This window comes from Pinus tabuliformis, chromosome 7, assembly GCF_031772625.1.
Source record: "Pinus tabuliformis cultivar Carrire ecotype Pingquan chromosome 7, CPIR1, whole genome shotgun sequence".
In the NCBI taxonomy this organism is placed as follows: domain Eukaryota; kingdom Viridiplantae; phylum Streptophyta; class Pinopsida; order Pinales; family Pinaceae; genus Pinus; species Pinus tabuliformis.
Window position 1 is genome coordinate 552,298,140 of NC_142293.1, and position 138,075 is coordinate 552,436,214.

Sequence of the window (138,075 nt, forward strand, 5' to 3'; positions counted from 1 at the left end):
GGGATGCTAAGTTCACTTCTAGGTTCTCAAAAGAGTTATTTGCAGGTTTGGGTACAGACTTGGCCTTCAATATAGCTTATCATCAGTAGAAAGATGGAAGACAAAGAGGGTCAATAGGATTGTGGAGGACATGTTAAGGATGTACATTATGCGCCAGCAGAGGAGGTGGGAGGAGTACCTTCCACTAGTTGAGTTTGCTTACAACAATGGGTATCAGGAGTCATTGAAGGTGATTCTGTTTGAGGGACTCAATGGGCAGAGTTGTAATACTCCCATCAGTTGGAGTGATCTAGTGAATAAGGTGTTGATAGGACTGGATATGTTGCCAGAGATGGAGCAAGAAATACAGGTTATCAAGAAAAATCTAAGGGAAACATAAGATAGATAGAAGAGTTATGTAGATCAGCACAGGGAATTTAAGGAGTTTCAGGTTGGGAAGCATGTGTACTTACACATCAAACCCAATAATATCTCCTTGAGGATTGTGTCATGTGAAAAGTTTTCACCTCGGTATTGCGGGCCTTTTGAGATCCCTGAGAGGATTGGACTAATGACCTACAGACTTGCACTACCTCCAACAGTGAAAGTCTGTGATGTTTACCATATTTCATTACATGAAAGATATGTAAAGGATGTTGATCATGTTATTGATTGGTATGTATTGCAAGTGGAGCCAGAAGGAGAATTCCAGTCGGAACCTCAGTGCATATTGTAGTGAAAGATGCTCACGCTCTGGAATTAAGCAATTGAGTAAGCTAAACTGCAACAGAAGCACTTTGAGCCCAATGAAGCTACATGGGAGATGGTTGATCAGATGCGGGTTATGTGCCCTTCATTATTTACTCGTGAAGGCAAATAACTTTTTGATATATGTACATATTTATGTATGGTTGTTATTGTAAATATCACAACGAGTTGTGTTATAAAGCTCTAATAAGCGGTATGGGTGTCATGTTGCTTTGCTTTTCAACAGGTTGTTCATTGTAAATAATGCATCGAGTTAAGTTATAAATCTCCATGGGCAATATGTTTTGCTTGTTAATGGTCTTGCTGGTTATAGGTGTCATAGAATATTGAGGATGATGTTCCCCTAAGGAGGAGGGGTTTGTAACAACCCTGGGTTAAAATTTCATGTAATAAAGTTAATAAAGGAAAAATAAGACCAAGGTCATGGGACACTTATTCCAAGTTGAATATTGGGCACAACATCCTAGTGGGTGTTCATTTGGTTTATTATGGCTAAGGGGAAATTGGCAAAGGCTTTGGAAAGGAAAGAGGCATTAATTGACATTTTATTTATGAAAATAAAGGATAGAGGCATTAATTGACATTTTATTTATGAAAATAAAGGAAATTAGGGGAAAAGGAAGGTGAAAGGTCACAGGTTGCATGTGAGGAGGAACTTAAAGAAAATAGAGGCCTCATTAATAAAAAGGCTTATGAGGACCAGTTCACAACCTTTTGACAGTTTTGGATTGGAGCTCTCTCTCTATTCTCTCTCTATCATACTCTTGCACACTTAGAGCATTCTTGGAGCACTCTAGCATTGGAGGAAGGAAGGCAACATACGGAAAAGGATGCAAAGGGAAGCAAAGATCAAGCAAGGAAGAGTTGGATCAAGTGGCTACAGTGGGATTACTTGTAGGTATTGAGTTGCTTGTATTATTTCCTTGCTAGTTTTGGCATGCATGTTACATGCATGTGTGTATTTGGTTCTCTTGTTTTCATTGGCATGGGTTTTTCCAGGTGTGATAGTGGTTTCATCCTTGCCTTGCCATTTCCAGATAACCATGGTGTTATGAGGTTCTTTCATTTGGTTGAGTTGGATTGCCAGATGGTTTTGGAACTGGGTGAGGTGGTCTCAGGAAAATTCCCAAGGGCCTAGGAATCCCTTGATCGGTAATGGAGGGATACATGGTAAATACTGAGGGTGGAGATGGGAAAATTCCTCAAGGTATTAGTGAAGAAATTCAGAGGCATCCATGTTTGTTTAGGCCTAGTTATCCCTTGACCGGTAATCGCGGGGTTGTGATAAATCCTAGTAGTGCAATGGCGGGATACATAGTAAAGCTTGGTTGTATAAATGAGGGTTTCGAGCCTAGGAATCCCTTGACGATAATGGCAGGATACACGGGAAAGCCTGAGAAACCATAGTTGGTTTTATTGTGGATCTCACATTCATGCTTGGAATATGGCACAAGGGTGATTGGTTGAAAGAAAGATTTGGTTCAACCCAATCTATGGTCGAGTGGTACGTGGAAGTCCCTGACATGGTTGCCTTTTGCATATATTAATAAGAGATATTTTCCCTTGCATTTCATGAGCAAGTGTACTTTCTATTATGTGCCTTTGATGGTTATTCTATCATTGTTATTATTTTTGTTATATGTTGGTTATAAGCATGGTTTTATGACAAACTTTAGTTATCGCTCTCATCATGTTTTGATTAGTAAATGAATGCATGACCTAATAGATGATAATGCAGCTATTGTGAGAGGGCATCAGATATTCTTGACGATTCTCATACAAGTATGAGGTCCCTATGTTCAGATGTGGATTTATGACTTGTACATTACATGTTTATGATGTGTTTGATGAAATTCCTGTCATGGTTAAGATGAGTTAGGTTAAGTCTTTGTTCAAGTTTTGCATTACAGACCTTGTATCCTTATTATTTATCCTTTCCAATAGTTTCATTAAGTTATGGGAAGAGGCTTGGGTCCTAGCCCTAAAAAAGTGGCTCAAATCTCGAGGTCGCTGGTGTTAGAGTCGGTCTAGTTATCCCTCCGTCAGAGATCACAGCTCTTTTTGCATTTCATGTTTAGGTGTCCCATCAATTTCAATTAGTTGCATTTCGTTAGGCATGCCATAACTCTGACGGGATGGTTTGTGTTACTCATTCCCCTCGTGCTTGGCACTGCTGGTTCAGGTCTATTCATAAAAACAAGTCTTCAAAGGTCATGTACAGTCCTGTTTCAAATTTCTAGGTCATAACAATGGTTCTTGGTCATTAGGTCTAGGGTTGAGTCAGTCTTGTTTTGCAAAGTCTAAGAAGACCAGCAAGCCAGAGGGATGTTCTCGATAGGTGGTTATTTCAATAATTTTCATCATTATACAGATAAATCAGGACTTTTATTCAAAACAGAAGTCTCATTTTTGTAAAAATCTTCAAAAATTTTAGTCTTTGAATTGTCCAAGTGCAGCCTTCGTCTCCTTTGCCAGATCATATCACAGCTATCCCTGGAAAGAATTGCAAAGAAAATCATTATTCCAACCAAATTTAAGGAGGAAACTAAAAAGCTCAGAAGTCTATTAATCCTGAAAAAGTGTCAATGACAAAACATTACAAAATGGGTCATGGACCAAGCAAAAATTAAAAGTGAGTCTTTATAAAGAAATTCCATGACATTTTAAACTCATTTCGCATGCCAAGAGTGAAGAACATCCCTCCAAAACGAATTTGTGAGTTTGTGACAGAATGGGAGTAGTTTCAGGGCGCGCGACGCATCAGGCGATTAATCCCAGTGCAAAACCACAAGGGTGCGGCGCATCAGAGGCGCGCGACGTGTTGGGCGAAGTGCGCGGCGCACTGGGGTTTAAGCCCAAAATTTGCACGAATTCACCTCCTCTTTGCATCAAGTTGCCAGGTAGGCTCTCATCCACTGCAATTGCTTTGTATTTGATGATGAATGTGGTGGGTTCATGGATAATGGCCGTTGAGACAAGATTTTGAAAGCCTCCCTTTGCCAATATGAAAAAATTGTTGTAGGCTTTGAAAACAATTTTGTGACCAAGATTTGTTCTTTTCCCAATTTTCCTTTATTCCTCATTCCCTAAAATCCACTCATTAATCCTACATTACAATCAATAAACCCCTAATCCCTTATCCCTATAAAAAAAAAAAAAAAAACTCCTTAAACCTATTCAATATCCCAAACCCTAAAACCCTATTCTCATATATAGATTTCCCCTCCTCTCCCTAATTAAATTTTATTTCCAAACTCCCTAATTCCCTAATGTTTACCCCTTTCCTAATACTCCCTTGTGTATTTGTTTTTCCCCTTGGTCACAGCATTTTTAGAGCAAAAGAACAGTCTACAAGCAATTGAGCACACAGTTTACACATCAGCATATATATATTCCAGCTATCTTGTCTTCAAAAACATGTCAGAGACCGAGTCAGTCTATGAGGAGGATTATGATAGTGATTCTACACCAGAGGTAAATGTGCCAAATGTGCCACGGAGGTATCACAAAGGTGGCAAAAGTGGTCAGCATGTCAGGGAGGAGCCTACTTCTTTGGCTCAATTGCAAGCTTGTCCACTTGCAATGGATTGTTTTCGATATCAATCATGTTTCGAATACTGTGAGCTGATCTCACAAATCCAGCATCATCGGGAACTAGTCTGTTTATTTGTTCTACATTTACAGGATGGTCATGTAAACCTTGCCGGAGTGAATTTCACCTTGTCACCCGAGACTATTGCTCAGGCCACTGGGATACCAAATGTAGGTGAGGAATGGAGTAAATGCCAGCTGTTAGACAGATTTTACTATGAGCCATATATCAAACCTGAGTATATGAGACACTTGAGTGCAGTTTTTCCTTTCAGATTCCTGAGGGATGAGTATGCACCATTGATGAAACTCATCATTCGTTATTTCAGTTGTGAGGGCAAATTCTCGCGTCTCTATGCGTACCATGTCCGTTTGTTGATGCATTTCACGAGGGTACGTATGATGAACATTTCGTTTTTCATGTGTCGCAACATAGAGAGGATGGTGCCTTTAGTACAAAGGAAGAGCCCAACACATCAGCATAAGAGCATATATCATTATGCGTTGATCAAAATCATAGCGATGCATCAGTTGGCACAGCACGACATTACTTGGGAAGATTTCATCTCCCGTGATTACTTTGCAGCACTATAGCCGCCTCCCGAGATAGTTCATGATGAGGGAGCACCTTCACATCAGCCAGGCATTCCCGAGACTGAGCATATAAGTGCTCCTCCATATGTGACATACCAGTGAGGCCACAGGGCCTTATTTGCATCTACACGACGAGTACTATCTCCACCCGGGGTGGAAGGGGGCTCGTTGACTTCATCAGCACAGCGAGTGTTATCTCCACCTTGTGTGGAAGGGGCCTCGCTTCCGATAGCAGCACCACAGGTACGGGATAAAGGCAAGAAGCCCAAGCATGAGGAGAAGCCTTCAGGTGAGCCATCAGGTTTTGTTATTATTCATGATGATGAGACAAGCTTCAGAATCAGAGGAGGCCCAATATATCAGGATTATCAAAGAGCAAGAAACGGACATTTAAGACTTGCAAATCCAGCTGGAGATGGCAAAGTCAAATATCAGGTATCTAGAGCAGCAGAATAAGCATCTTGAGGACCATCACGTGATCATAGAGCTACAGAACATCCGTGAGAATCGCCAAGCTGCCCAACATAGGGAAATTGAGTTCACTTCTCTAGAGCAACATGTAAATGAGGATCGAAAGGCTAATCTCGAGAGGGTCAACATCTACTTGGAGGAGCGGCTGAAAAAGGCCAATAGAGACAATGCATTATTAAAACACATGGCTATGCATTACAAGGCCCGGAATCTAGTTTGCAAGGTGCAAATTAGGAGTCTTAAGGCAAAATTGAAGAAAGCGGTCAAAAGGCAAAAAAGACAAAAGGAGCTTGATCGTCTTCGGATTTTAGCTGAAGCCTCTTTGGCTGAGCATGATACTTGATTGGGGACCCCTAGCCCAAATTTCAAGAAATTTGGAGAAAATTTTGTCAATTTTGAAATTTTTGGTTAAAAAACAGGTTTTTTGGCTCAACGCGTAGTGCGTCGCGCACGACCCATAAGATTGGGAGGTCCAAATCACAAATGGCTTGCAGTTTTGGATTTGTCATGATGAAATATACATGCTCAGCTATTGCCAAAGCATTTCATCAAGGTTTGGGTCCCCAAAAGGTCAAAAAACATGCAAAAAATGACCTCACTGCCCCTTTTTGGACACACAGGAAGCAGTCTTGGGAGAATGCATTTTTGGAGGGGCAAATGGACACAAAATTGGAAAATTCTACTTGTTTTGGAAATTAGACATCTAGACCTTTCCAACGAGCTATCGTGAGATCAATTTGGATTTCGGGAAGTGCCCCAAAAGCAGGTGGAAAGGCGCGCGGTGCATAGGGCTCAGGCGCGCGGCGCACAGGGTTTTTTGGCACAGTTTTCACCTTTCAGCTCAGGAACTCGGCCAGTTTTCACCAGTTTCACTCCCTGAGATGATTTTTGACCAAACATGATGTAATTTGATGTATGTAAGGTAACATGGCACTTATTTATCTCCTTCTAGATGGTTCATTCACAAATTACCAAGAAATTAATGTAATGAATCAGTTTCCTTCTTTTTAGAGGTAGGTTGTTTTGGTCAACTAGATTCTTGCTCCATGTTTAGAATTGGTTGAAACAGCTCCTAGGATGATGAGCTCGACCCCTAGAGGCAAGGGAATGAGTTAGCTTGCCTATATTATGTATTTTCTTAGTCATTTTCATGGTTGGACTCTTGGGGAAAGTTTTGAGACTTTATTGTACATTTTTACTTCAGCATTTTGGCAAAGGAAAGACCAGGGTTTTGCAGCACTGTTTGGAATTCATGTGGCTTTATGTCTTGATGGTGTGTTTCTTTCAGTACTTGTAAGTTTTTATATGTATCATTTGCCTTTTCTCATCTTTTGCAATTGAACAAATGACGTGTTAAGGTAGAATTCATAACTTGTATGCTCTGCCTTTAAGTTTGTTTGATCTTCTATGTTTTCTTCTGTTTAAGGAGAATTCTTGAGATTTCCTTGCTCTCCTTAGCTCCTCACCGGTCTGATCTACTCATCTCATTTGCTTTTAAGGCATCAAAACAATTGCCTACCTTTCTCCAATCAGACCTCTGCAGAAACTGTGTCTCATCCCCGCACCCAAAATTGCCTTTCCCTTTGATTCAACAAAAACCCCAAAAATCAACTTTAAACCTCTGCACTTAATACCTAGCCTAAGATTAGTAACAATTTCAGTTATCTCGAGCCTCATGGATTGTATTTTCCGAGATTGACCCGAAGAGAGCCCTCTCCTGTCCTTGTAGGGCTAGCTACGAGGCTGAGCGTGGTTTGATGTTGCCTTGAGTTTTGCCTTCCTCAGCCTGAGGCAAATTCAAGCGTTAACAGCTGGCACATAACTAAGTGAAAAAGTTTGCAGTCGTCAGGATGCAGGCTCATGAGAGTGACTGAAGGGTCTCAGTTGTTGGCTTGCCTCTTCATGGGAGTGACTGAGAGCCTAGGTCAGTGAAAAGCTAAGTTAACTCAGGGGTTGAGCACCTGGAGTGGTTGGTTAACTCCTAGGGGTCCTGTAGCAGCTTTAGGGAGGTTAGTAAAGTTTTGTTTCGTCGGTTCCACTTCCTTAACTGTACTTAGGGAGTTGAATCTTATCATAGTAACTCTTCATCACATATTTACCCTGGCGGATCGGTAAGCTTGGGTAAGTGTGGGAGGAGGTTGTTACATTGGATTTATCATCTCTTTAAACTTACCTAGCTTACTCGGTTGGGATTCATCACGGGACCCATTCTACATTTCGAATGCCCACGTACCGCATGCCTTAGCACCTATAGATATGCATGCTCTATATGCAATTGATCTTCACCAGCGGAACTAGCTCTTTGCCCAGAAGGGCATCCCCTTATCAATGTTGAATTGATCAATCAATGTGACGGGGTTTTTCATACGTATATAATATAAAAGTGTTATCACCTCCCAATCTTCTTTTTCTCTATTCCCTTTATTCTCATGAGTGGGAGGCTTCTTCAACAATTTAGCCCCTTTTATTATCCTTTCCTTGTTCAATTGGTTAGTTTCTCCTAGAGTGCATTTGGGTGTCTCTTTCTCATGCCTTGCTCAATCAACATCAATGAGTGAGAAAGCCACCCTGTAACTAAGAGTACTCGAGTCATCATACTTGCATATAGGGTTTAATATTTATGTATGATTGTCTACTTATGCTTTATTTCATTGCATATACTTGGAGATGTTATTTATAGGCTTGTTTTATAGGAGGATATCAACACCATCATGATATGTTCTCGGCCTCTTGGTGTGTATTCCCTTTCTTCAATTGAAATATGTTTTCATATTTTTAGTTGGTTAATAAGTTTATTTGCTTAGAAAACCTAGCTAAGAGCTCTAATTCCCTTTGGACTATGAATAAACATTGCGTCCTTTTTCAATTTGCATGCTCATTAAAGTAAAGAAATCTAATTGATTTAATACTTGTCATTTGTTGTGTATGCATTGAATAAGGGGTTAAATTTAAGTAGATAGCTAGTGCCCTAAGAGGTTTAAGGAGAATACACCCTAGTGTTATTTCCTCTCTCTTATTAATTCACTGGTTCATTTATTTATTGTTGTTTGGACTTAATTAAACTCAGTACATAACTAATTAGCTAACATATTTGTATATCACCTAAACCACTACTTAGATCCGAATCAATAAAGTGGCCTTCTTCTTCTTCTTCTCCTACTCCTTTCACCCTTCCTTGTGTGGGTTTCTTTAATCATCCCAAAAATTAGGTAGCAACTCAAATTCCCTTCCAATGTCATATAAATTCAGTCTTTCCTCTTATGTGGGATGTGCTAAGTTGTGTTGAAAATGCAACAAGATGAAGGAGCTTAGTGGAAAGGAGTCGCCTTCACTAAGTGGGCCCGCAAGCTATTTTTGGCGCAAAAGTCTATTTTTAGACATATGGATCATGGTCTATGAGTTGCAGGAAGCTATTTGTGGATGATTGGTCATGTTGGTAAAAATAGATGGACTTCTATTTTTAGACATATGGGCGGAGTCTATTTTTAGACTGCCAGTCTAAAAATAGAACAGTAGAATATTATTAGCTCTTAATAATATTTGGACTATAAACATTATCTTATCCTCTTGGAGCACTTCAGTTTGAGCTACAGATGTGGCACATGCAGCTCTCAGAAGGAAATACGCTTTTCTTGTGGGTTAGTTGAGCTATTGCATGTAGGACTTCAGTTAGAACTCATGTGGTTGAGTTTCGGTGGAGTTGATTGTGGAGTTGATGGAGTTGTGTTTAGTTTGACTTGGTTGAACTAGTTGTATTCAATCTAACTAAATAATACTCTAGTAATGAGTTGTGTGAATTAAATATTAATTAATTCACCAATTATTAACTCATAAATTAACTCAATAATACATCAGTTAACTAAGTGCATGGACAGTTCAGTGGAGACAGGTGTTAGAGGTTGAGATTGCTATTAGTTGTGACTATACTTGTGCATGAGATCTTGCACAATCAATGGGATTGAGTTATGCCAATGAGGACTGCGCAGTGTGGGCCAATACCAAGGTAATTGTAGCTTGTGCTCACGTGATTTTCACTTTGGATTGTGTAGTGGAGGCAGGCAAAGCAGTGGAGGAGATTTGAACCTGTGACTTGTTCGGATCTGAGCTAGTTTTGTGTGTAATAGGTGAAGATAATATTGAGTACTTGTGAGGAGTATTGTACTATGTATTGTTACATGTTCTCAATCATTATAACATACAGATAGTGTGGGGTTTTCAGCTGTATGCTTTCCCCGGGTTACATACTGTGTTAACATGCGCATGCGATTGATGTTTAATTGTTTTTAATGCTGCTAAATTGATGATCAATGTAGAGGAGGTTATGTATTATGCATGTATTCCGCAATAGTGTATAATCGGGATAATCTCTGTGAATAAGTGCCATATTATTCAAAATTTCTACATGGTATCGGAGTTGTTGATCATCATATCTATTATTCAGGAAGTGTTTATGTTTTATTTCTTCAGGCAGAGTCTGTAATCGGGCCAGGTAGCCTCTGGATTCATCCTTCCTTTGGAAGGTGAGATATCCGGTAAAAGCCCATATAATCAATCTCTGTACGAGAAATACTTTGTTCTCGCGAATCTTAGATCAGAGGCGGTTGAGTTGTTGAGTTGGTGCAATTCGAATTTGCAGCAGTGTTTTCTTGGTATCAACGTGGCAATGTCTTTCAACGTATTACGATTGGAGTATGCTCTTGAAGGCAGCTCAAACTATATTGCATGGAAGGACAGGATGGAGGCAGTGTTAGATGATAACGGGCTGAAGGAGTTCATAAAGGATGATGTCCCAAAGCCTACTGATACTACGCAAGTTGATGCATGGAAAAAGAAGACAACAAAGTGTCGAAGGATTCTGTTGGAGGGCGTGAAGGATCACATTGTGTCCAGCCTGCATGGAAAGGCTTCTCCATACTTGATGTGGAAAGCGTTGAAAGATCTATTCCAAAGCAAGAGCGATCAGAGGAAGCTGGTGCTCAAGGATAGACTTAGAAACATCAAATGTGAGAAGGGAGACAGTATGCCCAAGTATCTCACGAAGTTCACTCAGTGCAGGGATGAGCTGGGAAGTGTGGGGGTGACTGTCGATGATGAGGACTTGGTGAGCTTGGATCTCCTTGGTCTTCTGAAGAGTTGGCATTCCTATCATGACTCTGTCAATGGTCGGGAGAAATTGCCAAGATGGGAGAGACTTTGGTCAGATCTTGTGCAGGAGGAGATCAGGCGGAATACCAGGGACGGATCTTCAGCAAAGGCATATGATGAAGAAAATTGCGCTTTGGCTACCAAAGCAAAGAAGGGGAAGGAGAAGGGTTCTCTTTCCGAATCCAGTTCTTCCAATGATGGGAAGAAGGTTGACAAAATGAAAGTGAGATGCTTTTGTTGTCATGAGTTGGGCCATTATGCTACTAATTTCCCAAAGAAGAAATCCAAGAAGGGATCCGGTGCAGGATCTGAAGCTGAGGCACTTGCTTCACAGTTTGAGTTGGATTTCACACTCTTCGCATGCATGGTTTCATCCATGGTGGGAAGTGGTTGGTTTCTTGACAGTGGAGCTTCTTTCCACATGACGGTGACAAATGTTTGTTCTGTACTTTGGAGGAGAAAGATCTCCAGATACTCATAGTGATGGGTAATGATGAGAAGTATAGTGTCTCAGGTGTAGGCACGGTTATTTTTCAAAGGGAGCATGGAGCTCGCCTTACCTTGACCGATGTCAAGTATGTACCAGGACTGAAGAGAAACTTGGTGTCAATCGCGATGCTAGAAGACAGAGGCTATGACGTAGTCTTCAGTAAGGGAAAGGTTTTCCTTAGACACATCATCACTAGACAGGTGAAGCAGATTGGTTCACGGGTTAAGAACCTGTATGCTCTTGAGGTTCAAGATGCATGCAAAGCCTTGAGCAGCGAGGCAACTGATGGAGACTTAGTGGTTGAGAGGGAGCGTATATTACCTCTCAACATGCAGAGCTAGAAGAAGTCTCAGACGATTGTGGAGGAGCCGCGATTGGTGCAGCAGCTTCAGGAGGTTGTGGAGCAGCCACAACAAGGGAAGTTGAGAGGAGATCGAGTAGAGACATCTACTCATGCAGAGACCTCCAGTAGGGGGAAACTTCGAGCCAGGTGGGCTGAGGGATCACATGCAGCCATACCTCTAGGTAGGAGGTGGGGCGATATAGAGTGATCGTCCCAATGAGGAGGGGCAAGATCCTTGAGGTACCCAACCTCTTAGATGAGACCTTGCTACGGGAGCCCCGATGTGGAGTAGCAGGAACTGACTGATTGGGTAGAGACAGATGCAGATGGAGTGGCAGAGAGAGCGACAGTGCAGGGAATCCCAGGACAGCGCATAGCTAGCAGGCTGCAGCAATGCGAGAGGCACAAGTGTTTTGCACAGTGCTAGGTGGCACAGAGAAGTGTGCAATGGTGCGAGATGCATGGAGATGTTGCAGTAGCGCAGATGTCAGAGAGGGATCACTTGTCAGTAGCAGGTAGAGCTTCAGCATCAGAGTATGTTCCTAGCCCAACAGAGTGGTCAGTTGGGAGTGTTTTTGTTCCAAGTGTTGTTGGAGGAAGTGGACCAGGCAAATGTGTTGCATGCAGAACATTCCAGAGTTGCCATATAGGGGTTGCAGATAATCCATATCTTGTTGAGAGGGAGTGTTGAAAATTCAACAAGATGAAGGAGCTTAGTGGAAAGGAGTCACCTTCACTAAGCGGGCCCGCAAGCTATTTTTGGCGCAAAGTCTATTTTTAGACTATGTCTATTTTTAGACATATGGATCATGGTCTATGAGTTGCAGGATGGTATTTGTGGATGATTGGTCATGTTGGTAAAAATAGATGGACTTCTATTTTTAGACATATGGGCGGAGTCTATTTTTAGACTGCCAGTTTAAAAATAGAACAGTCGAATATTATTAGCTCTTAATAATATTTGGACTATAAACATTATCTTATCCTCTTGGAGCACTTCAGTTTGAGCTACAGATGTGGCACATGCAGCTGTCAGAAGGAAATACGCTTTTCTTATGGGTCAGTTGAGCTATTGCATGCAGGACTTCAGTTAGAACTCATGTGGTTGAGTTTCGGTGGAGTTGATTGTGGAGTTGATGGAGTTGTGTTCAGTTTGACTTGGTTGAACTAGTTGTATTCAATCTAACTAAAGAATACTCTAGTAATGAGTTGTGTGAATTAAATATTAATTAATTCACTAATTATTAACTCATAAATTAACTCAAGAATACATCAGTTAACTCAGTGCATGGACATTCAGTGGAGATAGGTGTTAGAGGTTGAGATTGCTATCAGTTGTGACTATAGTTGTGCATGAGATCTTGTACAATCAATGGGATTGAGTTATGCCAATGAGGACAGCGTAGTGTGGGCCAATACCAAGGTAATTGTAGCCTATGCTCACGTGATTTTCACTTTGGATTGTGCAGTGGAGGCAGGCAAAGCAGCGGAGGAGATTTGAACCTGTGACTTGTTCGGATCTGAGCTAGTTTTGTGTGTAACAGGTGGAGATAGTACTGAGTACTTGTGAGGAGTATTTACTATGAATTGTTACATGTTCTCAATCATTATAATATACAGATAGTGTGGGGTTTTGAGCTGTATGCTTTCCCCAGGTCACATACTATGTTAATGTGCACATGCGATTGATGTTTCATTGTTTTTAATGCTGCTAAATTGATGATCAACGTAGAGGAGGTTATGTATTATGCATGTATTCCGTAATAGTGTATAATCGGGATAATATATGTGAATAAGTGTCATATTATTCAAAATTTCTACATGGTATCGGAACTGTTGATCATCAGATCTATTATTCAGGAAGTGTTTACATTTTATTTCTTCAGGCAGAGTCTATAATCGGGCCAGGTAGCCTCTGGATTCATCCTTCCTTTGGAAGGTGAGATGTCAGGTAAAAGCCCATACAGTCAATCTCTGTACTAGAAATACTTTGTTCTGACGAATCTTATATTAGAGGCGGTTGAGTTGTTGAGCTGGTGGAATTCGAATTTGCAGCAGTGTTTTCTTGGTATCAATGTGGCAATGTCTTTCAACAAATTGCGATTGGAGTATGCTCTTGAAGGCAGCTCAAACTATATTGCATGGAAGGACGGGATGGAGGCAATGTTAGATGATAACGGGTTGAAGGAGTTCATAGAGGCTGATGTCCCAAAGCCTACTGATACTACGCAAGTCGATGCTTGGCAAAAGAAGACAGCAAAGTGTCGAAGGATTCTGTTGGAGGGCGTGAAGGATCACATTGTGTCCAACCTGCATGGAAAGGCTTCGCCATACTTGATGTGGAAAGCGTTGACAGATCTATTCCAAAGCAAGAGCGATCAGAGGAAGCTGGCGCTCAAGGATAAACTCAGAAACATCAAGTGTGAGAAGGGAGACAGTATGCCCAAGTATCTCACGAAGTTCACTCAGTGAAGGGATGAGCTGGGAAGTGTGGGGGTGACTGTCGATGATGAGGACTTGGTGAGCTTGGATCTCCTTGGTCTTCCGAAGAGTTGGCATTCCTATCATGACTATGTCAATGGTCGGGAGAAATTGCCAGGTTGGGAGAGACTTTGGTCAGATCTTGTGCAAGAGGAGATAAGGCGGAATACTAGGGATGGATCTTCATCAAAGGCATCCGATGAAGAAAATTGTGCTTTGGCTGCCAAAGCAAAGAAGGGGAAGGAGAAGGGTTCTCTTTACGAATCCAGTTCTTCCAATGATGGGAAGAAGGTTGACAAAACGAAAGTGAGATGCTTTCATTGTCATGAGTTGGGCCATTATGCTACTAATTGCCCAAAGAAGAAATCCAAGAAGGGATCCGGTGAAGGATCTGAAGTTGAGGCACTTGCTTCACAGTTTGAGTTGGATTTCACACTCTTCGCATGCATGGTTTCATCCATGGTGGGAAGTGGTTGGTTTCTTGACAGTGGAGCTTCTTTCCACATGACCGGTGACAAATGTTTATTCTGTACTTTAGAGGAGAAAGATCTCTAGATACTCATAGTGATGGGTAATGATGAGAAGTATAGTGTCTCGGGTGTAGGCACGGTTATTTTTCAAAGGGAGCATGGAGCTTGCCTTACCTTGACCGATGTCAAGTATGTACCAGGACTGAAGAGAAACTTGGTGTCGATCGCGATGCTGGAAGACAGAGGCATTCAACCATAGACAAAAGAAGGTGATTCTTTTATGGAGGCTTGGAGTTAGCTCGAGGATGAGTTAGTGTTAATGTAGGGGAAGTGCACCCAATGAGGTACATGGCTCAGGAAGAGTGATGGAGGTTATGTGGACATGTGGTAGAGGGGTCTGGACAAACCTTGTGTAGCTACATCATCTTGGATACCTTATGGAACATATTGAAATCTATGGTTATGGTTTCATCCCTTGAAAATTTGGTGAATTGGGATTTTGAGATGAAACCCTATGTTGCACTTGTCGAAGTCAAGAAGAAAAGGAAACACCATGCCTTAGGGGACATCCTTGTGTGATGCATACTTGTTGGATCTCTTTGGTGTGAGCTAGGATTTTCTCGGGTTTCCTTAGCTAGGGTCTTGCAAAGATAAATGATTGTACTAGCCTTGTGATAAAACTATCATATGTACATGAAATTCATCCTTATGCATATTAATGAATTTTTCAACTACCAATATCTGTGTAAATTGCATATTTCAATTTCAATCATCTTTGTTCCTCATGGTTTGTAATTTCTTGTTATACATGTCTTGTTGATTTGACACAGGTATAGGGTGATTATGTTAAGTGATTTAACATTGTGATTGAATAAGATAAGGGTCATTTTATTGTTGTATTTAAAATTGTAAAAGAGTGTTTTCATATTTGGTTTATGCATGATAAGATTGCTCTAGAGGCCTAAAGCTTGTCAAACCAATTTGCCATCTTTTCTCTCAGATTTCCTAGATGTTTGGGGTTGTTGACAACTGAAATTTTGTCCATTGTCCTATTATTTTAATTATATTTTGTAATATCCCTAAGGTTGAATATCCATAGGGTTAAGATTTGGGAAACTTCTAGGATAGAGCTGGATTTTTTGTTTTGCATTAACTACCATTTTTCCTTAAATTTCAACATGGAATTGGAGCTTTTGTGGTTGAGACCACTCTAGGTATAAGAGGGAGCTTGTATTTCAATTGAAGTTTTCTTGGGAGAGGTCCATGACCTTGCTTGAGGTTGTTAGATATGATAACATATGGTGTTTGAGATGAGCACTTGCACTTGTGAGAGGTCACTACCCCAATTTCTCTTGTGATAAAGGATGATCGATCTGCTACAATGATGATTGTTATGGTTTTATTTTTTGTGGGTGAGATGCCCACTATAACCTGTTGTAGGTGGTTGATTTGTATTAATAGATGCCAATATTTTGTTACCTGTGATAAGTGGAGAAACTTCTTCATATTCTTGGTTTTCCAGGATGGATATAGCTTTGGTCTCTTACTTCTCCACTAACATTGTGTCTAATGTTGGATCATATGCATACAATTGAGATTTTAAGACATATGACATGTGATAGGTCATTATTCATCGTACTTTGATAATTATAGGGAGGCATGTGTGGGAATCTTGGTGATGATGCTACTCACTCAATGAGAGGAGTTGGCTATATTTCCTTCCAAACAACTTTAGGTGATGTTCTTGAGTTGGGTAATGTTGTATTTGTTCTTGGATTAAATAATAATCTTCTTCTAGTCTTGTATGATGGATGTACAATGGGTAGTTGCTTTCAAGGGAGAACAATGCACCATCGATGATTCTAGTTTTTGAGGTAGTCTAAGGACTTTGGCTACAAGGGTGAAAGAGGGCAAGTTTTATAATTTACCTAATGATTCAATGACACTATTTTAGTCTAGTGAAGGCTAAATGAGTTGTTTAGTTTTGAGGAGAGAGCATGTCATCAATGAGGGGTGATATACCTTTTAAGAGATATGCTAGTAAAATTTCATTGGTTTGTTCTAACCACAATCCTTCCAATACTCATGAGGACAATACGAATGATATCTTGATGGAGGATGATGAGCATTGTAGAGTATAATGATGGGGCTGATGGATTATCCTAGATAGAGGGAGTTGATCACGATGTTATTCTTGCTTCAATATTCTTTAGGGATGAGGGAGTTGACCTAATTTAGTTTTTTTTTTTTTTTTTTGCCAAAGGATTTGAGGTGCATGAGAGGGATTTCCTTGATAACAAACTATTGATAATTTTTCATATGTTGTTACTTTTACTACTAGTTTAGTGCTTTAGGATCGAGAGTTGACTTCAATATAGTTATATATTTATTACTTCAATAGATGTGATCCACTTGTTGTGATCTTGTATGGAGAGATGGTTATCTTTACATGACGTATTAGATAATTCATGATGCAGTGTTCATTGATTTTGGCCCATGCTAATGACTTGGAGGACGTTGGAGTCTGGTAGGTTGCTTATGTTCGAGGGTTATATTCCTTCATATTAGCAGGTGGTTAATATCCTTTAGAAGACAAAGATGCTATGGTAGCATAGATAATAGTTTCTTTATAGGAGACAATGGTTGATTCTAGGACCACAACTGCTACATATTTGTAGGTGGGAAATTTGGTGGAGTTGCAAAGGGAGTTAACAAGTGTTAGTGTAAATACTTAACACTTTCCTCATAAAGAGGGAATGTCATCTTATGGGTTGCTCTGAAAGTGTTTGCACCATGGTTGGTGGCGCTTTGTGAAATTTGGTGTACATGGTGTATGTTCATCCCCTTGATGGTTTGAAATGGATTCACATGGTTGATGGGCTCATGATGGATTGACACATTAAAGATGGCTTAGTTGATGGTTGCCCGACCTTGGTTAAGTGCTTGGTTGTCATTATTCCCTCGGTATTGGAGTTCTCTTGTTAGCTTGGGTGATGTCCTTCATGATTGCCACATGGAGAGGGTTTCTTTCTTGGAGAACACCCTACTCATGAGCTTGTGTGATGCATGCTTGCTAGATCTCCTTGGTCTAAGCCATGGTATTAACTAGCTAAGATTTTTGGAGAGCTAGAGAATTGTACTAATTATGTGCCAAGGCTATGGTATGTACATGAGCCACCTTTTTGCATATTACTAAAGTTTTTAGTTGTCCAATACTTGTGTAAGCTGTAGATTTGATTTTCAACAATCAATATTCTTCATGGTTTGTAATTTCTAGTTGTATGTCTTATTGGTTTGAGACGAGTAAAGTGTGATTATGTTAAGTAATTTAATATTATAATTGAAGAATATAAGGGTTGTTTTAATGTTGTATTTACAACTATAAACAAATGTTTTAATATTTGGTTTATGCATGAGAAGGTCACCCATGAGAGGTAAAATTTGTTAGTGTTAACACTCAAGTTGTCCCCTGGCTCCTAAGAGATACGGCCGAGGTAACCACAAACCAATCTTTGGATTGCAGGTCCTAGCCTACCTGCAATCAGAGAGGGCTCTCTCTTTATAATTTAGCTTTGTTTTGGTGTGATTTTAGGCTAGTTATGATGTACATGTTTTGTTTTAAGTTTGGTGGGATGGATGATGCTTTCAGACAGAGTTGGCATGCAGAGTGTGAGAAGTTCAGACCATTGGGCAATGGAGTCAAGGATTATGGGCTGCTGGATGTGTTTTCTTTGGTAAAGAAGGGATTACAGAGCAAGATAGCTAAACAAGGAACAATTTTCAAGCTGGAATAAGGATGAAATGGAGGTCAGGGAATGAAAGGCAACTAAGTAGCTTTCATTATGCTAACAGAGGGAAAATGAGAGAATATTATCTAGGAGCAATTAAGGATTCCTAAACAGCATTCATATATGAAAGAATTAGTGTAAATATGAGCAATGAAGGATTCACATTCATGCCTAATTCTGAAGAAAACATAGAAAAATCACAGAAATTGAGCACAGAGTACAGCAAAGTAAAGTCTGAGCTATTCTTCTTTTCTGCAACTTAGATCATGATACATGGATGATATAGTAAACATAGAAACTGAAAGACAAGTAAGAAAGACTTATTGATCCATGTAGTAGCACGAGAATTCTGTAACTTATTCTTCAGCCATCAAATCCACAACCAGCCAGTTCATAAGCAATGCATTCCAGCAATCTTTGTTCATAAAAGTTCTCAAGTTTACAGCGCAAGTCCATAATGACTTTTATCAACCAACCAACCCTTAAAACATTGTTTGGGGAGGTATTTATAAGAAAAACATGTACAAACAAGATCTGATAAAAGATCTGAGAGAAAATATCTAAGATAACCTAACTTATCCTACAAGCAAGAATAAAAATATCTAGCATAAGTTGCGCTGGAGGCAGCTCCATTAAAACTTGGCTTAAAGACGTCCTTGGTAGCTGTGTGTTGTCTATTCTGCAATAACTATTCTTTGGCGTTTGATCCGCTGCTCTTAGTCGGCTCTGATTCTCATTAACTCTGATCTGATTTGGCTTTTAATAGCTTTTAACTCTGTACTGATACTCTTTGACTTTGCTTGATCCTATTTAATGTTTATCTGCTTTGGCTTTAACTCTCCACTGATACTCTTTAACGCTCTGCTGAACTGATACTCTTTAACTGCACTGCCTTTGCTTTGCCGTTGTTTTGGCAAAAAAGAACTGCTATTATGTCTTCTTGTTGCTTTCTGCGGGCTTTAGAAGTGTTTCGGCATTGGCCGATCAAAACTTTATTAAAAAAGGAGGAGGATTGTATAATGGCGGAGGATTGTTCACTGGTAACTTGTGCTGAGGCCGCAAGCTCGCTGTCCGGAGCTATTCTGCTTAGAGGCGGTCGAAAATGGCTGAAAATGCTATCTGGTCCCTTTGCTTTTGGAGCGCGCAGAAGCGATGAGCAAAAACATAAGAAAAAGCCTTTTTACCCCTAAAATGGGCAAAAACGACTTTACATAGGAAATTGATGCTTTGCGGGGCGGGAGCGATCACTTTTGAAGAAAATAGAAATGATTAAACGCGGTTCGTTGGATCAGACAAGGGCAGATCCAACAGCTGAGAAGAAGTTGCAATATCGCATCGGGGGAGTGGCAATGGGTCATGAATATATGGGATATGTGTTATTGCGATGCGCGATAGCGATATCGCATCGGGGATGAATGGGAGGAAGTTTTAATATTTGCGCGATGAGCGATAGCGAAATGGGCTTGCGATATGGAGCGATGCGATAGCGATATCGCATCGGCGGGGGACAAACGATATGCAATAAAGTGGCAATGCGATGGTGCGATAGCGAAAAAGCGATAAACGTTTTACGATAAATATATGATTTGCGGTAAAAGATGGATTTACGGTAAAAACATGTGTTTGCGGTAAAAGCAAGGTTTTGCGGAAAAACTGAGAAATGCGGTAAAACATATGATTTACGATAATGCGGTGATATGCATAAAAGTGGAGATTGCGATAGTGCGACGATTAACAATGCGATAGATTGGCGATTAACGATGGCTTGCAATAGCCATATTGCATCAGATACAATAGCGATATCGCATCGGGGGAATGCATCGGCGAACAGAAATATGGGCATATAAACATTGCAATATGCGATTGCGAAATCGCATCGGAGGGTTGTCATCGGGGAAATCACAGAGGGGGGCCAACACTTGTGACTGCGATCTCCGACTGCGATATCGCATCGGAGGGGGTCAGGATGGATCGGAGGAAGGTTTTTTAGATCGGAGGGGGGTTTTTATGCATCAGAGGGGGGTTCTTACTAAGTTTCAAGTAAACTTAGTAATTCCCAAGAACAATACTTATGGTTATATTTCAACCAAAGGCGAGGATATGTATTTATGTGGGATTTTTATCATATTTTTAATACGGGGAGGGGAAAATAATATGGGATTTATATAATAAAGTCAGGAGTTAATATGATTTTTGAGAAGAAAGCACTAAGTATAATAAACTTAGGCTTGTAAAGGGGAAAAAGGATTTATACAAAAACTATCAAATGTTTTTATGGAATGAGATGAGTAATGCAGTGATATTAAGCAGATCTTAATATCTCTGGGGGAAATTAGTAAATGATTTGGGGAAAGGATGAAGGGGAAGTTAGTCATGCCTCACTTGAGCTGCTCCAAGGGAATATGCCTCTATACCTGTGATTGAAGTAGATTTAACACTTTGAAACACAAAATTTATCACAATTCTTCATTCTGCAACCTCAAAACTGCCTACCCAGCCTACTTTCCTAACATTTTTTCTTCTCTTTGCTTGGGTGCACTTAGACTAGAAAACCCGATTTTCTTCTTTTCTTTTACCTGTCCTCCTATCTAAATCTATCCTTATTTCTTCCATGGGCTCAGATTAAGCTGTTGAGCACCCTTGTTTCTCTACCTATCTAATAATCTGCCAAGATTAAACAGGTTGGACAGATTTTCATTCTCTATCTCTAAAACAAGAAATTTAAACCTAGAGAGGCCAAGATTAAGCTGTTTGGCCTTCCTTTAACTGTGAAATACTTCAAAAATGGAATAGTAGTGGCATTTGAGCTAACACACTTTCCTGGCCTTTTAATTGGGGTTCATTTCTTTTATTTATCTCTTTGGCCAATTGATTCTTTTTGCCCTTTGATTTTTCTTTTAGGGCATACCCTCTTTACATTTTTTAAATTTTTGATTTTCTTGGAAATATGGAACCTTTGCAGCATGGAAAGAATGACATATTTGGCACTTACACAGTCAATCATGAAATATGAAACCTATTGGTATAGGAGGCTAACAGTTAGAACAAATTTGGCATCTTTCCCTTGGATTACCCTGATGTTCAAGGTTGTTTAGGGTTGAAATATTGTCCCCTACGATTGTTGTTTTAATTATATCACATAACAACCCTAAGGTTGAAATTCACAAGGTTAAGATCTAGAAAATATTTAAGATAAAGGTGAATTTTATGCTTTGAATTAAATGTCACTCTCTAAAAACTTCGCCAGAAGCTATGCTTGCGAAGAGTTTTTCATAATAAATATCAATGTGGAAATGGTATTTTAGATTGCTATTGTTATAATGTACATTTATGCCCATCAAATACATAACCTTTAACATTACCACTATTAATAGAATTTGAGCATTAAAAAACAAGACAATAAAAACATCAATAAATAAGAAACTTACCATGGAAAATCACTCATTCAAGGGATAACTTTATACTAACCCTACTAAGAGATTATAGTGTTCTGAAACACACTATCCACATAGAGATTGTTTTATGCTTTAATGAGTTAAACATATTCACTGCCAAGGTTTTTTAACCATTAACTCTTATGTGGCTTTTGCCCTTCCATAGGATATTAGGCACAGAGTGATGAGAAAGAATTCTCTTCACCAATTTAAGAAAACTGTCTACACTATACTTTACCTCTATTCTAATTTTTTGCATGTTATTTTAAAAAGTGGTTTAGAGACTTAGTCAATTATGATTAAAGGTATTAACCTATTAAAAACTTCATTATTTAATATATTAAGGACTTAGCAAACTATTATAATCACCAATTGACTTTACATTAAATGTCTTCTTTTTACTCCCCAAGACAAAGTCACTTTTATTGCTTAATATTGTTGTGGCTTCCATTTGCTTTAGTGGTCTTGCCAACTATTGGGCTTCCACTTGGGTTAAGATGAAGTTACATTATAGATGTTATATTTCACAATTTACTTAGCATTTAAAATTCAACTATAAGTGTATTTATTGATTTATTTATCTATTTATACATAATGCTTAAGGGTCCATAACTATACCATACAAACTTGGTTTTTAGTGTTTTTTGGCTTGTTTTGAAGATCTCTATGTATAGAAACTCAGAAGGCCACCAATCAAAACAAATGGCCCAACCAAATTTTTATAGAATTATTAACCTTTGAACTAGTAAGTTATTTTAGCGGCTACAACCACCCTCCAAATTTTTGCCTTAGCCTGTTTTGGAGCCTCCCTACCAACCTTACACAACACTTTGTCTTGCTTCGTCAAGTACTCAAGCTTCAGTGCTTTCCTCGCACAAAGGCAACCTGTCGATCACAGTTGATCCATTTCCCTCATATGCTGCTCATCCAGACTTGGTCCAGCTACAGGCTGAGAAGCTTCCCAATGAAATTTGCACATTTCTGGAGGGCAACCAGCCTTCCCTCGAGGAATTGCGCAATTCCCTTTGACAACTTGCTGGGCTCCAGGATTGTGCAATCCTGCCAGCTAACCCTCCCAACAGGATTTGTGCAATTTTTCCCATCAGCAGGTTGTTCAGCCCAGGATTTGCGCAAATATGGGCAGCAGTTAGCTGCTGTACCCAGAAATTGCACAATCCCCTTGGGCAGTCAGCTCAGCTTACAACAAAAAATGCACATTTTTCTCCAGCAGTCGAGTAGTCGCTTGCATGTGCAGCTGAGTTAACCGGTTCCCTCTGGGACCAAGCAAAACAGACTTGCATGCATAGGTTGCTTCTCCCAAGGTAGCATGCAAAGGCATCCCTTGTTTTAGGGATCTATGTTTAGCAATTGGAGGTTACATGCAAGGAGCAATTCTGAAACCTTCCACCAAGTGTCGCTTCCCCTAGATTCGTGGCATGCACGTCACAACCTCGATATTATCAAAACTCATCAACCAGCCATTGCATAACTCATTCCTCACATCAACCTTGCAACTCTAACATCCCACATCACTTTTAGGAGTGGTCGTCACATTCAACTTAGTTGTTTTGGGGTAAGCCTGCTTCCCATGCCTTGTGCTACATTTCTGTCGCTTTTTGTGTTTTCGCTTATGGGAGTACTATTTGTTTGATTTCTTTGAGAGCTTGCTGCCATTTACATGTATCCTAGCTTTTTCTAGCTCTGTTTCAGTCTTCGTTGCTATCTCACTGCTGTCGCATGCATGAAATTGTTTTGCATGGACGTTCTCCCAACCAGCGGACTGCCTCACCCACATGCATGTTGATTTATTTGTCGAATCTTTCATTCATGTTTTTCATGCACTATTAATCACTTATGCTATCACTTAGTGTCGACATGCATTCATTGACTTACTTGCTTTCAGTTGCGCGTCTGCGAGTCGGGCCAATCTTGCCCCAGGCTTTGCCTTCACCAAGGCTGAATTGCACAATCTGGGAAAGAAAGACTCACCTTCCTCTCCAGATTTGCGCATTCTTGCCCAACACTAGACTCCAGGACTGTTTTGCACATTTCTGGAGGACAGTGGCTGCTTGGCCCAAGAAATTACGCAAATCTATCCCTGGGCCAACAGTCCTTCCCTGCTGGAATTGCGCATTAAGCAATCCCAACAGTCAGCAGGCAGATTGGACTATGCATTGCACAGTTCCAGCAGTCAGTCAGTCTCACAATAGCCTGGACTGTGCCTTGTGCAGTCTTGGCAATCTGTCTCCCGACCTCCCGACCGAAATTGCGCAACTTTCATGATCATTCACCCAGGTATGTTGCAAGTCTGTTCTCATGCTCATTTTAGTTTTCGATTGACAGATTGCTTACTATGAGTGTTTCCATGTCTCCAGGTATCACAGGTGTTCATCTGCCTCTCAGCAGTACAGGTACAATGGTTTCCAAGAGAGCAGAGACGAAGACACCGTTCAGAGCACACTTGGGGATGCAGTCAATCAAGTGTCCATGGGCTTACCTACTCATAAAGACATCAAGTTGTTTGTGGACAAGGACATCAAGCAGCAGCATCACAACGAGCAGCATCATGAACAACAACTAAAGGAAGCATACTGAATGTAGCGAATGCAAGAGGAAGGTTGTTGACAACATAGAGGCAGAGCAAAGTTGCAAGATCAAGCAGATCCACTGATAATGAAAGCAACTTTGGAGACTCAGGCTATGAAGTGACGGCGCGACATGAAGATCACGCGAAGGCAGAAGATGGAACAAAGAAGGAGTTGCATGTGTTGAAGCAACAACTCAGGAAGAACATGAAGCTACACAGACAGTCCAATGAGTTGCAGTAGGAACCGGAACAACAATGGGCGCAACATGCACTTGCGGATGAAACTGTGCCAGTACGAGTTAAGGATCCATCCCAGTAGCTGACACAGATCAAACATGGTGAGCAATGTTGTTGATCACATGCAAGGGATCCAACAACATGCATGTCGTTGAGCGCACGCATGCAATCCAACCCATTCAACACACTCACTAAGGCAAAGACAAGAAGCAAGTCCAACTGGGGCTGAACATGTACTTCGGCAAGTTGATGTGCATGACCACCAACACACACTTGAAAATCAACACAGACACTATGTGTTAGCCTCCTATTGCAATAGGTGTTCATATTTAATGATTGACAGTTGAAAGTGCCAAATATGTCATCTTTTCTTTTTTCCACTGGAAAAATCCGTAATTTTCATTAAGTAGAGAAAATTACATATTGTATATGCAGTAGCATATGCTCTAATCAGAGTCTTCTATTCAGAAACACCACGCAAGGTGATCTGGCATGAGAAACCAAAAGCAGTTTATATAGACAGTTAACAGTCTAGCTAATATACGCCTGTACATGACCACGCAGGGTCCATTATCAAAATATGTCCATTCTAAATGAATCAAAATTTTACAAAATATATTAGACTTCAGATATTGTCAATTTCAATGTTCTGATCAGGGACTATTGTCCCTCTGATATCGCTGATCTATATATGGACTGTGGTAATATCGGTATTCCTCAGTCCCTCGATGTTCCAATATTAACCATTCACCTCTGGGAAGTAGCGTGGCCTCCTTGGATAATTGATCAGCGCTGCAGTTATATTCCCTGTATATGCGAATACAAGAGATATGGTTAAATGTTGCCTTGAAAGTATGTGCTTCATACAATATGTTATTGAGTGTGTGTATGTGACATATTGAAGAATGATTGAACCAATTCACAATATTCATTGAATCCCCAAATATGTTGAGATGTAAACACTGATGTCCCAGAGAGAAATGTAGTAAGTGGCGTAAGATCATGAGCTCTGCAAAGTTGTTGGTGCTTGCACCAAGCCCCAGCTTGACTTTGAATCTATGGTGTTCACTGATGTGGAGTACAAAGCCCCCCCACAACCGTTTTGATTTGCGGCCCCATCGAAGAAGGCCCAAGGGACAGATTTGTCTATGATTGGGGGTGGATTTATGTGCCTCTCCCTAGGGGGGGTAGGGTCGGGTAGTTCAAGGTATGAGGAGATGATGCCAGCTTCTGTGCGAGGCCAACAAACAGCCTTGTTATCAAAGATATGTCTGTTGCGGACCTTCCATATATGCCAGTTAACCGCTAAGGGCAGGTTCAGTAGCTTTGATCCTGAGTGTCTACGAATCCAGTCTTCCCATGCACTTTGTATGTCATCTCCGGTCCAAGATCCAGCAAATCCAATAGAGGAGGACATGTTATGCCAGAGGGAGCGAATTGATGTGCAGTGTAAGAAGAGGTGTACAGTTGATTCCGATGCCGCTTTGCACAGTATACACCAAGATGGTCCATATAGCGCTCTGTGGGTTAGATGCTCTCCCGTAGGCACGTATCTTTAAGAACACACCAGAAGAAAAGCCTGATATGTGGAGGTGTAGTCAGCTTCCAGATATCTTGCCACCAGTTCAATATCAAATCGGGTTTTTATGTTGTATGAGGGTACAGTATCCAGGCGTTAGTGTGTATATACCATTTTCTGCCAAACACCAAACTAGTTCATCAGGCCCCTATTTAATTCGGATATGCGATTCAGATAAAGTTGAGATATATTCGAGCCACTCATGGTGCCACTGTGGAGGGAGATCGAGCTGTATTGTTGACTTCCATGCCTGTGAGAATATATCAGTTTTATGTTGATCTGCGATGTTCGCAAAAACCTTGATCTCCCGTGCATGTAGGTGCCTGATGAGATCTCCACTAAGTATATGTCTTCCCCCACTTCCTATCCACGGGTCTAGACCAATCCTACCTAGAGAGCCATCATTGATTCTCCAAACCAAATGGTCTCGTATGTGAGGGAGGGAATGGATCAGTGCCTTCCACACCGATGAGCATCCCCTTGTCTGCCATGTTGGTAATCTGATCCAGTCCATTAAGCTCTGAGGCCATATGTATTTATGGTATGAAATTTGAGCCCAGAGATTCTGACTTGTCATTAGTGACCAGCCCATTTTTGCAGCGATTGCTTGTGCGAAGTAGGGAAGGTCCTTGAGCCCCCAACCGCCCCATTTCTTTGGTAGGGCGATCTTTTGCCAACTTATCCAGGCAAATAGTCTTTTGTCCTGATTGCCATTCCAGAGATATCTGTTACAGAGTTGTTTTAAACGCCCTAGAATGTTCCACGGGATCCATGCAAGTGCTATCCAAAAGACCGGAGTGGCCTCCAATACTGATTTGATAAGTGTCAGTCTACCTGCCCTTAATAAGTATCTGAGACTCCAAACAGCGAGTCTCTTTTCCAACTTTGTAACCAGCCAAACCCAATCAACAATTCTTTGGCAAGTGGGTTTGAGCCAGTACCCCAAATATTTGAGGCCTCTGTCCAAAGGGTGAATGCTGTAGGGAAAAACCTGCTGTGCAAAATGAGATTCCTGTACTGTTGTGCGAGCAAAAGTGATAGTGGATTTAGTGTGATTTGCGAGCATACCTGTGGCGGAGGAGAAGAGGAGGAGTATTTTGGAAAAGTTTCTGGAGTCCCGAATACTACCATCCAACAGTATAAGAACATCATCCACAAATAGCAGATGAGTGAGAGAGCAATCATCTGAGGTCTTAAGCCCACGGATGTCACCATTCCTTTTTGCAGAGGCAATGAGCCGACTAAGACCTTCCATGACAATTAGAAAGAGTAGAGGAGACAGTGGACAACCTTGCCTCAGTCCTCTTTCCGAGTGAAAAAAAGGTGAGGCCGAGCCATTAATGAGAATGCTGAAGGATGGGGATGTAATGCAGGCGATAATCCAAGTGATGTAATTGTGGGGGAATCCAAGGTGGATGAGAAGCATCTTGATGTAAAGCCAACTGACGCGATCAAAAGCTTTGGATAGGTCAATTTTGAGAATGATACTCTTGAGGTGCTTTGACCAGATAGAATGGATGGCTTCTTGTGCCGAACCAATGGCTTCATGAATCTGTCTGGAGTCTAGGAAAGCAAATTGTTGAGGGGCTATATGTCTTGATAGAATCGGTCTGAGATGGTTGGCTATGGTCTTGGAGATGATCTTGTACAGGCAGTTGCATAAAGAGATAGGTCTATAATCATCAAAAGAAGATGGGGAATCAGATTTTGGAATAAGAGCTATGAAGGTCGAGTTTATGGCATGATAAATGGATCCCGAGACCCTGCTCTCCTCCACAACCTTCAGTAGATCCTGCCCCAGGATTTCATAAAATGCCAGATAGAATTCAATGGTCCATCCATCCGGGCCTGGACTCTTATCTTTTTTGAACCATTTTAAAATACCTTCAAGTTCCCCAGAAGTAACCGGTGCATTTAGCTCATCTGCATCATCCTCCTCAACAAATCTCGGAAAATGACTCGCTACATTGATAATATCAGGAAGATTTGCATCACGGGGGCTTTTGTAGATAACTCTAAAATGTGTGATGCCAAGGTGTGCAAGCTTATTAAAGGAGTCAGCCATGTCTCCCTCAGGCGTAGGGAGTTTCCAAATGGTATTTGACACCTTTTGTCCTTTGGCATAGCTGTGAAAAAACTTCGAATTATCGCCCCCTGCTTGTAACCAAATAGCTCTACTCCTCAGTCGCTGGGATTCTTCGCGCTCCTTTAGTATATTAGCCTTCTGGTGTTCCAATTCAATCAATCGACCCTTGTCCTTTGTTGAGATGAATCCCAGGCCTCGATCATCAGTTATAGTACCCAACTCTGATTCAATATGGGTGAGTTGAGAGGTTTCCCGTGCTTGCTTTTCCTTGGCCCAATTAATGGAAAGGTGTTTGATCTCTGAGAGATTTTTGCAGAACCCTTTTGCGAGTGACTCTTCTACATGAATGGGATGAGCAAGCCAGAACTCAGAGATCATCTTAATATATGACGGGTCTCTCAGCCAGGTGTGATTGAATTTGAAAGGGGCGTTTGGTTTCTTAAAAGGCCCCTGAATTTCTAGATATATAGGCGAGTGATCTGATATGCCACCTGAGCCCACCCATTGCTTGTAATGATGCAGCTGATGAAGGAGTGGATCTTTCATGATGAATCTGTCAAGCTTGCGAGCCAATGCTGCATCTCCCACCCTTCTGTTTCTCCAAGTAGGAAGGAGTTTGTGCATGGGGATATCTACAAAGTTTGTCTGCTCTAACAGATTAGACATATAATATGTAATAGAGTCTATTTGTGCCGTCGATCCCCATGATTCCCTGAACCCTAGTGAAAAATTGAAATCTCCTCCGATTATAGTCTTTTCCCCATCCATGAGGGAGAGATGTAGAAGTCGCTGCCAGAATTGTTCTCTTTGATAACATGGGGCATATACATTCACAATCCTAAGGTTCATGCCTAGATCAGCAGTGAAAAAATCCAGACCTAGATAACCAATCCCCCCCAAGTAGCTTCAACCTTAATAGAGCGAGGGTTTACTCTGATGGCCAGACCACCGGATTAACCAGCAGCATCTAGGGCTATAAAGGACCAACCTGGTGTCAGAGATTGAAAGGTTTGAGAGATTTGTTCAGCTGAACAAAGTGTTTTTTGAAGCAGAATAATATCAATAGATTCAGTCTCGATGAGACGCTTCATGGCTAGTTTCTTGGGGGCACTAGCCAGCCCTCTGTAGTTATAAGATAAGCACTTCATGGAGGGACACTACGTGGGGTATATCCTGCTCTAAGGACCCCGTCAATAGTGGATTGCCGACTAGAGACGACCTCCGCCCCTGCTTTCTTAATAGCCTTTGAGAGATCAGTCTTCCTGCCTCTGGTTGGCAGGGGTCCGACTCCCGGCAGAGTAATACCAAGACCAGACTGGTGGACCGACAATTCTTTGGTATGAGATCTGGACCGAAGGAAGTATGGATGAGGGGGAGAGGCCTCAGAGGAATATCGGGGGGAGGATGATGAGGTGGGAGAGGGCAATGAGGGACCAGTGGTGGCAATGATGGGAGGAGATGGCACAGAACATGGAGCCTGAGATGTTTGGTAGGAGGTACCTGCTACATTAATAATATGATCAGTAATAGAGAGAGAGGGGTTTAGAGGAGTACCCGAGGCTGATACCGCTCCAGCTGCAGAGCGAGCCCTGGTCATTGGCGGCGAGGAGTGCCTGATTCTAGGTTCAACCACTGGTGAGGATGCCACCGGAGATGGACCAGTTGAGATGGGCCGCGATGAGATAGGTGAAGCGGCCCTAGTAGGAGCAGGAGTGTTGTTCGGGGAGTCCTCTGTTTTCCTGATAAGTGGGCATTCTTTGTAGAGATGCCCGATCTTGTGACAATGCCTGCACCGGAACGAGACCGCCTCGTAGTCCAATATCTGGACTCTGATGTATCTCCCCCACTGTAGTGTAATCTTTTCCTCCAGCCCTTCACGGGTATCTAAGTGTACCAATATACGTGTGAGGGTCCTGCTTCTAGATTCCACAAATGTGCGATCATGATCTAAATAAGTACCCAGAGCATTACCAATCCTGATGAAAACTTCTTCAGTCCAGAACTGCAATGGAAGACCCGACAAGCGCACCCAAATCGGTCCGGATCCTATTTGTTCACGTTGTGGGTCAAATAGAGGACTCCACCTTTTGAGGAGGACCGGGGCCATTTCAATGTGCCAGTACCTAGCCAGTATTAGGTTCGTATAGCTCTCCTTTGAGAAATGTAATGAGAACCAGCCTCTCGGTAAAACATGTACTTCTGGCAGATCAATAAGCATACCTCCCCAAATCTCCTTCACCCATTGAGTCAGCCGTTTTGCCGAATATGCCCTGCCCTGGACATGCCCTACCAACACAGTGCTACCCATGATTGCAAAATCGCCTAAAACCGAAGTCTCTCTGAATCTGGTGGTGATATCCTTTGAGGTAGGCTTAATGCACTTCGACTTCTTTTTGCTGGTTCGGGGAGCGGACGGGTGGTCCACCAGAGGGTTTGTTACGCCTTCCCGGGGGAAAGCCTTAGCAAGCTTGACCTTTACAGCAAGAGTTTCGAAGCACCCAGAAGGTCGGGTTCCCACACAAGAAGTATGCACCGATGCCGTGACCGAAGGGTTTACAAAAGGAGCAGTAAAAAAAGATGAGGACAGAGGGTCGAATGAGGACGAGGGAGGGGTGTGGGAGGATAGAAACTGTAGGGTTCCCCGGGAAAGAGGGGGGGCTTCGAAAGTGGGAGATTCGATAGGGATAGATCCGATGGGGGCGGAACAGAGTCGAGCCGTGGAAAGGAAACGACGGGAAATGGATGAGATGATTCCGGGCCAGCTAACGGCGAAGGCGGTATAAACGGAGGAGCAGGAGCAAAACAAGGGTTTTGAAAAATGACCCTGTCCGGGAACGGCTCTTCCGAATAATCAACCGCTTCCGTCTCCATGTTGTCGGCCATATCTGTCCACAGGCCGAAAACAGATAGCGACGGGTGTTGACAGCCACGATGAAGGGAGTACATTGCGCGATGCGAGAAACCGTGACGGTATTCTGCAGCAGTTAGTCAGAAACCCTAGAATTAACCTAGGCCTTCATGAGCGCACCCCATCCTCCTTCCCGATTCCACATGGAACAACCCAAATATGTCATCTTTTCATGCTGCAAGGTTCCATATTTCCAAGAAATTCCATTTTTGAAGAATCATACCAATTTTGAAGAGTTGTTCAGTTAAGGGAAGGCCAAACAGTTTAATCTTGGCCTCCCTAGGTTTCAATTGTTTGTTTTAGAATATAGAGATGAATATCTGTCCAAACTGTTTAATCTTGGCAGATTTGTAGATAGGTAGAGAATCTTGGGCGTTCAACAACTTAATCTGAGCCCTGGAAGCAATAAGGGTAGTTTTAGATAGGAGGACAACAAAAAGAAAAGTTGAAAAGTTGGGTATGCTAGTTCAAGTGCACCCAAACCAAAAAGAAGAAAAAATGTTAGGTAAGTAGGCCGGGTAGGTAGTCCTGTGGTGGCAGAATGATCATTTGTGATCCATTTCATGTTTTCAAGTGTCAAATCTATTCAGATCACAAGTATAAGGCAAAATCCATTTGGAGGAGCTCAAGCGAGGCATGTTTAACTCCCCCTTCTTCCTATTCCCAAAATCATTCACTAACTTCCCCAAAGAGGTCAAGATTTGCTTGATATCTCTCAAATTTCATCATTTTTCATATCATTGGCCTAAGTAAAGGTTTGCTTTGCTTAGGAGTACTCTTGTTCATTCTTTAAGTCATTTTCCCCTTTAAATAGCCTAAAATCTCTAAACTTAGCGCTTTCTTGTCATTTTCATATTAACTTTTAACACTACTATATAAATCCCTATCTATTTCTCCTTCCCCTACTAAAAAGCACTAAATAGCTCCTCTATGTACATATCCCCTCCCTCTGGTTGAAAGATAACCATAACTATGCTTGGGAATTGCTAAGTTTGTCTGAAACTTAGCAAGAACCCTCATCTTGCCTCTCAAACCATCTTCTAATGCATTTAGGACTCATTCCTATGCATAAAGTCCCTTCCAAAGTGTAAAAAACCTCCATTTACTTTGATTTTACCTTTTTCAAGGCCTAAAAACCATTAAAAATCCCTCAAATGCATTTAAAACCCTCCTTTTTATACTTCGGACCCCTTCCGAAGCCTCAAGAACCCTTCTGAATCACTAAAGAGGCCCCTCCGATTTCATAAAGTTTTCCTTTGTCACAAAAGCCTTGCTCCGATGCAAAAAGGGTCCCTTTTGTACCCCCTCCGATGCGATATCGCAGTCGGGAGGGGGCAGTCATATGTAAAAGCCCATATATGTGTTGTCCGATGGTTTATCGCCGATCGCGACTTCGCGTCGGCGTATCGCATTGTTATTGTGCCATATATACACCCCGCCCATCCGCCGATTGCGATATTTATATCGCATCGCATACATATATATTATCGCGTCGCACAAATACATATGCCCGCACCCCCGTCTACGCCGATCTCCGATGCGCCGAATGATTGGGAGCCGTTGGATCGGGCCCTCAGATCAACGACCCTGATCTTTGCGCGCGCCCACATATCGCTCCACCATATATCATATATCGCTCATACCGCCCGATGGGTGATCGCCGATGCAATATCAGCAATCGGCCCATCGCATTGCAATGCATATATATTAACAACCCTGCCCCCGATAGTCCTCCCCGACGCAATTTCTCCGACTTAATCATGGCCTTTGGATCGGCTCGCGCCAGATCCAACGGCCCAGATCTAATATGTGCTACAGTGGTCGCTGAGCGCCAAATTTTCACAAGATTTCATGTTTCATGGGCATTTTGCCTGTTATAAAGCAAAGGGTCATTTACATATGGATTGGCTTGGCGCCCGCGTGCACATTAGTTTAATGGGCAAGAGTTCATTTTTCGATCAAATTTGATCGCTCCAGGCATGAAATTGGCTCCAAACATTGGGATTTGGCCTCGGCATACCTCCAGAGCTCACCCTTCCGCCAGTTTGCAATTATTCACCATTTTTGAAGCCATTTTTGATCGGCCAAGCGCCGATAGCCTTCCAAAGGCAACAGAGGGCCTCGCAGCAGTTCTTTGGCCGAACAACGGCCATAAAGGGGGCGATTTGACAATTTAGAGTGTTTAACAGTAAAGAAAGGGCCCAGATTCATGCGGCAAAGTGTATAAGTGATGTGGCAAAGGGTATCAATTAGTGTTTTTGGTGGAAATTTGTATTTCCAAAGCAGGTGAATATCAAAAGGCCCCAGCAAAGTCAATGAAGCAGTGATTGAGCCATAAAGGCTCACCAACTCACAGTTTAGGGCCTTAAGGCAGCAGAACCGCTTGAGGGTGCAGATGAAAGGTTTAAAGGCATAGTTATTGCAAAAACAATGCATCAAACCACATTTGAGAGCAGTGTTGCAGGCCCAATGTGCAGTTATGGCCAAGTGGGCAGCGCATGGCTCATAGGACACTTTACATCCATTTTTTGAGGCTGCGGCCTCATGCGCAGTCTTAGATAGTCATTTTGTGAGGTCGCTGCCTCCCAGCGCACCTCTGATAGATATTTCCTGCATTTATTTTCAGTACAAGTTAGGATTAAAGACTGATTTACCTCATATCTGTTCAAGATCTGTTTTGTATTTTTGGATATTTTCTCTATTTATACCACCCTATGCATTGTTTAAAAGGGGTTGGTTGATTTGTATGACTTCTGGACTTGCGCTGTATTTTGTGAAGACTTCTATAATCAAAGATTGCTGAAAGCTTGGATGAGGAACTGTCTGGTGTGATCTTAATACCTGAAGAGTGACTATGGAATTCCTGTGCTTCTACATGGTCCAATAAGTGTCTTTTTACCTCTGTTTTCAGTTTTATGTATGCTGTACCATCTATCTGCCATAATCTAAATAACAAGGAAGAAGAATAGCTTAGGCTTTGCTTGACAGCACTCTATGCTCAGTTCTTGTTATTTCTATATGTTTTCTTCTGATCTAGACATAAATATGAATTCCTTATGGCTCATATTTGCTCTATTTCATTTATGTATGACTGTTATGTAGGAATTCTTAATTGCTCCTATATGTTGTTCACCCACCTTCCCTCTGTCAAATAGGTGAAAGATTCTTAGCTGCCTTTCATCTCTGACCTCCATTTCATCCTATTTCAGCTTGAATGTTGTTTCATGTGTAGCTATCCTGCTCTATATTCCTCTTGTGACCAAGAAAACGCACCAGCAGCCCTAAACCATGACTCCATGCCCAATGGTTTGAACTTCTCACAGTTTGCAACCCAACTCTGCTTGAATACATTCATCCTTTCCACCAAAACTTAAACAAAACCTAAGATCATCATAACTAGCCTAAAATCATCCTAAACAAAGCTAAATTACAAAGAGAGAGCCCTCTCTGATTATAGGTAGGCTAGGACCTGCAGTCCAAAGATTGGTTTGTGGTTACCTCGGCCGTATCCCTTAGGGAGCCAAGGGACAACCTGAGTGCTAACACTATGCATCAATGTGTTGCCAGTTCAACTATACCCAAGAAGACCATGCACATGTTAGTAGACGAGTTGGATGAAGGGGCCGAACCAATGCACCGGTTGCAACAGAGGCAAGAGTTCGCTTCAGCAAGATGTCATCATGAGGTGCATGCACACCATCACAGACGACCAAGCTTGGCATCAACTCACCACCTTCACCATCACAAGCATGTCAAAGAGTTGGTATCATCACAACAAACCGAGTGTTAGTGATGTCTTGCAAGGCTTGCTCAAGCCATGTTGTCTCTCACGAGTACATGTGCATTGTAATGTTGAGTCATGTCAAGTGTAAGTCAAGTGTCAATGGTTGGATGAAACAATCATAGGGTAGGTGAAGAGTCATGAGGATAGTTGAACTGTCACAAAGGGGAATGTCAAGGGTCACCCCACCCTTTGCTATAAATAGTCCCTCATAACTCAATGTAGAGGCTTTTGGTCAGCCAAGCTTCTACTAAGACTATCTTGCAGAAGGCTTGGACAGTATTGTAATGCACCTTGGCTTCTCCACTACACTGAGCTAGTACATCTCTTTAGAGGAGCAGGCATATGTGGCTGTAATATTCCACTGATGGGGCTAGCAGGTTTACATGGTGTATTATATGATTGTGACTTACACTTCTTTATATAATAAAAGCCAACACATTTTCATGCATATGTTGTTATTGTAGTTGGACTGCTCCGATTGCCTTAATGATATATGTTGTTTAACTTACGTACTTGTATATGAACTTATTTGTATGCAATTATATGAATCTTGTTGTTAATGTGTTGCATATGTTGTTAATGTTGTCACCGTCCGTGTCGACTGCTCTGCCGAACATCAAATAGACCTTTCTTTGAACCTTGTTATATCAACCATCACATTCGTCTCGGACTAATCCGTGAGTGTTCGTGTTATCTTACCTTATATGTTGTGATTGTCGCATCCGTGCCAACTGCTCTACCAGAAGCTATGCATGTCCTTTATGTTGTGTGTTCCTAGACGATTTGGGACTGATCCCTTTCAACCTAGAACCCACCTTCACCTTCCTCTCCCTTTCAAGTGTTGGAACCTCTCATACTCATTCCTTGACTCACTGCATCAGTGACACCCTTGCTACTGACAGAGTTATCTTACTTGCCTCTGTGCGACATTGCGGTCAAGGCATTACCTTACGACCCACTGCTGGGATTCCTATACCAAACGGTCTGAGGTATAATTGGGACTTCTTACCAGGGAGATCCCCTTGACATGTTGGCGAGTCCAACACCATCAACATAAGCTTAATCCCTTTTTTGACCTATCCACACAATTAACCAACTTCATCTTTTAATTCCTTTTAGAATCAAACTTTGGCACTTTGAACGATTTCATATATAAGATGTTTCATATTAGGCATGACCATGTCCCTTTCTCCCATAGCCCTAACTACAGAACAATCATGGTGGGCCACAAGGTCTCGAAGTTGTATGCTATTGTTCTACATAGGAAGCTCTTTAGTGACCATGAGTAGAGACAACTCAGAGCTAGGGGATAGGCAGGTTTTCGACCGGCTCATCAAACCATTGACCACATCTTCACCCTCCACACCATGATTGAGGAGGAATGACATCGCTCTTCGAAAGTCTACTGTTGTTTCGTAGATTTTTGGAAAGCTTTTGACTCTATTCTGAGGGAAGCCTTAATCTAGAGACTCAGAGATATTGGCATCTCAGTGACCCTATTGACAACTATTACATGCTTATATGAGTTTGTCCTTGGTCGTCTTTGCACGACTCATGGGATGTTTGATTTCATCCATAACACTATTGGGGTTAAGAAGGGTTGTCTACTGTCCCCTACCTTGTTTGGGATCTATATTGATGAGTTGGAGACATTTCTACATGAGCATATGCAGGACACCGATGGCTGCCTTCTTCACCAGGTTTTGATATCTATTTTACTGTTTACTAACAATGTGGTTCTCCTCTCCAGAAGGATTACAAAGGCAGTTTGATGCCTTAGCTCTATTTTGTGATCTTCGACAGTTGACGGTCAACCCAGGTGTAACCAAGGTTATGATCTTCAATGGGGTGAAGAAAACTTCAGACCTTCACTTCCTATTCAGAGGGGAGGAGGTTGAGATCACCAACACATATACTTACTTGGGGGTGCGATTCTCAGGTTCCCGTTTTAGTTTGTGACCAACGCTTCAATCTCGGATCAATAAAGGATATGGATCCTTAACACTTCTCGAGAGACAGCGATTTTGACATCAGTTCCAGGACATCTCGTCTAATATGAGCCTCACGGACACCTCAATCCGTCCCACTGTTCTATATGGCCCAGAGATTTGGGGACCGTCTTTACTTGAGTCAGATTGGGCTTTAGCTGAGAGAGTCCAGATTATTCTTCTCCACTGCATCATTAGATGCAAACATACAATACCTCAACACATCATCCTTGCAGAGTTTGGAGCTCAGCCCTTTTGACCTGAGACGGTCTTCAGATTGGTCTTATTCTTGCATCGTGTTGGAGGCTTTGCAGACTTGATAAAGAGTAGGGACCAATATCCTCACTTGACATATTGTTCTTCTAAGGCTATCGCTCGTTCTACTCCCTCGGGTTGGGCTAGATGTTGGTTTATAGGAGTTTTAGATCTCTTAGAGTCACTGGGCATTCATTTGGATCGTTTCCCTCCTTTCTGATATTCCTTAGATGCTCCTGGTCACCTTTTACCTACTAGACAGGATTTGAACAAGATCATCAGGGAGGACATCTACAGGCATTTCGTCCAGGTCACCTGGGTCAATCCTCCAAGAGGGTTGCACCCAAAGACGACGTTCTACGTTGAGAACTTCTTGAAGTTGAGAGACAAGCTCATTGTTCGACCCCAGTATACATTTTCGCCACTGGATGCATGCTCTGCGCATTCCTTTAGGCCAATTCAGAGTAGGTTCTCATAGACTTCAGGTAGAGACGGACCACTAGATTGATAGACCAAACAGAATCTGCTAGGTATGTCATTTACAAGAAGTGGAAACTAAGGTGCACTTCATTCTTAGATGCCCTGTCTACTATGAGATCAGAGGAAGGTTCCATTGCTTGTTAAGAGATTTGCAGGCCCTCGCCGACTTTTTTCAGGTATCTAGATCAAAGATGTTTGGCCCTATATATATATAGGAGGCTCTCAGGTTCTGAGCCCATATTCTCCAGCCTCCCATCAGACCAGACCCCACACAGAGGATCACAACACTTTTCGGGACACTCCTTCAGACAAGGGCGCCAAGAGACTGATTGATACTAGTTCATATCCAGACTCTAGATCCGTGAGGATTCGTGGGACCTCACCCTGCCACACGAGATTTCAACAACAAATCTGTCTCAGATCTGTTCTTGGGAGACAAACTAGGTCCTGCAAACCTTAACAATGCACGAACTCCCCCAAGCAACGATTTAGTGGACAATTCACACTTTCCACCAACCCTTCATTGGGCCAACAGACTTTGTGGAGTTTTCTTCAGTGTTCTTCATCAGCCTCAGATGTTAGGAGAGATGGATCTGATCCTCAGACCCATTAGCTCCTGGTTTTTCTCCGCCATGGCATTCCATACATTACATCTTTTATGTTCCTGCATTGTACCTTTTATATTCATGCATTGTATTTTTTATAGGAGACCGTTTGGTTCTCCCGCATTGTATGGACATCATTGTACTCATTAGTCCCTTTAACCTACTTTGTGGTCAATAGTTGGATATAAATATAATTATCTTATCTTATCTTATCTACCTAAGAATAAACTCTTCATTTTTACTATTCAATCTTCCATCTTGTCAGAAAAAACCATATTTCTTCTTCCACCCTCGGGATCTTTTCCCTCGAGATGTCCATTTTATTTCTATTGACTTTCTTCTAACTTTTCCCTTGCTTAAATTTTCATTGGCTCTACTTCAAAGGTGTTGATCCGTCTACACAATCTTTGGGCTTTCCCTCTTGCTTGACACACTTCTCTCCACTTGCTCCAATTTACGTGGGGTGGCCTCATGCTATCCCTTCACTCTCTTCTCTCCCTTCTTTACATGGCATTTTTTTTTCATGGCACACCATCCCTAGGATTTGCGTCCAAACATTTTTTTTGGCTACCACATTTTCATATGCCTTTTGAAGCAAATGGGGAACCTCCTTCGAGCTTGCCCACCCATGCCTACTTTGGACACTCTCCTTTGTTATCTTAATGCTCATTGTCTTCTCATTCCTTGGCCTTTTTGGATTCTTCCCCTTCTCATCCTTTCCATCTTTAGTTTCCTTCCTCTTGTCATCTTCCATTGGCAATTTGATTTCTACTAGATTATCTTCTCAAATTAGGGCATGAGTTTAGGTTATTAGCCCTTAATAGGGATTGATGATTGAGATTCACATTGGTTAAGAGAGGTGATCCACAACAACATATAAGCTCCAATATACTATGATTCTTACATCATTTGGGGTAGTCATAAAGAAATGACACCCCTTATTGTGTGAATATACTTGTTGCTTGATCTTCCCCCTCCCTCTCTACTCGAAAGAAAGAAAAGAAAAGAGGAGGAGAAACCTCTTAGTAGTAGTGCTTTACAATATCGCTTTCATGTATCTTCCTATAATATATTATGTCAAATACACCTAAAATATGTTCGTTTAATAATTGTTTTTACAACAAATCCTCCTATACAAAAAAAAATCCTATTAGTTTAGATATTTAGTCACCAATAACATATTAGCTTCAATATACCATTTAGTAGAAATCAAGTAGTTTAATTGTTAGAGATTTTTATGCCAGAGATTAATTCTCAGATGTTTTTACCCTTTTTTATCCATTTTACTTAAAAATTAGACCAAAATTTATTGAAATCTTAAATTTAGCAATGTAATTTGTAAAAATAAATATCCTAAATCTTTCATGAAATTAAATCAATTATACATTTAAACCTATGTTTTAAACCATTAAAATTCACAATCTAACTAAATTTCAATAAAAACAAAAAGGCAAAAACTTAAAACTTCTACTGGATAGCCTGCTTCTTTCCATTACATATAAAGTCTCCATAAAAATGTGATGGCTATTATGAACATGACGGTTGATTAATTACGAAGTATAGTATAATTCAGGGTGCTGAGTGTTCTTCTAGAGTATAATTCAGGGTGCTTAGCGTTCTCCTCCATTTGTGAAAAAATAACAGCGATTCCAGTTTCATTCAGTTAGGGACCTGAGCAGAGAACAATCTGCTGATCCAGTTGATCTCAATAGCATCTGGGCGTTTTCTTCAATAGTGCTTTCAGCGCCAGGAGAATTAGACTGTGTGTAAAGCTTCCAAACTAAGTAGATATCAATACCTAGCAGCAGCATGAGCAAAGGTGCAGCAGGGACGAGCAGAACATAATAGACAGCAAATAAAGCAGTGGCTTACTCGCATGAGTACCGGAGCTTTTGACGAGGTTTCAGGAGCAACAGAAACACTATAATCAATGGCCGGAGCATAAGCAGCATCCTAGCCAGTTACAATACCATAGGACAGGGGTGGAAAGAGCCGGCGGTCAATAACATAAAACGACGAAGACCTTCTATATATATATGTATATATGAGCCCTAATGAATCAGCGAACTGGCACGTATAAGTGAAAAATCCCAGTGCGGAACTTAGCAATTCTGCAGGCTTATTAGTACTTCTCCAGGTTTAATGTAGCCGTAACGTTGCAATTTGAAGTAGTTCCACTCGTAAATCAGTGGATGCCTCAATTCCAATTCTGATTTTGGCTTTTCTGCCTGCCTGCAAAGTTTTCGTTAGGAACGAACCGCGCCTGGACGTTTGCTGGTAAATCTGTCGCTTCAACAAGATTGATTGTCATGAGCGTTGATTAGGGAACACCTCGCAGATAATGTCACGTTGCCATCCAATCTCCAGAACAATCATGCTCGAGGTTTTCAATCGCAGACGACCCTACTCTCACTCCGATTCTGCTTCTTTGTTGATTGCACTTGTGTTTTGACCAAATTGTTGCAGGCCGGATTTAGACAGGATTAAGAGATATTCGAAAATGTTCGAGGGTTTGGTCCATCAATTATTGGTAGGCTACCTCGGAAACTATGTGAAAGATATTCACAAGGACCAGTTTCGGATCGGCCTCTGGAAAGGTCATTGTTTTTTAATTAAATTTCGGTCCAGGAGTCAGTTATCTTAACACAGGAGTTAAACATAGCAAAATATAATAGTTTCTGACAATTGTTCTACAAAACCCTAACTGGTTCATCATCGAGTTCGTAGCTCTTTGTTTGGTTTCTACCTTTAATAATCATTCTTGGTATGGAGTGCAGTGAATGGAAAATGAGTATAAATGCTCTTTGTATATGCAGGAGAGGTTTTGTTGGAGAATGTTGAATTGGTATTGGAAGCTTTTGACTACCTCCAGCTACCATTTGCAATCAAGAAAGGTAGCAGCTATTAACGTCATTATGATTTACGTGTTGTTTGGAAATGATTGTCCCATTAATTGGAAATATTGGCATGTTCCAAAGATGTAGTCATCCCCCTATACCGCAAGGAGAGAAGTTAAAACTATGCAAATCAGCAGAGGATTGCGTTATGCTGAAAATTTAAATCACACCTTAGCTGGGGCAACATTCTAGAGCAAAACCAACCATACCTTAGGCCATTTAACGACAAAAATTAAGCAACCAGCTGTACTAGAGAGTCATAAATCTTCCACAGTGGCTGTTTCAGTGCTTCTCCCTGCACCGTATCGTGGCCAGTATTCACATCCATTATCTTAGGGCAACCATTCAAGGGCACAGAATTTTCCACCTTGGGTGGTTCACTGCCATACCCTGCACAATATCTCTGCCTGTATGCACAACCATTATCAAAATTTATTGCAAATCACGAAGAAAAGAGTTCACCTTAATAAAATACATGTTACTTTCATGCTTTCAGAAGCAGAGTGAAGTTTTGATAATGCAAGGGAAAACAAAGTTCACTTAATTGCCATGGTTTTGACAATTTATTTCTGATGAGTTTCTGGGTTCATTAATATAAAACAATCAACAAATGAGCTTCATAACGGGATTGTGAAGTAGTATTCTGTGTTCTAGATATGAGTATCTATAGATTATAATTATTTAAGACATTCTACTTTTTTGTTTTTGTTTTTCCAGAGCACAGAAGCTTAAGAAATCTAGAGAAATCATCACCTGATCTCTGTAATTTGTTTTGCATAGGAATACATTTTTGTAGTAAAAAATCTGTTCCAGAATTGGCGGCCGAGGTTGGAGATTAACCTTCAACTCAAGACAGCTTACCCTAAAATGGACTAATATGAAACTGTTTATCATATTTTCTTCTAATCCTGACTTTCAAATTTAGCAATGTAGTGCACCGAACTAAAAATAGGCATCACATTTTTAAGGGTTTCCTGCTTTTACTAGCTAGCTCAGAAATCTCCCTTTGCATGTGCTTTTAGTTGGATCTTCTTTACTATTTGCATGGAACTTACTCTATGTCCTATGCGAGTGATTTTGAATTGAACTAAGAGAATGCCCATCATTTGGATACTGAGAAAAATTCACGCTGAGCATATATTTAATCTTCCAAAGTGATCTTGCTTGGTCACTTTCTAGAATTTTATGCATTTTTTTGATAAGCTTGGTAGGTCCTCTTCATTCATTCATTTTCAAAAGCAGGTTACATCCATGAAAGACGTTCAGTGGCCTCAACCTGCCCATTGGGAAACCAGGTCTGTTGGCCACTGAAACTCATTATAAGCCATCCAAAATCTCAATAACTTCAGTCTGTCAAACAAGGCCTTATAGGCTTGAATGTCTAAAAACCAGTGTTCATCTACATAGCTGTAATATATGATACTATCTGACATATACATAAAAAATTTCAACAAAAAAACAGCCATAACAGAACTAAAAACTAATCATCATCAGAGGACTCCACAAGGGCAGGGCCCTTAGCACTGGATCCGGGTAATTCTGACTGGGGGAGGCATGGAATGTGCTTTTCGATACGGCCAAGGCGAACATTCTGCTGCTGGATTTGGAATTGAATAAGCTGCAATTCCTTCTGGATTTCCTGAAGGCCTGGGTCAGTTTTACTAGAGTCAACCGACGATGACATGATGGCTTTAGCCATGAGACTCTTCATAAGCCAATAGAGGTGCACTGTTTGTTTGTATTGTGTGGTGCGCCCATGAGTATGACCAGGATTTGGAGCAAGAACTCGCCAATCCTCCACTTGCACTTCAACTTCTGCTCGCTGATTGAGATCAACTTCCCATGACGATATCAATTGTTTCACCTGAGCTGGAGTTCCAATATTATAAGCCTGAACCGCTTCCTGTATAATCTAAGCATCTGACTGGCGCCCACTTTGCTTCGGTGGCCGAACTGATCAGGAACCCTTGTTACCACAATTACTAGTCTTCCGGCCTCTGCCCCGTCCTCCATTACTAGTCGAGCTAGTACCAGGGGAAGGGCGAACCATCTTGTTTACCTTCAAATTACACAAACTGTAGACAGACCAACAGATAGGGTAGGCCGAGAACCAATACTAGTCTTTGAACACACGCCCATAGTGTAAACACAGTTTATAAGGACCTGATGTAGAAACATTAAAGAGGAGCAGGAAACGAATTGAGTTAGGCAAAAGCTTGACAGAAAGCGGAAAATCGACCAGGGTGGCCTCCACCACCATTCTATGCCACTGTCCAGCACCCCATGCTCAAGAATGCCGAAATACAAAGAGATACGAAGTGGTTGTTGACAATTCCGATAGTATATATCATAGACCGACTCCCTGAGCCAAAAACCTTTACGGGCCACCTCATATACATAGTAAATCAAATACAAAATGTGTACTTTCATTGCTATGCTCAGGATGAACAAAACATGGGAATATCCTTTACTGTCATCTATACAGTCCTTCACTATGCAATAATTAACCCAGAATGGAAAATACATGCCCATTCTAGACAATAAAATGCCAAAGAAAATTGACACCGACATAGAAACATCACACACAACAGAGAATAACACTACAAAAACTTTCCATCTTTCCAGACACCCATTTCCATTACCTCCAACATTCCAATTACAGAGCTTGTCATTGTCATTGCAGTGGAGAGTATTTCGAACATGCCATAGTCCCGGAGGAAAGGGAAAAGAGAAGAAAACATACCCGGCTGCGAATGCCAACAACCAGGAGGGCTTGGACCTAGTCTGAACGCAGCTTCGCCAACCCGGTCGAACCAGCATGAATGAGAGAGCCAAACATTTGCCACTTTTCCTTAGAACCCAACACTAGGACAAGAAAAATGCGGATAGGAGGAGAGCTGCCTGTTCCACTTGTAATTTATGAGCTTTGCGGCTTGTTGTTTCAACATTTAACATTCCACCATTGCCTGCCATCCCACTAGCCTGTTCGCACACTCGATGCTTGGGAGGTGGCCGCCATTCGACCTTGCCAAGGGTCGCATCAATCATTTCTCAAATCCCGAGAAGGATTCTGCATTGTATCGCACCTCGATCGGGGACCTTGATGGCCATCCTCCTCCAGAGAAGGAAGCTCGCGTGGGAACTAACTGCTCAATGACAGAAAATTCCACCTAGATGACCACAATGTCGAATGACTTTGGAATGGTTGGGAGGGGATCTAAAACAACAGACAGGAGAAAAAAGACATATACAAAAAAAAATCAAGAAAAATCGAGAAAAATCGAGAAAAAATCGAGAAAATTGATGGACAATCATCAACTGTCTAGTCAGTACAAAATATTGTTATATGATGCCAATCATCAACTGTCTAGTCAGTACAAAATATTGTTATATGATGCCAATCAACTGTCTAGTCAGTACAAAATAATCTTGGTTTTGGGGGACATCCTGAGCCAGGATTTGAAGAAGGGGATCCATCTCCTCTCTATACTAATTGTCCGTCCATTGGTCATTGAGGGCCAAACCCATGTGCAGACATCCCTAATTGGGCAAAAAGTCTGCCGCTTTGTTACCAGTTCTTAGAACATGCGATGGGATAATGTAGTCAAAATAGGGGATGATTTTGCTAATCTTCTGGATCAAGCATGCCGTTCGCCAACTCTGACTGAGCTTCTCCCATTTTTTGCCATGACTCAATTTCTTAATAACTTCTATCACTAATCTAGAATCTCCTTCAACCACCAACTTTCGGAACCCTTACCTTCGTGCAATGAGAAGTCCATGTTTTACAACATTGAACTCGGCCTCATTATTAGTGGCAAAGCCACAATCAACTACATAAAAGTGAAGAACTCGACTTTGAGAATCTCTGAATAGACCTCCTGCAGCGAAATGGTATATACAAGTTCAGGGGGCAGGCTTTATACAAGTAGCCATATTCATGGCACCTTCTGCAGCGAAATGGTATATGTTCATAATTCAATGGCTGCTGCCAAACCTCGTCTTGGTATTCCAGCTCCACAAACTTCGGCAAAGGCTCAATGATATTCATATAAACACAGATTCAGGCAAATGATGTATATCTTCCTTGTCGTGTTAAGTCTGCAACTTTGACAAATTTGCCAATGGAATTTCCAATCCCTTCCAAGATTTCAGGATCCCAGAAATCGACTGGTAATGCAAAAAGACATACCCAAACTGGGGGCAGTCATAAATTGCTCACGATCTGGGTTATAACACTCTTCCCAGAATTGCATGAAGAGACCCGCATTGTAGTAGAAGTATGGCCCATTTTCAAAAATCCTCTCTCTATCTTCTACACTGGAAAAAATAACTGTGAAAAAACCCCTGGCTCCCAATTTTAAGTCAATATGGCCCTTAGGTTGCCATTTCAGCTGAATCCATTTAAGCAGATCTCTTTCTGAAGGCTAGATCCCTATAAATTTATAGATCAGAGCATGGTCCTCCATAAATTTCCTGTAGTTTTCCAGTTTGTTGCTGGGATCACGAATCTCGGCTTCTTGGTTGCCCTGGGAAGGCATTGTCCTCGAAGCCGAGCCTGCCACTTAGCTCCCATGACTGGTCCTTCATTAGGGCCAGCTCTGAGATGATGAGATGACGCTGCACCGCTTTTTCTGCTTGATTCTCTGGCAGCTAGACTTTGGTAGGAGGGGATCTCTCCCCTCCCAGCAGGGACACTCATGCGACCTGTCAGCGGTTCAGATGTGAAGGTAGAGAGAGCAGCGGCTTCAGATCTGACACTGATCAGGCTTCAGAAATCTCTCAAAACCCTAGCAGAGCACATTTCCTACATACACAGCGAGAAAAAATAGCCACACAACTTTATGCATCTTATTGATAAATAAGAGCACATGTTTTACAGTTTATTTGTTCTGGGAAGTTATTTTTTATAATACAGTATTGATTACCTTGTTTATTTATGGTAGTTTATGGATAATGCTCATGCATTCAGACTCCAGAGAACTGTTTCTGAAATTGGCTTCAAGCCAAAGGTTGCTGACCAATAAACCGTGTTTGTTATTAGTCCATGTCATATGACTGGCTATACATTGTGATTGTTTTAATCAAACTGCAGTATAATTTTTTCCATTATTATTCACAGATGTTTAGACGATGCTAATAATTTGTAACCCTTGTCATATTCAAGTGAAAGTCTTTTTGACTGGTTTTTTTCAGACTATCATTGATTTTCTGAGATCTTGTCCACAATGTGCCTGTCAGGGGTGATTGGGAAACTGAGTATTAAAATCCCCTGGAAAAAACTTGGTTGGGATCCAATACTTATTGCTTTAGAGGACGTGTACATATGTACTTGTCGAAGAGATGACTCTGAGGTTTGTTGTCCGTTAAACTATCACGTGCATTAGAAATAAGTGCATAATGTATCTAATTTCTGATGATTTTGATGTTGAGGAAATCTGGGCTTGTTCTGGAAGATATGTTATGTCAATTTCATGGCAAATTGCAAAAACTGTACCTTCAGTTAATTGACTGGCAATTCATCAGAAGGTCACTAATTAAAGTTCATTATAACTTCTGGTTTGGTGGTAGTGGAGTGTGGGTGCTGTGGAAGCGAGAGAATTGGCAGGGAAAAAGGCAAATCTTGCAGCTGCAGAGCTTGCAAAGTTATCAAGACGTGTTTCTGGTAAGAAATTATTTTGGTTAGGAGCCCATATTTTAAGGGATTAATTGATGGAGTTGATAAAGCTAGTGAGCAGTGCTTTGTACTTTATGTGTTAAAATGGGATCCCCTTCGGTAAGATAGATGTCTGGAAAATGCCACTATATTGGGCATATCAGGCATGGCTTCATCGTGAAACAAATATCAGATTTCCTCAAATCACCCTTTTTGGTGCAATGTGGTATTAATTCTATAATTGCTTTATTGCTTATATCTAATTTAGTTTCTTTTAGAGTTTGTGGTGGGCCATTTATAACATGAGAAGGTGTTGGTAATGTGAGAGTGATATCTTGTATAATATACTTGTATAGAAAATAGGTTTTGATATCTTATTTGATTTTCCTACATTTTTTAAAGCTTATGCTGATATTTGATTTCATCTTGTTAGATAATCAAGCTGGCCAATCATTTATTTCCTATCTTTCGGCCAAGGTGAGAAGGCATCATTAGAAGTTTCAATGATGTAATGCAGTTTAATTTTTCATACTTCCGCATGTTAAAAAGCTTCTTTTGAATGATGGTGTGTATCTAAAAATAGAAATATGGGCCTGCTAGTGAGTCTAGGAAGAAAGCATTCATCTAATATTGCATTAATTTTAACGTATAGCATTCGTGGAGAATTTTTGTTCCTACTTTAAATCTCTGACCTTCTGCAGAAATATAGTGCTAATTTAATTTCAATTTATCTGTCTCAGATTATTGACAACATTCAGGTTACAATCCAGAATGTTCATATTAGATATGTAGATCAGAATCCTGATTCAAGGGTAAGCTATTCTAGTATGAATATGATTGCTTTATATTTATGTGGTTTGTTCCATCATCTCTTTAGAGAGTGCAGTTTTCTGTTTACGGTTACAATAAAGGTTAACATAAAATTTGTAGGTTCTAATTGATGTGCTGAGACTCTGTTTAGAATTTGGTAATTGGAGAAGACTGCTAGTTTTGATTGTTTATGAATTGTCCCCGAGTCACGACTTTAGGGATTAGACAGATTCAGAACAACATGCCAGATATTGTCTTTTATACTTTGTTTTTCGTTTCATGATGGTATTATAAACATAATTATAGTTAAATATCTGTGGACTCTGTTTATTTCTTTGATGCAACTTTGTCGTTGAAGTTGAGGAATAAGATGAAACGACATGATAAATGGTCCCTATACAAATATGCATGCTTGACATTGTGTTAAACATGCACACAGTTCTGAGTTCAAAAGAAAGAACAGCATCAGGAATTATGGCTATCAATTAAATATGCGACATATTTTATTTGCAATGAACTTATGATGGTATAAAATGACAGAGGCTATGAGCAAAGTTAAAGTTACTATGTTACTAATATTTATATGGAGTTGGATAAAAATTACATAAATTTTAAATGAAACTTTGGATACGATATGACCATACACATTGTTGACACCTAATCATTAGGATTGGGTGAATAAGTGTAACTGATGTAAATAAATAATGGAAAATATGAAGAGTCACCGGGAGATGAAATGAACACTCTCTCCCTCATGTATATAATAAAGACCAACCTGAATGAATATAACGAATTGATTTTGAGGAGTTACTGTCTAGTCTGACATGGTATCAGAGCCAGCTCCCAAAATTAGCGTTTGTGTAACTCCTGGTGTCAGTTTCCTGCCTATGTTCTGTCTATTTTGTAGGATTCACACCTCTGCTTTGACATGGTATAATATAATATGCTGCCCATCCTCCAATTCAGTTTCCCATATAATACACTGCCTGAAGCCTGCTCCAACTGTCCATACAGTGTCATATACGTTTTATTCTCTCTGAATAGTCTGCCCTCCAAACCGTTATGCTCGGTGATATCGCAAAACTCCATCTTTATACTTAATACCCAAGACTGATGTACCAGTTACATATGGATACTGGGTATGAGTGATAGGAGAGTCGAGAAGTGCACAATCTCTGCCTGTTTGGGGGTGACCCACGTGATTTTTCAGAGCCTGCTCATTCTTTTCATCCTTCCGACCCGCTGCCAACATCTTTACAACTCTATTAAGAGAGCTCAAACAACTGTATCCAGAATGGTTGCTGCCCAAAACTCAGATCCATAACTCAGAACTGTAGTAACGCACGTTGCTCTATCGCTGGTCCGACCTGCTCCGTGGTTGCCTACCCTCTATGGCTAAGATAGTCTTACGGATCTGTTCGTCTCGCTGAGCAATCTCTTCTCGATCCTATCGTTGAGGAAGACTCCGAGGTTAGTCATGAACCCGGTATCGAGTCTCGTGTAGTGATATTGAACCAGAGATCGAACCCCAAACCTCGTTCCCGTTCGGAGTCTGGTGGAGATGCGGGGTCTGGTGGAGATGCGGGGTATCGTGGAGATGCGGTGAGCGTGGAGTCCATTGAATACGCGGTCCCCTCCCCACTGTATACAGGGTCTTCGCAAGCACGCAGAGACTGGAATGCTGTGTGCTGCTTTACATAAACGCTGCTTTACAGAAATACTGTGTGTTAAATGTCTTGAAGAATGCGTTGACCTACATGGTCATGACTATGGTGTTTAAATCAAACTTGCTGTGTGCTCCCGTTTTTGAGACTAAGACCATGTGTGCGATGAGTATTGTTTTTGGAATACAATATATATTGCATGATATTGATAATGGTGCGGTGAGCGGTTCTTTTTTGTCGAGGGCATGAATGCTTGACATATCGTATGAAAGAAGGTTGAAAATACAATAGTATGTCATATATTATGATACGAATGGTGATATTCTATATGGATAGAATATAGTTTTGCTCTTTGTATATTAAATCAATTTCTTACCTAATCAAGAAGGAAGAATAACGCTGTATTATTTTGAAGCACATTTTTGCCAACAGAAGTAATTTTTTTTACAGTACAGAGATTTTTTTTTTTGCCAGCAGAAGTATTTTTTTACAGTACACAGATTTTACAATGCATTCAATCATATCCATTGTGGGAATAGTTCTCATTGGCAAGGAGAACCATCCTAAGTGGTCACGGATGATAAAACACACCCTCATTTTCAATGAGTTATGGAAATGAGTATGTGTTGGAGAGGGAGACAAAGAGCCAGAACAGCCTACCTCAAACAAAGAGTTCTCCATTTGGAAAAATAAGAACAACAAAACCTATGCATTAATTGCAGCATCTATAAGTGAAGAGGTGAGTCGCCATATTTCGCCATTTTCAGCTGCTTTCGAAGCCTTACAAAAGCTGAAAGAACTCTCTGACTCACATTCTGCACTTGAAGTTGTTCAACTCATGATTAAACTCTTCACTCTTGAATTACAAAATAATGATCCTCTAGCTCGTGCATTTGAAGTAAAATCTATAATGCATGATATCAAAGCCACTAAGGTTGAATTGGATATTCCTCTTATCGCTTTTCTCAAGGCACTTTATCCTATTTACTCCAATTATCTTGAGTCATTGCAAGCAAATGGAAATCTCAAAGATATTACCTTTGACTCTCTTGTGAAGAAATTTGCTGAAAGAGAGAAAGCTTTTGGAAAGAAGACAGCCCCTGAATCTTCTGAAGAGGTTGTGTGCCTTACTCATAAAGAAAAGAATCTTGCCCAAGATTCTTCCAGAGGAAGAGGTGGTTGAAGAGGAAGAGGAAGATATTTTAGAGGCAGGGGGGCAGACACTCTGAAGGAGAAAAGTCAGATTTGCACTGCATACGTTGCAAAAGAAATGGATCACACGATGCCTTTACATGCAGGTTACCTTGGGACAAAATTGAGCAGCAAAGAAACCAACAGAAAGGTAAAACTAACGACACAGACAAAGGTAAAGCACCTAAATCCGCTCATTATGTTGTGGCACAATGTAATATTGGAGAAAATGATGATTTATTTAATGCTTCACTTGCTTCTTGGAAAAATGATTGGTTGCTTGATTCAGGAGCAACTTGCCACATGGCTCATAGAAAAGATTTTTTTGAAGAATTTACTGACAATGTTGATGGAGCAGTATACTTTGCAGACCAATCAAAACTCAAGCCATCAGGGCTTGGCACAATCAGGCTCAAATTGCATGGTCTTCCAGACTTTCTTCTGCATCATGTTCTATATCTCCCACAGCTGAAGAGAAACTTGCTGTCCTTGGTCCACATCCGCCAGCAAGGTCAGTCCTTTCATATGTTTGATGGCAAGCTTGAGGTGAGAAAAGCATTTGACCACTCACTTGTCACGAGGGGAATAGAAGAAGAAAGGCTTCTCAAGCTGCAGGGTACCTCTGCTCGTGCACAACATTTCTCATTTTGAAGAAGGTACACTCCCATCAAGTTTATTATAATTTATGGCATGCTAGATTTGGACATTTGAACTATGACAACCTCCGCTTGTTGAAGAAAAATGGTGTTGTTGGTTTGCCTACAATTCGTAGGAAACTTAAGCAATGTGATGCTTGCATTCTAAGAAAGCATAGCAAACAATCTTTTCATGATTCACATTCAAAAGCACATAGAAAACTTGAACTCATTCATTCAGATTTATGTGGTCCAATGTCTGTTCCTTCTGCAAATGGAAATAAATATATGATGACTACATCAGAATGTGTTGGGTTTACTTATTGAAGAACAAATATGATGCTTTTCAAACATTCAAGAACTTTCATACATGGATTGAAAATGATGCACAATCTCATATTGGCTCTATTCGCACTGATAATGAAAAAGAATACACTTCAAATGAATTTGAAAACTATCATCGCCAACATGGGATCAAACATCAAACAACTGTGCCTTATAATCCCCAACAGAATGGTGTAGCTGAAAGAATGAATAGGACAATCTTAAATATGGTGCGCTCCATGATGTTTTTCCAAAATGTAAAATTGATGTTTTGGGCTGATGCAGTGCTATGTGTTGTATATATAAAGAATAGATGTCCATCTAATGCTATTAGAAACAAGACTCCATATGAAATGTGGTATGGGCACATTCCTTTGGTAAAGCATCTCAAGGTCTTTGGTTCCACCTGTTATGCCTTGATACCAAAGGTACATAGAAACAAACTTGGTGCAAGAAGTCGTAAGTGTATTTTCTTGGGGTATTCAAACACCTCCAAAGCATATCGTCTCTATGATGAAGTCAATAAAAAGTTTGTTGTATCTAGAGATGTAATCTTTCTTGAATCATCCAAAACTGACAATGTTGTTGAGCGACAACTTGATCGCTTGGATAGATTCGCAAATGCAAAATCATTTCAAGAATTTGATAATCAGATTCCACATCTTGAAGGGGGGATTCCTATACTAGATCAACCTGTGGAATCTTCTTCTGAAGAACTCTCTCCCCCACATGAAACTCCAACAATGGATGATACTTTAAGTGATGTGATTGATAGAATTGGGAGACTCAATCTTGATTTAGTCCTAACTCAATCAACGTAGCAGCTTGGACCATCTGAGAAAGGTCCCCCAAAGTGGCTGACAAAGACACTTGAAAGTGTTTATCCTGATAAGGTTGGAAAGACAGGAACTAGAAATTCAAACCGACAAAATGGAGGTGATGTAAATGACTCTGATTCACCTGTTGATATGGATGTTTCTTATGATTGCGAATTGAATTTGTCTACAGATTTCGAACCAACTTCCTTCAAAGAAGCTGCTTCTCATGATGAATAGAAAGAAGCGATGCAAAAGGAGTATGATGCCCTCATAAAGAACGACACTTGGAAGCTAGTTGATCCTCCATTAGGAACCAAACCAATTTGCTGCAAGTGGGTCTACAAGAACAAGTATAAAGCTGATGGCTCACTTGATAAGCACAAAGCCAAGCTTGTGGCAAAAGCTTTTGAACAGAAGGAAGGGCTCGACTATGAGGAGACTTTTGCCCCCACAACAAAATGGGCTACCATCCGGACACTCTTTGCCCTAGCAGCTCAGAACGGTTGGAAAGTCCATCAAATGGATGTAAAAACTTCTTTCTTGAATGGAGATCTAAAAGAGAATGTTTTTATGTCCCAGCCCAAAGGATTTGCTATGAAAGGACATGAACATAAAGTATGCAAACTTGTGAAATCCTTGTATGGCCTCAAACAAGCACTGCGAGCTTGGTATGAAAAACTAACTGAGCATCTTCTGAAACTCAATTTCAAACATTATGATCTTGATGATGCAACTTTATTTGTCAAGAAAGTTGGCAAAACAGTTGTATATCTTGTGGTATATGTAGATGATCTTTTGATGACAGGGAACAATGAAAGCTACATTGCATCCATAAAGAAGGAATTGAGGAAAGGTTTTGAAATGACTGACTTGGGCTATGTTCATTACTATCTTGGTATTGAAGTAATCCAACTTCTGAAGTCCATATTTCTTTCTCAAAAGAAGTACATTGGAGATCTGTTGAACAGGTTTGGCATGATAGAATGCAATCCTCTTACTACTCCATTGGAACAAAACTTAAAGCTCACATCCATTGAAGGAAAAGAATTTGAGGATGCAACAAAGTATAGACAACTTGTAGGAAGTCTCAACTACCTAACTACTACCAAACCAGACATTTTGTTTGCTGTTGGAATCCTCTCCAAGTTTATGCAAAAGCCTTGTGAGGGACATTGGTCTGCTGCAAAAGGAGTGCTAAGGTACTTGAAGGGAACTCAAGACTTTGGAATCAAGTATACATAGGTGGACGGCTTCAGTTTGATTGGATACTCTGATTTAGACTTCGATGGAGACAAAGAAACTAGGGTATCTACTTCAGGTTATGCTATGAGTCTTGGATCAGTAGCTGTCCCCCGGAGATCATGTAAACATTCAGTTCCAGCAGATTCCACAACAGAAGCAGAATATGTGGCAGCAACTAAGGCAACAAAAGAAATTGTGTGGCTCAGGAAAATTCTTGAAGATTTGCAGGTAAAACAAGAACAATCGACTCCACTCATGATTGACAATACCTCAGCAATAAAGTTGGCCAAGAACCCAAAGTTCCATGATCGAACGAAGCACATCAATACTAAATATCATCTGATTCGACATCATGTTGAGGCCAAAACAATCCATCTCTGCCATTGTTCCACTAATGAGCAAATTGCAGACATCTTCACCAAAGCACTTGGAAGAGAAAAGCTTGAACGATTCAGAATGATGCTTGGACTCACCAACATCCCTTCAGATTAAGGGGGGGAATGTTGACACCTAATCATCAGGATTGGGTGAATAAGTGTAACTGATGTAAATAGCTAATGAAAAATATGAAGTGTCACCGGGAGATGAAATGAACAATCTCTTCCTGATGTATATAATAAAGATGAACTTGAATGAATATAACGAATTGATTTTGAGGAGTTACTGCCTGTTTTGACACACATCATATTTAAAAAATTGAAATACATACATATATGGACAAACAAGTTTGCCTAACATCTTACTATTGCCATATCCAATGCTTTGGGGCGGCAAAAACCAAAAATAGTTTGATAGATTTCATCAAATGTGGGAATATTAATGACATGCATATATGTGGTATAAATTCACATAAAGAGCTGTAATTGATGGGTAGTTGAATGCCATTTCATCAAATGTGGGAATATTAATGACATGCATATATGTGGTATACATTCACATAAAGAGCTGTAATTGATGTGGTATGGCATTCATCAAGTCTATAATGGCAAATATAGAATTGTCTAGTTTTGAAGATGTTGTGAATTTCCATGTTTTAAGACATGTGGCTAGAGGTTTAGGACATGTCCCTCCTACACCCTATGTATTAGGGATGAGGGGATGGCACCATGGTGCTCCTTGCCTCCCACCAAGCCAAATAATGACTTGGGGATACTAATGTCATGCATACACACGGTTTAAATTCTCAAATAAAGAGAGCTCTAATTGATGGGTAGTTTTATGGCATCCATCAAGTCTAATGACAAATATTGAATTGTTTGGTTATCGAAATTGTTTTAAATTTTTGTGTTTCATGAAGACATGTCACCAGGGGTTTGGGACACGTCCCTTGTGTTCCGTACATATTAGGAATGGGGGAATGGTCCTTAGGGTTCCCATTGCGTTCCTTGAAATCCAAATAATGACTTGGGGATGTCCTTGAGTTGTTCCTTATCCATTGGACGTGTTGTGGGGATGTCTCTTGCTTTGGGATGTTGGGATGTCTAGAAATTTGGTGATGGGCATTTGTTCTTGAGCCTTGTGCTAAGAACAAGTAAAGGTGGCAATCCAACTATGCTAATTGTTGTGAGCAATGGGATTAGAGACTCTCATGGATTCTTGTGTAAGGGGGCAATGTCTCATGGATATGTTAGTGCTTGTGCTAGTGACACCACTATACTCGAAAGATAACCAAAAAGTATAATCTAGATCAGTATTGTGAAAATCGCGATTTTTTCATTTTGAAAAAAACCCGCTAATGAAAAAATCGTGATTTAATCTCGTTTTTTTCCCAAAAAATCTTGATTTTTGTTTTGTTTTGTTTTGTATTTTGGTTTTTGTTTTTGTTTTTGTTTTTGTTTTTTTTGTTTTTGTTTTTGTTTTTTGTTTTTTTTTTGCTGATTTTTACGATTTTTTCCGATTTCGGACCCTTGCCAATTTAATCGAGATCGAGATGTTCACAACATTGATCTAGATAACAAACTTTAGTGCAAAGAACATGTTGAGAAATTTTGGGCAACCAAAGAAGTGGTGATTTTTCTAACTAGATAACTGCTTTGTGATATATTTAATCTTTTGTTGCCTATGAGGTTTACTTCTTGTAGTTCTTATTATTTTGTTCTTATCATCAAAATGATTATCTCCATATGAAGATCAAAGTAGACACGTAGACACAAGATATAGGCCGCTAGACAGGGCCAAAACCTCTCCTAGAGAGGAAAACCCACCAAAAATTCTTCTCTTCTTATAAAATGTTCAAATGACGAATTCCAAGACCTTTAGACCCAAGACAAAGACCCCTCCAAGACCAAGTCAACCTTTCTTTCAATGTACTTCAACTTCAACAAAGTCTATTATAGTCAAACTTCTCCAAATCCTCAACTTTGACCCTTGCAACACTTTTTCGCTCTCCTTTTTAGTTCTGCAATTTTCGGCCTTCTTGCAGTAGTTGCAACTTCGCACGTATGGGAGTAATATGGTAAAAGAGGTCTTCTTCTTCCTTCACTTAGAGTGCTTCTTTCTCCTTAGTATTTTGGCTTCCAAACTTGATCCTTTTGACACCAAACTTCAACCTTTTAATATGATTGCAATTTTGACCTTGCTGCAACAAAGTGATGCCCTAGTTCTTCGCACATGTGAGAGAGATGGATAGAGAAACTTCAGATTTCAGTTCTTCTTGTTATTTTCTAGCCTTCTTTTGCTCTTCACTCTTCTTTCTTCCTTAGATCGAACTTGCTTGTTTCATATCTCAAATGAGGTCGAGTTCTTTTTATAAATAGGCTTTGAAGGAGGACGAATAGCCCTTTATGAGGCCGACTTCTTCTCTCGCAGGCTGACTTGATGTTTGTAAGGCCAACTTGGTCTTGGAGGGACTTTTGACACAGTTTTGACTCAAATAAATTCTGTTGACTTGTTACAAGATGCCCAGTGGGGTCTATTACATATTCCAATGACTCTTTTGACTCCTTGATTCTATGACAAAGCCCTAGAAGCACCTGTTAGTGTCAGTCTTTCCAGCCTTCCTCCAGTGATCAAATATGCTCTTACAAAGTAATTTTGAAGTGCCAAGGTCAAATTTTGTCATTTCAAAGAGTTTTCAAGCAAAATTTGGTCACTAGGCATTAGGTCTAGGGTTTGCTTTCACTCTTTCTAAACTTGCCCAAATGCCAATCTTTGTCACTATTCAGCTGAGTCTATCATCATTCATAGGGTTGTCATTATCATCTCAGTGTCTAATGAGTCATTTTACACCTTGTTCATGCTTCAGTTGCGCCTAGGCAAGGTCATTTCCCTCTCCTAGGGTTTTGAAAGCTAATTTCTCTTAGACGGTTAAATCATTAGCAAAACTTGTATCCAGATGTTCATACACCTTCCCCTATCCTTAAAGTACCTTATCAAATGCTTCCCATCACTGAGATTCGCCAAATTCCTCATTTTTGCACAAACCCTAGTTTCTAGCTACAACCTGACAATTTTCTAGGTTTGGCCTGTGTTTTGTCCTTTTGGACCCTTTCCCCTCACTCAATCTCTGAGATTCCACTTACCCCTGCTTCCTAACATCCCTCCCCACTCCCAAAAATTTCCCCAAGAATTTAGAAGCCCCCTATCCCCTTCATTTCGCTCCATTTCGACAAAATTCCTTGTTTCACACATCGGGACAAGTCGCACTCAAATGATGTTCCAGAGCAATAAAAGATGAATTTTGGAAAACTGAGAGAGGTTTTTGTCCATAACATGCCAAAGAAGAAAAACCTCCTTCACTTTTTGCACAGGTGTCATGGTTTTAGAGAAATGTCAAAATTGCAATCGCCAGATCCAAGGAGGTTGGCCAAGGCACTAAAACGACGGAAAAGGCCCGATCCACTCCAAATTTTGGCCAAAGCCTCTTTGACTGAGCATGGCACTAAATAGCTCAGCCCCAGCACAAATTCCAAGAAATTTTGAGCATTTTGGGTCATTTTGGTTTTTTCAGGCAAAAAACAGGTTTTGTCCCCTCAACGGGTCTCACCCCCCGCGCGACCCTTTCATTTGGCTACTCCGTTCTGGGAAAACTCAGCATTTCTGGATTTGTCATGAAAAGTTACACATGCTCACCCATTGCCAAGAGATTTTATGAAGTTTTGGGCCTCCAGAAAGTCAAAAAACAAGCAAAAAATGACTTTCTGCCACATTTTTGACACACAGAAAGCAGTCTTGGGAGATTGCAATTTTGGAGGGGCAAATGACAACCAAATTCAGAAATTCCAGTTGGGTTGGAAAGTAGACTCACAGACCTTTCCAACAAGCCTACTCTTGCCTCATTTGGACACCTGAAAGTGCCCCAAAAGTGCTCTCAAAGGCGCGCGACCCGTCAGGATTTGGCGCGCGACCCATCAGGCAAATTTCATAATTTTTCACTTACAGCTCATGGATTCGCCCAGCTATTACTAGTTTTGACTTTTGATGGGGTTTTTCACCCTCTTTGATGTAATTTATGTATTTTCATGTTGATGTGACACTTATTTACCTATTCTAGAAGATTCATTCATGAAATAGCTTGTATTTAATGAATGAATTAGTTTCCTAGCTTATAGAGGCAAGTTGTTTTGATTGCCTAGTTTTCCGTGCTTAGTTTAGAAGTGGTTGAAACAGCTCCTAGGATAGTGAGCTCGACCCCTAGAGGCAGGGAAAGATGTTAGATGATCTATATTATGTACTCTCTTGCTCATTTTCATGGTTGGACTCTTGAGGAAGAAGCTATCATTGTATTATTCACTGTATCTCTGCAATTTTTGGCTAAGGAAGACCAGGGTTTTGCAGTCCTTTTTGGGATTCTTGTGGTTACATGTATTGATGGTGTATTTCTCTATGTACTTGTAAGTGTGTTATGTGAATCATTTCCTTTCTTTTCCTTCTGCACATTAAGCAAATGAAGTGTTAAAGTAGAACTCATGACTGTCATGCTCTGCTTTTAAGTTTGTTTAATTTCAATGTTTTCTACTGATTAAGGAGAATTCAAAGTTATTGTTTGCTCTCCTTAACTCCTCATCTGTCATTCTTAATCATCCACCTCAATCAAAGGCATCAATACTGTCTCCTACCTCGCCCCAAAGAACCCCCTGCAGAAACTGTGTCCAATCCCCGCACCCAAAATTGCCACCTCCTCTGCCACCAAAAACCCTAAAAATCCCAAATCAACCCTTTGATCAGTTTACTAGCCTAAAATCAGTGTTACCCTATTGGTTATCTCGCCCATTGAAGATCTTTATCGAGATAGACCAGAGAGAGCCCTCTCCTACCCCGTAGGGCTAGCTACGAGGCTAAGTGGTTTGATGTTGCCTTGAGGTTTACCTTTCTCAGCCTGAGGTGAAATTTCAAGCGCTAACAGCACCCATTGTATGCTTGAACTACAAATAAATTGACCTTGAGCATGAAACCCATGCTATAAAATAATAATAAATTTTCTTTCTCTTTTACATCAAATTCATAAAATCAAGAATACATAAGATATTATGAGACCGAACCTAGTTACAAATTTGAACACTCCCTCTTAACTAGGGAGGTATTCATAATACATAGAAGGTGCATGGACATTCTCATACTGAAGAATTCTCATAAGAAGAGTCAGAATGGTAAGCCATTTCATAAGTTATCTTTTCAGCTTATATCAATGCATCTCATTATAACAACCAACATTGTCATGTAGAAAGGCCTTGATTGGCAGCTCTATTTGTCCACTAGATTAGAGCACAATGTTGGGGAGACAATGATTTATGGACACCTTCATCATTGTCTCTCAATGCACATACCGCATTTGGATGTTCACAAGGTATGTGTCCTTTTAGGACCATTCCTGTCTTGGATTTACACATCCTCAAGGAATCTCCTCTTCGACTACCCTTACCCAATCCTCCTTTCTTTCTTCATGATATGAAGACAAGAATGATGTGTCTATCTCTCCCTCTCAACTATGGAGGATCTACTCATTCCTTAACATGAAAGGAATATACCCAAGCTCTCTCTTAATTAGGGACTTGTTTCCAACAACAACTCTCTGTTCTTCGTGGAGATCATGGTACTCTCAGCTGCTTGTAGGGCTCCTCTTTCTGCAGCATCATGTCATAAACTTCAACTTCTACATCATGGATCCATCTTCTTCTTTAACTTCTTCATAGGGCTTCGACCATCTTCTATATGCTAGGCATGTCATCCTTTCTTTTCATCGGAAAGTGACCTTCTTTGTCATCATCTAGCTATCCTTCATACTACTACCTCTTCCAAGTCATGTTCCTCTCAGAATCATTCATTCAATTCAAGTTGTAGTTGAATTTCAACAACTTTCTGTCAGTAGCCCTTTTTATGATGGCCCTTCATCATAACATCTGCTTCTACAACATTAACATCCTTTTCTATACGAATCCATCTCCAAGGATTCCATTACCTAGGTTCTTCTTCTTCATCATACCTATTAGAGTCTTCATAATGGAGATGTCATAGCCAATCCTTTTTAACATCATATGTTGATTATCCATACTATTTATGTAGCTATAGACACATCTTTGCGAACTCTCCTTTCAACTTCTTCACATACTGCTTTCTTGGGATTTCTATACATAGCTCCTCCTGCGTAGGAACAATTGTTGTTCACCACCTCATATTCTTCATGAGGTCATATGATGTTGATTTTATCATGTCATCATGTAGAAGAGTTCAAGGCATATTGTATTTATGCCTTCATGTATCATTCAGAAGGAAGAGTTCCTTCTTCTTCAATCATGCTCATGAGATAGATCATTCTAACCATTTTATCTGCAACTAAGTGATGACATGACTTTATATACTATTAAAAATTACCAAATATATATGCATACCTCTTCCTTCATGTGATCATCTAGGCTTCCTTCAACAACTTCCTTTTTCCTTGCTTGAAGATGAAAATGCTTCAACTAAATTGTCATGCTGCACTTTTCTGTCACCATACCTTCATCCTTCTAAATTGTGGATCCCACATTAGGTGGAATGTAGACTATCTATGTAACACTTGCTTCTTCTAAGTAGAGGTGAACCTTTCCAACAAAGATTCTAATGGAGGATCTTGATGATCCCTTTTCTGCAAATGCTTCATTCTGATGATGATGAGGTGTGATGATCTCTTATCCTCCTATCTTGCTAGATGACTTGCTTCAACCATGAAAATCATTGTTTTTGCTATCCTTTCATGCTTCTAGTATGATGCCATGTCAATTACTGCTATAATGCGTCTTATCATAATTGTAATGCTTCCTACCATGACTATTGTCTTGAAAATAAACTTAATATATGAGAGACCTTTAATGGTATAAGTCTTTTACTTCTTCCTTCTTAGATTTCTTCTCTTCCGATTCTTCTACTTCTTCGGTCACATGGGCTTCACTTCTTTCTTTCCTTTTCTTGTTGCCCTTCTTGAGTTTAGGACAATTCCTTTTGAAGTGACCATATTCATTACATTCATAACACTGAATCTTAGACATGTCAATTTTCTTATGAAATTTCTTTCGAGGCTCGAATTTTCCAAACTTTCCTTTCTTCCTTGTCATAGCTGCAAATGTTTGTGTTTGCTCATTTGATCCAACGTCATTCTTTGCTTTTAATCTGGTTTCTTCTATCTTACATAATGCCCATAGATCTCTGAACGATGTAGCTTCCTTCTTTCCATAGATGCTTGATACAAAGTTGCCCCATTCATCTGGTAGTGCATTGAGTACACAAGTGGTCATCTCTGGATCTGACATTGTTTCTCCTAGCTCTTGTAGTTGATCTCTAATTTGAGATACCTTCATGAGATATGAAGCTACCCCTTCTTCCTTTCATACTTTCATCTTGTATAATTCAGTTCTTAAGGATATTATTTCCTTAACTGTACTTATAGAGTATAGCTCTACCAATTTGTCGTAGATCTCTTTTGATGTCTTCAATTTTGCTACAAAGGGAATGAGAGAATCCTTGATAGATTCAATGAGGATTCTTTGAGCCCTTATTTCTCCTTTCATATATTTTGACAATGCTTGAGATTGTTCTTGAGGAGGCTTTGTGACAAGCCTTTGACATACTAAAAAACATCATTTTTTGTGAGAATAAAATCTATTCTATTTTCCATGCAAGATAGTTTGATGTCCCAACAAGTTTATTTTTCTCCTTCCAGGAAGTAGTCATTTGATTTGCAGGTTGAGACATGAATACAAAGTACTTGATAAATGAAGATGCCTCCTTGAAGATGATGTCTTCCACTAGAGTGGGAGATTTAGAATGAGGGAGGGATGGCAATGCTTCTTTTTCAAGATAAGGAAAGATGTTCTTCTTACTTCTGCTCTTTTCTTCAATATGAGGGAGAGTACTTTGATTCCTTTGATGATGATGAAGTGCTCTTCTTGCTTCCTTTGGATGATGATGTGGAATGTGGGAGACTTCCCAAGATGCTTCAACTATGTAAAGTCCTTCCTACTTTTGAGATGGAGGTAGTGCCCTTGAGGTCTTCTATTCTTCTTCCAAGAGTTCTTCCTTCTAGGTGATAAGTTTTTTTTGTTTGTGATGTGATGACTAGACCCTTCTTGATGCTTTTCCTCTTATATTCAACCCTTATGTATCCTATTTCTATTGAGTGACCTTCATGTTGCCTTTCTTTGTCACCTTAGCTCTGATACCATGTTGAGAAATCTAGGGCAACCAAAGAAGTGGTGATTTCTCTAACTAGATAACTGCTTTGCAATATACTTAATCTTTTCTTGCTTATGCGGTTTACTTCTTCTTGTAATTCTTATTATTGTGTTCTTATCATCAAAATAATTATCTCCATATGAAGATCAAAGTAGACAAGTAGACACAAGATATAGGCTGCTAGCCAGGGCCAAAACCTCTCCTAGAGAGGAAAACCCACCATAAATTCTTCTCTTCTTATAGAATGTTCAATTGACGAATTCCAAGACCTTTAGACCCAAGACAAAGACCCCTCCAAGACCAAGTCAACCTTTCTTTCAATGTACTTCAACTTCAACAAAGTCTACTATAGTCAAATTTCTCCAAATCCTCAACTTCGACCCTTGCAACACTTTTTCCTCTCCTTTTCAGTTCTGCAATTTTCAGCCTTCCTGCAATAGCTGTAACTTTGCACGTGTGGGAGTAATATGGTAAAAGAGGTCTTCTTCTTCCTTCGCTTAGAGTGCTTCTTTCTCCTTAGTATTTTGGCTTCCAAACTTGATCCTTTTGACACCAAACTTCAACTGTTTAAGATGATTGTAATTTTTACCTTGTTGCAACAAAGTGATGCCCTAGTTCTTCACACGTGTGAGAGAGATGGATAGAGAAATTTCAGATTTCGGTTCTTCTTGTTGTTTTCTAGCCTTCTTTTGTTCTTCACCCTTCTTTCTTGCTTAGATCGAACTTGCTTGTATCGTATCTCAAATGACGTCGGCTTCCAAGGAGGACGAATAGCCCTTTATGAGGCCAACTTCTTCTCTCGTAGGCCAAATTGATGTTTGCTAGGCCAACTTGGTCTTGGAGGGACCTTTGACACAATTTTGACTCAAATAAAGTCTTTTGACTTGTTACAAGATGCCCAATGGGGTCTATTACATATGACAATGACTCTTTTGACTCCTTGATTCTATGACAAAACCCTAGAAGCACACAATGGGTGCTTGACCTACAAATAAATTGACCTTGAGCATGAAACCCATGCTATAAAATAATAATAATTTTTCTTTCTCTTTTTGCATCAAATACATAAAATCAAGAATACATAAGATATTATGAAGACCAAACCTAGTTACAAATTCCAACAGAACAAAAGTCCAAGAAGAGACGTACGATTTTGGTTTTGCATATTTTGAGGATTAGAGCCTTTGACATTGTTAGTTGTTCCTTCAGTTAGAGGCTTTGTTGCTGTTGTTGCAACTTTGTTCATTTGAAGGGTTAGTCAATGTTGGACTATGACTTGCTTGCTTATTGCCAAATTGGACAATTTCAACCTCGCCAACATTTGAATAAGAAGAGGAGTCATATGACTCTTATCATTCACCACCACAAATATTCCAAGGCTGAGCCTGGTGATATTCTCCAAACAATGGCTAGATCTAAAAGTATCCTTTTGTATTATCCTCAAAGAGAGATGTTGGAAATCCATTGCTGTACCTCATTTGACATTCAAGGTTGATGAATCCCTCTAGGAGGCAAGAAATTTGGTGATAGGCATCTGTCCATTTGCCTTGTGCTAAAAAAAGTAAAGGTGGCAATCCCTCTATGTTGAGTGTTGCGAGCAATGGGATTAGACTCTAGAGGATCTCGTGTAGGGGTCAATGTCTCATTGATATGTTAATGCTTCTGCTAGTGACACCACTATCCTCAAAAGACAACCAAAAGGTTCAATCTAGATAACAAAATTTAAGGCAAAGAGAAAAAGTCCAAGAAGAGACATGCAATTTTGGTTGTGCACATTTGGAATTTAGAGCCTTTGACATTGTTTGTTGTTCCTTTAGCTAGAGGCTTCATTACTCTTGTTGTTGTTCATTTGGAGGGTTATTTGAGGCAGGACTGTGACTCACTTGTTTATCGCCAAATTAGACAATCCATTATTTAAGTTGGGTCTACATCTGATGCATTTGATCTTCCAAACTAACCACTTGATGAATCACATCCTCAACTTGTGAAAGATAGTCTACTAATGATTGAGAGGGAGTAATCTTATCCTCCAACTCCGATCATTAGATATATATGTCATTAGACTTATCAACTTCAGGTTCATTATCAACTTTTCCACTAAGCTTGGCTTTCTTTGTATTCAACTTTAGTTGGCTACCATCTTCAAAATACATTCCACTCTACCACTAAGTGCCTCCACATACCTTGAACATTGCCCTTGAAGTCATTAGGCCTTTATGAACAACCTAGATATCCTTGCTTTGTGTCGGGAAATGAGGATAATCCATGTTGGCAAGTATGAAACCTTATTTTTACGACAAATTTGTTTTTATTTGGATACTATTAACCATATAAGACATGAAGTGCCAAGGACTCTCCTGTTATAGCCATTGATGGAGGGACATAGCATTGCCACCATAAATATTTCACGATGGCTGCTTTATGTGGCTTACGCCGCTTACCCTTATGAGTGCTTGCTATGCCCTTTTTTCTATGCGTAATATTTGCTATTACATCTCCTTATTTAATTGCAAGATGAGCCTTTCACTTGAAGATCATGTTTGTCACATCTCCCTAGGAAAGAGGGGAGGGGGAGCTTACATGTGACACTAGAGTTTGTTAGAATCTTGTCCTATGAGCTTTTAGGTTTCCAATGTAACATATCTGAGTCCTGTTGAAAATAAGGGTACCAAGGAGGTGTTTCCTAGTGCATTTATCCTTTTGGCCTCGGAAGACACATTAATGACTTTTTGTCTTGGGACATTATGAGTTTAATTAATGTCATGGAGCAAAGTTACTTTTTATGGGCTATGTACCATGTACTTTAATTTATTAATGTCACTTGTGTCATGAAGTGACTATGAGAAAAATACGAAGTACCCTTTGTAGTTTGTAATATTAAAGTGACTTTTATGTTTTAAAAGTGATTTTATGAGAGGAAAAGTGCATATGGTACAAAAACATTAAAACTGTCTAGAAGGCTCATTAATTGAGGGGGACCACATGAGGGAGGGGGTGAAGAGAGGGAATGATCTCCACCATTGATCTAATGAGCTGAGAATTAATCTCAGCCATTAGATCTCAAGGGTTAAGGTTCTCATCTTTTCAGAAGACAAAAAGGGAAAAGGAAGAGATCTCTCAATTCATTATTCTCATGAGCTATTGAGAAGAGGAGGAGAGCTAGGAAGGAGGAGAAGAAGGAGGATGCTACAGCCATTATTTGCAGGAGGAAGCTACAGCAAATAAAAGGCTCAAATCCCAAGAAATTAGCTGGCACAAATTCCAGAGCAGACCTGAATTTCAAGGCACAGAAATCGAGGGAGCAGGTATGAATTTCGAGGCAGTTTCTGGAGGTTTTCAGGCCCGAATTCAAGGGCACATTCAGCTGACTGAGCACACAAATTGAGGCAGGAATCCTGGCACAGAAACCGAGGCCTGTCTCTGCTGAAATTTATTGGACAGTCAGCACATTTTTCGAGGGTCCTGTAGTGAGTTTTTCGAGGCTGTTTTGGTCAGAGTTGAGGCAGAAATTTCAGGGAAGATTTCTGCTATTCCTGGCACAAAATTCAAGGCATTGTTGGGTGGCAGCAAGCACAGAAATCAAGCAAATCACAAGCTGAGTTTATGACTGTGTGTGGCACAATTTTCTATGTAACTCTGGGCAGTGACTTCAGCAAGCAAAAAGGGAGATAAGTTTGCTTTTATCTCTGCCTTGTAATTATTTCCTAAAAGGCAATTAAATACTCCTTGAAGACTGGTTTTCATTTTTCCCCTTGTGGGTTTTTCCTCGGTCATTACACCAAATCAGTGTGGAAAATTGTGTGTGTGTGCTTGCATTAAATTTCTTGTATCAGTTGTTAAAGTCAAAAAGAGTAGAGTAGTCTCTTGTTTCAAGTTGACTGCAAAACTAACATTTATATTTGCCATATTTCATGTTCGGGTTTGGGCTACAGCACTACAATTTTCTACAAGTCCTTCTATGATGTCCTCTTGTGACCACTAGTCTAAGAGTTGTACTTTCTATTAGTGGGTTAGGGAGAGGCTTTGCTTGAGAAAGTTCTACACATTACATTGGCTAACTATTTCCTCCTATTCTTGTCATGTCCGTTCATGGAAGAATGGAGGTACTATAAACCATCCTTCTTCTTGCCTCGAACTTTCTCAAAGCCCTTTCTTCCAACTCCATTGCCTCATCAACTAGAGTATATCTGATGGGATATCATTACTTATTTAAAGAACCACAAGGAACATGGAGTCCCAGTGCGAACAGTCAATCTTGAGGCATTCTCTTACCGAAGTTGTAGATGCTAGAAGGTGGGCATTGCTTTCACCACATTATTCATCCATACGCTCATTGAATGGTGGGATTACAATAGGAACATCCCCAAAATTGGATGAGATTTGATCAAGAATGTTTTGTACATGTCCCCAAGTTCCTTGGAAAGTAGGAAGCTTGTGTATGGGTTCCTTAGGGGTGGGGATAGGTCTTTATGCTACACTATAATTTCCTACCATCAATCTCCATAATTTGTTTCTTGTATTTTTGATGCCAATTTCTTTGGACTATCTCATCCTCTAGATAGTTAAGTTTGTAGGCATCATTTCGAGACCATACTTTGCAACTCAAGCATTGGGGCATTATTGAAAGAAAGTATGCATTTCTCCCTTGAAAGAAGAGTGAACAACTCTTCCACTCTAGAAAACTTGGATCCCAAAAGTCTATCTAAATTTTAAACATGGACCCCCTTTGTAGAATACCTGTATTAATCTTGGGAATGTGGCAAGTGACGCCCCTTGATTATTCCACACGCAAACAAAATGGGCACACAAGTCCCAATCTCACTTGTCATCAAAGGAGTTCTACTTAAAGCAAGTTGTTGCACTCATGGGTTTTTCTCTACTATTATTATTTTTAGGAAGGAAATTTTATAGAAAACTCAAAGTAATTATTTTTGCAAGGTATATTATATGGGATTGTAAAATTCATGCACAAAAGAGCAGGTTGTACGAAACAGGTCGAATAGTAAAAAAGGTAGTTTGAATAACAAACAAACAAGTTGTGGTATAGAAGAAGCAACTCTACATCAAGAAAATAAGTCATGCAATGAAAAGGACACAAAGCAGATTGTCATACAAGCTTCCTAATTGTAGACCATATTGGTCTGTACATGGTTAATGTTAGTGATGCATGGAGGTGACCCCTTGGTTCTTGAAGCGCTCTTTGGATGGGAGCAAAGTAGGAGCACTCTTGAACCAAAATGGATGCTCCACGGTTTTATAGTCCTTATTCTCGAGATTGTCACAATTTAAATGTAGCTACCTCAAATAAATTCGAAGGTTAGGTGGTTGAGAATCCTCTAATTGCATAACCCAACATCTTTTAAGATATGAAGAAGAGTGAGTCCATAATCAGTTAACAAAAAATATGAAGAGTTGGTAGAGTAGTCAAGTGAGACCTATTGTAGCTTATGTATATGGCAAAAAAGCATGTTTGACACCATCAAAACAATTACAAATCCATATGATCTAGAACTTTAAGTGTTACATACAATATGTTGGTTTAAATTTTCAAATGGAAAATTACTTAGTTGCCAACCATCTCCATTTCTATAAAATGACACATTGCATTGGATGACGAGTTCATATGGTGAGAAGTGATCTAAAATGCATTGACGCCTCAAAGTGATAAAAATTCAATAGGTTACTTATATAATTACATTTCTCCAACTCAAGTATTTCATTTAATAGGATAATTGCGAAGTATTCTAATTAAGTGGTTGTTATAAATCAGGTTTTGTACTTCCAATTACATGATCTACATGACATTGATTAAATAGTGCAGAGACTCATATTCACCTTTTTCCTTTTAGTTCTAACATTGCTAATACCATTATATATTCAAGATTGATATTCAACTATAGTGAATTTTGTTAGTTGGTCACTGTTAGATGATTGATGTCATCTGTGTTCTAAAGTAAGTCACTGGGTTCGTTGAACTTGAACCTTGAGGTTCGAAATTCAGCGAACATCAAAAAAATGTTTAGGTTCGACTGAAGTTCGGCTCAAATTCAATTTAAGCTTAGTTTATTTTGTGTTGCTCAGGATAATTCATTGTGTCTGGCTACTTCTCAACATGAATTTTGAAATTGGTGAAATGGTTGTTGCTGAAATGTGTTGACAAGCTACACTTTATTGAAATTTGAAAGCATGGATGTCAAAATTCGATATCTCCCTATTACTGTTGGAAAAAAAATAGTTTCAGGAGATTCACATGTAGATTGATTAGCCACAAAGGTGAAGGCATGAGAGGCAACAAAATCACTTAGTATTTGATTGAATTTAATATTCTGTCGTGGGTGTGACCGAGATCCGGTACTAAGACCCGCCAATCCTCAGCTTCAATTTTCATGGAGCCTACCTGTTGATTCAGGACCCAGGTTGACCTTCCATTTTTCTATGAGCTACCGGATTTCCTTGTTGATGCCCTTGTGGTATGCTTTCGCCGCTTCATTGATAATGTTCATCGGTTAGCTTGCGGCCTCTCGCTTGCCTCGTGGATTATGAGACTCCCCTTCCTCATATTTTCCTCTGGCTTTTTCGCCTTTGCCTCGGCCGCGCGGAGCTGGGCTGCGTGTGCTTGGCGCTGCTTGAACCATCTTAACTCACCCCCGATAATATACTTTGTGGCAGTGGAAGCGTTTCGACGGGTTGAACCACCTGCTTGCAGGCTGCCCGGGACTCGTTCCTTGCAATTTACCTGTACACAGTCCACTTGACATGCATAAAAACTGGCTGAGTTGTTCACCATCCAAATTAGGTTCAAAACAATTTGTAATTCGATTTCCAGAGACAACACAAACAAATTCAGACGCTGCATTGTTATTGCCAGGCTCCTGGCCCCATACATTGCCCCTCTGATGCAAGAAATTACTCAGCTCTCCCTTAGCCCCGCTTCGCTCAGACTCCTAGCACCCATCAGGCGTGTTCCCTGTCAGGTCTGCCTCGCTCTGTTGCAGAGCCGAGGCCACTGTATCCCCTAGCCGGTCCATCACGGTGATGTTTATGTCCCTTCGGCTTTCAACCACAACCCAAGGCCTTTCGGCCCAGAGTTCAGCGAGCCTCAAAATTGCAATTCCCCCACCCTGCCTACCCTCTCTAGCTACCCTCCCAACATGCATGGTGAGGAGGATCCCTCGGCGGGAAAGCCAAATGCCAAAAAGCAAGGAAATGGTGGCGCCTCCAGGCCAATTTCCGCTGCGGACCCCCGGACTCAGCATTAAACGAAGCAAAGCAGGACTCGGACTTACAGAACCCCGCCAACTGATACCTTGCCAACCCAAACCATAAACGCTGAAGACTTCTAGCATTGCAACAGAGAACATACCAATGGGACAAACAACATACCAATTCACCTTCGCTATGGCGGTCTGGATGCGAGCCTGGTTTGTCCGCCCGCCTTTGTTTTGATGCCCTCCTCTGCGGTAATTTCCTTTCTTACTCCGGTACCACCTTGCATGCAAACCTTCAGAACCTCACTGCCATAATGGAGACGAACGCCCATCTTATCGCCACCCTCCCAACTATAACTCTCATAGCTGCCCGATGTGACCTTGCCAGCCTTGCCACGCATGTGGAAGGTGGTGGGTTGACACTTCGAGGCTCTCACCATTAAATTCCTTTTCATCAATCGCCAAGTACGCACCCCGATCGGGGGTTAATGATTAATATTTTATGAATGATAATTCTAACTTAATAATGATGTAGTATTCATCTACAGGTTACACAAACTCTAATGTAGTATTCATCTGCAAGTAACACAAAATCTATGTTATATTTTTTACAACTATTTTAGCATTTTCAATTTTTTTGAATATATATATATATATACACATATAGAAGACACAACCATACACATTCTGTTCGTTCAACATAGGAAGTTCACCTTTTTATTTTTATTTTTCTCCACGAGAAATATCTTTATATTCCATATGAGGAATATACTATTAAATTATGTAATAATGATCAATAATAAATTAGACTTAGGCATTTAACTTTATGTTATATTTTTGCTTTATGTCTTATTGATCAGTCCCACATTCATAAAGTGGATTGACTCAGTGTTAAGGTAACCTATATAAGAAAATGTTTGCTCTCTTATTAAGTACATTGAATACAAAGAACTCTTTTGAGTTATTTATTGGCTTTCTTTATGCTTGTGTTTTCTTTATATGGTATTAGAGCGAGGTTATTGACCCACGGAATTGTGAGAGCGTGAAGATTCGGGGGACTGCTGTCGATAGTGAAGGATCGAGGGATCGCCATCGTAGCACAGTGGAGAACCAAAAGCTTTTCGGGTCAATCGAGTGATTTTGAGGTTTTAAAACCAGGCATATGGAATTGTACGAAACAACAGTCAATTCTTGTGCTGTTATTTTTCCTGTACAAATCGCTGCCATTTTCCAGCTGTCAAAACTAGCCGTCAAACAACTGTCGTACAACCGTTAAACAACCGCCAAGCAGCCGTACGCAGATTGGATCTGCTTGTACCTGATTTGTGGACCATATTTGTAGATATGGTGTTTTTAGTGGCTGGTCTATTATTTTTCAACGTTTTTGAGGTGCTTTTGATCAGTTTGGTGGTAGATTTCCCAAATTTGACTTGCAGAGATGGCTTCATTAAACAATATCATGTTGGAAAACAACCAAAAGTTCTTTGGCAAGAACTACAACACGTGGAAACAACGGATGCTCGCAATCTTTGAGTACCGTTGCTTGGATGAGGTGGTTCTAGGCAAAACTACCCGACCCACAGTTGTGGGTAAAGATCAGGACAAGTTTGATGGCTATGACAGAGAGGCCATGATGCTTATCAAACTGTAAGTTACTGATGAGATGCTTCCTGAAGTTCAAACAGGGAAAACTTCAACTGCAGTTTGGACGCATTTGAAAGATCTTCATGAGACATCTGACAAAGGGCAAGCATTCTTTCTGAAGAACATGCTGTTCTCGATCACGATGAGTGAAGGTGCCTCATTGCAGGAGCACTTGCTCAAGATCAAGGACATTCGAGATCAGTTGCTAGCCATTGGTCGGAAGATGGAGGAAGAGGACATGGTGGTTATCACGCTGAAAAGCTTACCATGAGCCTATGAGCATTTCATTGAAACCCTCAACATTACTACTACGAATGTTGACCTGAAGTTCGAAGAGATTTGCAATAAACTCTTACAGCAGGACAGATGGAAGAAACAATTCGGCAACAACACTGAGACAGAGGGTTTTGAGCAGGCCTTTGCAGCTAATTACAAAGGCAAAGGAAATGGGGCCAAGAAGAAAGGCCAACAAAGTGGGGAGGATGGTCCCCAGGGACAGAAGACCATCACTTGTCATTATTGTGGCAAGACAGGCCATGTGAAGAAATACTGCAGGAAAAGGTTGGCTGACCAAAAATCCAACCAGGGAGGGCCTCAGCCAAAGGCTCATGTTGCAGAGCACATCGAGGAGAAGGAATCAACCTTCTATGCCTTCATAGCCACAACCCAAGCAGACCAGTCCAAATCATCTGCTTGGTATATTGATTTTGGAGCATCCCGACATTTCACCAACAGGCAGGATTGGTACACAGAGTTCGGGGCATGTTCATCCAAGGATTCATTAATCTTTGGTGGTGGGGCCGAGTATAAGGTCGCTGGTAAAGGACATATTCAACTTTCCTTTGGAGAAAAAACATTACTCTTTCTCAATGTCTACTATGTGCCAGGCATGAAACTCAATCTGCTATCAGTTAGTCAGATTATGCGACATTGTCCAAATCTAGATATCAACTTTAGCAATCATAAATGCTATATAGTTGAAAGGAACACCAAGAAGACTGTTGCTCTTGGTGTAGAAGATCATGATTTGTTTAGGTTGGTAGACATTGGTCAGGTAAAAGAACATGCATTGGCAGCCAAATCTGCATCAGATATTCGTACACTATGGCATCTGAGGTATGGGCACCTCAATATGACTTATCTCTCTCAGTTGGCTCGAGAGAAACTAGTCGATGGACTTCTAGATATATCACTGAAGATCCAGGGAGTTTGCGAAGCTTGCCAAGTTGGCAAGCAGCATCGATCACCATTTGATGAAGGATAGGCTTCAAGAGCGTAAAGGGTCCTTCAGCTAGTTCATGTGGACGTTTGTGGACCAATGAACACGACATCAATCACCGGTGCCAGGTATTTTCTGTTGTTTGTTGATGATTTTAGTAGAAAAATGTGGGTGTATTTTCTCAAATTAAAATCTGAAGTGTTTAATGAATTTCAAAAGTTCATAGCATTAGTAGAAAAAGAGTCAGGTTGTCATATAACCACTCTTAGGTCTGATAATGGTGGAGAATTCTGTTCCAAAGAATTCCAAAACTTTTGTACTAAGCATGGCATAAAGAGACAATACACCACACCCTACACTCCACAAAAGAATGAAGTAGTTGAAAGAAGAAACCGCACCATCACGGAGATGGCCAGATGTATGCTGCAGAACAGGTATGTTCCACATAGGTTTTGGGCTGAAGCAGTATTCACGGTAGTTTACCTGCTGAATAGATCTCCACTGATGCCGGTAAAGAAGAAGACACCAGAGAAAGCATGGTTTGGTAGAAAGCCTAAAGTGAGTCATCTGAAAGTCTTTGGATCTATTGCGTATACTTGGATTCCAGCTCAGAAAAGAACCAAGTTAGATCCAAAGAGCAAGAAATTGATGCTTACAGGGTACAGTGACACTCACAAGGCTTGCAGGTTGGTTGATCTAGCCACTCATGAGGCGATCTTCAGCAGAGATGTTGTTGTTGATGAAGATATTGAACCCTTCCAATCTTCTTTTGAGTCTCGAATTACCAAACACAGAGAGGTACCAACAGATTCAGGTATCAGGCTTCAGGCAGCTCCACCTGAAGGGGGGAAGATGAGACTCATAGTTTAGTGATTTCTACTCCTAACAGTCCCATTCGACAGTTAGATGATATTCCTACAGGAAGCCCAAGTTATGGTGGCAATACTGATTTGGATGGGGTAGATCCGAAGACAAGACCAAAATGGTGGCACAACACCATTGGTGATGTTCGGATAGCAGAAATGATCGAGGGACGATCATCTAGAGGAAAGAGCATACACCAACCATCTGTGGTTAACTTTGCTCTTATGGCTAACCTACAGGAAATCTATGAGCCATAGCACTTTGAGGAGGCAAAAGGAAGACCTGAATGGGAGAAAGCCATGGCATCTGAACATGAGAGTTTGATGAAAAATCAGACTTGGGATCTCACATCTCTTCCACCAGGGAAGAAACCCATATGCTGCAAATGGGTCTACAAGGTCAAGTACAAAGCAAATGGCACACTTGACAAACACAAAGCACGATTGGTTGCAAAAGGATTCTCTCAATGAGAAGGCATCGACTATGAGGAAACCTTTGCTCCCACAACAAAGATGAGCACCATTCGTCTTGTTCTAGCCATGGTAGCATAGTTTGGCTGGAAAGTCCATCAAATGGACGTGAAAAGTGCCTTCCTCAATGGAGATTTGCAGGAAGAAGTCTACATGCAGCAACCATAGGGGTTTCAGGAAAGGAGCATTTGGTCTGTCGACTGAAGAAGGCTCTATATGGCTTGCAGCAGGCACCTCAAGCGTGGTACATTAAGATTGACAGATATTTGGATGAACAGGGGTTCCAGCGGAGTCCTTCAGATTCCAACATGTATGTCAAAAGAGTTGGTAATGATATCATCCTTCTGGTTATATATGTAGATGATATCATTATCACAGGTAGTGAAGAAAAGGCTATAGAACAGATAAAAAATAATATAAGAAAAGATTTTGACATGATTGATCTAGGCCTCTTGCACTATTGTTTAGGTGTAGAAGTCTGACAAACAGGTAGCAACATCTTCATATCACAATCAAAATATGCCAAAGGTTTGTTGGATAGATTCAGAATGACAGATTGCAAAATCTCATCTACACCTATGGTAAAGGGTTGAAACTTTTAGCCTAGACGGACTCTAAGGAAGTTAATGAGTCCATATACAGGCAACTAGTGGGGAGCTTGATATATCTTACAATCACTAGACCTGACTTATGTTTTGCTGTGAGCTACGTTTCCAGGTTCATGACAGCGCCAAAAGTAGAACACTGGACCGCAACAAAATGAGTTCTGAGATATGTGAAAGGGACACTTGACTTGAAGCAAAGAATCCAAGTTGAGTGGATATACAGATTCAGATTGGGTAGGTTCTGTTGATGACAGAAAATCCACTTCTGGATATGTCTTCAGCCTTGGCACAGGTGCAGTCACATGGACCCGCAAGAAACAACATGTAGTAGCCCTTTCCTCAACAAAAGCAGAATATCGAGGAGCAGTGAAAGGAGCATGCGAGGCAGTTTGGCTCAGGAGGATGCTTTCAGATATGCATATGCAACAAACCAAGCCCACACCCCTCTTCTGCGACAATCAAGGGGTGATGAAACTTGCCAAAAATCCAGTCTTCCACAAGCGATCAAAACATATTGATATACACTGCCATTTCATCAGACAACTAGTAGAAGATGGATCAATTCAACTGCAGTACTGCCCCATAGAAGATCAAACTGCAGACATTCTTACCAAGCCTTTGGGTCCTGAAAAATATGTAAAGTTCCAGGATAAGCTTGGTGTAGTTAGTAAATTGACCATTAAGGGAGGGTATTAAATTATGTAATAATGGTCAATAATAAATTAGACTTAGGCATTTAACTTTATGTTATATTTTTGCTTTATGTCTTATTGATCAATCCCACATTCATAAAGTGGATTGACTCAGTGTTAATGTAACCTATATAAGAAAGTGTTTGCTCTCTTATTAAGTACACCGAATACAAAGAACTCTTTCGAGTTATTTCTTGGCTTTCTCTATGCTCGTGTTTTCTTTATATATACATGTTTTGGTCCTCGAGGGACTGCCCAGACTAAACAACAAGGCACTAAGTCATTACAACCAATTCATCATGTCACTTGCGGAAATTGAACTTGGGTAGGGAGGATAACAACCTTCCTCCCAACCACTTGAGATGAACCCATATATATATATATATATCAATGGGGCCTTGGTTGGTTGGTGAAAAGTGGGTGTTATTGATACCCCCATCGGGGCTTGGTTGGTTGGTGAAAAATGGGTGTTATTCATACCCCCATCGGGATTAGTCTCCCTAACAATATGTTTGCCCCTTGTGGGTTGTTTTCATTTGTGCTTGTGCTTATGTTTAGTTGGGACTAGGTGTAAGTCGAGAGTGACTTTGGTGGAATAGATACACTCTTACTAGTGGCTTCTTAGTCAAAAGATTCTGATGTTAATGTTGCAAGCTAGCTACATAAATTCTCACACTTCCAAATTGGCGAAGGGAAAACTTAACACATCAAGATAAAGGAAGCCAGTCCATAATTTTTTCTAAGGAAAACCTTGTAGCATCCCTTCCTCTTCACCGAAATATTTGCATGGAGGGTATCGCAACCGTCAGTTGCAATGGTGGTTTGTAAGCCCGAGGAACTCAATTGGATTTGAACTTGTGACCTAGGTTTCCATATCAATAACATGCATTGGTGGATGGTTCATTCAATTGAGCTAACCCTTGGGGTTTGTTTAATTTGAAGGACATGGGTTTGGGCTTTGATCCACTTATATGTGCATGGGTCATGAGATCATTTAATATCTAAGTAACATGACATGTCCAAATAGGGACCGTAGAAATTGATACGTGAGGGCACATGTCTAACACATATCTTGTTCATAGGACACGTGCCAAACACATGTCGGACATGTGCCCTCACCGTGTCCCCCATAAAGGAGCCCCGCATCCCATAAAAGCATGTTTTTCCTTTCATTTGAGCTCATTTTACTCAACAAGCTGGAGGTGTGAGACATTTTGGAGTGCAGCTGAGGGTTATTGTGCAGTGTTAAAAGGGATTCCAAATGCTTGGCAAGTGGATTTGTCCACCAATCTTTTAGTTTTTTCCAACAACAGTCCATTGTCTTCCTCATTTCAAAGAAATCATGGCTCAATCACCAAGGGCAGCTGAAAAAGATGAAAGGAAAGTGATGAATGCCCCTCTAGTGTTGTCTCCCCTCCAATTTCTTCAGGTTCTGCTAGTGCTCCATCTGTTGGAAGCGGGGACGCAAGTGCAACAACAGCTTTAAATGCTAAAGAAAACACTATTTTAGCAAGACAGCAGGGTCAAGAGCAAAAGTTGTAGGATTGGATGTGTATCATCACCATGTAAAATTGTAAATGTTTTAGTTTCTAAATTTTAAAAACAATTGAATCTTTTTCTGTATTTCATTTTTTTATGTGTAATTCACAAGTTTACATATATATAACATGTTCTCCATGTCCTGTGTCATCATGTCTTGTGTTAGTTTAATACAGTGTGTGTTGAGAGTGAGATGCTAGTCTATATATATATATATATATAACATGTTCTCCATGTCCCGTGTCATTGTGTTTCCTGACTTAGTTTAATACAGCATGTTGAGAGTGAGATGCTATTCTCTCTCTCTCTCTCTCTATCTATATATATATATGCACCCAGTAGTCGGGATTTTTTGGGAAGGAGCACTTCTAGTGCTCCTTTTCCTTCTTGTTCTGTGCTTTGGTAACACTGGTCAGCCTGGCAAACCATAAATGGTTGATTTGGTTCTAAAGGAAAAAAAATATAAAAAAAGGAAATTAGTATTGGAGAAAAATAGTGAGAAGACCTCCTTGGAAAACACATTGCTGGAGATTGACCTTGATGCAGACCTAGATGTGGAGACAGACTTTGAAAAAGACCAGTGTGAGAGCCAGTAATACCAACTGATAAGATCATACACGTTTATCAATAGTACATGTTCATGATACAGACTTGACACAAAGTTGGAGATTGAAGATAAAGCTAGATTTTCAGCTTTTAAAGGAACTAACACAGAATAGAGTAATCAACAAGAATACTTTTTTCTCACACGAGAAGTTTTAAAGATAACCTAGTATTAAGTGTACTAAAATTAGAAAAAAATGTGTATTTTAGTTTTCACTATATTGCATCCCAAGGTTTAGCCATATTTAGAAGTAAATAATTTATTAATGCTTTATGTTTTAGCTTTATTAATTAAATGACTTTGTCATTTCTCATAAAAATACGTCATGTTGCTTTATAATCTGCAGGTCATTTTCTCACTTGGGTTAAGATTTTCAACTCTCATGATAACGACGTCTGATGTGTGAGTTCACTCTTCTGCTGGGTTTGTCAAAAGCATTTCGTGTTCCCTCATTTTGCTTTTTAATAGTTTGTTTGTAATGTGTAGCCAATCTCTCGGAGGGTGAAAATGTAGCATTGATTTTTTCAGCATAAATAAGTGATGAGCTTTTATCCATTTAATGTTCGCATGTGTTGTAATTTTTGATTCAAGTTACTGCTGTTCTTCTTTTTATTTGTTTGCTAGAAAGCTGGTCTTTCATTTTATGCAATTCTCCAGCTTATGATTTAAAAAGTCTTTATCATTTGGGTTGGTCTTCATCTGAAAAAAATGTCTAAAACTCATTATATAAATCATAACATAATAGGGAGGCCATTGAATGAAGAATCGCAGAATAGATAAGGAATGACAAAATAGGAAATGACAAACAAGAGGATTAATCACTAATCCATCAACAATCTTAAAAAAATTGCTCCTAAAACCTAGGAAACTTTGTTGTTTAAGGGTATTACAGAAATCAGCTGGAGAATAGGCATGGAGAAACTTAGTAAACTAACATTCCCTCTTAATGAGGAATGTATTCTCCACCAATCCAAGCTGAGCTCTCATCATCTTGAACTTCCCCTATTCTAGATGCTTCATTAAAATATTGGCCACCAGTGAGTCTGTAGGAATGTAATCCAGGACCATTGGTCTCTTCTCTACCCTGTTGTTAATTTTCCATGAAACTCTGCAACTACTTAGATGAATAATTGAAAACTGAAACCAAGTTTACTTTCACCAAGATACAGAGTTTCTTAACAAATTAGAAACAGTGGAATAAAAACACAGATAAAAACACATGCACAAATTGACACACTTATTTTCTTAGGAAACCCAAGAGGGAAAGCCTGCTTGCTTGATGTGGCTATTTTATTGATTGTTCTTGAGCACTTGGATCTATTACAAAGCAATCTGTCTCTTTGAGAAATCGTTCTGCTTCTCTCTCAAATCTCAGCTGATATAGTTGATCTCGACCTACCTTGATCACTGCTTCATCTCGGCCCTCTAGTTCGCAGCCAATCCTCTGCTGCCTCCTTGACTTGCTCTGCAAAACCTGCTCTTCTTCTCCTGATCTTTGCACTAGAGGCTCCTTAATCCTTGTGCACTAGGTTCCTATTTCCTAGTGCACATGAGCCCCTATTCTCTAGCGCAGATCAACTCCTTTTTTATAGGGAAAATCCCTATTTCCTTGTGCACTTGGCAGCCCTATTTCTTAGGACCCAACTCCTGTTCTCTGCGCACAACCAACTCCTAAATTCTAGCGCACTTGTTCCTCCTATTTCTTAGGAAACAATTCCTGTGGATTCCACAATCAAGGCTCTCTCGCAAACTCATGAGCTCTGTTTTGTCACACAAGCCTTTGTGCACAAAACAACGAATTCCTTGTGCCTTCACCCTCCTCTTTATAGACCCAATTTGAACATGCAAGGAGGCCTAGTTCAAATTTAGAACTCGAGTTCTGATTGACAAGTTAACTGAGAGTAAGACTCTTTCTATCTCCAATAAACATTGGAGTTCTCAACTCGTCTTTCCTTTAATCAAGATTGAAGACTAACTCTCTCTAGATGAACTTGTAACTGCCACCTCGTCTTGTAGTCAAATTGATGAATACTCCTCTTAACTGAAGCTCCAACTGTACACATGTAATCTTGATGATTATTCTAGTAAACTGGAAAGAAACTCATTGTAACTGAAGTCTAACTCGTGAGCTCGCACCCATACTGGGAGAAGGACAATTCAAGGTCTTCATTGGCTAAGGCAAAAGCTAGAAGACCTTGCTCGCTACATTTTCAACACCTGTTTCTTAGGAAATGATAGTAGATATCAATGTGCTAAGAATAATAATGGAAGATTGGATTCTCAGAAAGCCTGATGCAACTTTGATTATCACAGTAAATAACAATGGGCTTTAGCATTGCATTAGTCAAATCTGCTACCAACTTGTGAAACCAAATAAATAGCTTCACAACTAGCTGAAGATGCTGTCATATACTCTGCTTTTGCTGAACTGAGGGCAACTTCCCACTGCTTTCTGCTGAACCACAAAATCATCCTTTTGCCCAAACTGAAACAATTGTTGTAAGTGTTCTTCTTTGTGTCTGTATCCCTTGCCCAATCTAAATTAACAAATGCATCAAGTATCTTTGCACCATCTCCTACACACTGCATGCCATATTGAATCGTTCCCTTAAGAGTATTCGAGCACATACTTACCAACTTAGGTTTAATCAGAAACTAACTTAGTGTATTAATTAGTGATGATAATATCGCTGAGATATCGACGATTTTCAGAAATATCGGCGAGCTGAAGTATCGCCGAGATATTGACGATTTTTGGAATTATAGGAGTTATTTCGGCGAGCTGAAATATCGCGATATTTCCTCTCCCGCATAAAACGCGATATTTTTGAGAAATTGCTGATATCTCGGCAAAATATTGCGCGACGATAGGAAATATCGCCGAGTAGGTTGGGCCGCAGGTAGAAAAGGGAATTTTCTCGTTTTATTTCCTCATTTCGGTTTTCGAGTGTTGGAGAAGGAAGGGGAAGAGCTTTGTGGTGGTTGTCAAGGAGGGATTGAGGATCAAACAACATTATCACCACCAAGAATTTTTTGAGGATCAATGATTGAAGAACAGTGAGACAGACTTCATTTTTTCCATTAACAGGGATGTTCTTAAAAACATCTATGTTAATGCTTTTTTTTCATAGATTTAGAGTTATGCTTGCTTGCCTCTTTGCCTACCAACATTTTTTTTGTTTTGTTTCGTTGTTTTACCCATTTGCTATGATTTTCATGCCCATGAGCCAGTGCAAGGGTTTTCTACATATTTGGACAACAAGCTCCATTTATTTTTTTAACTTTCTTATGCACCCTCTTATTGCCATTTTTCATTGAATTCACATTGCTAATAATGTAGCAAAAAAATTATTTTTTAAAATAAATGGAGAAAAATAAAGTCTTGAGCACTGTCGCACAAGTGTCGTCACGATCGTCCTAAAGCCTATCTTAAGTGTCGCACTTGTCGTATCTTGTCATGAGGCAGTCACATGGAGGGAAATGCTTTGTTTGTGCCTTCCGATGATCTATGTTGTCATGTCGTCAAAATATGCTAAGTGTATGATCACAATCAAGATTCATCACAAGTCCATCACCTATCTCGCACAACCATTTTCAGAAAATGTTCTCGACTAGGCAACCTGGCTTCACCGGGCCCTCACTGAATTGCGCACTGCGCAGTCTTAGCCCTTTAGGCTATGACCTTGCTGCTTGGAACTGTGCAGTCCCTGTCCTCCAGGGCTGCTGCTCTGCGCAATTCCTAAGTCCAACTCCCGATCTTGACCTTCATAATTGCGCAGTTGTGTCTCCCAGTCTGCCTTGAACTGCGCACTTCGCATCCTCAACCCTCAGGGCTTTTCCTTGCCTGCTGGAATTGCGGAATGCGCAAAATCCCAGCCTCCCTTGGCCTCCAAAACTGCACAAATGCTTCCTCTAGTGACCTTTCCCTTAGCCGGACCCCACTGCCTCCAGAAACTGCGCAGTTCTGTCTTTCAAGCCTCCCTGAGCTGCACATTGCGCAGTCTCAGAGCCCAAGCTCTCCCCTTGTCTGCTGGAACTGCGCAATGCGCAATCACTGGGCCCCTCTCCCCAGTCTGTGACATGTCCCGGGCTTGGTTCATGGATAAGAATGCATCATCTTATACTAGGGATTTTTCGGATTGATGTCGTCCTGTCATGAGTGAATTGCGGGAATAGGTACGCTATCAAATCTCGACGAGATGATGAAGAAGAAGGAGGGAAGCATGCTTAAAGACTCTCTTGCAGTTGAACTCACAAGTGGATCAATCAAGAGGAGGCAAAGGGACACAAGTTTGCAACTACCATCCAAGACTAAAGATCATTGAAGACTCCACATCATTAAGCCTTGTGGAGGTGAAGAGAAAGCATATCCAAGAAGACATCCAACCCTCAGCAGGAACAGTGACTTGACATTGCCACATCACCAAGTAGTCCATGTTAGCAGTGTCATGTGATGTCATGTCTTGAGTGGTCATATGCCACATCACTATTGTGGACCATGTATATTATATTCAAATGTATTGTAAAGTAGAAGTCCAAAGGACACACATGAATATGAAGAAAAGTCATAGGAAGTCGAACAGTCATGAGGGTAGTTAAAGAGTCACAAGGGGGAAGCATCAGCCCTTGGCTATATATACCCCCTCATTGTATGAGCAAAGGACTTTTCAACTTGGCCCCTCCTGTAAGGCATTAGAGAGATCAATTAGTTCTTTGAGGAGCAAGGAATGGCTCCAATGTCCCACTATTGGGGCTAGTGATGTACATTGTAAACATGTGTCTTGGAACTTTTGCTTAATAACAGAAGCCTTTTCAGGCCAACACGTTCTTCATGCATGGACTATGAATGTTTATAAGACTATTCTGTGGACATTTGTATTTCATGTTTGCTTTCACATGTACTAAGATAGTTGAACTATTTCGGTTATTTTAGTCCTTATCTTATTGAGAATGTGTTGTAATGGTTGTTATTGCTGTCCCATCCTTGTGGACTATTCCACGGGATACTAGACATATCATTCCTTGTTTAGTTGTTGTAACGACCGTCGCATCCACTGTGGACTATTCTGCTGGATGTTAGATGAACCCTTCTGGTTCGTATGTGTCTCTTCCTAGGTGGTACTATTACCTCTCACTTAGAGGCTCACTTTTCTCCCCCCTTTATAGTAGAAGAACCTTGACATAGTTGCAACTGCACACTCACCAGGCACATCTCCCTTGCTTTTCGAAGACACCATTGCATCACTCTCCTGTGCTGACATCTAGAGCTGAGGCAAATCTTTAAGGATTTGGCAATCGGGCCATCATATCGGATGGGACTCCTACACCAAATGATGTGAGGTCTGATTGGGACTTCATATCGGGGAGATCCACTGAATGTTGGCGGGTCCAACACTGTCAACATTTCTGGCGCTAGAAGGAGGGCAACAATATTTTATGGTTGATAGAACTACCGACCCCGTCATTCCATCTTTTGGTCAAGGCAAAAACGTTCATTACACCTCCCCTACTCGTGCTTCTAAAGTTGGTGACTCTTCTCAGCCCAGGCCTGAACGTGAAATTCCATACACTCATATTCGGGCCATCTACCCCATCACCCATCAATTTGCAAAAGTTGTTGGATTGATTCCGGGAGTAATTAGTCTTCCATATTCTCCAAAGAAGAACAAGACCACATCCACATGGATAGTAGTCTCGTCTGTTGAAGACGTGGTTCTTGCCACTCTTGAAGAATTAGCAGACTCTGTGGAAAAGGAAGAAGAGCCTCCACTCTTTCATGGTGGTAACAGAGGCAACATTCTACTCTTGGGCGCAACTTTTAGTGGGATAGGCGGAGAAGAAGAAGAAGAGGAAGAAGAGCCATCAGACTCTGATAAAGAGGAGGAGGACAATGAAGAAGAAGACATGGCAGACCAAAATCTGGATTGGATGACTCAGGGCCCACTCGCACTTCCGGGTGTCCTGCACAAGATGCCAAGGCATTCGGAGAAGCTTTTAACGAAGTATGACCTTGATAAGACAATAAAGGCTAAAGACCATCTGGATAACTTCTACCTACATTTGCAAGCACTTGAGGTACGTTATGATGATGTTGCATGCAGAATTTTCCCATGTACTTTGGATGGTAGAGCAGCTGTATGTTATCACAACCTTCCTCCAAACTCCATCCAAAATTGGAGGGGGTTCAAGAAGATCTTCCGTGAAAAAATTGCTGATGACAAGACCCCTGCCATGTTATTGAAAGAGCTTTGTAATCTTAAGATGGAGCAAAAGGAAAAAGTGAAAGATTTCAACTAGAGGTTCAAATGCATTTTGAACAAATTTTCGGAAAACACAAAACCTCATGACTCCATCACCATAGATTACTAAACTTTTGCCTTGCCAGCAAGTATTGTATAGTTTGTGAAGCGAACTGCGAAACAAACATTGACAGGAAATTACGAAGAGGCTATCGCTGCTCAGAAAGACTTGTGCGCTATTTGAGTCGTCTCAAGTGATGAACCAACAAAAGACTCGAAGGACATGGGTAAGAGGTCTCGGGCCTTTGTGAGTAGGGCTAAAGAGAAAGAACCAATTGATCTCGAAAACCTGACTCGTCTTGTCAAGTCTCTGTCCACTGAAATGGCAGAACTCAAACAGAGGACAAGCGAGACCACCATGAGCAGCAAGCCTCCTAGGTTTAACTAGTTCAGAAGGACTGCAGTTTCCAGCAGTGGCAGTAACCAACTGTCAAAGTTTGCGCAAAGTTCCAATGTTAGCCTGGACATTGAGAAGATGGGCACATATCAACTTATTGCATGTTTCATCAAGAGCGTCATTCAAAAAAGAAGTTCCCGCAATGGAACCAAGCCATGAGCATGATGGTTACGTAGCTTGTTGATGCGGTCATGGCTGAAGAGCAGACTGAGCCTGCTAAAGAAAAGGAGGAAGCTACTGTAGCTGATGAAGCTCCAAGTGTTGGGGCATGTAGTGAACATGTTTAACTGTATTCTCACAACCCAAAAGAGTACTGCCGATAAGCAGCCTCCGAGTGATGGTCCGGCCCAGAAACATACCAACTGGTACAACCTAAGAAGCCAAGGGCTGACCACCACAATTGAGTTGCCAAAGTAGAAATTCAAAGAAAATATGTTAAGGAAAATCAACCCACTAGCAAACTTAGCGCAAAACACTTAGAGCAAGTCTGGGAAAGCAGTCTCAGCGAAAAGTGTTTCCGACAACAGTAAGGACAGAACCATCCCTCCGAAAACCACAAACCAAGTTCCATCCTCGAACACCTCGGTTAGTCTTCCCACTGTGGATTATAACATTGTTGATGATATGAAGAAGGTTCGTGTGAACATCTCCATGTTTGAACTAACAAAGATCACGAGCCAGCGGGACATCCTTCTACGGGCACTTGGGCAAACCTCTACAGGTAACACTACCTCTTCGGATAAGGGATCTAGTAGCTCTCCTGATACTCTCGCATCTGTACTTAATGCACTTACGATGGATGCAAACACACTTTGCTCGTCATCCTTCGCTTGAGTGTCTTTCTTCTTCGCTGGTGTAGGAGGCCTTGTAGGCCTAGTTTTAGCCCCAAACAAAGATAGATGAGTGCATATGGATTGTTGTTGTCCTAGCCATAGGGACAACCCTCTGTTTTCCTCGCATGTGTGGCTGCAGTAGCCCTAGAACAAACCTCTTGACTTTGGTGGTATACCCTTCTTCTTCGTTGCCCTTGAGACCTTCTTCCTTCGTTCTTTCTTTCCTTTTCCTTTCGTTGATTTCAGAGCTCATTGAGTGCATTGTATTGGAGTGGACAACCTCTATAAATTGAGGACTGTCCCTCCATTTAGGCCGACTAGTCAACTATTTGTAGGCCGGCTTGAAGAGTAGACTTCGAATGGTTTCTTTGGTGGTATTGCATGATTGAAGGAGCTTCTTGATGGTGCCTTAGCATAGGAGGAGACTTGACTTTGCTTGGAGGTTTTCTCTTTGACTTTAATACATATTTATACAAGGTGTAACATGCCCTTAAGGTCTTCAACCTTTTTCTTTTGACTATTTGACTCACCTATAGCACTTTAACTAGTGCTAAACCTATTTTATTGATCAAGAAACTCAGTGACATATATTACAAAAATATTATTTCTTTTCTTGAATAAATACAAATATCAAAAGTACATTTATGAAGACTGAACCTAGTTACATTGCCTTCAACACTCCCTCTTAACTAGGGGGTTATTGATACAACATTACAAGGTGTTTGGCTATTATCAATCTTTGAAGAATTCACATAAGAGAAACCGGATTTGCAATCCATCTGTTATAGCATCATATCCATCAACATTGTCATAGTGCAAGGCCTTGACTAACAACTCCATCTCTTTATGAGACCATGAGCTACAATGCTGGCAAGACCAATGATTTATAGACACCTTCATCATTGTCTCTCAAGGTACATACCCACTCGGGTGTTCACTGAGTATGAGCTTCTAGGACTATTCTTGTCTTGGGTTCCCAACCCTCAAAGAATATCGGTCCTCTTGCCTACTCTTTTCTTGGATGCCCTACACATCCTCAAAGAGCATTGGATGCCAGATGATTACCCAATCCTCCCATTCTTTCTTCCCAAGTGAAGAGAAGAATGTTGTGTCTATCTTGTTCTACATTTCCATTCATTCCCTTCATCTAGAATTACGGTTGTTAGTCCTGGTCTAGTGCATGACCCATGAGATGGAAAAACACAAATGTCACTCCTTCGTAATCAAGGGTGATTCAAAACTCCCTCTTGATTAGGGACTTGTCAGAGCTCCCTCTTAACTAGGGACTCTTTTATTCATCAACAACTTCTTCTTCGTGGGTCCTTCAGCTGCTTGATCTCCTTCCTTTCTTTGATGTCATGAAGTCTTTGTTCAAACTTCTTCTAGATAGGGCAACATCCATCGATCACTTTCCTTCCTGGTTTGTCATGTCATTATTTCCTTTGTGGAAAGTGGCTTTCTTGTCATTCATCAGGTTTTCTTGTCATCTTGGCAACTCCTTTGTCATCTTGCCCATGCTTCGGAATACCCTTCTCATGGATGCTTTGTTGTACTTGCTTGTTTACATGCTTTAACCTAGTAGCCCATCATGACTTCATCATGATATTGTTTCAACATTGCTTTTTCTTTTGCTGGATGGTTTCTTCATCACGACATCTTCGTAGAGTAGAATCAGTTATTTGCATATTTTATATCTCCAAGGCCTTCATAGGTGTCAAGGGTCCTTCCTTTGTCAGAGTGGTCCTGCCTTCTTTCGGGAGATATCTTCAATAGTTTTTTGTCAGATAATGATTCTTTGTGATCATGGTGTTCTTCACATGCTTGATCTCTTTCTTCATTTGCTTCTTCTTAGATAGATAGGTCAACCATCTTATGCTTCTTGTGAGAGCATTTCTTCCTTGCTTGTTTCTTGGACTAGTCAACATTTCTTCTTGCTTTGTAGTCAACAATCTTATACTCCTTATATGAGCATATCCTTTTGTTGACCTTCATTGCATTGTAGTACATGCCTTCGAGCATGTTCTTGGTGAAAGAGATTCTTTCATACTTGATCATGTTATAGAACTATTCCCATGACTCAATGATATACAAATGATAACATGACTAAACTTTGATGCATACATACCTCATCTTGATTCTCCTTTGATCATCTTGGCTTCATTTGGTTGTCCTTGGTGTGGCCCTTCTTGCTTCATCTTAGCTTGCCTGCATATCATCCTTTTCTTGAATCCCATGAATGGGTTTCCCAATGAGACATCTGCTTTGGTTCATGAACCTTCTTTTGAAGATTCCATCATAGGATCTTAAAGACCCTTGCCTTGCAAATGTTTCTTTTCTTTTGACGATGGAGGTCTTCTAAGATTCTTAACCATGATCAATCTTCTTTTATCACGGATGAGGTCCTATACTAAGTATGCTCATTCTATATGAATATCTTGAGCTATATCTACCATGCTTCTATATTCTAGAAGATATTTTGACCCATGCATTTTTATTCTTATTATAAATGCTACATCTTTATGAGTATCTATAACTCTATGTACATCATGCTTCTAGATTCTAGAAGATGTTTGTAGTCATGAAATTTTATTTTATTCCTACGTGCTCTTATCCTACTCAAAATTTTTGAAAGAAGACTTGAAATCTATGTTGCATGAAACTTCAAGGAACCTGACGTTTTGGGCCGTACCCGTACCCGAAACTCCGAAACATGGCCGAAACTTCGCTGAAACTCGACCATCATTGTTGAGAGTTTTAATTAGTGATTAAATCTCCTGATATTTAATTGTCAACCAGGACTCATAAGCACGAGTTGTACTGCGTTTTTGGTTCAAGATTAAGTTCAGAGTATGTAATCTTCCTTTGATCGTTAAGAAAAGAAACAATACTAATTAAGAAAACTAGCACTCATCTCATTCTCAGAAAACATAAGCAATCTAAAGGAAATCAACTTAACTCAATCCACTCTGTTCCTTATTCTAAACCTCTACAATCAAAAGACAATCTTACTGAAACCAAAGGCTTAATGAAATTCACTCCAAGTACAGAGCTTAAGCAAGGATTTAAACTTTTAGCTATTAAGAGGACTAAGCATCTATTTACTTGTAACAAAATATGATAAGGAGGCCAAACTGTAACTCTAAGATCAAATCCTAATTTGTTATCTTCAATCCATTCGAACCAAACTACTTTTACTTGGAAATGAAACACCTTTAAAACTTCACTTTGAATTGCTACAGAGACTGACTCTACGAAAATGAAACCTTTGACAGAGTTATCTAAGCTTGCTGCTATAAAATCAAATCCTATGCTACTGCATTTAAAATGGAAATCTAATCTATCCTAGAATTAACTATCTTCAAACAACTCAAAACAATGCGAAAAATCAAATCATACTAGGAATATAAATCACACAGTTCACTGCTTGAAATCAATCTTTATACTACAGTACTGGAAATGGAAATCAATCTTATTCTATTATGTGAGAATAGATCTAAATTATCCTATGATAATTTAATAACTCAAAGCGATGCTCTTGAATGAAATGCTTTTAAAGTAAACCACACTGCGAAAACTAAATCATAAGGCTTGAAACAAATCAAACAATTCAAATTGTGGAAATGGAAAACGCAACACCTATTGCTACCAAACTCGAATTCATTTGAAATCACAATCAAAACCTCACACCATAAATCAATCTCTCAATTATACAAAAGGCAATCCATATTCACACTCATACCATTCATCATAAACTTCATTGTAGAGACAAACACACCGAAGTAAACACACAGAAATCGTGCTATATAGCTTCAAGAATCGATTGATTTTCCTATCATGGTCACTCCAATTATAAACATGAACGAATGTGACTTTGAATGAAAGAATTGTTGAAGAAAGTGTAACTAGGTTTGGTCTTCATAGTGACATGATCTTTGTATTTGATGTAATAAAAGGAAATAAATTATTTTTGTAATCTTGCTACATGGGTTTCATGAGCAAGGAATGTCTCTAGTAAAAGACTTCTTCTTGATGTCTTTAGGATTTATTTAAATATCAAAGAGTCATGTCATGTGTATAGAAACTCTTCATGGGTTCATGTAAACATGTACAAGTCTTCAAAGTTGTGTAACAACCCTCCAAGACCAAGATCAATGCCTCAAAGTAAGCCTATCAAAGTCTGCAAGCAAAACGATAAGGAGATGGTCATGTTGGCTCTAAATAAATGAATTAAATAAATACATGTCATGTCAGCTTGAAGCAATAGTCACGTCAGTTCATGGATCACGTTGGCTCATATATGGAAGCCTCACCACTATAAATACCCATGAAGGGTCAACACAATTACACCAAGAGATAGAATTCATATGCCTCTGAAATCTCGCATGAAAGAGCTACAGTTAAGGAGCAGGTGATTGGGTGAAGAAGCCGCAGACTAGGAGGAACATAACTTGCATTTTATCTTTGTGTTTTCGGGTGTCTAAGGAGCAGCAGATCCACATTTCTTTGTGGATAAATCTAGGGTTTAGCTGCATCCTCGGATGGGTATAAGGAGTAGCAGAACTTAGATCATCTTCCTCTCGGCATCTCTGTGATGTCCTCAGATGGATAAGACTAGATCAGGCAGCGTGTGATCTAGGTACTCAAGTGAAGTGATGATTCTGGGCATGAGGACGCAGTCACTATGAATAGAATACCCTCGGCCTTCACACATACTATGTTATACCTGTAGTAGCCTCGACACAATGTATTGCAGTAGTTAGGGTTACATAAAGGTGATCTATACTATCTTGATGAGTTTCTATGATGGCAGAAACCCTCGACAAACGTATGAGAAGAGACATACAGTCTCATTGGTTACCACAACATTCAGATTGAATATGATGTAGTCTTGACGTACTACAAAGAGCAGTAATCACAACAGCTATAGATATTGTTCTAATAGATCAGTGATCTCAGTTTCGGTGTAATGAAAAGGAGCAACCTCGTCATGATGAGAAAGGAGTAGTGTCAAGGTCCTGACATGATATCATGAACTCAATGAAGGCTACAACAATAAATAAGATCTTAATGAAGCAATCATGGTGCAGCAGTGACCTAGTTGGAGGAGCAGCAAGATGATGATCTCAGCAGTGCTCGAGGAAGAGGATTGATGGCTTGGTCTTGGAGAGGCAGATTGTGTCAAGGGTCATGGTCTTGGTATTTGTGAATGAATCTCTATAAGAAGAATTTATGCATGGGTTTTCCTCTCCAAGAGGGAGAGGTTTTGGCCTTGGCAGAAAGCCAAACATTTGTGTTCTTGTCGCTTTTGTTTTTGGTAGCAGTTTGATGAAGTAAACACACACACTAATAATGAATGGAATATCAAGCTAATATAAATTGTTTAAATACTTCACAAATTGTTATCATGTAACGAAGAATCAACTTAATTATGCATGCCCTAGATTCTTCAACATGGTATCAAAGCGGTGGTTCAACAGTCAAGGAAAGGGGCAGAAAAGAGACATTTAGAGGTCAAGCTGAAGGATCTACAATCAAAGAACAAGACCTAGATTCAAGTAGCAGTCTACATCATCAAGTCTACAGCAAATAGTTTGAAGAACAACAGTCAAAGGATGAAGCATTCATAGCAATGACTTTGACAGTTTTGATCTATACCACAGTGATCTCTATCATTTTACAATGGCATGATTTCAACTTCTTGACAACTCGGATTGTCAAAATCTTGTTGCCCAAGGGCATACAGAATCAGATCACCTACAACATAGTAATGGGTCTCACTCAATGTTGCACGAAGCGGGAGCGAAGCGGAAGCGTCATTTTCCAAAAGTCTAGGAAGCGAAGCGTCCGCGGAAACGTCTGCTATATATATATATATATTTATATTTTTTTGCATTTATACTCAAAACAAACATCCCAAATAGCAAATTAATTGTAGAAGACATGAAAACATGCATATTTTTGCATAAATCAAGATAGATATGGCATCCATGATTCCATTGTAGTTACGAGTATGTACAACAATCATCTATATTCTAGCTATTACAAACATACATCAAATTTTTAAGCATATTATAAAACATAAAACATTTAAGCATATTATAAAACATAAAATATAGAGCATATTATGATTTATCTAGCAAGTGAGCAACTGTCAACATTTGTCATGTCCAAAATTCAAATAATAATGTTTACAAAATATGTCACTTGGTCACCGCCAAGACAAAAAAGGTTCAAAATTCAAATTCACAAGCCTACAAGTCTAATGAGTAATCTATGACAAAAAGTAGTAGACTGTGAATATATCTATTAATCTCTCCTCCTTCCACCACGAACAGAACGTGTCGGCGGGCGTGGGCCTCCACGTGGTGGCAATGAAGAAGATGGTGCCGGTGGAAGTTGTGGAAGTGTCACTGAAACTGATGAAGAAGAACCCCCTGCTGTTGGTGTTGAACCATGGAACCTAGGAACCAAGGGACCAGATGGGGGTGGGGGTGGCATATCAACACGATCATCATCATCCTGTAATCGCTCAAAAAATTCATGCAAAAAAAAACACTAATTAAAAAAAAAATTAAAAACATGAAATAGAGAAATGCTTTATAAGGAAAAATTGGAAAATTCATACCACAATGGACATAACTGGATAAGAGCATCCTCTAATTGCTCTAATCGCAACACTCCATCCTCCAAATTGGGCTCCTCTGGATTCTTGTCCCAAATCAACATGTCTTTATTAGACTTTGCATCTTCACAGTAATGGGACAACAATCACAAGTTGTAATGAACATAAACCAAGCTCTCTGCCCGGTCTAATCTCAACCTGTTCCTTTTAACACTGTGGATGAAAGAATAAGAGCTCCAACACCTCTCTGCAGAAGAAGTGTTTACCACCTGTGATAGCACCCGCAATGCCAAAGCCTGTAGAAGTGGAGTACCCCCTCCATGCATGTTCCACCACTTGAGAGAAGAAAAAGTCTCTCGATCTTTAATTGCATGCATGCTCCCAAATGGACCAGTGTTAAGCGTATAGTTGCTCACCTGTCTCCGTACCAATGCAGCCTCCTCCTCATCAGGGATTAATTTACTCAATGCAGCCATATATTTTTTGTGAACCTCTTGATCTTGGGGTGGTTTTCTCCTGCTTCCCCCCCCAGGTGCTGGTGTTGAAAGCCATGATGGATGATAGTATTTAGGTGTCAAAACATATGCTAATGCATGCAATGGAACATTTAGCATTTCCCATCAGTTTTGCACCTCTACACGAATATAATTGTACAAGGTGGTATCTCTAGGCTCAACAATGTCTTTAATCTGCCCCAACATGCTATCCATTTGCTCATACACCTCCCCAATTATTGGTCGATCTGAATCTGCAAACTTGATCATGTAATAAATTGGTTTGGTGAATTGCAAAACATATTTAACCTATGACCAAAAGTAACTGTCAAGAACAATGCCCTTGACTGCATTAGCACCATCTCTGTCAGTGTTAATTTCATCCGATGTTTCAACACACACCATATTAGTTAAAGCTTGTCTCACCTTCACTAGCTGCCTAAAGGTGAGGTAATAACCAGCAAATCTTGTCTTTGCAATTTTAAGCAACTGCAACTTGGAGTAAGTGCCATAGAAGTAGTTTACCCTTGTATGCCCTGTGATGAATTTAATGAGCTGCTTCCCTCTCCTGTAAAGCTCAGTAATTCACCCACATTCTTTGTGCTTCACAATATCATGCATCAAAAGGTTCAATGTGTGAACCAGGCACCAGACCAAAAGTTGTGTGGATGAGTACGCTCAATAATTTTTCCTGCTGCCTTACAATTTGCTGCATTATCTGTGATCACTTGAACCACATTATTCGGACCAACATCTTTGATTGATTTCAATAGGAGATCTGCAATGTTTTGTGCAGATGCAATGATGGAGGAGTCGTCATGACATGTAATAAATACTGCACCACTAGAAGAAACACCAAGAACATTTATCAAATGTTGGTTTCTAATATTTGTCCACAAATCTGATACAATGGATACCCCAGAATCTACCCACTCATTTGTAAAACGTGTCAAAGCTCTTTGAACCTTAGCTTTTTCTCTTTCTAATAACACTGTTCTAGCTTTCTCATAGTTGGGGGCCTTGTATCCTTTTGGGGCTTCATTGATGGCCTTTACCATTTCATGCCAATAGGGAGAGCGAAGCACATTGAATGGTACATCGCAAGCACAAAGAAAACGGACTATCTTTCCATCCACATCATCCCTCCCAGCAACATTAAGGAAATCCCCTATTGTTCTTCTACCTCCAGAGCTTGCAGAAGTACCATGAGGAGATGAGCAGCTACCAAATTTAGAGGTTGCACTTGATTCAAAATGAGTTCTTTGTTTCTTGTTTTTTTGTTGTGCAACCATCTCTATTTGGATGTATTTTCTTCTTTCTTCAGTTGAAATGTTTGGGCAAATTTGTACCCCCACAGGACCCTTTTTTCATCACTGTCCATCACCCCACAAAGATGCCTCCTCAAACGGGTATATGAACCACAATATGGTTTTCCTTCATGAAAACCATGAGGGCACACAAATTTGTAAGATCCACCACCCTTTCCCCCATCAAGTTTGGTCTCATAGTTCCACAAGGGTGTTGATGTAGCTTTCCCATCTTGTGTTTCAGTGTCCTCTTCAGGTTCATCCGCTTCCTCTTCAAACCCTTCCTCCTCATCATACACTGGGTCACTCATATTGGGACCACTGTCCTCTTGTGTTTCATCTCTTCTATTTCTATTCCCCCTTGCCATCATTAAAATCAAGAGTGGAATGATACATAGAAGCCAAAAGAACACCGTCTTGGAATATGGATATAGGTGGTGGACAACCTGTAAGTAAAGGAGCAAGTAGAAACAATGGGAAAGAGTAGGAGAGGGAGGAGAAAAATACAAAAAAATTGTCAAAAAAAAAGGGAGTTTGGGGTTTGAACTTACCTCTTTAGCTCTTGTAGATGAAGTCCTCCAAGCTCTTGCTCCAAGCTCCTCCTCCTTCTCCTAGCTCCTCCTCCTTCACTCCTCCAAGCTCTCCTCTCTTCTCCTCTCCTTTCCTCTCTTCTCCTCTCCTCTCCTCTCTTCTCTTCTCCAACTCATAAACTCAAAGTGAGAAAATGAGGAATGAATAGGAGCTTTATTCTTTTCATTCCTCACCTTAATCTTACTCTAACCTCACCCTAACCCACCCCCTTTATGTTAAGTTAACATAAATTAAAAAAAAAATAAAAAAAAAATTTGTTTTTTTTTGCCTTGCGCGCGGCCTGTTTTCCGAAGCGTACGCTTCCTCCTCTGAAGCGCCATGCTTCGGAGGCCTGGAAGCGGCGCTTCCGTACCGCGCTTCCAAAATTCCAGGAAGCGGCTAAAAAACAGGAAGCGGCGCTTTCGTATGGGACACGCTTCGGGGCTTGGATCCGCCGGGGGGGGGGGGGGGGGGGCCCTTCGTGCAACACTGGTCTCACTACACTTCAGTCATAAGTTGTATGGACAGAACTCGATGTAGAATAAAGGTGTTCGTTGACACAACCATGATAACTCTATCTAATGAGTCTCTATACATCATGGCCAGCAATCTCAAATCAATGTTGCAAGGATCAAATGTTCAAGTCAATTATTTTGAAGGCTTGAAGATAAGCTTCAGCAAGGATCCTATCCGGAGGAAGCATCAATGCATCTACCTCAAGAACTGCCAACATGATCTAGGTGAAGATCTCATCTTCACGTATCAAGTAAGTATCCTTTTATTCTATAATCCAGTTTGGTTTATTGACTTCATCATTGCAAGAAGATCTATGGATTAGATAGGTCATCAAAAGTTCTTGCAGTAGGATTGACAAAATCCTTATGAAGAAGTGAAGTCAAGGTCTCCTTGAAAGTCACGAGAACTCATAAGATTCTATAAAGTAATGAGATACATGAAATACTAGAGGATATACTATCTAAAGGAGAATGAAGAAATATCTTCACAAAATCTCAGTTACGAGATCTGGGAAGAATGATGAGAAAATAATCATCATTATTGATATTGATAAGCAAGGTAACAAATGTCCATGAACAAGAAGGTTACCTCGATCAACAGTCTGTGGTCTCTATGTTAGATAGAGAAAGGCAAGTTGATAGGACACAAATAAGTGCAGATAAGTAAAGAAAGGTTGACAAGACATAATAGTACTATGGAAGAGGAACTCATATCGTTGGAAGGGTGGAGGAAGCTGAAGAAAGATTAGAGAAAGAGGGAATAATAGATCTCCATTATGAATGAGATGGTGTCCCTCTCAAAAAGGATCCTATCAGAAGTCCCTGCAGATATGATCATAGTAAGAAGATGCATCGTGGCATCATGGAAACAAGAGCTCGTATGGAATCATGAAGAACATAGCTCTTGGGAATCTCGTTGTACATTGAAGGAAAGGAAGAAGTCATCCAGGTCAAAGGAAACATTTGCCAGATGAGGATATATTAGATCCTGAAGGATCTCTGATAGAAATCTCAGCGGAGGATCTCCTAGTCCGGGAAGGTAGCAAATGTCTCGTCAGGAATTCCAACTTTTGGAACTCATGAGATGATGGTTCAATGACATGAAAAATGAAGCAGACCAAGGGATTGAAGATATTTTCAATCAAGGAAATTGCTGAAAGATACCTGAAGGAGAAATGAGGTATGTATGATTGTATTTGTATTTGCATTTGATATTGTAATGTCATGATATGTGGTTGCAGATAAAATGGATCAAGCATGATCAAAAGGGAAAGGATCTCCTCCTCTGAAAGGATGCAAACAGACATAAGTCTAACTAGATGAAATATGTCCTCATATGAAGTATGAGGTAGTTGACTACAATTGAAGAACTCTAAGGAGCTCCTGGGAATGAAAGATGTGAGGACGGCCCGCAGAGGTTTGGTCTCATGGCTAGCGGACGATTTGCTAAGTCGTCCGTGCTGCTGTGTAAGTCACGAGTTCGAGTCTCGTCTTAACCGAGGGCCGTTCTTGCGGGCTGGGCGGTTCCTCCTAGAGGTTATAGTGGCAGCCGGTGGGATTCGACCCCGTGTAATGCGAGTACGATACCACCGCTGTTGTTGATTCCGCTAGTCAACAAAAAAAGAAAGATGTGAGGACGGAAGAGATCGTGAAGTATGCAACCTTGATGAAGGCAACCAACACCCAGAAGATCAAGAAAACTTGACCAGGAAATCTCTCGGAATGATGTGAAGAATCTGATGGAAGTCTGAAAAAATGAAGACCCTTGACAACAGATATCGTTGGGAGATGTGTCAACACGTATGCAGGATGTTGATACCCACAAAGAAGATGTCACTGGAAAAAGCCATCACCAAAAGGTAATATGTAATTTGTTTTTGGTGTCTGACCTCTTGGAAAAGTTTGGGTATGTGTGCAGGATCAAAGAAAGGAGAGTTGTGAAGGATGTCACAACTATGTACCTGGTGATCTAGAGCAATCACTGTTGAAGGAAAGTGTAGACATATGAGCTTATGAAGGAAGCCCCAGATGTAAAGCCAAGGAGGATACTTTTTCGAAAAGAAGGAATGACATGACAGAGGAAAGTGATGGATGGCTGAACCCTACATGTGAAGAAATTGATGACATCAAAGTCTTGAATCGTCAGTCAACTAGAAGACCCTATAAAGCACTAATGATAGAGTCCCTGGGTACGAGGGAGCTCTGGGAAGTTTCTATGAGCAAAGGAACTCGAGCAAGTTTCTGAGTAAAGAGAAACTTAGAATTCTTCCCTGGTTAAGAGGGAGAGTTAGACACGACATTCTTGTCTTCAGTTCGGAAGAAAGAATGGAGGATTATTTAATCATTTGGCATCCGACACTCTTTGAGGATGTGGTAGGGCATCCAAGACAAGACTGGCAAGAGGACCGATATTCTTGAGGGCTGGGAACCCAAGATGAGAATAGTCCTAGTAGGGCATACTCGGAGAACACCCGGGTGGGTATGACCCTAAGAGAGACAATGATGATGTGTGTCTATCAGTCATTGGTCTCGCCAACATTGTGTGCTTTGATCTAAGTGAGAGATAGAGCTGTTAGTCAAGGCCTTGCTAAATGGAAACAATGTTGGTTGAAATGATGCTATAACAGATGGATTGCAAATCCGATTCTTCTTATGAGAAATTCTTCAGATTGAGAATGACCAAGTACCATTATGAATACCTCCCTAGTTAATAGGGAGTGTTGAAGAAAGTGTAACTAGGTTCGGTCTTCATAGTGACGTAATCTTTGTATTTGATGTAATAAAGGAAATAAATTATTTTTGTAATCTTGCTACATGGGTTTCATGAGAAAGAAATTTCTCTAGGTAAAAGACTTCTTCTTGATGTCTTTAGGATTTATTTAAATATCAAAGAGTCATGTCATGTGTATAGAAACTCTTCATGAGTTCATGTAAATATGTACAAGTCTTCAAAGTTGTGTAACAACCCTCCAAGGCCAAGATCAATGCCTCAAAGCAAGCCTATCAAAGTCTGCAAGCAAAACGATAAGGAGATGGTCATGTCGGCTCCAAATAAATGAATTAAATAAATACATGTCATGTCGGCTTGAAGCAATAGTCACGTCGGTTCATGGATCACGTCGGCTCATATATGGAAGCCTCACCACTATAAATACCCATGAAGGGTCAGCACAATTACACCAAGAGATAGAATTCGTATGCCTCTGAAATCTCGCATGAAAGAGATGTAGTTAAGGAGTAGGTGATTGGGTGAAGAAGTCGCAGACTAGGAGGAACATAACTTGCATTTTATCTCTGTGTTTTTGGGTGTCTAAGGAGCAGCAAATCCGCATTTCTTTGTGGATAGATCTAGGGTTCAGCTGCCTCCTCGGATGGGTATAAGGAGTAGCAGAACTTAGATCATCTTCCTCTCGACATACTTGTGATGGCCTCAGATGGATAAGAGTAGATTAGGCAGCGTGTGATCTAGGTACTCAAGTGAAGTGATGATTCTAGGCATGAGGACACAGTCACCATGAATAGAATACCCTCGGCCTTCACACATACTATGATATACCTGTAGCAGCCTCGACACAATGTTTTGCAATAGTTAGGGTTACATAAAGATGATCTATACTATCTCGATGAGTTTCTTTGATGGCAAAAACCCTCGCCAGACCTATGAGAAGAGACATATAGTCTCATTGGTTACCACATCATTCAGATTGAATATGATGTAGTCTTGATGTACTACAAAGAGCAGTAATCATCTATCTAATGCATCCATCATCCCTTAAATGAAACTAAAGACATAACTACTCTAATCAAAGTGTACCTACTGACTGGAGCAAATGTGTCCTCATAGTCCATTCCCTTTCTCTACGAGAACCCTGTCACCACCCTCACCTTGAACTTTTTGATGTTGCCGTTTGCAACATGCTTGATTTTGTAGAGCCACTTGGAAGTTACTATCGACTTTCGCTTTGGCCTTGGTACTATGTCCCACACATCATTTTTCATGATGGAGGTGTACTACTTAAGCATGGCATCTCGCCAAACATGCTAGTTTGCTGCCTCTTGAAAGCTAGAAGGATGTAAATATATGATGTTGCTCATTAAATGCCATGTAGTTTTGAAACTTCTTTAGAGGTTCACTTTCTCTAAATGTGCTCCTAGGAACCTCAACATACCTCTGAGCACCTCTCAATGTTTGAGTGGACCATTGAAGTCTTTTGATAGAACTGGTATGGGTTAATGTCTCCTCCTTCTCACTTGAAGGTTGTTGTCTCATATTAGAACCCATTGATGTTTGTGGTGATCTTGCATCAACCTTCAGGGCTCACGGGACTTCCCAGATGCAAGGTCCTCCTCAAATGTTACATCCTTGGTCACTACTATCTTCTTCTATTCTAGAATATAGATACTCTCACTATAACCTACACATAAACTTGGGCTAATGGGACTTCCCAGATGCAAGGTCCTCCTCAAATATTACATCCTTTGCTCACTACTATCTTCCTTTATTCTAGAATATAGATACTCTCACTATAACCTACACATAAACCTTTCCTGCCTGGAGGGCTCCAAGTCGGTCTTCTTCTCTACTGGTACATGCATGTGAATTGGACAACCAAAGATACGAAAATGACTCACCTCAAGCTTCACACAGATGAATGTCTCTTCTAGTGCCTTGTCCTACAAGATCTTGTGAGGACACTAGTTCTAGATGTAGATTGTTGTGTTGCGTGCCTTTGCCTCTAAGTTGCAGGAAACGTGGGGGGAGGGGTCGTTTCAGGCAGGAAACGGAAACGAAACTGGGAAACGCGTACGGTACGGCCTGGAAACGCGTTTCTGGCTGTACTGCCACGTTTCCCGAAACGGAAACATGGCAGTACGGCCGGAAACGCATTTCCAGGCCGTACAAGCCACGCTTCCCAGTTTTAATGTGTTGTTTTTTAATTTTTTTTTTTAAAATTTGTTTTAAAATTTTTTTAGGTTTCCGGTAAATTCTAGAAGCCTATTCTAGTGTGTCTAAAGTTAGAAAAGTGAATTTTTGCCCTAGTGTTGACATGCAGTTCATGGTAATGTTAAATTCTTAAAGTAAAAGTGATATTCTCCTTTATTTTTCATTTTATCCTTTTACTTAAATTTTTAACATTACCATGAAATGACTCAGGATGTTTGAGAGTGGTTTCGTCCTCATTGGATTTCATATGGAGAAAGTAGAATTTTAGATCTCACTCAAAATCCAGCAGACTTATTTGTTTTACAGGATTTCAGAATTGGGGGGATTGCAATGTTTCCATTGGATTTTATCATGTACTAGGGTATGGAACTTGTATTTAATCAAGAGAACCAAGCCCTCTATGCAGGGGAAACTCCCAATAATCAAGATCATGTAGGGTACTAGGGTATGAAACGTGTATTTAATCAAGAGCACTAAGGTCGTTCGACTATGTAGGAGGAGACTCTCAATACAACAATGGTCCTTCTAAAGAATGGGATGTGGATGCAGAAAATCCTGATTTGGATCTCTCTCTTGCAGCCTTATAGTCTTTATTGTACTTGCAACCTCATATATTAATATAAATAAAGGCTGATTTTGAGATTTGGATATCTAATAAAGGTTGCTTTTGGATATTCCGATATTTTTATTTTCATTATGTGATCATTCATGAGTAAATGTGATGTAAATTAAATCTTAATGTTTAAGTGTAATAAATTATAATGTATCATTTATGCTTTATGATTGCACACACACATATATATATATATATTTAAATATTTTCTATATATATATATATATATATTCGCGTTTCCCCGTTTCCAAAATTTGGGGAGGTCGCGTTTCGTATCGCTTCCCGTTTCGGAAACTCGTACCCGTTTCGTGCAACTTAGCTTTGCCTAAAGAATCATTGTCAAGTCCTAGTCATGGATCATGGCATTTGTAAGGACGACCCTGAATGCCTTCACTAAGCCATGGGCTCCTTCCATTAAGGGCATTGTGGCACAAGAGAAACTTCTTGATTGGGATAGATTGTGGGATGATTTCATCCACGAGGAGATTTGGGAGAAATCTCTATTAGTAGGCCAACACAAGAGTGATGATGAGAATCTTGCTCTTGCCAGCTGGGCAACGAGGAAGAAAGGAAAAGGTTCTAGCAATAGGAGCAAGGAGCCAACCTCACAACCAAAGAAGAAGGACTTGACTAAGGTCAAGTGTTTATCCTATCATAAGATGAGACCCTATGCTTTGTAGTTTGTAGAGAGGAAGAAGGGAGGAACGGGTATGCACTCAATTGTAGCTGCGTTTAAAAAAGCTCAGGTGGAATAGTTTGTTAGGAAGTTTCAAACTATGTTCACACTTATTTCCTACCTTTCCTTGGGCACCTTACCAGTTGGTGCATGGCTATTGAATAGTGGAGCCATGCAACATGACAGATGCATGAGAGCTATTTGATAGCATGACCAAGTGGGATTTAGAATTGCATGTGGAGTTTGGTGTTGATACCAAACATGCAATGAAGGGGTTTGGAATAGTGATATTTCGTCTCAAGTCGGGAGGTAGGTTGGAAGAGAAGGACGTGCTGTGGGTACTAGAACTCAAGTGGAACTTCCTTTCAATGTTTATGATAGAGAAGAAGGGGTTTTGTGTAGCATTCCATGATGGACAGACACTGATTAGACCCATGGGATCTATCTTTGACGGGGCCACATCATTGGAATTAGAGAGAGAAACTTGTATAGGCTAGAGGGATAGCCTATTCGAGTAATGGAAATGAGTAGAGCAGTGATAGAAACAAGGAGCAGGTAGCTCTGAAGGTCGAGCTATTCAGAGGGAGTGCCTCTAGGTTTAGGTGGAAAGGAACAGTTAGTAGATCCCTCCAAGTTTGTCAAGAAGGTCTCTTGGTAGGAGATGAGCTTACAGGATGCTTAGGAGCAAGAGGCTTCTAGGAACAAGTCCAAGGGAGTAGGCCTTTGAGGATAATTATGAACCAGGTGGCTGGGAAGGCTTCCAGTTTAGAGGGAGTAGCCATGGCAGCAGATGTAGTTCTAGGATTGAAGCTAGTTCTAGGTAGCAGAATTACCTCCATTATTTAGAGGTAGTGTTGATGGTTGTAGCTGGGGCAGGTACTTTTGTACAGGCCTAAGTGTCTGGGTGTGCAAAAGTTTGTCCAAAGTCAACTTAGGAAACTTGCTCAAGTATGAGTAAGTTTATATTGTAACTTAGCCCAAGTCTAACTTAGGAAAATCACATAATTTATTATGTTGGCTATTGAGCTAAAGAAACTTATGAAAAATAAAGTATTTACTATAGTGATTATGTTTTAATCTCAAGAAACATTGATCTCAAGTGAGGCGAGATCTAATCTCCGCTGTGAATCACTTTGGAGATTAGGGTTAGGGATTTAGCTCAATGTAAAATTATAAAAGCAAGGTGAAGGAGAGGAGAAAGACACACTATGCAACAACACGACATTGAGAGACATCTCATTGGTGAGTGGAGAAGGATTTCCATTCTTGTGTGCTGGGTCTGAGGAAGTTCAAAAGTGCAGCATTGGAAATCCAGATCAGCCAAGGAGACCAAGAATAGATCTAGGGCTTGATCTGCTTGTCAGATCCATGGTATGTTGTAACTGTAGTTTTCTTCAGTTGGGCCATTATCCCAGGTTAGGAACCCAAGTAGGTTCTGAGTTATTAATGAAGAACTGTTGATTGGGCAGAATCTGTATGTCACTTGTGCTTGAGATTGCTTTAATTTTTGCTTCTGCTAATTGTGTTAAGAACCTAGTTATGCATTTATTCAGTAGATTTGTAATCTGCTAGGTGAATAAAGTGCCGGGTGCTAGGTTCAACGAAAATTTAACAACATTAATGTGACTTTTGGTCTGAAAAAGTACTTGTTTTTCTGTGGCCTTCTGAACAATAATCTCCTTTCTTTCATTGTTGTTTCCTTTTGAATATTAATCTTGCTGCTATCAAATATCCTTTTCCATCTATGGTAGGATTTCAAAGTCTTTGATGCCATGAAACAATAGATCAACTGATGCTAACATTTGCTCTATTATAAATTTTTACAAGGTTTAATTCTAAATTTCAACTTTTGTTACATTCAGATATAATTTGTGGATTTGAATTTGTGCCTCATGTGCCTTTGGGACATACATCCATTGCTATGAGACCATAGAGGCAGACTCACCCCTCATTGAGTACTACCCACCAGTGTTTCATTACCATATTATTTTTGACAGCCTTAGTGTTAGGGGAGTTTCAGTTAATGATAAGCATTCACCCAGGATGCCCCCCTTGGGCTCTCTCTGGATTCTTCAGATGACATTGTCATGTTTTGCATTGGCCCTTCTCGGTGACTAATGGTGACATGGTTTTTCCTTCTTCCACTGCACCTACTGTGATTTTGATATTGAGCTAGGTTCTTGCTGTTATATCTAGCCCCTACACCTCTTCTTTCTTTATGTTGACATTATTTATCATGCTCTTTTATGTATTTGTCAGGTATCTATTCATTTAGCATTATTTGTGCTTTCAGAGTAGCCTTAGGTACTCATGCAGGTGCTTATGACTCATTACACATTTCTCTACAGTGTCAATGTCCTACCTTTTTGGTCATCCATTGCACATTGATATAATTATCTTATCTTATCATATTATTTGACATTGACAAGATTTCTTTGTTCTTTGAACAAATCTGTGTCTTTCAGAGTCCCACATACCATCCCACACTGATACCATATTATATTCCAGAATATGCCCAGCAATTCATACATAAATATACAAGAGAAAGTAGACAAGAAAGTACAAGCAGCCATGCTAGTGATATGGGAGTACCAAATCGAACTCCCATATGCATAAAGCAAATATTTATTAAAATGGAGATCACCATACATCTTTGACATTAACTACTCCAACACAGTGAATCCGAAAACCAATAATGTCAATCTAATACACTGTGGAAGCTTAAAACATTAAATACCATACATCTTATCTTGATACATTTTATTCAGTGTAGTCAGAATCGACCAAGTTAGATCGATTTGGCTGATTCTGACTTGGATATGCTAAAAAGTGGTCCAAGTTAGCAATCAAGTCATACTGTCGACCGAGATCATATCTGTCATACATGATAGACACATCAGCCTGTTGGAAAGGACCAGGCATTAGAAAACACAAAATAAGAAAAAATAATTAAAAAAAATAAACCACCCAAACCCTAAGCCTCTTATACTAATAGCGTTGCTCACTTTTCTTACTTCATTTTGCTTCTATAAATTTACAGTTGGTTTGTTTGGATTGTTTCCTGGGAAACCTAACATTCCTGGGGATTCATCCTATATGATGCTTATCTTGATGGGTCATGAGTCATGACTGAGTATTTATGAATTAGATCAGAGTTTGATGAGTTTTGGACTCTGGAGGTTACTTAGAGGTTCACTGTTTATGTATTATGTCTCAGTATATCAATTGCGTCTTCAAAAGTTCAAATTTAAATTTTATATATCTCAGATTTATAGGTTATGTATCTTGATGTGATTTTTCCAATCTGTGCCCTTACATGCACTATGAATGAGCAAAATTGCATTTTGGTGTCTACTTGTTTTATTTGCACTGATGTGCATATATATATATATATATATTTATTTATTTTTAGGCCGAGTGCTGACCTGATTCCAAGTTGAAAGGTTCACTTAGTCCAAGTCTGACTATTTTAATTTATTTTTGTGCTAGTTAGTTAACCTACTGAAGCCTTTAAGTTCTAACAAGTAATAATAGTAATTTGTTATGATCTTTATTAATTGCACTAACACACTAAAACTGGTTTGGGTCAATTAATCATCAATTGTGACCCTTGTTACATTGCCTTGATTTTCATGTTATGTTTCCCATGCAGTTTCTTGCTTAAAATTCTGCTGTTGAACAAGGATCATGGTTTTTTGCCTATGAAAAGTAATGTTTCAAGACTCATAATTCCATGCATTTATAGAAACTCTAAAACAATAGTGGGTGACAGTAAACAATGCTTTGCAAATATGCAAATCAGTGATGATAATATCGGCGAGATATTGCCAATAATCGAAAATATCACGATATTTTTGACGAGCTGAAATATCGCCGAGAAAATATCGCTGATATCTCGGCAAAATATTGCACTACGATAGAAAATATCGCCGGGCAGGCTAGGCTGCGGCTAGAAAAAGGGAAATTTGTCTTTTTTTCTTCATTTCTGTTTCTGAGTGTTGGAGAAGGAAGGGGAAGGGTTTTGTGGTGGTTGTCAAGGAGGGATTGAGGATCAAACAACGATTATCACTACCATCTAAGATGTTTTTGTGGATCATAGATTGAAGAATAGTGAGACAAACTTCATTTCTTCCATTAACAAGTATGTTCTTAAAAACCCCTATGTTAATGATTTTTTCATAGATTTAGGGTTATGCTTGCTTGCCTATTTGCCTACCAACATTTTGTTTCTTTGTTTTTTTGCCATTTGCTATGATTTTCATGCCCATTAGCCAATGCAAGGGTTTTCTCCATATTTGGACAGCAAGTTTCATTTTTTTTCAACTTTCTTATGCACCATCTTATTGCCATTTTTCATTCACATTGCAAAATGCAAATAATGTAGTAATTTTTTTTAAATGAGGTGGTTATTACTTATTATTTTTTTGTGTTCGGCGGTTTAATGCCAACTTTTTGTTTTTTTGTGCCCTAGGTTTGAATTAGTTCACTACAAATGTCAAATATGCCAAAGCCTTGGACCCATTTTGGGAGTATGGGGATACTGTTGGTGGGACAAATCGGGGTTACGTGATTGAAATACCATCTGGCTAGACTCCCTGCACATGATGCAGATGTAATGCCTTGTATGGTTTCTAGTGCGGAGGTTATACAAAAAGCTCTTGAAGCAATTGCTGAACAAGACAGAAAGATAGCTGCTAGGGAGAGGGCACTGGTCTCAGATAGATAGCTGCTAGTTTTATTTGTTTTGCTACATATAAGTTTATAACTCATGATGATGAGATACTTTTAAAGTTTTATATATGTGATGTTATTTTGTTTGAGTCCTTGATTGGACAATTATTAGGGATCAGTAGGATATGTGATGTTATTTTGTTTGAGTCCTTGATTGGACAATTATCAGGGATCAGCAAGATTTGGTATCGCCTTTGAAGTTTGATGTATCATTTCTATTTGACATCATATATATCAGTGCTTTCTTCATATTTATGTGCCAATGTGTTTAGTTCATGTTGTTATTGCTTTATATGTTTAAAAATCTGAAAAAAATGAATATGTTATGCATTTTTTATGCTTGCCAATATTTGCCGATATTGCCGATAAGATGTTTTCTGGACCCTCACCGATATTTTGCCGATACCGATATTATCAACACCGATGCAAATGATAGGCAAATAGAAGAGCAAGGTAGGATGCAACAATCTATTTTGTGCAAAGAAAACATTATACCTGGCATCCTTGATCTGAGATGCAATTTTATAATAATGTAATCTGGTGTGGTTTTGTTACCACATGGAGAGTCCAAGTCGCTGCATGCAACTTTCAACAGACATCCAAAATATTGGTATTCATTGCAAGTCTTCTTGATGTATTGATTTGCTTGCACAACCATCCTTCTTGCTCTGTTTCCTCTCTCAGTAAGATACTGGTATGGCACTTATGGCAGCATTTCTTTCTTTCTCACCAGCCTTGTAATTTGATGAAGGAATATGAAAGTCTTAGTTTTATCTCACACTGTTTTAATTTTTAAGGGACAAAACAATAAGAACTATTTTGTTTTGCTGTTTCAGTTACAGATGTTTTTTACCCTACTTTTTATAATATAAATTCTTCTCTTCCCTCAGAAATTCTGCAGTTGGAAGGCTGAAAGGTGGTCAGGTGAATAAACTATTACAGATTCATGATATGGGCTTATATTGGAACTCAAGAGAAATATATTCAAATGAAGTAGCCACAGAGGACATGCATGGAGTTCAGTCATTTAGTGACACTACTCTAGACGATGGGGAATTCAATTACATTCTCAAGCCATTGAGTGCAACTCTGTCTCTGATGGTATGCTAAGCATGTGCCTCTTTTACTCTCACAATAGTAGCAGCTTTTTACTTTTAGTCAACAACAATAGTGGTTGTGTCTTGCTCAGTAATTAGTCCAAAGTGCTCAGTTTCTTTCTAACAACTTTAGTATTGTTGTGCCATGGTATATTTTTATTCATTGTTGATTTCATGATGTGATTTAGAATCTTATTGTAGTTGGAGTTACTCATTTACTTCTGTAACCAAGTTCGTGGCTTATCTGTTAGTGTTACAGCCAGTACATGTGTTTTTCTCACTGGGAATGTTCTTGATTTCAATATTAAGCTTGTCAAGTACTGATGCCTTCTCTTTTCTTCTCTTGACATGGTCACAACCAAATATGACGTGTTGTTTCAATCCTTTTGAAATGCCACCTTGGCTTCCTACCTCATTTCACCCCTCACAGCAAACCTGTCTGCCCCCATGGTACCTGCCCCGTGAATTGCTGGTTTGATGAACAATGACTGTGCATAAATATCTCTGGCTTGTCCTTACTAATGACCCATCCTCCATCCCATCTGCACAATGAGAATAATTCCCTCTTCTCTGACATAAGAAATGTGGCTTCCCTGCATCAAGGAGACATGAGCTTGTCTTGGCCGTCCACACTTCTCCAACATTTTTGGTCACATTCGTTGCCAAAAGCTGCCCTTCCCAGCAGAGACTGACTACCATTCTTGGGTTTCACGTGTTACATCCCTCTACACCTTTCCAGCTCAGACCCTATTGCTGTCTCTTCCCTTAATACCTTTTTGCCTTAATATTAGGAGAACTATTCAAGCCATGAGTTTGATCAGAGCATTGGATGGGGAAGGCCTCCATGCAGAACTTCTCAAGCATGCTATGAACTCTTTAGCATTTCACATTGATGGTCTTTTTGATGAGGTGGTTTGCAGGGGTTCCCCCACCCCCCATGGGACATCACACCATCGACCCAATTTTCAAATTTGGGAACAATTACTAGACCATCGTTGTTATGAATAAAATATATATAAAAATAGTAAAAATAATATAAATAATAATAGACATAAACAATGATTAATTAACTAATAATTAGTAGGGAAGAGGCATGTCTCTACAGACATGACCATTCGTGAAAGGGTACTTACCTGGCTATATATACAGGACCCTCACTCTCAATTGTATCATCATTCTCATTCATACATTTTAATATATATTCTTGTATCTCAATGGAGATCTACATATTCCAAGTCTACTGGAGTATTTAATTTGAAGAACAAACTTTGTTCGTAACATTTGGTATCAGAGCAATTCGATCCTCTGATCGCTCAACCGTTGCACAAAGTCGTGTTCTCTGATCACCGGCCCTTGGCCATCAATTTTCATCAACCTTGTTGCCATCATAATCAAAGCGTTTCACTACACCTTTGGAGATTCTCCATTTCGCCGTCAGGCCTTTGGCCATTAAAAAAGAAAGAAAGAAGAATATATATAAAATATAAAAGAAAGAAGAAGAAAATAGTCCAAAAAATAAAAAAAGGGTTAAAAAAATATTATATATAAAAAAAAACGAAGAAAAAGAAGATAAAAGAAAAAGAAAAAAAATGAAGAAGATAAAAGAAAAAGAAAAAAAAGATATATTAAAAAAAGAAAAAAATTAATAAATAAAAAAATATAAAAAATTATTATAAAGAAAAAAAAATATTATATTTAAGTGTATATATATTGAACATCAGAAAAGTTAAAATATTTACCTAGCTGTCGGGCATAACAACCATCGGGCTACCAGTGTTAAAGCCTTCCGATGCAACACCTTGCCAGCCGCCGATGATCGCTTCACAAAACGCGTCCACAATCTGTCGCTGCTTCCACAGTTGACGTTCGTAACCCACCACAGGGTGCGGTGCCACGATAACATCAACCACTTCAAATAGTCTTCTGTCGTTCACAACCGTCGCCACCGTAGCATTCGCCGCCCATTCACCAAAGCCATGATTCTTGTCCACCCCGCAGCTGCTACTAGCTTCAACCGACCTTGCCGACGCTGCCACCAGAACCACTCTAAGTCGCTACCCTGGCTGCTGCCTGTGCGCAACCATCTTGCCCAATAAAACTACCTCCTCTAGTCACTGCCTACTCTGCATTTGTGGGTAGCTACCTTGACTGTGCTTATGCGCAACCATTCTACCCAATAAAACTGCCTCCCCAAGTCGCTGCCTACTCTGCATCTACAGGTAGCTACAAAAGCCGCTAGCCCCATTCCACTGCTTCTGTCTCTACTACCACATTCACCACTATCGTGTCATCTTTATGATCGCCCTATTACCCATTGATCCACCTCCGCTGCCGCAAATTCCCTGCCACTGCATCGTTGGATTCCATGTCCCCAAAATCCTGTGTAGCGGCCAACCATCGTTCAAAAGTCATGACCTTTTATTATCTGGTAAAACATTTGATTACAAATCAAGTTAACAATTCATTTTTAAATACTTAGGATATAAGTGACAATCATCGCAGTAAAATTGGGTCATGAACATTAAGGAATTTAAAGGAGGATATAAATCAATCTATCTCGTTGGGATAATAAGAATAATGCTTTAGGAGAAACAAAATTATTCAATATATAAAAGTGAAGGATATATGTTAAAACTCTATTTTATTAAACGGAAAATTTAAAAGAAGTTATATAAATAGTATAAAAGGACATTTAATTGGAAGTTACTATAAAAATAAAAATAAAAAAAAGGAAGGAAAGAAGTAAAGCTACAAGTAAAAATCCATTATATTTCCAACCTACTATATAGAAAGAAAGAAAGAAAGAAATTATTTTAACGTCCACGAGGCTAAAGATAGCATATGGGACAGATTGCTTCTTCATCTGCTTGATGTATTCGGCCCTTTTTCTATGAAGCTTCACAATAAATGCTTCTAGCTTCTCGACAAACCCCTCGCTAAATAGATTATCCCAAGAGCTAGCTGCCAGCATATCTGCATAACTTTCCCTGTTGACTTTGAAGGCCTCACATTCTAAAATGAAATGTTTTTCTGTTTCCACTTTTTCGGAAGAACAAAAATTGCATACCCTTTCCTCCCACACTTCCTTTGGCCTTTTCCAGTGCCCTGTTTCACAACGACGTTGATGAGAATTAGTCCTTAACTGAGCAATAAGAATTTTGGAAGCCATTATACATATATATCCAATTTTAAGGTCACAACCAAGCAAGACACCAAACTGGTGTATGAGACCCCCTTGTTTGTGGGACAAGGGACCCACCTCCACGCAATGATTTGACTGCTAAGTCTACGAAGGCATACATACTGTACCCCTTATATATATATATATATTAAAAATATTATAAAAGTGAATTGAGAAAAGAATTCAAGAAAGGAATAGAAAATGAGTTCCACACAACAAGCATTATTTTGGACTAAATGTCTGTTTTGTATAACATACATTGAATATCCATGGATTCATAAAAATTGCGAATTATGTTGTCCAACATGTGGAAAATTATTTAATGCAGAAGAATGTCAAGATGATGTACTAATGCAAATGACAGAACGAGAGGAAAAACTTGCAAAACTAGAACAAAAATTAACAGAAAATGACGAGGAAATTTTGCGTCTAAAGGACCATAGCCAAAAATTACTTGTGAAGGTTAAGAAGTTCAAGGAAAGAAAGAAAAAATTAGAAGAAGAAAAGGAATGTGTCGAGAAGAAATTCAACGAGATTCTATCATAGAAGGAAGAAGAAAATTTGCGCTTAAAAGACCCAAATCAAAGGTTATTGGAACAAATCAGAGATCTAAAAGATGAGAAGCTTAAAAGTCAAGACATTGAAAATAAGGTTGATGAATTAGGAACAAAATAACTCTTACGTCTGAGAAACCTCTCTAGAAGGGAAAGGGATGAGCTCGAAAATTTGCTAAGAGAGTTTAAAGATGTCTTTGCCTGGTCATATGATGACTTAAAAGCATATAGCCCTGAGATTATCCAACACACAATTCCTCTCAAAGAGGAGGTGAAACCTGTGAGGCAAAAACTAAGGAGGATGAATCCCAAACTTGCCCCTCTCGTTAAGGAAGAGCTCCAAAAAATGGTGGACGTAGGGATCATTGCCCCTATTAGGCATTCATCATGGATCTCCAACCCGGTAATCACTCGAAAAAAGACTAGTAATATCAGGATGTGCATTGACTTTAGGGACCTTAACCGTGGATGCCTAAAAGACAACTACCCTTTGCCCAACATGGAAAACCTACTACAAAGAATAACGGGGTCTCAAATGATGTCATTCTTGGACGACTTCTCTGGATACAACCAAGTCATTGTCAAAGAAGAGGACCACTTGAAAACTGCTTTTACTACACCATGGGGAATGCACATGTACCTTAGGATGCCCTTTGGTCTCCTGAATGCTGGATCTACCTTTCAAAGGGCCATGGACTTCACCTTCAAGGACCTCATTGGGAAGATCATGGAGATCTACCAAGATGATTTCACTATAGCCTCTAAAGAAAGAAAAGACCATTGCAAGCATTTGAGAAAGGTGTTTGAGAAGTGCAGACAATATAACATCTCTCTTAATCCTAAGAAATCAATCTTTGGTGTGGACAAAGGAAGATTGCTAGGACATGTGGTTTCCAAAGATGGGATTAGCATTGACCCCGAAAGAATCCAAGCTATTAGCAATATCCCTTATCCCAAAAATCAAGACGCTTTGAGATCATTCTTCGGCAAAATCAATTTCGTAAGAAGATTCATACCAAACTTTGCTGAAATTATCAAACCCATGAGTAACCTCTTGAAGAAAAACACCCCATACATATGGGACTCCACAATGGATGAAGCCTTTGAGGAAATAAAGAAAAGAATTGCTTCAGCCCCCATCCTTTGCCTCCAAAGACACTATTGCTGGGATACTTACGCAAAGAGACGGTAATGGGGATGAGAGACCGATAGCTTTTATGAGTAAACCACTCTGTGATGCCGAAACAAGATACACCATCACTGAAAAACAAGCATACGCCCTTGTCAAATCGGTCAAGCATTTCAGGGCCTATGTCGGGTACAACAAAATCTATGCATGTCCTGTACCCAGCTGTCAAAGATGTGTTATCCCAATCTGATTGCCTTGGATCCAGGGGAAAATGGGTGTCCAAAATCCAAGAATATGACCTTGACATTTGCCCAAAGAAGATCATCTGGGGGCAGGGCTTGGCCGAAATGATGACTGAAAGCAATAACGAAGCCATAAGAGAAGGAGAGGAAGAGCAACTATGCGCTACTACTATCGAGCTTGAGGAAGACGAGTGGTACAAAGACATAGTCTATTACTTGTGAAACATATCTGCCCCTCCTCACCTAACAAACCACAAAAGAAGGTCCCTAAGGCTGAAGGCATCTAAGTTTTGCCTAACCCAAAATGGACTCGGATGGATGAGCCCCAACGGGGTGATCCTCAGATGTGTTAATAAAGAAGAATCTGAGAAATTACTAAAGGAGTTTCACGTTGGGTTTTGCGGGGGACATTATGCTGCTTGAACCACCACTCACAAGATTCTGAGGGCAGGGTACTATTGGTCCACCATCTTCGCTGATACCTTGAACTTCGTAAAAAGGTGCCAACCTTGCCAATTCTTTTCCGGAAAGAAGCATTTGGCCACCATGCCCTTGGAAAACGTAGTAGTGGACGCCCCCTTTCGGCAATGGGGCCTGGATTTCATTGGAGAATTCAAGGAAAATTCGAGTCATGGTCATAAGTGGATCCTCACTGCAACCGACTACTTCACCAAATGGGTGGAGGCCATACCAACCAAAGCAGCAACTGACCACGTAGTCATGGACTTCCTTGAGGACAAAATCATAACCAAGTTCGGGGTTCCCGCTAAGATTGTGACTGACAACGCCAAAGCCTTCGACTCCATGGCTCTCACATCCCTTTGTAACAAGTAACAAGCCTTGACAAGTAGATGGAAGAAGTGCAAGAATGAAGCAAAGCAAAAGGACTTTCCCAAAATCATGACTTGCGTTGAGAGATATTGTACCAGATGAGATCTGAACTTAGAGGGAGTGATTAGATCAACAAGCTTGAAGTATGATTTGATCGTGGTGTCTACAAGAAGGTACTCCCAGTAAGAGGGAGAGGATCATGACAAGACATTTGTCCTTGTTATGAGGTACACTTCTATTATCTTTGTTTTGATGATTGCACCAGGTTGATGCAGAGACAACTTTCCTCAATAATTGAGGAGGAAGAAGTGTACATAAGAGTTACCTCAAGCTTGTGAGTAGAAGACCTCATTAAAGGAGCAGTCTAGACTTCCTCAGGAATCTTGTTTTTAAATTCAAAAGGAGTTGATCTCTATTCCAGATAATGGATTGTCATATATTGAAAGACATTGGTAGCAGAGGGAGTAACCTGAACTACCACAGAAGGATATGTCTTAGTTTGAGAGGGAGCAACCAGTTTGGGTGTCTGGAAAGCATTTGTGATCTTGTGAAGGGAACATAAGAACTTGTGGTTGAGCCAAGATGTGTTGCTCAACATGTGTTACTGGCATGGTACAATTGGTCATGAATGAGAAATATAACTGCAAACTTAGATTGGCAAAAAGTGCTGAAGACAGAAAGAATTTGTTGCTTCAACTTGGGCTCTGTTATAATTTTTAGATAAGCAAGAAGCAATCATATGTTGCACTAAGTATGGCTGAGGCCAAATATATTGCAACTGGATGGGCAATTTGAAAAGCAATATGACTTTTGAGGCTACTTGCTAGATTATTTTTGATCAGGGGGTGGTGGTGACCATGATGATAGGTCGAAGCACATATCACTTCTTTCGAGACATGGTGTTGAAGGGAGCTGTGAAGCTCCAGTACATCTCCACTGGTAGATAGCTGATATTCTTACGATGCTGCTTTCTAGAGGGAAGTTTATGTACTTTTCGGGACAAGCTTGGGCTTGTGGAGATTGCCTCTTTCATTGAGAGGGAGAGCTGATGTGACTTCATGGACATTCTCCTCGTGTCTTCATGACCTTGGTTGGAGAATGGTTCAATATTCTCCTCGTGTCATTATGACCTTGGTTGGAGAATGGTCCAATATTCTCCTTGTGTTGGAGAAGTTCTCCTTGTGTCATTATGACCTTGGCTAGAGAATGGTTCGACAGATTAGATAACATCATGGAATGACATTCTTTCTGTGTCATGTTCTTTGACCTAATTAGGGAGGTTATCCCTATGTCAAGCACATAGACCTTGGTTGAAGAATGGTCCGACAAATTGACATTCTTCTTGTGTCACTTTGACCTTGGTTGGAGAGTGAATGCTCCTTGTGTTAGTTCGACCTTGGTTGGAGAATAGTCCTAGAGGCCGCTTGAATATCTTACTAGAGTGAGGACGAGCCTCCCAACATCATGCTTGGATCTCTTTCTAGAGTGAGCTTGTTTATCATTGATGAGGCCTCTGGTGTTTCACCTAGACTATGTCTATAGTTGTTTGATGGTGAACCATGATTATGTTGATGCTGGTGATTCTGATATTGATGATGATGCTTATCTTAATCTTGATCTTTCCTTAATCCCTCTATCAGTGAGAGGGAGATTTGATGTGACATCAACGGGGCATGGATTGAACTATTGGTGACAACAAGGGCATAGCCTAGATTGTTGATGATATAGCATGAGGGACAAACATTCTAGAGAGAATGCTTGAGGCCCAGACAGTAATGGAGTGGGTACCTATTCAACATCATGGCCTAGAGTGAGGCCTTTGGATTTGGGACATAGGGTTTGACCATGAATAATGGCAACTCAGGATTAGTCAGAGTATTGTGAGGGGAGGCGCCCACCGGATAATGGTGACTAGTTGAGTGAGTAACATTGGTTAGGAGAGCTAACTTGGGTTGTGGTACCTATTAATGATGTTGATATAGGTCAAGGGTGTTGACCTAGATGATGATGCTATCGATGAGTTGAACCGTTTCCTTAGAGAGATCATGTATACAAAGAACATTTGGATAGTCATTATGAATACCTTCCTAGCTAAGAGGGAGTGTTGAATTTTGTAGCTATGGCCAATCTTCATACTAACTTGTAATGATGTAATACATATATTTGTAAAAGAGTATTTATTTGATTTTTATTCAAAAGAAAAATTATGAAGGGCATATTCTTCATGACCCTTGCGAAAATTTTGAATATTTTAAATTATGTATTTGCCTTCACAAGTGACCAAGTTGGCCCTCCAAGAGGCAAGTCGGATTGCTAATGAGACACACCCTTTTGCATGGATGAAAGACTATAAATAGCCACTCACATCCCTCCTAATGAGTACGATTTGATTTGAGGCTTATGCGAAGGTCTGAGGCTAATACAAAGGGTCTGAGGCACATATTGTCTTTGGAATAAATGCGAAGTTTGAGGCACATCGTCTATGGAATATATGCGAAATCTGAGGCACATCATCTGTCGAATAGATGCAATGTCTAAGGCACTATTTTTTGAGGAATGATGCGAAGATTTGAGACTCATCTCCTGTGGTTCTTGAGGATGTTTCTTGGATCTCTTCAAGACCTTGTTGCAGAGCTTCTATGGATAAAATTGTGGAGGGCTGACTTGGTCCTTGGTGGTTGGTCATCTTGCTGGTTAGATGACTTTGATGTATCTCTTGTTGCATTGATTCTCTAAGGAAAATGTTGGTTGGGTTTTTCCCCATTGTGGGTTTTCTTAGGGTAATTTCTTGTGTTCTTTGTGTCGCTGTCTTTTCATGATCCTAATGTCATATATATTGTTGATGTCTTCTGTATAATTGCTTAATGATGGAATAATGAGTAATAAATAAGTGTGTGGAAAAATCAAATCATCAGAAGTAATTATCTATATAGAAGACACCCTAAAAATCAACACATCCAACTTGAGATGTATTAGAATGATATTGATCCTCCTCAAATAATGAATTAAAGCAACTATTTTCTCTCATATGCAGCGGTAAAATATTGTCCATGGTTTCTTTGTGTGTGAAAATTTGATAAGGTGGTTAAATCACAATAACATTGTAAGACACTATTAACAATCTATTTGAGAGTTGACATATTTGAGGGAGTACTATTTGTGGTTGTGTTCACGGGTAGCTTGTGTTGGGCTACCCATGTGATGTACATTTGCTCCATTTTGATATAAATGTCTTGTCTTTTATGTTGATTTTGGGTAGCATAGGATGTGCTCTAGCTCCGAAATTTTGTGGAGGGGCTAGAACACATGAGATCTCCAAGACTCAGAAATTGTTTGGAGAAATTCCACCCAGATGAGGAGCTATTAAAATAATTAATATTTTTAATGGGTTCCTAAGTCTAAACTTAGGAAAATAAAAATATTAATGGGTATTAATAAAAATATGGGTGAGAAGCTTCTAAGAGATGAGGATCAAGTCCGTTTTAATCTTAGCTGTTGATTAGGGACTTAATCTTGGCTGTTGATTCATCAACAAGAAAAGTATAAGAGGCTTGAGGGTCAGTTGGAGATACACCAAGTGATCAAAGAAGTTTGATTTTTCTGGGGCATGGTTTGTTGAGAAAATCGAACTGGTGATTTGAGTTGCAGTGAGAGGGGCAGTAGCAGAGAGTTGGATCGGAAGGGAGTTCCAAGCCAACGAGTACTAGGCAGAGAGGCAGCGCAGAGGCCTACTCAACCCAGGAAGGGGCTCACGCAGAGCTGATGCAGGCCAAGATGGTTCTTGCAGTGGCGGTGCGAGATAATTGTTGGAAGTTCGAGATTTTGTTGGGAGTTCGATGTTCTGAGCCGAGAGGGCTAAAGTTGAAGATCCTGAGAGCAAATCGATCTAGCAGAGAAGTGACGCAGTCTCCCGGAGGCAAGACGTTGGCCACACAGCAAATTGTGCTGCGATATTCACAGTGCTTGCCGAAGTCAGCTGTTCAGTGGATCAGTTGTCACTTTGAGAACGAGGTAAACCCTCGTATGTATTTCTTGCTGCCAATATTTCTCTGAAAGGTTAGCTGGTGTAAGAGGCAACCTGTTGTACTCAGATTGTGCTTGCTTAATAATACAAACCCTCTATATGCTGCATCGGTTTTCCTGCATTGGGTTTTTCTGGGGACATTTGTCCAAAAATAATCGGTGTCCCTTGTGTGTTTGTCCCATATCTATTTCAATTTATTTTCTGAATGTCAGTGTAGTCTGCAGTAGTGTTTTTCATCACTGTTTAAATAATTAAATAACTTGTTGAATGTAAAAACAAGTAGGAGATGATAGACCAGTGATTGTAGTAGGATTTCTGATGTGTAGATTTAAAATTTTTCACATGGTATCAGAGCGTTGCAGATCATAGGACACTAAAGACATCATCCGGGAGATCCAGTGAATTTGCTGCAAGAGAAGCAGCTGTCACGAGTGACAATGCTGTTTTAGAGGCGGAGGAGCAGTTGAAGGAGTGACGCAGAGGCTCACGCAGTGCTTGCATCAACATTTCGAGAGGAGCTCACGTAGTGACTACGTCAGCTCTCTGGGCCAGCGCAGAGCTTGAGAGGCTTAAATTAGTCAGTTGTCAGGGCTGGAGGAGCAGTGCAGATTCAATCTAAGAAGCTGGTGGGACACTATTGCTGTTGGTACAAAACAATGTCTATGGAGACAAAGCTGAGGTAGAGGGAGTCACTGCCTTTATAGATTTCTAGCCAAAGAAATCTAGATCTGGGTTGCAATGGCAAAGGAGGATTGGAGAGGAGTGATTCGACCTTTGGTCGGAGGATATCCATGGAGGAAATCAGGACTCTAGAGGGAGTCTAGAGGAGCTTGTTCCTTAGAGGATTTCTAGCGTCGAAGAAATCCAAATCCGAGTCTTGCTGGAGTAGCAGCAGGAGAGGGAGAAGAGAACCAATCCTACATTTGTTTGAGGAGAGATGGTAGTCAATGGATTGAGGGATCAGGATAGATTGGATGGAGCATCCAATTTTTTCATCTGGAAGGCTAGGATCCTGGCAGTCCTAGACAAGAATCGCATCAAGGACTATGCCTTGAAGGTAGTTGTTGTTCCGGTCGACGCTGATCCATTGAAGAAGTACGAGGAGGCCTAGGTGAAGGCTAAATGCATGATTCTAGATGAGGTCAAAGATCATGTGGTCCCACACATTGCTGAGAAGGAAACAACAAGGGAGATGTGGGAGACATTGACCACCTTGTACCAGGGGACTTTTGTTCAACAGAAGATGCTATTGGAGAATTAACTGAGACAGTACCAAATGCAGAAGGGAGAAGAGATCGATCCCTTCCTTCTCAGGTTGCAAGGGATTCGAGACCAGCTGACTTCCGTGGGGTCTACACCAGATCCTAAGTTCATGGTCAGGACTGCCTTGAATGCAGTCACCGAAGATTGGGAGACATTTGTCTAGAGTATCTTGGGCAGAGCTTCTCTCCCCAGTTGGGAGGAAATGTGGGCAGCTCTTCGACAAGAAGAGATCAGGAGGCTGACCAAGGCAGGAAGTAGTGGCAGAGGAGCCTGGGTCAAGAAGGAGGAGGAGGAGGATGTAGCTCTCGCATCATCGGGACAACATGGGCAACAGAAAAGGAAGAAAAAGGATATATCCAAGGTCAGATGCTTCAGGTGTGGTGAACTAGGACATTTCGCCACTCAGTGCCCCCGGAAGAAGGGCAAGGAAGAGGCTTCTAACTCGAAGGCTGCTCCAGCGAAAGTTGACAAGGAGGATGATGACGAGGATTGTGCCATGAGTGCTCATGCACCTCTAGAGAAGAGGTGGGGCGACATAGAGTTGTAGTCGAGAGGTCTACACATAGGCAGGATCCTTGAGGTGCCCAAACTCTTGGATCACATACGGCTATGGGAGCCCTTAATGACAGTAGCAAAATGACGGGTGTCGGTTGGTGTGAGGTGTGATGGAGCAACAATGGTAGAGCTAGAGTGCCAAAGTTTGAAGCAGCGCAGTGGATGTTGTAGCAGTGTGAGAGGCATAGAGCAAATTGTAGCAAAGCAGTAGCAATAAAGGGTCAACACAGATTAGCAACAGAGGTAGCTTCAACATCATGAGGCATCCATACTGACCAGCATGTCAGTTTTTGGGTGAAGTTTCAGTTACTTACTTCTTAGTAACTGAGTTGTAGTGTAACAGTTAGCAGTGGCAGTGCTATGGGCAGCATGATGCAACATTTTGAGAGGGAGCTGCAGTACAGATGTAGCAGTGACATTGGCAGCAGTACAGGATGCAACAGTGTAGTGGATGAAGGGCAGCAGGGCAAGCATTAGCAGCACAGAGGACCGATGCAGTGGATCAGTGTAATAATTATATTGAGAAGTAGTGCTAGAGCACATTCCTCGCTAAGAGGGAGTGTTGATTTTGGGTAGCATCAGATGTGCTCTAGCTCCGAAATTTTGTGGAGGGTCTACAAGACATGAGATCTCCAAGCCCAGAAATCGTTTGGAGAAATTCCATTCGGATGAGTAGTTATTAAAATAATTAATATTTTTAATGGGTTCCTAAGTCTAAACTTAGGAAAATAAAAATATTAATGGGTATTAATAAAAATATGGGTGAGAAGCTTCTAAGAAATGAGGATCAAGTTTGTTTTAATCTTAGCCATTGATTAGGGTTTAATTCGACCGTTGATTCATCAACAGGAAAAGTATAAGAGGATGCTTGAGGGTCAGTTGGAGATACACCAAGTGATTAAAGAAGTTCGATTTTTCTGGGGCGTGGTTTGCTGAGAAAATTGAACTGGTGATTTGAGTTGCAGTGAGAGGGGCAGTAGTAGAGAGTTGGATCGGAAGGGAGTTCCGAGCCAACGAGTACCAGGCAGAGAGGTAGCAGTAGCATTAAAGAGGCAGCGCAGAGGCCTGTGCAGCCCAGGAAGGGGCTTACGCAGGCCAAGAGGGTTCTTGCAGTGGCAGTGCAAGATAATCGCTGGAAATTCGAGATTTTGTTGGGAGTTCGATGTTCTAAGCCGTGTGGGCTGAAGTTGAAGCTCCTGAGAGCAAATCGATCCAGCAAAGAAGTGACGCAGTCTCCCAGAGGCAAGACGCTGGCCCACACAAAGCAGATTGTGCTGGGATTTTCACAGTGCTTGCCGGAGTCAGCCATTCAGTGGATTAGTTGTGACTTAGAGAACGAGGTAAACCCTCGTATGTATTTCTTGCTGCCGATATTTCTCTGAAAGGTTAGCCGGTGTGAGAGGCAACCTGTTGTACTCAGATTCTGCTTGCTTAATAATACAAACCCTCTATATGCTGCACCGGTTTTCCTGCATTGGGTTTTTCCGGGGACATTTGTCCAAAAATAACGGTGTCCTTTGTGTGTTTGTCTCATATCTATTTCAGTTTATGATCTGTATGTTAGTGTAGTCTGCAGTATTGTTTTTCATCACTGTTTAAATAATTAAATAACTTGTTGAATGTAAAAACAAGTAGGAGATGATAAACCAGTGATTGCAGTAGGATTTCTAATGTGTAGATTCAGAAATTCTCATATTTTATTCTCTCCATTTTCATGTCTATGCAAAGTATATGTGGGCTGTTTTAAAAACTGCTTTTGTAAGTCATTGCTAGAGTTATCTTTCTGTTAGTTTCTCCTGTCATCTTAATTGAAATAATTAAAAAGAGAATGAAGTTTTGTTAGATCCAAGTCATATGTCTTCAACTACTTCATGGGAACTCTCCAAAAATATAGAATCACACTGCAAGAATCTACAAATTTATTACACAATTTAATCGTCATTTACAATTCATTAGATCTGTTGTCTGTTGGCTAGAATATTGAATCTAAAGTTAAATTTTTTGATAATATACTCTTCAGATTTCATTTATAATTTCTTCTTTACCTTTTTGTAGTTTTGTCCTATCTTTCAGGTTGGTACTTATGTTATATTAAATATTTTCTATTCAAAATCGTGGGAGAATGTTTAACCTTTAACAATGTATCTTTTTAAACAGGTGAGCAAATCAGGAAGATTTGAGAGTGGCACTCCTCAATATGCTGTTAATTTAGACCTTAATGACTTGGTAAAGTTTTTTAAGAACTAAATGTATTCTCCACATGATGTAAAGGATATTTTAGCTTGTTTGTAGAAGTTTGATGATGTTTTTCGGTGCATTATTCATTGTAGGTTTTGACTATGGATGGCATCCAAATATATCAAATGTTGATGCTATGGGATTATGTTTCTGTTTGCAGATTGCGAGAAAAGTAAGTAGTTTATAAAACATTTGATTTTTCAAAAAACGTTATTGGAGTGTTTTCGTATTTGGTAGTTGAATGTTTTGTCTTTTTCTATTACTATTGGATTTTACATGCATCTTTAATATGAATGATGGATAGTTTCTAAGTATTGAGAATTGTTTCCAAAATAATGACAAGCTTTTGGGCATCATCAAGTCTAAGTATCACATTTCTGTTGTTGTGATGTGGGTAGAACCCCTCTGATATAGAAGTGCATTGAGATATATGAAAAGGACGGAACAATGAATAGACTTGTGAAAATAACTATTAGAACTTAAGTGAAATGAATTATATATTTTCCCACTAATGACCAAAATTGGTGGGCTCAGAAAAACAAGTGATAATAAGACAAGTGAATTTTATTAAAATATCCAATGAATGACCACAAAATGTAGGTTAATGGGACTTGTTACGGCCCAGATTAGCAGCCTTGGCAAGGTCCTGTCAAGGTGCTAGGTGGCAAGCACGTAGGAGATGTGCCCATTGTCACCTCAACATAGTTTCCACTTACTTTAGGCTACCTCCTATAATGCCATGGGGGTATCCCAATACATTGATTGCTTCACGAACAAGTTAGTAGACCAATACTTAGGAACCTTATATTAGATGAAATTTAGGAGTTAAAACACAACTGCTAAATTGATATATGAATAAATAACATAGAAAATACAAACCGACACTTGAGAAATAGTGAAATACCTCAAACAAATACTACCTTTGATGTCACGAGTTGAAATAATGATGCATATACCAAGTGAGATGATATTTCTTTGAATTCGTCTTGATTATATGACCTAAAGGATGACAAACTTGCTGCTATCATGCACTTCTAGCACCTGTAAATGATAAAATTTGCAGAAGACATAAGCTTGGAATGCTCTTCAAGCCACCCGAGACTGTGGAAACACACTAAGATTAGGTATCCATGGGTGCTAATGCTAGGGCAATGAAATGTTAATGAAATAACAACCAACAACATATCTATGCAATAAAATTTAAAAGTACAGCGATTTGACATAAAAATTGCATCAATTAGAGGGCTAATCCCACTAGGGTTAAGCCTCGATTTGCTCCTAGTTAAAATTTACACTTTCCAGGACGTGGCTGAAAATAATTCCAAATGAGATGTAATGAAAACCAATCAAAAGTAAAAACTAAGGTTTATATTGTTGGATTTAACCTTATTTCCTTCAGACCCTAGGCTAGGGCTTCACAAATCCTTGTAGAAGATGGCTGTAATTTTATTAGAGATTTGAGAAGACCTTGAAGAACCCTCAACATTGATGTTAGAGCAAAATAATCTACAAAAAAGAGGGCCAATTTTATCTTGGGCCATTAAATGTTGCTAGAGAGGCACAAAATATAAGACATCCACACTGAAATGAAACTATTTTTGATTTTTTATATTTTTTTGTATTTTCTATTTTTATGGATTTTCAATAATATAAATAAATAAAACGACAAGCAAGGTTGCTTGGAAGCAAGAGCGTAAGTGGGAGCAGGGAGTGTCAATTTGCATAAGCTTTCGGGTTGGGAGCGATTTATATATATATATATTGATGCATATATGTCAACAACATGTAGAATGATGAAATAGTTATAAAAAACATAAAAACATGGATCATATAACATGAATCATCTAGTAGTTATAATCTTCATCAACCACAGGTCCACAAGTTACAATATCTCGATTCTTATCATATTAGGTGTGGATCAGGAGCAGGGAGTGTCAATTTGCATAAGCTTTCGGGTTGGGAGCGATTTTGGGAGCGTTTTTATAATATATATATTTTGATGCATATATGTCAACGACATGTAGAATGATGAATTAGTTATAAAAAACATAAAAACATGGATCATATAACATGAATCATCTAGTAGTTATAGTCTTCATCAACCACAGGTCCACAAGTTACAATATCTTGATTCTTATCATATTAGGTGTGGATCTTGATTATTTTCTTGATTTAGAGGTCTTGTTTCGGTCGCGTTTGGATCCTAGTACTTGACAGTGGGGTGTGGGGGGGCTTGCCCCTCTCACTACTGTTGCAAAATTGCCTTGTAAAATATTGTAATTTTGTAGTCAATTTGGACAGTTCATTAGGTGGAAGACTGACGGTAGAAGTTATGTTACTTTAGGGTTTTTTGCCTTAGAAGGCAACCCTCAGTTTGTATGAGGAAGTTGTATTGCGGCTGGGTATTACTTTGTATCTATTCCTATCTTTTGCTAGCACTTGATCACAAGTTTTGACTCATATAGTATTATTTTCATCACATGGCATAATCTTGAAGTAAGGCCACTTCCAAGACCTCCAAAGCGTATTGAGGACATTAAATGTCGATTAGGGTAAGGAGATACCACCCACCATGGGGTAGTTAATACGTAAGTGCCATAGACCCAGAGGCAATGAAGATGGGGGATAAGAGGATTAGCCATGACTTTCCACCTAAGGGGATGTAGGATATTATGACATAGCCAATGCTCGTACATATCATCCCACATGGTTTTACAGGGAAAACTATTACTCATATTGTGCTTATAATGCTATGGTTTTTTGTCAAAAGTTTTGTTGTACCTTTGTTGGAAAGAGGGGCAAAAGAACTAAAAGAGTACGATTTAGTGTAAGTATTGTTACCTTTCAAACCCTCACATCTTGAGATAAAGTCCTAAAGTAGCAACTCAAGGAAGAACTTGGAGGAACTAAGAGGGAAGCCTCTGTCACCTCACCAACCCTCTTCATGTTAAATTTTTATTACCCAATTATCTATTTGATTTGTAGCAAGCAATACTCTAGGTTAATTAACAACAATAAACAACCGAAGAAAATTCACATGAAACTAATCACATCAACAAAATAACATAGGTATACTCAGGAAACCCTAGTGTGGGGAAAACCTGCAAATGTTGGGTTTTTTTGTTCAAGCTTCAGGAGCAAGATTTCTTACAACAATTACATGAATTTGCTACAACAATTACATGAATTTGCTACAACAATTACACAACAATAATTTTGGCCTCAAAACCCTCACTCGACCCTCTCATACAACCCACTCTTGGCTCTCTCGGCCCACACGTGCGGCCCAACTAATTTACTTTAGTGTACAAGAGAAAACTCGGCCTCTCGGCCTCTCGGCCCACACTTGCGACCCAACTGATTTACTTCAGTATACAAGAGAAAACCCTACCTCTCAGCGCTTGAGGAAAAACTGCCATGCTGCTCAAGGAACTCGGCCTCTAGATGACTTAGCCTCTTTGCTGATTAGTTTGCTCCTAGTCTTGCTATAGCTAGCTCAACCTCACAACTCACTTTCTATGTCCTGATACTCGCTCTCACTACATCTCCAAATTGTGCTAATCAATTGTGTCTTTGCCTCAACGCATAGGCTCAATTTATAACTTTTCTAAGCTAAGATTGACAACCAAAATTAACTCGTCAAGTTAATTGAAGATAAATTACTCATCTTTTGTTAACTTTCTTATCTTTAGCTTTCTTTACTTTAACTCAAGTACCAATTATAAATTTACCTTGCATTACATGCATACCTCATGCATGTCACATGTAACTCATCCACATGCATGCAAGTCTACATCTAGCATCCAACCCATTTGCACATTCCAAATGTTGCATGCAATCAACACACAAACTATGCATGTCATATGCAAATCACATGCATGCCTTGCATGTGGCGTGCAAGCGCTCCTAAAGAGGCAAACCAAGGTCTTTCTAGTTAAGACACAAGGCTAAACAACCTTCCATAGCTACAAAAATCAACACTTCACACTTTAGTCTCCTTTATGGAATGAAGAGTAAGTTCCAGCAAAAGAGTTATATGAGTTAAATAAATAAAGTGGATGGGTAGACTAAATATCTGTGTTTTGTCATTGGACACATGGATTAAAATCAAGGCTCAAATGGAAGGCTATTTTAACGAGGAAAAGACAAACAATATGGCTGCAAAGTACAAGCTTTATCAACCCTTTCCTCGCTGTCCCAAATTGCATAAATATAACTAAGCATAGTACTTGAGTAGATACCATCCAATACTTATGAAATTTATGGCTATCAAGAATAATGTGTATGTGCATTTATCCTAAAATAGAGAGAGATGCAATCATAGAGAATGCTCCATTGTTAATGTAAAAGAAAATGGAAAGATTATACCAAATTTGTACTCCATGAGCATATGATAAGAAGATTCTTGGTGTTAGCCTTTCTGCCACCGAATTAAGTCATTTCTGTCAAAGGTTAGTTTGTGATTTTCTGGGTTATCCTTTTGTTTTTGTAGAACCAACTACTATGATGCTGTTGTCTTTACGTGCCTGACTTTTGTGCTTTCTCTGCACTTTGATGTTGCTATGAATGTGTATACTTCACTTTTGGCTTTGTTTACGTTGTTGATATGTCCATGCATGAAGCAAACAAAGTTCCTTCTACAGATTAAGTACTCCAGAAGACTTGGAATATAAATATACCCATGAAGATACAAATATTATATATTAAATGTGTGAATAAGATTGATACAGTGAGAATGAGAGGCTTGCTTATATACCAAGTAGGTGTCTCTTCATGGAGAGTCATGTCTCATTTAGACATGCCTCTTCAACCTAATTACTAATTAACTAATAATTATTTATGATTATTGTCATTTACATTATTTCCTATATATTTATTCATAACATTGCCTTCCTCCTCAAAAATCTTTGTCCTCAAAGCTTGTTAATGAAAAAGGCTTGATCTCTTTTTCGGCTTTGAATGTCTTTCTGTTTCAAAACTTTCATCTTTGTCGATACATGTTGATATGATCTTCTAAGTGACAAACAACACTGGTGCACCGAGAAGGGATCAAACTATCCTAGATTAATCTTTTGTGTAATATTTTGATCACTAGAATTTTGTAACGACTTGTCATCATAGGATTGAATTGAGGTTACATCACTCTTCTCTGGAACATCAATTTGTTGTTTCTGTTCTGAATGGTCCCAATATGTAGCATGGTTGAGTTGTCTACTCTCATGATTCGGATGCCGATAGGGAACTTTTATGGTTTGACATTCCCTTATTAAGTGTGTGGAATTTTTTTGATTTACTTCAGGGGACGATGTTGTTGAGTTGGTTACAAAACCTTCACTTGGGATGTTAATCATTTGAATTGCAACATCTAAGTGTGTCGTTTCTTCAACTGACTTGTCTTCTTGAGTTGTCATATTCACTGGATCGGTATTCGCTCCCTTATCTTCAACTTGGACTGTTATGATTGGGGATTTCGATACTTCTTCTTGAGTGAATTGTTCCAACTTGTCTTTTAATGCTTTCTTATCATCCTTAAGTTTCTTAATTTGAGTGAGTAGACTTTGATTATGGTTTCTCAGACGTAAAAGTTCTTTGATTTTTGATTTATCAACCTTATTTTCAGTGTTTTGAATTTTAAGCTTTTCATCTTTTAGATCTCTGATTTGTTCTAATAAATTTTTATTAAGGTTCTTTAAACGCAAGGTTTCCTCTTCTTGTTCTTTAAACTGGTGCACCGAGAAGGGATTAAACCATCCTAGATTAATCTTCTGTGTAATATTCTGATCACTGGAATTTTGTAACGACTTGTCATCATAGGATTGAATTGAGGTTACATCACTCTTCTCTGGAACATCAATTTGTTGTTTCTGTTCTGTTAAGTGCTTCTTGACTTCTTTCTTTGTGACCTTAGACTCTTTTAGTTGCGCTAGTAATTTTTTGACGTGGTCCTTGAGACGAGAAATTTCTTCGTCTTTTTCCATTATTTCTTTGTAATGCATATCCACAAGATTTTTATGTTCGTGTTCTAACACCTTTTTATTTTGCTGAAGTTTGGTTATTTTTCCATTCTCTTGATCTTTTAGCTGCACTTTCTCAGTACACTGGATTACATTGTTTTGTGGGAGTGATGATGGACGTTCAACTTGGAATATGGATTCCATTTTTTTCTCTCCTCAATAAAATCAGCGTGTTGTCGCTCAAGTATTGTCATTAATTGTTCTGTATCTCTTGTGAATGATTGTTTTTGATTATTACCTAGAGATTCCATATTTTATTTTATTTTTTATTTTTTATTTTTTTCTTTACTTCTTTTAACTTTGTATGGAATTATTATTATTATTTTTTAAAGATTAAACTCCTTTTTTTATTAAATATATATATATATATATATATTTTGAGAACTTTTATAAAAGTATTTTTTTTTTCAATTTATTCTTTATAACTTTTTATTTTTATTATTTTTTATTTTCTAGGTTTTTTTTTGTTTTTGTTTTTGGTTTTTTAATAAATCTATTAAATATATATAACTACACAATATAATTATATAGTATATATATTGATTTATATTAATTCTACGACCCCCAAGATTATAAATACATCTTGCGGCTAAATACGTTGTTGTCATTTGTTAGTGGTTCAAACAACCTATAACGATGGTCAACCTATAGGTTGGAACGACGTGATGAATCGATTAGAATGAATTAGCAGCAACGAAGGCTGTTGGAATGATGGGATGATTCTGAGGTGGTAGAATGACTCGGATAGGAGGGCGGAAGCGATGTGGATAGACATCACAGACAAGGCAGGGGAGGATGACAATGAGGCGACAAGGAATAATGGTTGACTGGTTAGCATTGCGGAGTGTTGTGGATGGCTGCCACGGAAGGTTGGAGCATAGCGCAAAGTGTTTGTTCTCCGAATTTCCGCTGTATAATCTGTCGATCAGATGCTCGAGGGGATGTGACTGACGACGTTGTGTAAGGGATGGCGGTGGCAATATGTGCAAGCTTGAGCAGCTGCCACGGTTGGATGGGTGATCACACAAGCTCTGTGCGGTGCCTGGATAGAATGATAACGATGAGTGGTGTAGTGGTGGTGCTGCACGATGGCTAGAACATAGCAGATAGAGCGGATGGAGCCTGTTTTGTGGTGGCTGACGACTACCAATGCTACGAACAAGGCAGCAGAGGGTGTTCGCTGGTGTGTGTTGCGACAACATCCACTGTCAACAAAACGCTCAGACAATGGCTGGAAATCAGGGATGTATGACAGCAGGGAACAAGCGGACTGTGACTGCTGCAGGGTCAATGAGAGCCGGCTCGAATAGGCAGAGCAATGGATGTGGAAGTAGCGGTGATGATGTGTCTGTAGTGGAAAAGGTAGGCGTAGATTGGTGTGGCAACCAAATGGGTTATATTCATGGTGGAGGGAATCTGGACAGTGGCGACTATGAGGCCGTGGGCGCTGACAACAATTTTTATTTATTTTAAATATATCCTCTCTTTTTTTTTTCAATTATTTTCATCGCTTCTATTTATTTATTTTATTTTATTTTTTAACTATTCCACTTTTTTTTATTGTTTCTTTTAATGGCCAAGGAATTAACAACGAGCTAGAGAAACTCCAAAACTAGTAGCGAAACGCTAGAATTATGACGACAACACAGTTGACGACAGGTTGATGGCCAAAGGCCTAGTGATCAGCCAAACGTGGCTCTAATACCAAATGAAGCGAACAAAGTTCCTTCTACAGATTAAGTACTCCAAAAGACTTGGAATATAAAGATATCCATGAGGATACAAATGTTATATATTAAATGTGTGAATAAGATTGATACAATGAGAAGGAGAGGCTTGCTTATATACCAAGCAGGTGCCTCTTCATGGAGAGTCATGTCCCATTTAGATATGCCTCTTCAACCTAATTACTAATTAACTAATAATTAGTTATGATTATTGTCATTTACATTATTTCCTATATATTTATTCATAACAATGCAGTCCCTTGGTCTTGCTTCATCGGCCTTCACCGTCTCTCATATTTCAACCTTACCATGTCTTTGATACCATATTATATAATATGCTTACACAATAGTGGAGTACCTGAAGAGAGAGAAAAGAGAGATTGTACTTGATTATTGAGATTATGAACACCAAAACATGTAAAGTTTCATGAGAAAGATATCCCATACAAATACGCTATTGCATTGAGAGATTACTTAAACTAAATATTATTTAATGTTATTTATGACATATTGTGTTGCCAGATCCAGGGGGTGTTAATGTTGGATCTGCGAATCTGCGTTTTGGATATGGACACAGATACAGATCCACCCAGATCCATGTAGGATCTGCCAATAAACAGATCCTTCAAACTGAAAATGAATCCCTGTTTACTGAAATGAATCCTGTGCCAGCTAGCCCTCACACGCCAGATCCCAAGCAAATAACATTAGAGTTTCTAGTTTATTTTTTTATTTTTACGGATATTTGCCAGTTGCCACCTGTTTGAAACCCTAAAAGCAAATATTCTATTTAGATTACTTATTAGTGATCTGTAGGCTGTATACTTGTATAAGAGCTACGCTGCATGATAATGCTAGCAGGAAAGGTCAGACACATCAAAATTTAAATTTTCAATTTATGATAATCCTAACAAGAAAGCTTTGAGACAATAGATAAGAATATATATGTAAAAATGATCGCTGTGTCATTAATAATTTAATTAGATCAATCCCATCCAACTCTAGGTGAAGAGTCCTCTTAGAACAATATGATATATAAACTACAGCGTGCTTTCAAACGGTGTGCAATATTCATTTACCATTGTAACTAGATGGGGATTTTAGATTTGAAGGAAAATTTCAGGGAAGATGACAGGTTGATTGTGATGTAGAGTGGAAATATTCAAATGATGAGCACATGGACCCATTTTTGGACATGTAGTTAGACCTACCATCATCATATCAATAGAGACACTCAATATTTACAGTTATCCTTTTTATATAAAGGGTGATGCATCATGATATCAGTATTCAGATTTATAAATTATCTTATGTTTTCAGTTTTAATGTTTTGGTCCATGAATGGTCTTGACTTTTAAGTTTGAATGTGTTTTTCTAAAATTTAAAAAACAAAATATTATTGTATTTTTTGTATGTGGCATTACCCCATCTCCGAGTCCTAGCTTTTCAAAAATCTGGTGGATCTGTATCTGTTTCCATTTCCTGGTAACCTAAATGATATGTACTTTTATTAACTTAAGTTATTTTATTTTATTAAGCTAACATACAATTTTATTAACATATGACCATTATAATAAGCTTACACTAACCAGACCTAGCAGCATTGATATGCATGCCAATAAAACCAAAAGTCCCATATGGGGATCTCAGCTTGGTATGGATAGATATCATCCATCCTGTGCTCTCTAGGCTAGGGTAAAGTTTGGGTTCAGTGAAGGGAGAAAAATCTCAATGCATAAGATAGGATATTATAAGATAATTTTATTAATTTCCAATGAATGACCTCAAATAGGTCAACGGGACTGATGAGTACAACAGTGTGGATTACACAGTGGGAGTGCAGAAACAGTTCCTATAAAATCATGCTAGAACCATAGAACCACCACTAATACAAGGAACGAGTCAAGACTCTTGGTTGAGGATAAAAGAGTAGGGCATAATTCTGGAATAGCTATATGATTCTGAAAGGTAGCAGTTGCAATTTCTGGAGGTGACCTTGCTTGTTTCTACTCTTGGATTTTGTCATTAGACTCTTGTAGCTGCTTCAATAGAATCTAGATTGGTTCTTTCTTGATGGGAAACATCTATCAGCACATTTAGGTACAATTTTACTGTGTACATTGTGGAAATAATTTATTGGCAAGCAGCACTTAAAATGGTTTGTTATGGCCAGTTATTTGTTTATTGCAGAACTGAAATTACTCCTCACCCTGTCTAGGTCTTAACAGCCAAAGCCCCTTTCTCTTACTATTTTCAAAGTATTTAAAAAAAATATTACATGGTATTTGGGATTTGAGCTCTTAGTTCTTGTTGAAAATTGGGGCAGCTATCGGATGAATTTCCCCATAGAAACCCTAAGACCCAATAGAAGCCCATCTCGCCCCAAGGATGAATTCAAATTGAATAAAGGAAATTATTAATTGGTTTGGCTCTTCTCTTATTTAATATGGCTCGAATCAATTTGGGCAAACATTTGGAAAAATATATCTAAATGCTAAAATGAGCAAATTTGAAATTAAAATGTATTTCCCTCCAAAGGTTACAAGTTGGCTTGAGGCACCCCATCAAATTTTATATAAAGAGAACCCTTGTGACCCATTTGAATCAGAGCATCGAATAAACAAGATCATCTACAAGATCTGAGATTCCGTATGGCATATCTCTATGATCATTCTTATGGCTCATATACCCTCTCCATGTGGCTCGCTTCATGTACAGTGACTCGTTTCCTATGGCTCACACTCAAGCTCTGTGGCCCGCTCAATCTGTGGCTCACTGTCACTCTATGGCTCGCTCAATCTGTGGTTCGCTATATTCACTGTGGCTTGCATATCTTCTCTAAGGCTCACATTCTATCACAAAAGTTCGCATTCTATCTGTGGCTTGTAGTTGTCATTCTCTAGCTTGTATTGTTATCTTTGTGGATCACTTTATTTCTATGGCTCACATTTATGATTCTATGGCTTGTATACTTCTCTGTGTAACATATGATAATATGACATTGACCTTGAGCATTTATAGTAGTGACACTTATGACGGTTATACAGAGCAGTCATATTTGTGATGAATATAATGTTTGGGCAGCGACTTTAGTTTTATAACAGTGACCTCAATATATGACAGTGACCGTAATGCACATGTAAATGATATCAACCTTAGTATATGACAGTGCATTGATATATGCGCCCTTGATCTTGTTGAAAATAATACCAAGGAGACGTGTTACTAGGCATTTATCCCTTTTAGCCTAGTAGAGTCTAGACACATTAATGACTTTTGTCTTGGTGACATTTATGAGTTATATTAATGCTATGGGTGGAAGAGATACTTAAAAGTGGTGTACCATGTACTTCTTCTAATATTAAAGTCACTTGTACTTTATAAAGTGACTTTATGTGTAAAGTGCATAGTTCACTTTTCTAATATTAAAGTGAGTTGAGAAAATCACTTTATGAGAAAAATAGAAAATGTATACAACTTGAAAAAGGTAGTAGGAGGCTTTTAAGTAATGGGGCCAGTGTGTAAGGGGGGTCATTTGGGAAAAGTGATCTCAACCACACATATTGAGATTTGAAGATTAAATCTCAACCATTGAATCCTAGGGTTAGGTATTCAATCTTTTCGAAAAGACAAAAGGAGAAAAGGGAGGCTCATTCTTCACCTTACACTTGAGAGAAGAAGAGTAGAAGAGGAGAGGAGAAACTTCAAGGAGAGTTTGCAGCTAGAGGAGCGCTCAAATTCCTAGGCAAAGGAGGCAGCTACAGCAACACAAAAATTGAGGAGCAAGAGAGCCATAGACCAACACGAAATTCGAGGTAGAGAGAGGCATGAGTTTTGAGGCAAAGGGCTGCACGGTTTTTGAGGAAAACAACAACATGAATTCAAGGTTTTTGGGCACGAAATCTGAGGGTATTCAGCTGCTGCTTGGCCCAAAATTCCAGGCATGAGTTTCGAGGCAGCTGATAAGTGGGAGCATAGAAATCGAGGCTCAGACCAACACAGAATTCGAGGTACTACAGGCTGTTTCAGGCATAGAATTCAAGGCATCTACAACACAGATTTCAAGGCTGAGTTTGCACAGAAAACGAGGCATATTTGGCACTGTTATTGAGGCAGAAATTTGTAAAATTTGGAAATTATTTTAGTGGGCACAAATCTCCAGAAATTGAGTTTAATGCTTGAGCTGAAGGAGATAAATACTGTGGTTAATTTTTTATGTACTTAGACTAATTTTCTCAAGTAATAAAATCATCCTTTGAAGACCAGTTTTCCCCAAAAGGATGTAGGGTTTTTCTGGGGTCACCTTGACCAAAAATAAGTGTCTTTCATGCTTGAATGCTTGCTTAAATTATTATTTAATTACAACTGATAGGAAATGTGAAAAATAGTAGAAGTACTCTTTGAATGTTTACAAATAATGCATTCTGAAATTTATATCAGCATGTCAAAACATGTGCGTTTGGTCAAATGAACACATGTGAAATTGTAAAATGGGTTAGGGTGCAGATCATTAATTTTCTACATGGTATCAAAGCTTAGTTGAGCCAAGTTGAGGCCTAGATCTTCATTTTCGGTCAGATGATAAAGAGGTCAGCAAGCTACCAAAGTCTCAAACAATGAACCATACCTTTGAAACTTTGCCAGAAACCCAAAGAATTCAGCAGTTCAGAGGGAGATTGGTTCTAGCTTCCAGATTTGCTTCATTTTGTTGGTTGTGGGGTCATGGCTACTAGGTTGAGAGTAGAGGACAGATTGATGGGAGCTGAAAACTTTGGCATATGGAAGGAGAGGATTATGCATTTACTAGAGGAGGTGGAAGTGTGGGATATTGTACAAGCAGTTGTACAACCGCCCACTGATCCAACTCTATTGGTAGAGTTCACCAAGAAAAATGTGAAGGCAAAGAGGATCCTTCTAGATGCCATCAAGGATCATTTGTTCAGTCATGTTTCAGGGATGAGATATACATATCAGATGTGGGAGTCCTTGGTCTCTTTGCACCAGAGTTCTAATGAGAACAAGAAGATGGTGTTGAGACAAAAATTACGCAACACCAAGATGACCAAGACCGACAATGTGACATTTTTCCTCACCAGAGTCTCACAGGAGAAAGATGAGTTAGCTACTATTAGAGCGACTATTCCAGAGGAGCAGTTGGTACACATTGCTTTAGAGGGGTTCACTGAGAAGTGGAATAGTTTTATCCACAGCTTGGTGGCTAGAGAGCATTTTCCTAGATGGAAGAGGATGTGGGACGATTTCCTTTAGGAGGAGATCAGGAGAAGCATGCACAGTGGCAGCAAGAGTGGTGGGGGAGGTGAAGAGGAGAATGTTGCTCTTGCGGCAAAAGGCAAGAGGACAAAGAAGATCAAGAAGGGGTCTTCTAGTGGAGCAAAGTAGGATAAGGGGAAGCAAAAGGCTAAGGAGAAGGACATGAGCAAAGTGAAATGCTTTGCTTGTGGGAAGATGGGTCACTATGTAGTTCAGTGTCCCAACAAGAAGGTTAAGAAGAAACAAAGTGTTGTAGCTACAATAGATGTGGATGAGTTTCCGACTATGTTTGATTCAAAGTGTGCTTTGGTGGTGAGTTTAGCCACTCCTATCATATCTTCCTGTGCATGGTTCATAGGCAGTGGAGCATCCTTGCCATATGACCGAAGTTAGAGAGTACTTCACGAGCCTTTTGGAGGATGACATTGACTTGGAGGTTGTGGTTGGCGACAACTCCAAAGTCAAGGAGGTAGGTATCGGGACAATATCATTTCAGAGGGAGTCATTACCTCCTCTGAAGGTGACAAATGTTCTTTATGTTCCAGGGTTGAAGAAGAGTTTGATATCATTTTCCACCTTGGAGGACAGGGGGCATGAGCTTTATGTTCCAGGGTTGAACAAGAGTTTGATATCAGTTTCCACCTTGGAGGACAGGGGGCATGAGGTACTGTTTCGGAAGGGACATGTGATTTTGTATCGTAGAGGATCCAGTGTCGAGTCTGCTCGTATGATTGGAGCTCATAGTGGGAGACTATACAAACTCATGTTTCAGACTCTTTGCGCTAGGTGGCGCGGACTAGTAGCAATGGTTTATGTGAGTCGTGGCACAGAAGAATGGTCCATTTGCACCATGGAGATTTCAGGATGTTGAGGGAGATGGTTATCGGGTTGCTAGACTTCAGCATTGATCATCGTGATGTGTGCTTTGGGAAAGTACACCAAGACACCTTTCTAGAGCAGTGACAACATAGCCGCAGGTGTCCTTGATTTGATTCATTCTGATGTATGTGGTCCTATGTCCCATGTCTCATTGAGCGGATATGAGTACTATGTGACTTTCATTGATGACCACTCCAAGAGGACTTGGATTTTCTTTCTGAAGACCAAGGATGAGGTCTTACAATGATTCCAAGAGTTTAAGGCTCTTGTGGAGAATCATATAGGGAGGAAGATCAGGGTGTTGAGATCAGACAATGGGGGTGAGTACACTTCAACAGAGATGAGAGACTTTTGTGGGAGTGTCGGCATAAAGAGGGAGCTCATTGTGCCTTATAACCCTCGGCATAATGGGGTGGCAGAGAGGAAGAACATGACCATTGTGGGTGCAACTAGAGCGATGCTGCATGATCAAAGTTTACCTTTCTTCTTGTGGGCCGAGGCAGTTAACACTGATGTTTATTTGCAGAACATGAGCCCACACAGAGTCTTGGGGAGCAAGACTCCTGAGGAGATATATACCGATAAGAAGCCATAAGTTGGGCACATTAGGATATTTGGGTGCCTTACATATTCACATGTCCCTGACAAGAAGACGATGAAGCTAGAACCCACAACAGAGAGAGGTATATAGATGGGTTACAATGAGACTAACAGAGCCTACCGCATATACATTCCTGCACAGAGGAAGATTGTCTTGAGGTGGGATGTGAGATTTGAGGAGGTCTCGGGAGATTGATCAGGTAGAGCAACAAGCTCCTTAGTAGGGGTCCACACCACGGGTTTCAAGAGCATCAGGTGGTACATCATGATCACGAGGTTCACCTTCTTTAGGGTTGACAGGTTCATAGAGCATAGCTTTGCTTGGTACCGGATCACCCACTGCAGGTTCATCGGGCACAGTATTTCAGAGTTCGGGATCTCCTTTGGTTATTTCAGAGCCTTCCTCGCCAGGAGGAGAGATATCAAATGAGGTTTTTCCCATACCTCCATAAGAGACCACTTAGAGAAGAGGAAGCCAAGATGGCTTCGGGAGACCTTAAAGGAGGCTCAGGAGGCAGTGGGGAGACCCAAGTGGTCAATGAGGGAGAACAGACTGCTAGAGAGGTTGGGTGGCTTCGCAGGAGATGTTGTAGAGACAAAGCCATCTAGTTTTGAGGAGGCCACTAGACAGTAGATCTGGAGGGATGCCATGATGGAGGAGTATGCCTCTATCATGAAGAATGATGTCTAGGAGGTAGTGCTATGTCCTGATGGGAAGTTAGTTGTGACTTCTAGGTGGCTATACAAGATCAAGCATGCTGCAGATGGCAGCATTGAGAAGTTCAAAGCTCGATTTGTGGCGCGGGGGTTCTCACAGGTATAGGGAGTTGACTATGAGGAGACCTTTGCAACGATTGCTCGTTATACTTCCATTAGAGCAGTGGTATTTATAGCAACTGAGATGGGATGGAGGATTCACCAGATGGATGTGAAGACCACCTTTCTCAGTGGTGTTATACAGGAGGAGGTGTACATTGAGCAGCCCAAGGGCTTTGAGTTGCATGGGATGGAGTCTCATGTGTGTAGGTTGAAGAAGGCCTTGTATGGACTGAAGCAAGCATCGACGGCATGGTACGAGAGGATAGATGCCTACTTGCAACAACTGGGTTTCCAGAAGAGTGATGTAGATCCGAATTTATACTTTATTTTGGTAGGTGATGATCCACTTATTTTGGTACTGTATGTGGATGACTTGTTTATTATAGAGGAGGACAGTCTCATCCAACATTGCAAGAGAGATCTTGCTTCAGATTTTGATATGACTAATATGGGGCTGATGCATTATTTCTTGGGGATGGAGGTTTGGCAGGAGGATGGGCACATCTTTATGGGCCAAGGCACATCTTTGGGGATGGATGGTTGCAGGCCTATGGCTACTCCTATGATCATCAACTGGAAGAAGCTGCATCATGTTGATTCTGAGTTTGTGGATCCCACTTTATATCGTTAGCTGATTGGTTCATTGATGTATCTGGTCAATACTAGACTAGATATTTGTTTTGCAATCAATGTAGTTGCAAAACATGCGTCGAGATACTTGCAAGGTACAATGGATTATGGGTTGGACTATGTCAGATGTGATGGGGTCAGATTGATTGGTTGCATGGACTCAGATTGGGCTGGCAGTGTTAGTGATCGATAGAGCACTTCCGAATGTTGTTTCTCATTGGGCTTGGCAGTTGTGTCATGGTTCTGCAAGAAAAAAGATCAGTGGAATTGAGCAACACAGAGGCAGAGTACTTGGCAGTTAGTCAGGTAGGATGCGAGGTATTATGGCTTCGCAAGATGCTTCATGGACTATTTGGTCAGATGCTGAGACCAATTACAATTTACTGTGACAAGCAAGGTTTTGTTAAACTCTCTAAGAATCTAGTATTTCATGATTAGTCAAAGCATATAGAGATAAGATACCACTTCATTAGAGACTGGGTTCAATGAGGGGCTGTGCAGCTTGAGTATATATCCACTGATGAACAGGTAACAAACATTCTCACCAAGTCATTGCCAAAAGGAAAGCATGTCTTTTTCAGAGACAAAATGGGAGTGGTGAGCAACACCTTCCTCGGTAAGAAGGAATGTTGAAAATAATACCAAGGACAGTGTTATTAGGCATTTATCCCTTTTAGCCTAGTAGACTCATCAATGACGTTTGCCTTGGTGACATTTATGAGTTATATTAATGTCATGGGTGGAAGAGATACTTAAATGTGGTGTACGATTTACTTTTTCTAATATTAAAGTCACTTGTACTTTATAAAGTGACTTTGTGTAAAGTACATAGTTCAATTTTCTAATATTAAAGTGAGTTGAGAAAATCACTTTATGAGAAAAATGGAAAAGGTATACAACTTGAAAAGGTAGTAGGAGGCTATTAAGTAATGGGGTCAATGTGTGAGGGGGGTCATTTGGGAAAAGTGATCTCAACCACACATCTTGAGATATGGAGATTAAATCTCAACCATTGAATCCTAGGGTTAGGGATTCAATCTTTTTTAAAAAACAAAATGAGAAAAGGGAGGCTCATTCTCCACTTCACTCTTGAGAGAGGAAGAGGAGAAGAGGAGAGGAGAAACTTCAAGAAGAGTTTGCAGCTAGAGGAGGGCTTAAATTCCTAGGCAAAGGTGGCAACTACAACAACACAAAAATCAAGGAATAAAGAAGCCATAGACCAACACGAAATTGGATGTAGAGAGGCATGAATTTCGAGGCAAAGGGATGCACAGGTTTTGAGGAAAACAACAACACGAATTCCTAGATTTCTGGGCACGAAATCTGAGGTTATTCAGCTACTGCTTGGCCTGAAATTCCAAGATCAAGTTTTGAGGCAGTTGATAAGTTGCAGTGCAGAAATCAAGGCTTAGATGAACGCAAAGTTCGAGATGCTGCAGGCTGCTTCAAGCATAGAATTTGAGGCATCTACAACACAAATTTCAAGGCTACGTTTGCACAGAAAGCGAGGCATATTTGGCATTGATATTGAGGCAGAAATTTCTGGGCATGAAATTTGTAAAATTTGGAAATTATTTTAGTGGGCACAAATTTCCAGAAATTGAGTTTAATGCTTCAGCTGAAAGAGATAAGTACTGTGGTTAAATTTTTATGTAATTAGACTAATTTTCTCAAGCAATAAAATCATCCTTTGAAGACCTATTTTCCCCAAAATGTTGTGGGGTTTTTCCGGGGTCACCTTGAGTGTAGTGTTTTAAAACTAGGTCGGTCCGAATCGGATTCGACTTGGTAGACCAAGCCAGACCCTTGCCTGGGTCAGCTAGGTAGAAAAACCGGTCTGATGGTCGGTCCATTACCAAACTGGCGGAGCCCGTCTTAAACCGACCGAGCTAGTCTGTTGGGAAAAACGACAAGTCGGACTTCAAACTCAATTTTTTTTTTTTTTTCTTTTTTCTTAATTCCCCTACCCGTCTCCCAAGCTTATAAAAGTGACCCAACCCCCTCACATTTATCTCATTGCATTTGTGTGAGCATTTGTGAGGAGTTTGTGAAGAGTTGGAGTTGGTTTTTGAAGCAGTAGTGAGGAGGAGCCATGGGTTTCCCCATCTGACTCTGATTCAGACTCTGAACCAGATGATCTTGCCTTGTTTAGCAGTAGTGACTAGTGATGTTTTGTTGTAGAGCGCATTTAGAGCCTTGTTGGTTATGTGTTTTTGTTCTGATCT

The 138,075-nt window shown here is 40.0% G+C and overlaps 4 protein-coding genes across 4 annotated transcripts in view; 2 read left to right on the forward strand and 2 right to left on the reverse strand.

Annotated features, from left to right (window-relative positions):
- Window positions 1-26,105: 26,105 nt before the first annotated feature.
- On the reverse strand, window positions 26,106-27,212 carry LOC149248562 (uncharacterized). The gene has a single exon (XM_089450432.1). It carries the CDS (start codon window positions 27,210-27,212, stop codon window positions 26,106-26,108), a length of 1,107 nt encoding a protein of 368 aa, XP_089306558.1.
- Window positions 27,213-27,657: 445 nt separating this feature from the next.
- LOC149248563 (uncharacterized) lies at window positions 27,658-28,811 on the reverse strand. The gene is made up of 2 exons (XM_089450440.1): window positions 27,842-28,811; window positions 27,658-27,749 (listed from the first exon to the last, which is right to left on the reverse strand). Exons 1-2 carry the CDS (start codon window positions 28,809-28,811, stop codon window positions 27,658-27,660), a joined length of 1,062 nt encoding a protein of 353 aa, XP_089306566.1.
- Window positions 28,812-39,595: 10,784 nt separating this feature from the next.
- LOC149248564 (intermembrane lipid transfer protein vps1301-like) lies at window positions 39,596-120,086 on the forward strand. The gene is made up of 10 exons (XM_089450444.1): window positions 39,596-40,660; window positions 40,880-40,957; window positions 46,202-46,314; window positions 46,532-46,625; window positions 47,050-47,093; window positions 47,357-47,428; window positions 77,141-77,196; window positions 105,687-105,897; window positions 119,830-119,898; window positions 120,003-120,086. The coding sequence occupies exons 1-10, from the start codon at window positions 40,564-40,566 to the stop codon at window positions 120,084-120,086; spliced, it is 918 nt and encodes a 305-aa protein (XP_089306570.1). The 5' UTR covers window positions 39,596-40,563.
- A 12,287-nt stretch (window positions 120,087-132,373) lies between these two features.
- Window positions 132,374-138,075, forward strand: part of LOC149248565 (uncharacterized) — a 392,334-nt gene continuing 386,632 nt past the window's right edge. The window contains exon 1 of the mRNA XM_089450455.1: window positions 132,374-132,808. Coding sequence (XP_089306581.1) covers window positions 132,374-132,808 — 435 coding nt within the window. The remainder of the gene's footprint in view (window positions 132,809-138,075) is intronic.

What these genes read in the sequence shown, in the direction of transcription:
- LOC149248562 (XM_089450432.1), bottom strand. Translation starts at nt 27,212, where the DNA reads ATGGAAGGTCTTAGTCGGCTCATTGCCTCTGCAAAAAGGAATGGTGAC.
- LOC149248563 (XM_089450440.1), bottom strand. Translation starts at nt 28,811, where the DNA reads ATGGATGGGGAAAAGACTATAATCGGAGGAGATTTCAATTTTTCACTA. An exon ending in TACTTCTGGGGAACTTGAAG is followed by an intron (nt 27,750 to 27,841) that starts GTATTTTAAAAT and finishes ATCCTGGGGCAG; the next exon opens with GATCTACTGAAGGTTGTGGA.
- LOC149248564 (XM_089450444.1), top strand. Translation starts at nt 40,564, where the DNA reads ATGTTCGAGGGTTTGGTCCATCAATTATTGGTAGGCTACCTCGGAAAC. An exon ending in TCGGATCGGCCTCTGGAAAG is followed by an intron (nt 40,661 to 40,879) that starts GTCATTGTTTTT and finishes TTGTATATGCAG; the next exon opens with GAGAGGTTTTGTTGGAGAAT. An exon ending in ATTTAGACCTTAATGACTTG is followed by an intron (nt 119,899 to 120,002) that starts GTAAAGTTTTTT and finishes TATTCATTGTAG; the next exon opens with GTTTTGACTATGGATGGCAT.